Source organism: Anolis sagrei, chromosome 2, assembly GCF_037176765.1.
Source record: "Anolis sagrei isolate rAnoSag1 chromosome 2, rAnoSag1.mat, whole genome shotgun sequence".
In the NCBI taxonomy this organism is placed as follows: domain Eukaryota; kingdom Metazoa; phylum Chordata; class Lepidosauria; order Squamata; family Dactyloidae; genus Anolis; species Anolis sagrei.
The window spans coordinates 20,667,142-20,792,756 of NC_090022.1; the positions used below are offsets into that span (position 1 = coordinate 20,667,142).

At 42.1% G+C, this 125,615-nt stretch overlaps 3 protein-coding genes across 4 annotated transcripts; 2 read left to right on the plus strand and 1 right to left on the minus strand.

The window, feature by feature from the left end:
• Positions 1-21,225: 21,225 nt before the first annotated feature.
• On the plus strand, positions 21,226-52,339 carry LOC132765197 (protein Bouncer-like). Its single transcript, XM_060759419.2, has 3 exons — positions 21,226-21,376; positions 45,706-45,819; positions 48,192-52,339. Exons 1-3 carry the CDS (start codon positions 21,325-21,327, stop codon positions 48,401-48,403), a joined length of 378 nt encoding a protein of 125 aa, XP_060615402.2. The 5' UTR covers positions 21,226-21,324; the 3' UTR covers positions 48,404-52,339.
• Positions 52,340-58,776: 6,437 nt separating this feature from the next.
• On the minus strand, positions 58,777-71,625 carry LY6G6F (lymphocyte antigen 6 family member G6F). The gene is made up of 6 exons (XM_067463328.1): positions 71,477-71,625; positions 69,785-70,069; positions 65,187-65,492; positions 63,443-63,578; positions 62,939-62,976; positions 58,777-60,153 (listed from the first exon to the last, which is right to left on the minus strand). The coding sequence occupies exons 1-6, from the start codon at positions 71,565-71,567 to the stop codon at positions 60,086-60,088; spliced, it is 924 nt and encodes a 307-aa protein (XP_067319429.1). The 5' UTR covers positions 71,568-71,625; the 3' UTR covers positions 58,777-60,085.
• Positions 71,626-76,099: 4,474 nt separating this feature from the next.
• On the plus strand, positions 76,100-121,171 carry ABHD16A (abhydrolase domain containing 16A, phospholipase). 2 transcript variants are annotated; one of them, XM_067463329.1, is made up of 20 exons: positions 76,100-76,278; positions 84,986-85,042; positions 87,605-87,671; positions 93,381-93,467; positions 94,452-94,537; positions 95,884-95,957; positions 98,113-98,217; positions 101,329-101,443; positions 102,023-102,124; positions 107,631-107,694; positions 109,993-110,042; positions 110,986-111,109; positions 111,884-111,988; positions 113,685-113,748; positions 114,827-114,883; positions 115,111-115,173; positions 117,075-117,151; positions 118,320-118,418; positions 119,098-119,144; positions 120,858-121,171. In XM_067463329.1, exons 1-20 carry the CDS (start codon positions 76,147-76,149, stop codon positions 120,939-120,941), a joined length of 1,659 nt encoding a protein of 552 aa, XP_067319430.1. In that variant the 5' UTR covers positions 76,100-76,146; the 3' UTR covers positions 120,942-121,171. The 2 variants fall into 2 exon arrangements, with proteins under 2 accessions (XP_067319430.1, XP_067319431.1); XM_067463330.1 differs by lacking the exons at positions 76,100-76,278; positions 84,986-85,042; positions 87,605-87,671 and adding an exon at positions 90,640-90,761.
• Positions 121,172-125,615: the final 4,444 nt, after the last annotated feature.

A 125,615-nucleotide genomic window follows, 5' to 3' on the forward strand; every position in this document is an offset into this window, starting at 1 on the left:
ATATCTAATTTGCCATTAGATCAAAGCATACCTAGTCCTTCTCCCTATGGCAATCCTATGAGGTAAGTCAGGTGAGAAAGGACAGATCAGCAGTGGAACTCTCTGCCCCGGAGTGTGGTGGAGGCTCCTTCTTTTGTGGCTTTTAAACAGAGGCTGGATGGCCATCTGTCAGGGGTGATGTGAATGCAATATTCCTGCTTCTTGGCAGGGGGTTGGACTGGATGGCCCATGAGGTCTCTTCCAACTCTTTGATTCTATGATTCTATGATCCAGTGTCACCTAGAGAGTTTCCTGTCTGAATGGGAAGGTGAATTGGATCTCTTAGAACTCAGTCCAGTATTACAACCACTGCACTATGCTCAGTCTTAAGAGAGTACATGTGCCTGAAAGCATATCTTCTTCTCTATATCATGTGCTAGCTGCTGTGATTTGTGTGCTGTGTAACATGCTGCCTGCTACGTGCCATATCAATTTACTTAACAATCATTTGTTCTGTACTGCTGCCAGAAGGATTTATAAAGTAATTAACTGCAATTCATCTTTTTACATAGTATTTTCAAAGAAAACAGACAAACAGATAGCAAGCAATTTAACCTCAGCAGACTGAAAGGCAAGACCAAGGTCACAACAACATCTGTTATAGAACTCCAATATGCTGATGATAACCTAGTCTGTGCACATTCTGAAGGGACTCAGAGCAGATTACGGTATATATAAACAGACACAGGCAAACTTTCAATGCCTTGTTATATGACATAAAATGAGACACAAATACGCAGGCAATGGCAAAAGCTTCTTTTTTGATTTCTGGCTCTGGAGGCGGTGCTCATCTCTGGCTCTGGGGGAGGTGCTATTTCTCCATTTCCAAGCCAAGGAGCCTGTGTCTGTAGACACCTCGTGGTCATGTGGCCAGCATAACTGCTTGGAGTGTCTTTTTGCCTTTTCCTGCTGGAACGGTACCTATTGATCTACTCATATTTGCATGTTTTCTAACTGCTAGATTGGCAGGAGCTAGGGCTAACAGCAGGATTTAACCCACTGCCCCCCCCCAAATGTGGCAACCCCTCACCTCTTACAGGGATAGAGAGAAAAACAAAAACCAATTATTATTTCTGACCCCTGGACTTCCAGAGCACTGCACATTGCCGACTCCGATGCTAAAGCATATGAGTTGTTACTTATTGGCAGTGCCTCCTCTCAATTGTGGATGATGGAGCTGTCCAAAAAAGTGATTTCCTGCCATCCTTTCCTAAAAAGGATGTCACAGAGGCAAGAGACTACTAGAATAACCTCTTGGGTTATTTGATGTGGAAAGACAACAGGTCCCTTTTGGTAGCCATTGATCCAGGGACCACTCCTTTGAATAGCACTCCTCTAGAATATCATCTTGTTTTGATCAACACTAGGCCTGTGCTCTCTAGCCAAAAGGATAACAGCAGGGCTTGAAGAAACAAAAAGGAAAATTTGCACTGTCCGTGAGAAAGGAGAAGTGGCTGAAAAGCTTTTGGGAAAGAGAGAAGTCATAGCTGTGGAAGCCGAAAAACTGGACACAAGATCTGCATTTATGATACTTCTCTGTCTGCTGCCTTTCCTGTCGATGAACAGAGAAGATGGTGTTTGTCAGCATATGGTAGCAGGCGGAGATGAAGAATTTAGCATCAAAGTTTATCAAAGGAATGTGTGTGTGTATGCCTTAAAATTGCCTGTCAACTTATGGCAACCCTATGAATTTTTCATAGTTCTTCAGAGCTGGTTTTTCTAGTTCCTTATTTACTTGTTTATTGATTTATTTACAGTATTTATATTCCGTCCTTCTCACCCCGAAGAGAACTCAGAGTGGATGAGAGAACATATATATGGCAAACACTCAATGCCATTATACACTGACAAGACAGACAACTGGACATAGATATAGAGGTATATATAGGCTTTCCCATCTTCGGCATCTTGGAGGCTGTGCTTGGTTCTGGTCACAGGGGGTACTGTCACTCCACTTTCCCTGCTGAAGCATTTTGTTCATGAACTTCCTCCTTGATTGAATCCCTGGCATTTTTCTGGCATTTTCTTATGGGTACCTTAAATACCTCCCCGCTTAAGTGGTACCTATTTATCTACTCACATTGCTGTTTTCAAAACTGCAGGATAATAATAATAATCATCATCATCATCATCTTTATTTATACCCCGCCACCATCTCCCCAAAGGGGACTTGGAGCGGCTTACATGAGCCAAGCCCAGCAATACATTACAGCAACATAAAATATAAACAACAAAATAACATCACAATAAAATAAAGCAATCAAATAAAATAAATAGTACAAAATAACATAATAGAAAATCAAACACAGTGGGAGGACCAAATGCATAACATAAAATGATAAAACTCAGGATGAGATAGTAATGAAAAGGTAGCCAGAAGCTGGGATAAAGACTAGGAGCTCACCCTGATGCAGGCTTCGAACTGTCAACCTTTCGGCTGGCAAGATTTACTGCAGCTGGCGATTAACCTGCTGTGCTAAAGCCCGGCCCTTCCTCTGAAATGTAGCCCACAACATCTGATATTCATTGGTGGCCTCCCATCCAGGTACTAACCAGGGCTGGCCCTGCTTAGCTTCCAAGATCACATGGTGCCTTTAACTTGTTTAGGGCCCCACCTATAAAAGGGAAAAAATAAACTCGAGTTACACAAGCCCTGAAAAAGCAGATCCTTTTATGACTAATTGTGTGTCTGGGGAAAAAAGTGCTTATAACTGAAAATCCAACCTTGCCCAATCCTGTTGTGGGTACAATTACACTGGCCAACACACATTTTGATGCCTCAGTTGTTAGCCCTGTTTCTGGGTATATTTGACCTACCAATTAAAAAAATAACACCACTTTTCCTCTATAGTTTTTAATATACAGAGCGTATGTTATCTACCACTCATCTGCTCACCCATAGAGAATTATAATAACCATATCAAAGAAACTCCAGCTGATGCAGTCTATCCAATGCAATTTTCTGAACCTGAGCCCAAAATAACCTCAGCAACAGACCTAGAAATCAAGTCACAAAGAAAAAAAAGTTTGTTTTTTGTTGGGCCATGTTATTATTAGACCCTATAACATTGTTGACAGAGTAGATATGTTTGTTGCTGGGTCTGATCCCTTGTGTTTCCATGTTTTGGGTTTCTAGCTACAGCTTTGGAGATTGTCTGTAAAGAAGCTAAGGATTATTCCCAGCAGCTGTCAAAGGAAATCAGCATTGTTTAATATAGTATGGTTTCTTTGTTCTATTGTTTTAATTTATATCTTCCCTTGCTCCGTAAGAGGACCTCAGCTGGCTTACAAGAAAGTACAGCTAGAAAAACATTAGCAGCACACAATTAAACATCAACTTAAAACAGATTAAAACATATTTAAAACATTCCAGCAAAGGTAAAAGAACAGCACACTCCATTCACAAGGCTCCTTGGCACAGCCAGTTAGCAATCAAAGGCCTATCTAAGAAAAAGATCTTGTCTGCTGACACAAGAAAAGCACAGAAGAAGTCAATCAAGTATGTCATGAAAGACTACAAGGTTTGACATCACTTTAACTACTTTGCCCAATGCTAGGGAATCATGGAAGCTGTAGTTTGGAGAGGCATCCAGATTCTTTGTCAGAAAAGGTTAAAGACCTATTTATTTATTTATTTCCAATATTTCTATCCTGCCCTTCTCAACCCCCCGGAAGGGGGGACGAGACTCAGGGCAGCTTACAAACCGGCCACAATTTGAAGCCTCAATATAATACAAATATAAACACAAATAGCAACAGTTTAAACAGTAAATAAAACATTAAGTTAAAGAGCACATTAAAAACATATAGCCAATTTCAGTCCGGTTCAACATCCAAGGTGCTGTCATGTTTGCTGTCCAAAGGCCTGATCCCAGAGCCATGATTTAACCTTCTTCCTAAAAGAAAGGAGGGAAGAAGCTGACCTGGAGAGTGAGTTTCACAGGCGTGGGGTCACCGCCAAGAAGGCCTTGTCCCTTGTCCCCACCAAGCGCACTTGCGAGGCTGGCAGGACTGAGAGCAGGGTCTCCCCAGGCAATCTTAAGCTACAAGGCAGGACATAGAGGGAGATACATTCAGACTAGAGCTGGGCGGTTTCGTTTCGTTAATTTGTAATTCGTTAATAATTCGTTAATTTTTTCAATTACAAAACGATAACGAACCATTCTGGAGCAATTTTTTAAAAAAACGAATTTTTAAACACGTTTTGTAAATGCTTCGTATTTCGTTATTGTATTCGTTTCGTTATTGTTCTGAGGTCGTTTCGTTATTATTTCCGCATGTCTGGGGCAAGTTTTTTGTTTAATTAGTGAAAAAAAATTATAATATCACACCAACAGTCAACAACAGAGGGAGAGGGAAGCTTCAGAAGTTTTTGGAGGTTTTTTAGCGTATTTCGCGGTCGCGTCCGCCATTAACGAATCGATTCGTTATTGTTTCGGAAATCGATTCGTTAATGTTTTGTAATTTTTTTCACATTTACGAAATTTCGTAAATATCGAACTTTTTTAAGGGAAAATTTTGTAATTATTTTAAATATCGAAACAAAAAAAAACCCCAAATACAAATCGATTTTAGAAACAAATTTTTCCATTGTTACCCAGGCCTAATTCAGACAGGTAAGCTGGGCTGGAGCCGTATAGGGTTTTATAGGCTAAGGCCAGCACTTCAAACTATAATTCCCATGATGAGAGGAGACATGACAGCCATATATAAATATGTGAGGGGAAGTCATAGGGAGGAGGGAGCCAGATTGTTTTCTGCTGCCCTGGAGACTAGGACATGGAAAAATGGTTTCAAACTAAGGAAAGGAGATTCCTCCTGAACATTAGGAAGAACTTCTTAACTGTGAGAGCTGTTCAGCAGTGGAACTCTCTGCCTCCGAGTGTAGTGGAAACTCCTTCTTTGGAAGCTTTTAAGCAGAGGCAAGATGGCCATCTGTCGGGGGTGCTTTGAATGCAATTTTCCTGCTTCTTGGCAGGGGGATGGACTGGATGACCTATGAGGTCTCTTCCAACTCTATGATTCTATGACGATACAGTCTTGTGGTTTCAGCAGAAATGTTGGCAAGCGATGTTCTCCCATTCTTCTACCTTTTAGGTGTGCCCTGTAAGTTTACTTTGCCTATGCATCAATCCAGCATTGTCAGTTCCCACTTTATTGGGCGGGTTTTGAAGTACGAGAAATACATGATGTACATCTTTGTTGTGAGTCTCTGTCCAGTAAACTTAAACAGGTGGGGCTGTATCATAGGGCTTGGTTCTCAAATACCTCTTTCGTGCCACCTGCCCTTTTCGCTGTTGGTTTCTCCAAAGACATCAGCAAAAGGACTGTTTAACCAAATATGGATGTCTCCTCTCTTCGTTTCTTTCTTGTTGCTGCTGTTGACTGCTATCAAGTTGACTTTGACTTAGGCCAGTCCTATGAATGAAAGCTCTCCAAATCATTCTTACATCAGCCCCTCTGCTCAGGACTTTCAAATTCATTGCTATGGATTCCTTGATTGAGACTATCCAAGTATAAGGTTTGTTGCTGCTGTTAACTGCTGTCAAGTTGACTTCAGCTTCTGGCAACCCTATGAATGAGAGACATTCAACTCACTCTATTATTGTCCTGTTCAGGTCTTGTCAATTCAAAGCAGCAGCTTCCTTGAGTGATTCTATCTATCAGGAATGTTGTTTTTCTCTTTTCCTGTTGCCTTCTACCATACCAAGCCTTGTATTTTCTAGAGACTTATATCTTTTTATGATATGTCCAAAGTACGACAGCCTTGGTTTAGTCTTCTTGGGTTCTAGAGAGAGTTCAGGGTTCATTTGCTCTATAACCCATTTATTTATTTGTCTTTTTAGAAATGCAGAGAATCATAGAATAATACAAGCAGACAAACGTCAGTGTACTGGAAGAAGCAAAGACCACCAACATTGAAGTGATGGTTCTCCAACATCAACTCCGCTGGGCCGGCCACGTTGTCCGGATGCCTGACCACCGTCTCCCAAAGCAGTTGCTCTACTCTGAACTTAAGAATGGAAAATGGAAAATGGACAGAAAAAGAGATTTAAAGATGGGCTCAAAGCCAACTTCAAAAACTCAGGCATACACACTGAGAACTGGGAAGCCCTGGCCCTTGACCACTCCAGCTGGAGGTCAGCTGTGACCAGCAGTGCTGCAGAATTTGAGGAGGCATGAGTGGAGGGTGAAAGAGAGAAACATGCCAGGAGGAAGGCACATCAAGCCAACCCCGACCGGGACCGCCTTCCACCTGGAAACCAATACCCACACTGCGGAAGAAGATGCAGAGCAAGAATAGGGCTCCACAGCCACATGCGGACCCACAAGGAAACCATAATGGAAGACCATCTTCCACGTCCAACGAGGGATCGCCTAAGTTGAAGTTGAATACAGTTGGAAGACTCCACATGGGCCATCCAGTCCAACCCCCTGCCATGCAGGCAAAGCACAATCAAAGTACCCCTGACAGATAGCCATCTAACCTCTGTTTAAAAGCCTCCAAGGAATGAGCTTCCACTACATGGTAACTGCATAACTATTTGGCCCAGCTTACCTGTCCGAATGTATCTCCTCCTATGAATCCTCTAGGAGCTTAAGATCATCTGGGGAAGCCCTGCTCTTGATCCCACCCACATCACAAGCACAATTGGCGGGGACAAGGGACAGGGCCTTTTCAGTGGTGGCCCCCTGGCTATGGCCCCCTGGCTATGGAACTCCCTCGCCAGGGATATTAGATCAGCCCCCTCCCTCCTGAACTTCCGAAAAAAGGTGAAAACTTGGATCTTTGAGCAAGCGTTTGAGAATACAGCGGAAGAGATATCATGAAACTATGACTGATGAACTCGGATTGGCTAGACGATGTTACTGGAAATCGATATTAACAGGATGACACCAGAGATTACATGTTTTATTGGCTTTTATATATGTTTTTATATTGTTATGTTGAATGTTTTTAATTGCTCTTTTGTGAATGTATGGCATGGAATTGTGCCAGCCTATAACCCGCCTTGAGTATCCATATGGCTGAGAAAGGTGGGCTATAAATATCATAAATAAATAAATAAATATTCTTATGAACCATATTTCAGATAAGATGATTTTCTTCCTGCCAGCTTTCTTCCCTGCCCAATTTTCACAATTATACATAGAAATAAGAAATCTGCTGGAGGGGGCAATCCTAACTTAATGTATTGTCGAATGCTTTCATGGCTGGAATCACTGGGTTGTTGTAAGTTTTTTGGGCTGTATGGCCATGTTCCAGAAGCATTCTCTCCTGATGTTTTGCCTGCATCTATGGCAGGCATCCTCAGAAGTTGACTTAAATCCTAACTTAAATAATCAATTATATATCTTGATGCTTGGGGATCCTGTAGAGTTCTCTCTGGTTCCCAGACTTACTACTTCATCCACTTGAGCATTAAATCTGGTTGCTGCTCCTGCAGAATTCTGGGGTTTGTAGTTTAGGGAGGGCCAAACAAGTCCCTAAAGTCCCTAGTCTTCTTCTAATTTGTTGACGGCTGTCTTCATTCTGATGAATGATTGAACCAAGATCTGGAAACTCTTGACCATCACCCTTTCTTTACTCAAAATACCAAAAGTTGGAGGAGGGAACTATTGCATCAGGCAGTCTTGATTTAGGTTTAATAGCAACTTTGGGAATCTTGGTTGAGAACATGGACTATTACATATTGTACAATGTTGATAATTTGATACTACTTGAATTGAAATAACTTCTTATGGAATACTGGAATTGGCAGTTTAAGGAAGTGTGTTAAGAATTCTCAGCCAGGAAGTTCTAGTGCCTGGTGGCTCTCTCCCATGTCCTTATCTAAGGGCTCTATTATGATGGAAAGGCAGAGATAAACCCCTCCCTCGATCATCTTTAGACTCTGGTAAGTTCGTAAAGGACAATAGGGTCTTTCAATTGGGTTTAAGCTTAACAGGTCATAACCAGTACTTTCCATTGATCCCAGCAACAAACAGGTAGCCAGTAAGCTGTTTCAGAAAGGTAGTTACAGTAGAGTCTCGCTTATCCTTGGGAAGTCTGACTTGGCCACAGTAGTCCACGCTCTGGTTACATCCCGTTTAGACTACTGCAACGCTCTCTATGTGGGGTTGCCTTTGAAGACTGCTCGGAAGCTTCAATTGGTTCAACGTTCAGCAGCCATGATACTAACAGGAGCGGCACTCAGGGAGCATACAACTCCTCTGCTGTGCCAGCTCCACTGGCTACCAATTTGCTACCGGGCACAATTCAAAGTGCTGGCATTGGCCTATAAAGCCCTAAACAGTTCTGGCCCAAGTTACCTATCCAAACGCATCTCCGCCTATGAACCCACCAGGACTTTAAGATCTTCTGGGGAGGCCCTGCTCTCGATCCCGCCTGCATCACAGGCACGTTTGGCGGGGATGAGGGACAGGGCCTTCTCAGTGGTGGCCCCTCGGCTGTGGAACGCCCGTCCCATGGACATTAGATTGGCCCCCTCATTAATGGTGTTTCGAAGAAAACTGAAAACCTGGCTAATTGAACAGGCGTTTGGATAAGCAGTGCAATGAATATAGGAAAACGGAATTACGGATGACGAGTTGGATCATGATTCTAGTTACGAGATTCTAATGAGTTGTTTATTGATGTGTAATTACTTAGTATATTATGGTGTTAATTGTTTTAAATAGTTTGTATGTTGTTAGCATTGAATTTTTGCTCCTGTTGAGTCGCCTACGGGCTGAGAAACTGCGGTATACAAATAAAGTAAATAAATAAAAAATAAATTATCCAACCTTCGCTCATCCAATGTATTATCCAACGTAGTATGCCTCCCACCCAGATCCACAGCTGTTTCAATACATTGTGATGTTTTGGTGCTAAATTCATAAATACAGTAATTACTACATAACATTATTGTGTATTGAATTACTTTATAAATATATATATAATAAAACTTTATTTATATACCGCTCTATCTCCCCGGGGGGACTCAGAGCGGTTTCCAAGTAATGTCATCAATACATAGAGAGTAAACAACATAACCATAAGATTAACAAAACAATATAAGCATAAAAATTGTTGCCATAACACATATATATTAAAAGCAATCCTGCCTGTTCAAGGCAATTTAAAAGGCCGGGCCGAGATTAGTGCAAGCTCAATAATTCTAGGGGGTCCAGGATTTAAGTCCAGTGCTATAGCAGAGTCTGTGGCTGTTCATTTCCGGGTCCTATTAGAGGAAGTGACCTGGGTAATTGGTAGGAAGAATAAGGCCATATAGAGCAATGTCTAGGGCTAGTCATTCTCAAAGGCCTTTTGAAACCACCAGGTCTTCAAGCTCTTACGAAAGGAGGGGAGGGATGGGGCCTGTCTAATTTCTCTGGGGAGGGTATTCCAGAGACGGGGGGCCACCACTGAGATGGCCCTCTCTCTCGTCCCCACCAACCGTACTTGTGACAGTGGTGGGAGCGAAAGGAGGGCCTCCCTGGAAGATCTTAGAGTTCAGGCTGGTTCATAGAAGGTGATGCAATTGCAGAGATAGGTGGGGCACGGACCTTTTTTTTCTGTCGATTTATTGTAAAACATGATGTTTTGGTGCTTAATTTATAAAATCATAATGTAATTAGATGTTTAATAGGCTTTTCCTTAATCCCTCCTTATTATCTAACATTTTCGCTTATCCAACATTCTGCCAGCTCGTTTGTGTTGGATAAGCGAGACTTTACTGTATGTGCTTCCTGTTACTGGCCCCAATCTGCATTCTGGCTGTAGCATTTTTAGACCCAGTGAAGTTTTGGCACAGTTTCCAGAACCAGTGCCATACAACCTGTTGTGTGTGTGAAAGCATTCAAGTCGCCTGCCAAATTACATAGTTTTCTTAGGCGAGGAACACTCAGAGGTGGTTTGGCCAGTTTCTTCCTCTACAATAGAGCCACAAACACCTGGTATCAGGCATGTAGCCGGGGGGGGGGGGGGGGGGGGGGGGGGGGCTCAGGAGGCTTCGCCCCCCCCCCCCTGAAATTCTCATGGTGGTTCGCGAAAAGGCCTTACGGGTGCATTATTTAAACTGTTATGTTTATTCATATCATGATCTGATCACCATACTCAATATATCCCATATGCATGGGGGTATTGGGGTAATGATACAAAAGGTTTGCTAGGCTAGACCCTCTTTCACTCAGACTCAGCCCCCCCCCGAAACTCAGCCCCCCCCGAAACCCCCCCTGAAAAAAATCAGCCCCCCCCCCCAAAAAAAAAACCGAAATCCTGGCTATGGGCCTGCCTGGTATAGTAATCCAAATTGGGCACCATCAAGACGTGTGTCACCGTAAGAAATATCTTAAGCTTATATCTATGACTGCAGGAGCTTTCATGGTTCCTGGCTGCAGAAATGCTGTATCAGACACCGCAAGCTTTTTAAAAATAAGCCACACCAAAGTGGGATTTGCTACCTCCTTACGCCCTGTATTACAAGAAAGAGTAGATGTTATCTAATACAGAGTGATGTTTCATTAAACATAGAAACAAAATGATCTGTCTGTTCCCACTTGCTTGTCAAAACATGTGCTGCTAAAATTGGCACCTCTTAAACACTGGGGAATGCTGGCAATCGGGAGTGCAATAAACTTTCCTTTTCTCCCAAATATTATTTTTCAGCAATCAATTTGCAAGCAGAGGAAGGGTGACAAATCATTGGAATTGTAACTATTGGACTTTTGGAAAATGTAAATCTCCATAATCTTTGGGAGATTTTTATGATCTTTGGAAAGGCATGACCTTGTTAGAAATCATAGCCTTTTTTGGGGGGTGGGGGTGGGGGGTGGGCGGAGATGCCATAACCTCTTGGTAAAAAGGGGGGGAAAGGAATGAACTGTTAAGACTCATAGCCTTTTGAGGAAATGGCAATCATGCAAGGCAATCATACTTCTCAGCTGTTAAACTGATGAGCCTAGATATGTTTTTGAACTTTTAGGGGCCCCCCCCCGGGGGGGGGGGGGGGGAACGGGACGGGATGACTCAAAGTGGTTTCCAACGTATTAATGACAAAATTCAATACCTTACAAAACATGAAAACCTAACATAAAACAACAGTAACATAAAACTATCAATTAAATCAGAAAACATAACTACATTAAAACATTAAATCAAGGGATGAAAAACATATTAATATAAACATTAAAATCACATGATCCAAAAGCATGGTCCAGTCCATTCCAGCATCAAATAACAACTGCACTTAATCCGTGTTTGTTTCTTGTCCTGCTTACTGCCCAAATGCTTGTTTGTTTATTCACAAACTTGAGTAAACCTAGTTTACTTGAGTAAACATAGTTGGTTTACTCACAAACTTCATGTATTCAGTATACAGGTACTTATAATAATAATATAATAATAAAACTTTATTTATACCCCGCTACCATCTACCCAAGGGACTCGGTGCGGCTTACATGAGGCCGAGCCTACAATACATCACTAATAAAAGCAATAACAACAGTAATACAACAATAAAATAAAACTCATAACAGAAGATAAGCAATAAACATTAACAGTAACACAACGACGTTTAAAAACCTATGGCTGGGCCAAATGTAATAATTACAATTTAAAAAATAATGCTGAGCATGAACAGGTGAGATATGGCTAGGATAGAGTTTTCGGAGAGGGATGGATACTTTGCATATCAATTCAGTTACAGATAGGATTTGAAATGATTTCTCTGTATAGGTAACACAGGGCATCTTTCGTAGAATCAATAGTCCAAAGTCCAAAGCATCTCTCTGTTTGGAGAGTCAGACAGAGTCTCTGTCTAGACTGAAAGTCCAATGGAGTCTGAGATCTAAAAAGGAGTCCAAAGGCTTCTGTACAGCATAGTGTTCCTGCATTGAAGTTTGAAGCATACAGTTCTTACTAAAGTCTAAACTGAAGTGTTCTAAAATGGAGTCTGAATCCTGAACAAGCCCAGTTCTGATCGCATGGTCTGTAGCTCCTCCCACAACAAAGAGTTAAGGTAAAATTGCATACCAATACACACATATACAATACAGTAATCAATCTGAATTATATACTCAACATATAACTAGTGGGGGCTTGAGAAGGTTGCTATTTCCATCATAGACAGTTGGACAACCCCCCCCCCAAGATCTCATTAATTAGTTAATTAGTTATTCCAGAGCAAAACACACATATGCACCCACAGAAACAATATATGCAGTTTGACGAATCCATAGTTTTAGGTTATTTACTTTGGGCCTCACAAGTCACACCATCTTTTGGCACCTATTCATTTAATTCATTTATCTCGTTGAAATAATAGTGCTTGCAATTATTGATGGTCCCATGTACTGGCACAATGTTCAGGAACATCTCCTTTGTGGTTATGACTATTGTACTGTAGCTAATTCATTCATTTGTATTTGATCCATTTATATCCTACTTTCAAGGCAGTTAGCAACATATTTAAAAACAACACAAATTGAAACTATATGCCAATAACATTTTAATGAAATTCATGAACAATCAAATCTGCAAAAATTAAACCTCAATTTAATGTGGAGAGCCAACCATATAAACATTAATAAAACTGATCTACTACACACCATGCAGAGATATACCAGCAGTTCCCTATTTGGTGTCTGTCTTCTCATGTAAAAGGTCAACAATTTCAATGCCAGTTTGCCTCCTTTGTGTAACAAAGTCCTCTAACACATTGCAGTGATGAGGCAAAGCAGAAACCACTGATTCCAAGAAACGAAATTTCTCGATTGATGCATTTCTTTTAGTGCAGTGGTTTCCAACCTTTTTTTGACCAGGGACCACTTGAAAAGGGGCCACTTGACCAGGGACCACTTTGACCAGGGACCACTTTCCAACATTAGTACCAAAAGGGTTACAAATCGGTTTTTGGTCAACTTTAGATTTGGTTTGGTTATTTGGAATGCTGATTCAGAAAATTGCATTGGATAGACCACATCAGCTCTAGTTTCTGATACAGAACATATGCCATCTAGTAGTTGCCGTCTGTTCACCCACAGAAAACCATATTTAATAATCTAGAGCTGATGCGGTAGTAATAATCTTTCGTGGGTAGTCAGCCTCTCCCCTCCCAACATCCCTGTTGCCTTGGCACTATAAGAAGATTTTGCGAGACCAGTCGCTCTCATTGCCGCATGGTTTCAGGGAAATGGTGTATTAATGGTAAGGCTGTGGACCATATTTTTGTTTTTATTTATTTATTTATTTATTTACAGCTTTGACAAAGCTGTAAATAAATTTATTTATTTATTTACAGCTTTATTTATTTATTTATTTATTTACAGCTTTGATATTCCGCCCTTCTCACCCTGCAGGGGACTCAGGGCGGATCACAATGTACACATATATGACAAACATTCAATGCCAATTTTGACATACAACATATACAGACAGACAGAGGCTATTTAACTTTTTTCTGGCCGCCAGGGGAGCTGTCGCTTTCATCGTCCATCTGCAACACTGATGAAGTACTTCCGCATTCCCCGCATGATTTTTGCTGAAGTCTTTATGGCCTCATAAATCAGTTAAGTTAGCCTCCCCACACTTTAAGGTGGTACCTTATTTTCCTACTTGACAGATGCAACTGTCTTTCGGGTTGCAAAGGTCGACAACGGGCTACACAATTGGTTGGAAACCCACTCCAACCCGGGCTGGCTTCGAACTCATAACCTTTTTGCCACTCCCTGTAGCAGTTTGGCTGCCAAATGTTGGACCAATTGAAGTTTCCAGGCCGTCTTCAAAGGTAGCCCCATGTAGAGTGCATTGCAATAGTCCAATCTAGAGGTAACTAAGGCGTGAACCACCATGGTCAGATCAGACTCCATGAAGAATACAGGAGTTGTAAGCCAGCATCTGGAGGGCCACATAAAATGATAGTGGCGGACTGTATTCAGCTAATGGACCTTGAGTTTGAGACATGTGATTTGGATCTTTCACAACTTTTTCTCTCTGCTCTTTATCTCTTATCTCATCTCCTCCAAAAGCCAGAAACTTTATATCAAGTTACAAGCCAAGTTGGACAGTGTCTCAGCAAGAACAGTGGAGTGACTCAGTGTGAAGTTGAAGGTTCAAACAAAAGTAAATTCACCCATTTATGAGAAAGAATCCTTTCCCAAACATACTTCAAGAAACAAAGGTGAAAAGAATTGAACTCTTGAACCAAAAATGCAGAAGGCTTAAGTTAGAGAGAAAGGTCTGGACTCCACCTAGTTTTGAAGGAACTATCTGTCCTTCTCATCGCTATTTACAACCTGTACTCTGGTTGACCTCCTGCTAGTGCATGGACCAACTGGCTCCAACAATACCTGAAGAACAACTTAAACCTTTTCTGATTCAATCTACAGGTATTTAGATCCCCTGCAATGGGCTGAAGCTTTCCCAAGGTGCTTTGTTCATTAGCATGAGGAAGCCACCATAGGCAACAGATTCTGGGCATAATAAAAGGCCAGCAAATGTTTAGTCATTCCCTTCACCATCACTGTATTATTAGTTCCCGGAGAAGAGAGAATCACCTCAGTTGTCCTTAATTTTCACATATAAAACAAAACTCGGAGGGAGAGGGAAGAAATGTGTTAAAATTTACCTATCTGTGTCTGACAGTCCTCACCTGAATTGGAGCCTGTTCACACTACAGAATTAAAGCCCTATTATCCCATTTTAGATTCCATAGTTCCATCCTTTGGAATCTTAATTTTTGTAATTTGAAGAGCTGCTGGAACTTTGGGAGAGAATCCTTCTCCTCAACTTCAAATCCCAGGATGGCACCATGGCACCATGGCACCAGAATGGTACCATGGTGCTTGCAGTGGAAACATAATGATATCATTCTGTGGTCTGAAAGGGCATCTATGATTACACAGCTTTTCTTCACAGCCACAAGCACTAAAGCAGTGGTCCACAAAAACCGGGATTGTGGCGCAGCTGGCTGAGTGTCAGCTGCATTGATATCACTCTGGCCAAAAGGTTATGATTATGGGAGCCGCCTACCTTCATAACCACATCTCCTACCATAAACCTACCTGCATGACCTCTCCAATCCTCTGGGGAGGCCCCCCTTTCACCCCCACCTTTATCACAAGTACGACTTATGAGAACGAGGGAGAGAGCCTTCTCCACTGTGGCCCCTCAGCTTTGGACCTCGCTACCTAGTGAGATTAGGCAAGCCCCTACCCTGGCAGCCTTTAAGAAAGACCTAAAATCTTGGCTCTTCCAATGTGCCTTTGGCGAGTGAACATATATTCCATATTTTGTCTGTTCCAGCTACAGTTTCCATCCTCATGATACACTTTCCCCCGCCCTTAGTGAAGGTCTAACCCCATTGTTCATACCTTTTGAGCTCCTCCCTCAGAAACACATTCTTCCACCACTTATCTCATCCAGGTGTTTATCAATTTTATCCTAGTGCATTTGGCCCGCCCACTGTGTTCTATTTCTCTATCATGTTATTTTGTAACTGTTTATTTTATTTTGTTATTTCATATATTTTATTTTGATGTTATTTTTGCTTCTTTGTATTTTATTTTGCTGTACTGTAATTTTGGGTTTGGCTGCATGTTAGCTGCCCTGAGTCCTCTTCGGGGAGATGGTGGCGGGGTACAAATAAAGATTGTTGTTGTTGTTGTTGTTTTTCAGCATTGTGACTAGAGTGGATGGTATTTGTGATACAGGAACATCTGGAGGGCTGAAGTTTGTTCCGTTTTGTCAGGAGAGTGGGGTTTCAATTTAGAAACAAGATATCTAACATTTCCCCAACCTCAAAGCCTCAAGTGCTGTTGAGTTGCAGTTCCCATTATCCACCATCTACATGGCAGATAATCAAAAGTGATTTGGTAACATCTCAAGACCAAAACTGGGTAAAAACTAAAGCGCATACACCACTATGTAGAAAAAGTATAGTTGGTCCTCTGTATCCACAGATTCTTCATCCTTGGATACAATGGCCCTTTGAAGGCAACTATTAAGGCTGATGTGAACCTTGATGAAAATCAATTTGACACCTCTGATCTGTCCTAAGCAGTGAGTGCCTAGAACTATGGTATATTGGAACTACAACTGGATCCTGCAATATTATGAACTGTCTCTTTTTATTACAATCACAAATCCATTTTGGCTGAACAATAATCTAATTGGGGACTGTCTTCAGAAACTACCATGTCAATTGATAGTTCCCTGGGCAATTGGCAATGGACCTTCTCTGGCTATTAAGTCCAGATTTTAAATGGGTTGTCCAAGGTGCTGAATCTATATAAAAGACAATAAAACATGTAATCTCCATTGTCATCCGATTTCCAGTAACATCGTCTAGCCATCATATTATATATATTGTAAAACTAAAATTATGTAATAGCTAACACTATGTAACAAAATTAGGAAAAAAATCAGTTCCTGGTTTGAAATTGTTATTCCTGTTTAATTCTTCAGTACTTACTTTGAAAATAGTTGTTTTACTCCAGAAACTTCATTTTTGTGTCTGCCACAAACTATATTGGATTGGTTGAGACTTGATGAGATAGTGATTGAAAAACAATAGCAAAATGTGCTACAGGATAAGCTTTTTCCATGTTTTAATGATAGAACCAATTAGAAAATGACATTTATAACCCAGGAACAAAAAATGGATTACATAGTATAATCAAAACACTTTAATAATAATAATAATAATAATAATAATAGGTTCATTACAGAGTTTGGAAAAATTTGCTATTTTCCCAAACTCTGTAATGAACCTATTGAACAACTGATATGGACTCTGGCTAGGCTAGGGTAGAGGAGCCGGGAAACATTAGTTCCACAAAAGAAACTTTGCAAAGATCTGGTTCAGAGTGTAACAAGACAAGAAGATAGAAACCTGATTGAACATTCTCCCGTCTCTTTCAAATTTAGCAAATAACAGGCATGGGGGGATTGGGTGGAGAAAAAGATGATTCTGGGATTAATAGTTTTCCTCTGTTGTTTTTCCAAAGAAAGCACCCTTCCTGGCATTGTATTTATTTCATCCGGAGGGAACTTTTGAGGCTATGGCACTCCCTTGCAAGAGAGCCTACACCGCTCCCTCTGCATCATTGTCCATCTGCCAGCAGGGCAAAACTTTTATAAATTCATGTACATTTTTGGTAATGCTGTTGAGAAAGCTTTGACAGATCCAATGCTATTTTCCTTTTACTTACTTTACTTACTTACTGTTTTCTGTTATCCTGTGAGTGACTTATGGCTTTATGACACTGAGCTGTGCTAGTGCAATTATTCTACTTTAGCTGGATCTACACTACATGGTAATCGAGTTTCAGAATGTGGATTATATCTGTCTATACGGCCCTGTAATCCAGATCAGTGCAGTTAATTTGCATTCTAAAACTGGAATATAGGGCAGCCTTAATTTGTGTGTGTGTGTGTCAGGAGCCACTTGAGAAATTGCAAGTCACTTCTGGTGTGAGAGAATTGTCCGTCTGCAAGGACGTTGCCCAGGGGACACCCGGATGTTTGATGTTTTACCATCCTTGTGGGAGGCTTCTCCCATGTCCCCGCACAGGGAGCTGGAACTGACAGAGGGAGCTCAACCCACTCTCCCTGGATTCAAACCGTTGACCTGTCGGTCAGCAGTCCTGCTAGCACAAGGGTTTAACCCATAGCGCTACCAGGGGCTCCAGAGCCTTTATTTTGATGGAAACATTCTGTGGAATTCATTGGGACTGGATCTATACTGTCCTATAATCTCGCCTTATAATGTCTACACTGTCATGTAATTCAGTTCAAAGCAGATGACCTGGATTCAGAAACTGGATTATATGGCTGTGTAGAGGGGGCCTGAGTTTCAAGAGCTCTTTGGTTGAGAAATTTAAGTATTTCTTCCTAAACTGTAAATTCCAGGGTTGCATAGGATGTTGCCATGGCTGCTAAATTCCAACAGTAGTGTTCTAACAGTGACAGAACACTTACACATATGTAAGTTTCCTAATGCATGTGGTTGTATTTTCTATTTTTATCTTAAGGACATGATGTAGCATTTATATTTAGTTGAAGTAAAACATGTTCTCTCACTGGATATTGGGATGCCATTAGATTATGTACATCTGCAATGTCATTTTGTATTTTTGCATCTCTTATTTGCCTGCGCATACTTCATCTAATTCGGTAAGTGTGAAATTATACTGTTTCCTTGATGTAGGACCTCAAGCTAAATCCTAATTTGGTTTTTAGAACAACGCAGTAGAATTAATGGGGGTCATGGTGGCACAGCGGGTTAAACCACTAAGCTGCAGAGCTTGCTGACTGGAAGGTTGGCGGTTTGAATCTGTGGGATGGGTGAGCTCCCATTATTAGCCCCAGCTTCTGCCAACCTAGCAGTTTGAAAGCATGCAAATGTGAGTAGATCAATAGGTACTACTTCAATGGGAAAGTAACGGCACTCCATGCAGTCATGCTGGCCACATGACCTTGGAGGTGTCTACGGTCAATGCCGGCTCTTTGTCTTAGAAATGGGTATGAGCACTACCCCTCGAAGTTGGACTCAACTAGACTTAATGTCAAGGGGAAAACTTTACCTTTACTTTAGTAGAATTAAAGTGCCAAGGCTCAATACTATAAAACAGGTGTCCTCAAACTTTTTAAACAGAGGGCCAGGTCACAGTCCCTCAAACTGTTGGAGGCCCAGATTATAATTTTTAAAAAACATGAATGAATTCCTATGCACACTGCACATATCTCATTTGTAATGCAAAAAACACTTAAAGACAATACAATAATTAAAATGAAGAACCATTTTAACAAATATAAATTTATTAGTATTTCAATGGGAAGTGTGGGCCTGCTTTTGACTGATGAGATAAGGTTGTTGTTGTGTGCTTTCAAATCGTTTCAGACTTAGGTTGACCCTGAGCGGAGACCTTGGGGAGCCGTATCCGGCCCCTGGGCCATAGATTGAGGACCCCTGCTACAGAATAACAGCAGTTTTATAAGGTCCTTAGTCTTCTCTGTCAAAGATGTTGGTGCCTCATCAAACTACAGCTCCCAAGATTCAATAGCATTGAGCTATGGCTGTTAAAGTAGTTTCAAACTGCATTAATTCTACAGTGTGAGTATATGCTGAGATGCCTTCACAGTTTGCAGAAAAGGAAGGAATAACACAAACACACACAAACACGCACTGCCATTGTAGCTAGAGCAGCTCAACTGAGTGGCAATGCCATGATGCTAATGTAGATCTGTGTCCTGCATAGTATCATTCACATAGTGGCAATAATGACCCTAGTACACAACTTTGATGAAAAGCAATTCTCAGACTTTGAGTATCTGAATTATTTTGGACATCAACTCCCAGAATCCCTCATACTAGACAAGCTGTCCAGGGCTTCTGTAAGAGTTCAAAGCTCGTACAAAAACAACTGACATACTCCTGGTGTACCTTACAATTTATTTATTTATTGTCATTCACAGGAATGTTTCTTGTGTCATGCTGATATTGCTGTTGAATCGACATTGAGTCAGCATGGTGTATTAGTTTAAGTCAGGGGTGTCAAACCCATTTGCATCGAGAGTCATGTCATCCTTATGGTTGCCTCATCCTTATGGATCCAAAGGGCTGTTGAATCCATGGACAGAGAGGGCCAACTGTATTTCTTTTACATAGTGCAGCCTTCCAGATGTTACTATATCCCAACTCCCATCAGCTCTAGTCATGACATCTAATGATGTGGAATACAGGAATTATAGTTCAGCATCTGGAGGGCCACATACAATGACATGGAAGGCCGTGTTCAGTCTTGAGTTTGACACATGTGGGCAAAGGCCCCTTCTACACTGCTATATAAAATCCATATTATCTGCTTTGAATTACATTATAAAGCAGTGTAGACTTATATAATCCAGTTTAAAGCAGATTATGTGGATTATCTTCTTTGATAATCTGGATTAAATGGAATTGCAGAAGGGGCCTAAATGTCGGATTAGTGTTGAGAGAATAGAGTCTAATTGTCCACTTTTTCATGGAAACCTACTGGGGGACCTTGGGTGTGTCACACTCTCTCAGGCCCCCTTTACACTGTTGTATCCAGGTTATCTGCTTTGAACTGGATAATATGGCAGTGTAGACTCATATAAACCAATTCAAAGCAAATAGTGTGGATTAATTTGGTTTGATAATAGGAATTATGGAGCCCCCAATGGCTGCTGATGCCTGAAAGGTCGGTGGTTCGAGTCAGAGGAGTGGGTGAGCTCCAGTTGTTAGCCTCAGCTTCTGCCAACCTAACAGTTCAAAAACATGCAAATGTGAGTAGATCAATAGGTACCACTCAGGCGGGAAGGCGACAGTGCTCCATGCTGAGCTGCTGAACTTGATGCCTGAAAGATCGGTGGTTCGAGTCAGGGGAGTGGGTGAGCTCTAGTTGTTAGCCCCAGCTTCTGCCAACCTAGCAGTTCAAAAACATGCAAATATGAGTCAATCAATAGGTACCGCTCAGGCGGGAAGGCGATGGTGCTCCATGCTGGCCACAAGACCTTGGAGGCGTCTATGGACAACGGCAGCTCTTCAGTTTAGAAATGGAGATGAGCACCAACCCCAATAGTTGGACACGACTAGACTTAATGTCAGGAAAAGCTTTACCTTTTTAATTAGGATTATATGGCAGTGTAGAAGGGGATTAAGTTTCATAGGAAAGCAAAGTCAAATAAATCTTGCCAAGAGAACTGCATAATAGAGAATTCACTCTGGGGTTACTGAAAATTGGAAATGACTTGAAAGCCCATTATTACAAAAACATCAACTTTTCCTAGGTCAGCCCAGCCCAAAGAATGGAAATACATTGACAGCTTTCAAAGCTTATAAACTATTTCATATATCAAAGATGAAAAAACACTTAAGGAAAGAAGAGCAAGGGTTTCAGTGCCTGAAAGCTATATCCCAATTCCAACTGTTCCCTGTTGAGGAAGGAAGAACAGCAATGCTCCCTCCTGCATGTTGGTATTTCTGTCCTTCACACTGGCCTCTTGGTCTTTACACAAACACAGCCCTCCCTCTCCCTGACTCACTCTGTCCCTCTGTCTATTTTTTGCCTCTGGAGCTCCTATGCCCCCAAAGGCTGGCTGTTTACTCCAGTGAGACCCACCCACAGAGGCAACCCATCCACAAGTAGGTGGAGCACATGTGGTGTGTATATAAATAGAGCAGAAGGGATAAACCCCCTTTCACTGCAAATAACTCTTGGGATTGTTCCTTTTGGAGTAATACAATTCCCCTCTCACTCTCTCAGCACAACAACTTCACTATGGGCAAGCTTCTAGTCCTCTCTGCTGTGATTCTTGCTTGCATCAGTGTCGGTAAGATAGATCATTCAGTTGCTATGACTTTTCTTTCTCTCTTCGGTTTTTAAAAATGAATTTTATTTCTTTTTGATCTTCTCTCTCTGGTTGGAAAATGGTGGCTTCTCTTTGCCACACCTTTGGCTTAGAACATTGCTGTTAACTCAATGCATTATTCTGATTTATGGATGGATTACTTTATTTCAAAATGTTTATGGGACGGCTAGTTGCGTTTAAGAACGAAATACATCTATAAAGTCACCCCTGTTATAATAGCAACAATAAAGAAATCTGCTCAGACAATCTCAACATTGGGTTGTTGTGAGTTTTCCGAGCTGTATGGCTGTTCCAGAAGCATTCTCTCCTGACGTTTCGCCTGCATCTATGGCAGGCATCCTCAGAGGTTGAGAGGTCTGTTGGAAACTAGGCAAGTGAGGTTTATATATCTGTGGAATGTCCAGGGTGGGAGAAAGAAATATTGTCTGTTGGGGGCAAGTGTGGATGTTGCAATTGGTCAGCTTGATTAGCAATGAATGGCCTTGCAACTTCAAACCCTGGGTTCTTACGGCCTGGGGGAATCCTTTGTTGCAAGTGTTTACTGGCCCTGGGGTTTATATATCTGTAGGGGTCAGATGTGAATATTGCAATTGGCCAGCTTGATTAGCAATGAATGGCCTTGCAGCTTCAAAACCTGGCTTCTTATTGCCTGGGGGAATCCTTTGTTGGGAGGTGTTTACTGGCCCTGGGGTTTATATATCTGTAGGGGTCAGATGTGAATATTGCAATTGGCCAGCTTGATTAGCAATGAATGGCCTTGCAACTTCAAAATCTGGCTTCTTACCACCTGGGGGAATCCTTTGTTGGGAGGTGTTGACTGGCCCTGGGGTTTATATATCTGTGGAATATCCAGGATGAGAGAATCTCAACATTCTAGAAATACATCATAAATTATAAAATAATCAAGGGACATGTTTTCCATAAAAGAAGCAATTAATATCTCTCTCTTTGCTCGCTTTTGAAATAGTACATGATGGAAAAATTTTAAAACTCTGTACTGCCAACATGACATTGACTCAGAGTCGTGTCTGAATCCCTAATTCCAGCCTTCTGAATTTTTACCACTAAAGTATACTTTTCTCTCTTATTTCGTTTTTGAAACTTTTTCCTAAAAAAAGCTTTTGAGAAACTGGGTGGTCTCCTTCCTTGTGGATCCTATAATAGCTTTGGATGGCTAAATGCACACAAAACGTCTTGCTGGAAAACCTTAATAACGGTTTACAGGTTTGTTGTGGTTGTGAAGCCATCCTATCTCCCACAGAGTAGGTAGGCATACAGTAACTCAAGTAATGATTTCAGTATGATTTTAGCTGTCTGTATTATCATAGCCAGGAGGGAGATTTGGGGCAGAAATACTTCAATTAATAACTGCATTCATTTCTTTTCTAATTGTGTTATTATTTATTCATTTATATACCACTTTTCTCAACCTTGGGAGGACTCAAAGTGGTTTCCAACATTCATTGCAAAATTAAATGTCTTACGAAACATGAAAACTTAACATAAAACAATAGTAACATAAAACTGTCAATTAAATCATATTAGCTTATTAAGGTACCATATCATTTGGGATGGGAGTAAAATTAAAGCATTTTATTGACTTACCTTAACATGGCACAATGGGTTAAACCTTTGTGCTGGTAGGACTGCTGACTGACAGGTCAGTTGAATATGGGGAGAGTGGGTTGAGCTTCCTCTGTCAGCTCCAGCTCCCCATGCGGGGACAGGAGAGAAGCCTCCCACAAGGATGGTAAAACATCAAACATCCAGGCATCCCCTGGGCAATGTCCTTAGAGATGGCCAATTCTCTCACACCAGAAGTGACTTGCAGTTTCTCAAGTCGCTCCTGACACGAAAGAAACAAAACTTCTGTGAACTATTGAACAAAACTTCTGCGAACTAACTTCTGTGAACTATTGATATGAATATTGACCAAAGTGGATATTAGACCTTCTAAATATCCCAATTCAAGAGGGACAGTCCTCATTAATTCTTTGCTATCCCACTTTTCCAACTGCTTTCAAAATGTCCCAGTTTCTTCTCACTGCCCTCCTTTGTCCCCAGCTTACTTCAATTGCTGCAAACCGTGTTCAAAGTGCAAAAGAACTTTGCACTGAGTTTACTCAGCACAGGCAAAGAGGGTGTGCAATTCAACCCTTCCCAATAGACTGAGACAAAAGCAAACTTCTGTAGTTCATCTTAGCTGGTGTGCTCTTCATCATTTGTTGCTTGTTCACACATCTGGGTTTTTATCTATGAAATGTTGGTGGGCATGGGTTGTACTAATACAGACTGGATCTTTGCATGTGCCTTTTTATCAAGGTATTTCGGTGAAAATGTGTGACCATTTGAAAGAGCAAATAATTTCTCTCTGTTCTCTAATGTCCGTTATATCAACGTCAGTTGCAACCTTCTAGACATTCCTATGGCCACTCAAAAGGAACAATGCATTCCAAAGGCCACTTAGTCTCTTGGGCTTGAAGAAACCCCTCCTTTAATTCACCTCCCACTCGGATCTCCTCCTCTGTTACTAATTTCTGTCTGTGCAGAGGAATTCTTTCCCTGATGCTGCCTTGCTCCACTCCAAGGCTTGAGAAACTCTCAGACTGTTCAAGAGAGTCACATGAATCTTGCAGGGTTCAGAAGCAAAGTGAGAAACATTTGGAGTCTCCTGGGCGTGTTAAGGCTTAAGAGTATGGCTAAGATGTTTGTTATATTCCCAAGAGCCTCATCATAAATGACTGACAAGCCTAATGGGATATTGTACAGTCTCAAAAAATTGGAAAATCTCAAACAGGGTAAACATCACTCACGAGAGGGGTAACATCACTAACCTAAGTGTGCACCAAATAGATAAGAAGATGCATAGCCAAGTATGCTGGAGAAGATTTGGTCTGCCTAAAGAGGCCCACTTTTCCCCCACTCCCCCTGGCCCTTGCACACGTTCTTGTTATTTTTAGTCTGGAGGACAAGAGATCAAAGCGATGTATTTGTGGCAGTCTTATTATTATTATTATTATTATTATTATTATTATTATTAAATGTTATTCTTATACCACACCACTATCTCCCTGGAGGGACTTGTGGCAGCTTACATAAGGGGCAAAATGCCCGCAAAAAACTAATACAAATCCAAGCAATCCTTCAAAGCAAAAACAGAATTAGAATAAGGACAAATAAAATATAACAATACAGATAAAACACAATTAAATAAAACATCGGAATATAAAACAGCAGTATTAACCTCAATCAAAACAGTACTCAATAACCCAATTGCCAGTAATGCAATGGGCATGATCAGGCTATAAAAGGGCTAGGTATGGGATAGTGCAAATAGTGTATCATAGAGCTGGGTATTGGATGAAGTGCAGAGTGTGAAATAATACAGTATTAGGGAACCTAGAGACTGGGCATTTATAACTAGAGACTAGGTGGCCTCAAATGCAAGCAGGAACATCCAGGTTTTTTACTTATTGTAAAGGAGGACAGTGAAGGAGCTTGACTAATATCCCTTGGGAGGGTGTTCCAAAGTTAGGGGACAACTACCGAGAAGGCTGTCTCCCTCGTCCCCACCAACCGTGCTTGTGACGGTGGTAGGAGCAAGAGAAGGACCTCCCCGGCAGACCTTAGAGTCCACACTGGTTCATAGGGGAAGATGCACAGAGTCTGGATGGCCATCTGCCAGGAGTGCTTTGATTGTGTGTTCCTGCATGGCAGAAAAAGGATGGGCTGGATGGCCCATGGGATCTCTTCCAACTCTAGGATTCTGATTCCTACCCTTCAGTTCTGCAATTTACCTTAGCCATACACAAAGGCATCTTGTTAGGCCTTGGAGAGAGAACAAAGTTGGTAGCATAAACTTCCATAGACCATGGGCCCTTCCACACAGCCCTATATTCCAGCATATTAAGGCAGAAAATCCCACATTATCTGAGTACGGACTTAGATAACCCAGTTCAAAGCAGATATTGTGGGATTTTCTGCCTTGATATAGGACTGCGTGGAAGGGCCCCATGTCTGCGCATACAGTAGTCTATGAAAAAAGAATTCACAGGGCCCTTCCACACAGCCACATAACCCAGAATATCAAGGCAGAAAAGCCCACAATATCTTCTTTGAACTGGTTACCAGAGTTCACATTGCCATATAGGTAAAGGTAAAGGTTGTCCCCTGACATTAAGTCCAGTCATGCCTGACTGTGACTGTTGGTGCTCATCACCATTTCTAAGCCAAAGAGCTGGTGTTGTCCGTAGACACCTCCTAGATCATGTGGCCAACATGACTGCATGGCGCGCCATTACCTTCCCACTGGAGTGGTACCTTTTGATCTACTCGCATTTGCATGTTTTCAAACTGCTAGTGTGGCAGAAGCTGGGGCTAACTGCGGGAGTTCACACCGCTCCCTGGATTCGAACCTACGACCTTTCGGTCAGCAAGTTTAGCAGCTCAGCACTTTAACCCACTGCATCACCAGGGGCTTCCACACTGCCATATAACCCAGTTCAAAGCAGATATTGTGGGATTTTCTGACTTGATATCCTGGGTTATATGGCTGTGTGAAAGGGCCCACATGTATCTTGGGCCTCTTCTACACTGCCATATAAAATCCAGATTATCTGATTTGAACTGGATTATTTGGTAGTGTAGACTCATACAATCCAGTTCAAAGCATATCATGTGGATTGTCTGCTTTGATCATCTGGATTACATAGCAGTGTAGAAGGGGCTTTGGAGTATTTAAAGCAGTATTGTAGAAATTATGGGATTTTGTTTCTTTGTTTGCTAGAGTAGGGTTTTCAGTTACTTTGCCTTCTAAAGATTTTGAACTACAGTTCTCAGCATTCCCTAACCATTGGGTGTGTGAGCCTGGGTCAGGCCCGTAGCCAGGATTTAATTTGAGGGATATATTGAGTATGGTGACCAGATCATGATATGAATAAACACAACATTTTAAATAATGCACCAGTAAGGCCTTTTCGCGAACCACCATGAGAATTTCGGGGGGGGGGGGGGGGGGGCTGAAGCCCCTCAAGTCCCCCCCCCCCCCCCGGCTACATGCCTGGCCTGGGTGAATGGGATTTGTCATCCAGTATAACATCTGGCCAGTGCCACATTGGAAAAGGAGTAGAAATAGCCTGTGAATTGTAACACTTGAACTGCAGGAAAAGTACAAGAGGGAAAAGGTAATATATTTCAGGATATGTGTATCCAAGAAATGGAAATGCAGTTCACATTCCGTCCTTGGCAGTAAACATTTGTAGTTATTTTGGCTCTCTGAAACCCAGCTGTCCAGATTTCTTCTTTTGCCCATTTCTCTGCTGTAGGATGCCCACTGAAAGTTTATATAAAATGATGTTATTTGTTTAGTGATTTGAGTAGTACCTTGCCCCATGTTTGTACATTTGCATATGCCTTTCTATGATGGCTTTGTCAGATGTACACCTCGCTGCTGCTGGATTACCTTCACATTTTGCAATTGGCAAGTCAAGCTTGTTTTTCACCCGCAAAGGGACTTCTCATTCCTTCACTTCTCTCTAGTACTTCTGCCTGTACTTCTACTCTCACTTTCTTCAGGCTGGGAGACTTTTGGGACTTCCCTCTTTCCTCTCCATCCCACACACAACACTTACTGTCGCTGGAGAAAGAGCTGACCCTTTTCATAAGCCAGGGATGGGCTTATTGAATGCGTCCCCCAATTTTCACCATGTAAAAAACAATACCGCCTCTCCTGGGCTTAGATTGGCCAAAGGGAGTCTGTAAACCATGATGGAAATGTACCACAGAAAATGGATCCCTGCTGGACATTTTTGAGAATTTCGAAGCAAAAGAAAATAGTTGAGGGTTGCAAAAAATGTTTTTGACTTCTGGGTGGTCTAGGTAGTCCTCAAGTGTAGTGGAAATGACATCCAGAGCACCACCTTTGGGGGTGTTTTGGAGCAAAAAAAGGATTTTGTGCATGTGGGAACAAATGCTTCCCCTAACTTCTCGAGTCAAGGTGTATGGAGCCCAAAGCACAGTTAAAGCTCGTGTGCCAGCTGCACCCGTTCCTTGGGAAGTCAGATTTGGCCACAGTGGTCCATGCTCAGGTTACATCCCAGATAGATTACTGCAATGCACTCTACGTAGGGCTGCCTTTGAAGACTGTTCGGAAACTTCAACTAGTTCAATGGGCGGCAGCCAGACTGCTCACCGGAGCACCATACAGGGAGCACACCACCCCCCTGTTATGTCAACTCCACTGGCTGCCGGTCCATTTCCGAGCATACTTCAAAGTGCTGATTTTGGCCTATAAAGCCCTAAATGGCTCCGGCCCAGCTTACTTGTCTGAACATATCTCCCTCTATGTTCTGCCTCATAGTTTAAGATCCACCGGGGAAGCCCTGCTATTGGTCCCACCAGCCTCACAAACGCGTCAGCTGGGGACAAAGGACAAGGCCTTCTCAGTAGTGACCCCCGCTTGTAGAACTCACTCTCCAGTGAGATTAGATTGGCATCCTCCCTCTTTTCTTTTTAGGAAAAAACTGAAATCATGGCTTTGGAACCAAGCCTTTGGCTAGCAGCCATAACAGCACTTTGAACTGGACCATATGATTGTGATAATAATGGAAACAGCTATATGCTTGTTTAACTAATGTTTATTGTTTTAAATTACTGTGTATTTATGGTTTTATATTGTTGTTATACTGTGATTTGTGGCATCGAATTGTTGCCAGTGTTAGCTGCTCTGAGTCCCCCCTCGGGGGTTGAGAAAGGTGGGGGTAGAAATGGTGTAAATAATAAATAAATAAAGCAAGCAAGTTGAGTTGTTCAGGCTGAAAGAACCACAAGCACCACTATCTGTCTATCGATGCAACAACATTGCACAATTCTAGCAGCTTGATTCTATATACTTTATTTGTATCCTGCCCTATCTCCCTGAGGGGACTCAGGGTGGATTCCTGCATATACAGACACATACAAACATTCAACGACTGATACAATGGAACACAGTTACACAGATAAAGGTAAAGGCTTCCTCTTCATCTCTGGCTCTGGAGTTGGTGCTCTTCTCCATTTCTAAGCCGTAGAGATGGCATTGTCTGTAGACACCTTCTGGATCATGTGGCCAGCATGACTGCATGGAGTGCTGTTTACCTTCCTGCCGAGGCACTATCTATTGATCTACTCACATTTGCATGTTTTCAAACTGCTAGGTGGGCAGGAGCTGGGGCTAATAGTGGGAGCTCACCCCGTCCCGCAGATTCAGACCGCCAGCTTGCTGGTTAGCAAGTTCAGCAGCTCAACGATTTAACTGTTGCAACACTGTAGGAAGGATTGCTGGAGAATTCTAGTGCTGTTGTTTGGTTGATAGAACTAGAGATATTAAGTCCCTCACCAAACTTCAAATCTCAAGTTTGTATGACATGGGAGCCATGGCAGTTAAAGTAGGATAAAAATAATCACATGATTCTTCATTTATGCCCTGCCTTTTTCCAAAAGTTAGGACTCAAGGAACATTCTTACCCTGCCCTTGAAGTAAATAATAAAGTAAATAATTCAAAGTTTTTTTCTCACTCAGACTCTTTATCTTGAAACTGACACCTCACTCGTGGTAGTGCCAGCCTTAGAAATAAGAGAACTGGTTTTCATTTTCATTTTTTTTTATCTCTGAGGATGTCTGTTGGCGGCATTCTTACTAAGATGTTTGCTTCTTGGTTTGAAGTATGGAAGAAATGAGTCCGAGACCTAAAATGAACTGCACAAATCTGTCTTGTGACTTTTGGGTGCTTCCAAATGAGGATTTTTATGTTCCTGACTCATTCAGGAAATTTACAGGAGTGCCTAATGCCTTCCATGGGTAGCCCTCCTATGTTTTCCTTCCACTGCTCCCAATTTCTTTCCTTCCCACCCAAAATTTCTTAAGGAAGAAACATAGAAATAATTCTGCAACACTCTTTGGTTATTCATACCAGCATTCTCTGCTTCTCACACTCATAGTTCAAGACATATAGCGAAGTATTGAGATTTCAAAGTATTAGCCATGGACTTTTTCTGCTGGAGGGCATCTCATTTTTGAACACGGTTATCCTTCCACATTTGCTGAAGTTGGGGGTACTTGACCACTGTGAAAGTAGAATAATTACAAATAAGGTAAAGTAAAGGTAAAGGTTTTCCCCTGACATTAAATCCAGTCATGTCTGACTCTGGGGGTTGGTGCTCATCTCCATTTCTAAGCTGAAGAGCTGGTGTTGTATATAGACACCTCCATGTGGCCAGCATGACTGCATGGAGCGCCGTTATCTTCCCGCTGAAGTGGTACCTATTGATCTACTCACATTTGTATGTTTTCGAACTGCTAGGTTAGCAGAAGCTGGGGCTGACAACGGAAGCTCACGCCGGTCCCCGGATTCAAACCTGTGACCTTACAAGTTTAGCAGCTCAACAAGTTTAGCAGCTCAACGGTTTAACCCACTGCGCCACTAACACTATCTCTCCTCACCACCCTCCCACCCCTGGGAAAATCAAATCTCTTAGAATATTTTCCAGTTCAGTTTGTTCTGTTCAGTTCTGTTTAATTGGGATAGTGTGGTCTGGATTTAGATACAAGGCTCGTGGAGATGATGTCTGACTTTAAAATGTCCTTTGACCTTTTCCCAAACTAAGAGACTTAAGGGCTGTTGGGTTGCAGTTCCCACTATCCGCAGTCTGCATGGCGGATAATCAAAAGTGTTGGGACCTGTTGTTCATAGAATCATAGCATTGGAAGAGACCTCGTGGACTTTCCAGTTCAACCCATTCTGCCAAGGAGCAAGAAAATCACATTCAAAGCACTCCTGACAGAGGACATCCAGCCTCTGTTTAAAATCCTCCAAAGAAGGAGCCTCTATCACACTCCGGGGCAGAGAGTTCCACTGCTGAACAGCTCTCACAGTCAGAAAGTTCTTCCTAATGTTCAGGTGGAATCTCCTTTCCTATAGTTTGAAGCCATTGTTCCGTATACTAGTCGCCAGGACAGCAGAAAACAAGCCGGCTCCCTCCTCCCTATAATTTCCCCTCACATATTTATACATGGTCCTCATCATGTCTCCTCTCAGCCTTCTCTTCTGCAAGCTAAACATGCCCAGCTCTTTAAGCCGCTCTTCATAGGGCTTGTTCTCCAGACCCTTGATCATTTTAGTCACCCTCCTCTAGACACATTCCAGCTTAGGATCAACATCTCCCTTCAATTGCAGTGCCCAGAATTGGACGCAGTGTGATTCCAGGCGTGGTCTGATCAAGACAGAATAGAGGGGTAGCATGACTTCCCTGGATCTAGGCACTAGATTCCTATTTAAGCCAAAATCTCGTTGGCTTTTTAAGCCACCACATGACAATCCCATTCGCTTTTTTAGCTACTGCATTCAATAATGTCTGGAGACCCAAACTAGGTATGAGCACCAACCACTATGTAAAAAACTTATAGTTGTCTGTCTGTGTCCACGAATATTTTGTCCATGAATGCAACTGCAATTATAAGGTTGATGTGGCCTTCAAATAAAATGGGTTTGACACCCGTTGTGTACATTGCCTTTGCAACTTTCAGCAACAATCAGTCATGGCACACCACTCTCCCCTCATGCTTGGAGAATTTGCACCTTTGTCTCCCTCCTGGAGACGACCCACAAAAACATGAGGCTAAGGGTACATCTACACTTCAGAAGTAATGCAGTTTTACACCACTCAATACGATGGAATCCCTTCTTATCTAAGAAAACTGGTGGGTGATTTTGGGCAGGTCAGAGGCTCTCTGTCTCAGATGAAGGCACTCCTCTCTTTGAACAAATCCTATCGAAAGAAAAAGCAACCCTGTGCTAGGTTCCCCTTAGGATTGCCATAAATCAAAGGCAACTTGAAGGCACACAGCACACCCACACCCGTCTAGAAGAAACATATGCACTTTCCTCAATCAAGCTCTTGCTTTAAAATATGTGGTCAGACTCCCTCTGAGTCACCCATCTCCTCCCTTAAGGCAGGAATTCCAACAACAGTTTAGGAAATAGAACGACCCAAATGGTTTCAAGAAAGGTTTCTGGTATTTCTCTCCAAAAGATATTGCAGCCAGCCTTCCAAAGTCCCATCTACACTGTCGAAGCCCTTGGTGGCTCAACGTCCTTGTGCCAGCAGGACTGCTGACTGACAGGTCAGTGGTTTGAATCCAGGGAGAGCGGGGTGACCTCCCTCTGTCAGCTCCAGCTCCCCATGCAGGGACATGAGAGAAGCCTCCTACAGGGATGGTAAAACATCAAAACATCAGGGCATTCCCTGGGCAACGTCTTTACAGACGGCCAATTTTCTCACACCAGAAGCTACTTAGAAAAAAACTACACTGCCATTATAATGCAGATTGAACTGGATTGCAGACTCATAGAATACAGTTCAGTGCAATTCATTCTGCATTATATGAGTCTATGCTGATCATATAATGCAGTTCAAACTGGATTATATAGCAGTGAAGATGGATCTCAAGTTTGTTGGTTTTGCTTTTGCAGATTTTATTATTTGAGGATTTATTTAATACATTCTCTCTATGAGTCCTTGGGTCCTCTAGTGAGACTCTACAGTCCTGCTAGAAATTAACCATAAATTAGCACTAGAAGAACTAGAGATTAATATAATACATTATATTATTATTATTATTATTATTATTAATAATATATTATTTTACTGACACAAAAGCACAGTATGTCACAGCAAATGAGATCTATATGCTGGATTTCGTATCACAAAATCACAAGTCGAACACTTCCCAAGCGTCTACGACTGTGTAATGTATTTTTTAATGATGCGCGCAGATCCAAGTAAGGTGGCCTTTTGCAGTTGACAGATCATGATTTTGTCGATGTTTATTGTTTCCAAATGCCGGCTGAGATCTTTTGACATGGCACCCAGTGTGCCAATAACCACTGGGACCACCTGTACTGGTTTATGCCAGAGCCTTTGCAGTTCGATTTTGAGGTCTCGAGAGCGGCTGACTTTTTTGTGTTGTTTTTCCTCAATGCGACTGTCACCTGGTATGGCGACATCAATAATCCAGACTTTTTTCTTTTCCACAATCGTGATATCTGGTGATTTGTGTTCCAAAATTTTGTCAGTCTGGATTTGAAAGTCCCACAGTATTTTTGCGTGTTTATTTTCCATGACCTTTGCAGGTTTATGATCCCACCAATTCTTTACAGCTGGCAGGTGGTACTTGTGACATAAGTTCCAGTGAATCATCAGGGCCACAGAGTTGTGTCTTTGTTTGTAGTCCGTCTGTGGGATTTTCTTGCTATTATTATTATTATTATTATTATTATTATTATTATTTGGTATGTCCCCACACAGAGAATTGTACTAAAGACTTTTGACCAGTGGGTCCTCAGATGTTTTAGCTTTCAACTCCCAGATATCCGTATAGTTGTTAAACTTGCTGGGATTTCTGGGATTTGCAGACCAAAACACCTGGGGACCTACAGGTTGAGAACCACTGCCCTAGACTTTCCTAGAGAGGTGTTCTCTCAGGTTAAAAAAATAACAGTTTCTTTTTCTTTTTTGGCTCTACAAATCCCGATTTTTTTTGTTGATCAGATGATGATGATGTCAGAGAGAATTGAAAAATTTTCCCCTCCAGCTAACTTGGCCATTGCAGTGATTTTCCCTTCCCCGAAGGCAGAAGCCTTGAAGCTGACTCAGACACATACCACCACCACCCCGCCCTTAGCATCTCTAGCTGGAATTCTGTCTTAAGAAATTCCATTGCAAAAAATCTTCCCTTTAAAGTTTGATACTGCCGCACCCTTCTTCCTAAGAAAGTTACTCCTCTGGTAAAAAGAGAAGTTGAAAAGGGAGCCATCCTCAGAAAGGGTCATATGAATGATGAACCCAGCAGACTGCTGGTCTCACGCTCCATGGTTACTGAATTTTGAATCCATGATTACATATTTCAAAAGATAGCCTATTGAAGAGGGTGCCAGCTTGTTTTCTGCTGCTCCAGAAACTAAGTGTGCATCTAGTCTTTGGAACTAATGCAGTTTGACACCACTTTAACTGTCATGAAGTCCCTGGTAGCCCAGTGGGTTAAACTCTTCTGCTGGCAGGACTGCTGACTGAAAGGTTAGTAGTTTGAATCTGGGGAGCGGGGTGAGCTCCTGTCTGTCAGCTCCAGCTTCTCATGCAGGGACATGAGAGAAGCCTCCCACTGGATGGTAAAACATCCAGGCATCCCCTGGGCAAAGTCCTTGCAGATAGCCAATTCTATCACACCAGAAATGACTTGCAGTTTCTCAAGTCGCTCCTGACATTAAAAAAACCTGCCATGGCTCAATGCTTTGGAATCATGGGAGCTGTAGTTTTACAAAGTATGTCTCCTTCTCTGCCAAAGAGTGCTCAATCCGCCAACAGGCAAACATAGGGCCCCCTTTGCCCACTTTGCCCAGCAACTGCAGCCCAAGGCAACTGCCTCTCTCACTAAGGACACAACCATCCCTGTTTGCATAAACTTTTTCCTATTTGTTGTGCCTACACTTCATTGTTAGCTGTCACAGCAAAGATAAACAATCATGTTGTTCTTGCTGTTGTGCTGCTGTAGTAAACAAATTGTATTGTTGGTATTGCTGAAAATGTTTTCTTGGGGAGAGACAAAAGTGGTTTTGAAAGAGAGACCTACACTCATAGTGTACACGAATCACAAAATCCTAGAGTTGGAAGAGACCTCCTGAAGCTCCTGAGGCTGATGGGTTCACTGATGATTTAGAGAGGATTGTGGTATTACCTGTGGGATTTCCTGGGACTCAAAGTGATGAAGATTCAAGTCAGAGGAATGATGCTTCTCTCTATAAGAAATCTGACTTGGAAAGTGCAGGGCGTCAAAGTCAGTCAGAGGAGCCAGAAACTGCAACATTAGATAAGGAGTCGGGTAGAGAGATAAGTGATACAGAAGGTGCTTAGGATCAATTGCAGTGCAATGAATATAGAAACGGAACAACGGATGATGAGTCTGGATCATGTTTTCAGTTATGAGACGCCAATGAGTGGTTATTGATGTTAATTGCTTAGTCTGTTATTGCTTTTGATGTTAATTACTTTTAAATATCTTGTTGATGTTAGCATTGAATTTTTGCTGCTACTGTTGTTAACCGCTGTGAGTTGCCTAAGGGCTGAGAACAGCGGTAAACAAATGAGGTAAATAAATAAATAAATAAATAAATAAATAAATCAACAAAGGTCTTTGTTTACAGATAAGAGCAGAAAATAAGCATCATAGGTGAGAGCAATTATATGGGAAAGTTAGGGAGAGAATTCGTGGGAAATGACATGACGTCATGGTTACCTCCTCATTAGTAAGTATGTTTATTGTTTACCTAAGAGTTAGTTCAGGCAATGTAGCATTCAAGTGAGAAGTTAGGCCTGAATTCTCTAGTTTTTGTTTGAAGTCAAGCCTTGGTTTTGGATTCAAGTATTCTGGGAGTTTCTATGATCCTGTTTTGGGGTTCCTGTTCAAGTTTTACTAGGCACACCTTTTGCTGGTGGACTTAAGCTGTTCTTGTGACTTTGGACTAATCCTCGACTGTATTACCTTGGAATCTGTGGAGACATTTGAATTCCTGTTGGATTATCACCTATTGTTAAATCTTTTTGGATTATACATCTACTGTCTTTATTCTTGATTTTTCCTATGTGTTTCTGAAATAAACTGTTTGCACATATTCTGGACTCTTGTGTGGTGCTGTGGTCATAGGTGTTCCCAGGTCTGGAGTGCAACATCAATGGCCATTAGGTCCAATTTCATTCTACCATAATCAAAACACTCCCAACAGATGGCCATCTAGACTCTGCTTAAAAACCTCTAGAGAAAAAGACTCACCTCCCCCAGGCACAGTCATCAGTGAACAGATCCTACCATCAGGAAGTTCTTCCTAATGTTTAGGTTAATCTCCCCTTGCAATTTTAATCCATTGCTCTGTGTCCTAGTCTCCAGAGTAGCAGAAAGCAAGCTTTTCCCTTCCTCAATGTGACATTTTTCAAATATTACACATGGCTCTTATGTTTCTTCTCAGCCTTCTCTTCTCCAAGCTAAATGTGCCCAGCTCCCTCAGCTGCTCCTTAGAACTTGGTTTCCAAACCTTTGATCATTTTGGTTGACAAGTTCTAACATGGCAATTTTACTTTTGTTTTATGGTAAAAAGGGTTTGGCTTGGGGTTTTTGAGACCCAAGGACTCCAGGAGATCAGGATCTGAATTCCTATTTAGCCATGGAAACCCACTGGGTGACACTTCAGCGTCAGAAGCAGGCAGAGGCAAACAAATCTTGCCATGGAAACCAAGGGTTGCCATAAGTCAGAAAGACTTGAAAGCAGACAAAAGCAGCACACAAGGTTTTCATGCTGGGAAACAGCCTCAGAAAACCTTCAGATGAGGCACAAGTAGAAAAACAGCTTTGTGGTAGAAACAGTTGCTACAGCTTCATGTTAGTTTAGTGATGTATCTGCTCCAGATTTTGATCTGAACTTGCTTGTTTTCTGGGTTTTGTTCCAAGACTCTAAAACACAGGTATAATAAATGGTGTTTCTTTTATAAAATGGCAAAATAAAAGTCTTCCTTTCAGAATTTTTGACAAATATTTCCAAGCCATGAACGGTGGAATCTCTGGATGCAGAATCCATTGATACGGCAGGCTAACTGTATATAGTTTGTCATAATCCTCTAATCTGGCCTGTTGCCCTCAAGTATTTAACTGAACTTTCACTTGCAACACTTTTCCTCTTTGCTTGGGCTGCTATTTTGCCTCCAGCACTAAAAAGCTTGCAGAGTCCTGGCTCAGGGCCCTTCTACCTTTCTGAAAGAGGATTGATTCCCGGGACAGTGTGCTGCAATCCCAGGGGTCAATCCTCACAGTGATCCTGGTTCTTCAGGCTCCTGGAGCCTGCAGGAGCGGGATGGCATCCCCATCACTCCCATCAGGTTTTTGGGGAAATGTGTGGCTGAGGGTCAGCTCCATGTCCTTCCAGGTCAACCTCTGGTTGTAGCGATATACACACACATACACACACACCTGGGGAAAGCCCAGAGTTTGGGGTGGGTGTGTGGACTAAATCCCAGGAAGAACTGGGATATAATATCTCAGTTCCTCCTGGGATTTTCCTATGTCTGAAAAGGCCCTCAGCCTTCTTTTCTCCAAGTTGAACATATGCCGCTCCCTAAACCATTCCTCATAAACCTTGGTATGTAATTGCTTAATAATCTTGTGACAGCTTACAACAATTACAAAGAGCAATTTAAGAGAGGCAGTACTTGCCCGAAGGCTGACACTCTAAGAAGACTGACAAGAAGGAAGTAGGAGTTGATTGATTTATAATTATGGCAGCCATTAAATTGTATTTCGCACATGAACTTGAAGGAACATTTTTCATTCATCGAATCAAATCTTCCTCAACATGATGCCTTTTGGGCTTTTGGATGACAGATTCTATCATCTCTTTGTTATCATCTGACACAATCGTAACACAACTCATCTGGAGTGCTCCAGGATAGGGAAATTACCATTATTTATACTCCACTTTCCTTTTACCATGGGACTCAAGGCAGGATAAACATGAGGTTGCAAGATAGTTCTCTGTTCAGCTATTAGCAAGAGAGAGAGAAAAAGCAAGATGAAGGCATATTTAGTTTCAGCAATGTAGCTGCACCATGTTCTCCAGACCAATTAGTTTTTTGGTTGCTTGTTTTTTGCAAGATTGTTTCCTCAAAACTTGGTTAAAGGACAAACGAATATAATTGCTAAACTAGTGCAGAGCTGGCACTGCCCTAAAAAGAATGAAAGGGTGCGTGGTGTGTGTATGTGAGCTCACTTGTTAGACTCTGTGCAGTTCTGCAAAGGGACATCAAGTCTCTGTGATAATCCAGTTCATAGAATTATAGAGTTTGAAGAGACCTCGTGGGCCATCCAGTCCAACCTCCTGCCAAGAAGCAGGAAAATTGCATTCAAAGCACCCCTGACAGATGGTCATCCAGCTTCTGTTTAAAAGCCTCCAAAGAAGGAGCCTCCACCAAACTCCGGGGCAGAGAGTTCCACTGCTAAACGGTTCTCACAGTCAGGAAATTCTTCCCCGTGTTCAGGTGGAATCTCCTTTCTTGTAGTTTGAAGCCATTGGTCTGCATCCTAGTCTCCAAGGCAGCAGAAAATAAGCTTGCTCCCTCCTCCCTATGACTTCCTCTCACATATTTATACATGACTATCATGTCTCCTCTCAGCCTTCTCTTCTTCAGGCTAAACATGCCCAGCTCTTTAAGTCACTTCTCATAGGGCTTGTTCTCCAGCAGATAATCTGGGATCAGATCCTGGGATACAGAGCAGTATAGAAGGGCCCTAAGTCTCAGGTTTTGGCCCAGAGACCTGATGGTCTGAGTTACTCCTGACCTGGCAGCCCTAACCAGAATTGGCTGGTTTGCCAAGTTGTTTATTTATTTAGTGCCATCTCTGTACACTAAACAGATAAAAGAAAAATAAAACATGGAAATGAACAAAATCTGGCTACCAGTATTTTAAAAAACTCTAAAATCAGAACAGTAAATAAAGAGCGAGACTCAAAAAGCAGGGGAATTCCAGACAAAGAAATAATCAGGGCCAGCGAACACCTTCCAACAAAGGATTCCCTCAGGCAGCAACCAGTCAGGCCTTGAAATGGCAGGCCATTAAATGGTAATCATGGTGGCAAAATGCAACATTCACATCTATCTCTAGTGGAAAAGAGTTCTTTCCCCACACTGGACGTTCCACAGATATATGAACCTCACTTATTTAGTTTCCAACAGACTCTCAACCTCTGAGAATGCCTGCCATAGATGTGGGCCAAATGTAAGGAGAGAATGCTTCTGGAACATGGCCATACAGCCCGGAAAACTCACAGCAACTTAAAACAAAAGTTGTAATGTAGGAGGGTTTTTTTGCAAGATTTGTTCAGAAGGGGTTTTGTTTTTGTCTTCCGCTGAGATAGAGAGAATATGATTTGCCCAAACTGACTTCCACAGCTTATGCAGGGTTTGTACCCTGGTCTCGAGTGTTGTAATCCAGCGCTCAAGCCACTATCCCATCCTTGCTCCTACTCCATGTGGATAGTACTCATAGTTCCAGTAAGTGAAGCCTTCTCAGTATTTCACCAGTTGAACTGATGACCATCGCATCATTGTTAAAGGCACACGAGCAAAGCCAGACAGCAACGAGTCCTCCCTAATCAAGGGAATTATGGACAGGGTGGAGGGGAAATGAAATTTTAAATCATCTGGGTATTTAATGACATGTTTTTGTGAGTTCTGGTGCCTTGTGGGTTGGAAACCTCCCCAAGTACAGTACTATTATTATTTGTGGCTTTGCTGTAGCACCAAGCCATATAGAAGAAATGCAGGCAGCAGATGAGTAAACCCAACCACACAGTTGTTTATACATTAATTGGCACACAGTTGTAGAGATGATGTTTTGAATACTGTATGTCCCACAGCAGGGGAAAAAAAACCTTCATTATGGCATTACTTTTAATTTGCTTATGTATGTGCTTCATAGTATGTAGTAGGATTTTAATGAGTGTTCATGTGTTTCATGTGTTTTAAATGACCTCTTTTCCTGGAATTGGTTGGGGCCACAGTGGTGCAGTGGGTTAAACTGCGGAGCAAAGTGAGCTTCTGTTGTCAGCCCCAGCTTCTGCCAACCTAGCAGTTCAAAAACATACAAATGGAAGTAGATCAATAGGTGCTGCTTCTGTGGAAAGATAATGGCGCTCCATGCAGTCATGCTGGCCACATGACCTTGGAGGTGTCTACAGACAACGCCGGCTCTTCAGCTTAGAAATGGAGATGAGCACCAAACCCTGAGTCGGACATGACCAGGCTTAGAAGGAGAAACCTTTATCTTTACCTTTTCCGGAATTTTTTTTTAAAAAACAAACACTTTTTTTTGGCTCAACTGCTAACATTTCTTTCCATCGGCAGTCAACTGCCTCACTGGACCATGCTTCTGAGAGATTTGAGGAATATAAAAAAATAACCTTTTTTTCCCTGAACCTTGGCTCTAGGATGTTAAAAAATATTTGTTTACAGAGATATATAACAGGCCTTCAGAAACAAGTTTGGAAAAGCAAGTTTGTAGATTCTAAAAGTAAATATTGGGGAAGTAATATTTAGAATGTTGTGGGTAAGGATGGATAGATTTCCATGTCCTTAATGAGAAATACTGTTTTGACATGTCAACCTGTCCCATTAAAAACATCCTATGACAATTTGAGTAAATGGAGACCTCTTTATACACACATACAAATAATTTATTATTGTCATCATTGTGTAATTATATAGTGTCATCAGTGTACATGGTCGTTTACAATTAAAACAACTAAAGATAGTGAAATCAACCAAAGGTATGCCATCTAAAATATATTATGTGTGTATATAGATGGATGGATATATATTCACACACCACACACCTGTACAGAAGGAAGGAAAGAGTAATGCAAATATCAAACAATACAAAACAATTGTAAAACTGTGGGTTGCTGTAAATTTTCCGGGCTTATGGATGTCATTGGCCTCTCTGTGTAGTCTGACATGGTGATTGTTATAGTGGTCTAGCATTTCTGTGTTCTCAAATAATATGCGGTGTCCAGGTTGGTTCATCAAGTGCTCTGACTACACAGAGAAGCCATTGAAATCCACAAGCATGTGTAGAATTTCAACGGAAAGGAGGAAACCATGAAAATGAACACAATCTGTCTACCAGTATTTTAAAAACTCTAAAATCAGGACAGTAAATAAAGAACAACATTCAGAAAACTGGGGAATTCCAGACATGAAACAATTAGGGCCGGCTAACACCTCCCAACAAAGGATTCCCCCAGGCAAGAAGCAGCGAGGCTTTGAAGCTGCAAGGCTATTCAATACTAATCAAGGTGGCTAATTGCAACATTCATGCTTGACTCAAACAGACAAGAGTTCTTTCTCCCACCCTGGACTAACCACAGATATATAAACTTAGTTTCCAGCAGACCTCACAATCTCTGAAGATGCCTGCCATAGATGTGGGTGAAACGTCAGGAGAGAATGCTTCTGTAGCATGTCCATACATGTCTGGAAAACTCATAGCAACCCAGTGATTTCGGCCATGAAAGCCTTCGACAACACATTGTAAAACAAATTACAAAAAAATGATTTTAAAAATCACGCTGACAATTAGATATAGGATTTGTACTGTATTTATCTAGGAGTGGATAAGCTCCTCTTACAGAAGCCATCAAATCGAGTTACAGGATGTCAATTAACTCACTCCGCTACCTGTTTCAAGGGCACACGGAAACAGGAGGACAAACTGTACTAGCAAACGGAAAACACAATTTTTTTTCTGAGGCCTCGAGAAACGTCCTGTTTTTCACGAAGGACTGTGGTTTTGGAGCTGAGCTATTTTTTCCAGGCTGGCCCATTTTTTTTCCAGGATATGATTTTTATTTTTTTTTTATTTCTTTTCCCAAACCTCTGGCTGCTTTCTCTCCTGGCTCCAGAGAAAGCCTCTGTCTTGTTTTGTTCCTGGGAACAGAAACTTTAAATATTTGCTTCTTGCTGCAAACACACCTCGGGTGTTTGTCTTTCTGCCGGTGACACCAAACCAGACATGATTAGGATTAAGGGGTCTTCCTTTGCTAATCCATTTTCTTTTATGCCTTCTGGGCAGATTTGCTTGCTCATTCCTAAGCAAAGCCAGTTTAGTTGTGAAGAAACTGAAGGTGTGAGTGAATTTGACTTTGTGGAACTTTAGGGGAAAACAATAGGATAGTAAAGAAAACAACAAGGTTGATTCATCTATTGAGAGATTTGCTGTTGTTTCTTAGGTTAGATCTACACTGGCGTATGAAATCCAGATTGTCTGCTTTGAACTGGATTATATGGCAGTGTAGATTCATATAACCCAGTTCAAAACAGATAATGTGAATTATTTGATTTAATAATAATAATAATAATAATAATAATAATAATAATAATACTTTATTTATACCCCGCCACCATCTCCCCAAGGGGACTCAGGGCGGCTTATATGAGGCCAAGCCTCATGTAAGAGAGATATTGACAAGCTGGAATGTGTCCAGAGGAGGGCAACTAAAATGATCAAGGGTCTGGAGAATAAGCCCTATGAGGAACGGCTTAAAGAGCTGGACATTTTTAGCCTGAAGAACAGAAGGCTGAGAGGAAACATGATAGCCATGTATAGGTATGTGAGGGGAAGTCATAGGGAGGAGGGAGTAAGCTTGTTTTCTGCTGCCCTGGAGACTAGGATGCAGAACAATGGCTTCAAACTACAAAAAAGGAACTTCCAAACTGTGAGAGCTGTTCAGCAATGGAACTCTCTGCCCTGGTGTGTGGTGGAGGTCAGCTGTGACCACCAGTGCTGTAGAATTTGAAGAGGCATGAATGGAGGGCAAAAGAGAGAAATGTGCCAAGAGGAAGGAGCATCAAGCCAACCCCGACCAGGACCGCCTTCCACCGGGAAACCAATGCCCTCACTGCGGGAGAACATGCAGGTCAAGAATAGGGCTCCACAGTCACCTACGGACCCACCGCCAGTACACTGATCTTGGAAGACAATCGTACTCGGACAATGAGGGATCACCTAAGTAAGTAAGTAAGGCGACCCCTCTGACCCCCCCCCCCTCTGGCAACCCCCCATGGGTCCCAACCCCCAGGTTGAGAAACACTGTCCTAGTCTCTAGAGCAGTAGAAAACAAGCTTGTGTTCTCAGACAAAAACAATAGCAAGGTTTTGTTTAGGTCTTTTTTGGAGGGTGGGGTCCAGTTTCATGATGGTCCTGTGCTCCTAGCACCTGGGAAGGTGAGGGCATACTGTACTAATATAGAGCTTCAGGTGCCAATTTGAAATAGAAATAGGACCTACGTATTCTAAAGGCACCAAATTCAGTTTGGTCTTGGAATCTAAACAGAATCAGCTAGGCTATATTTCAGAGAAAGGAAGTGACAAAACCACCTCTGCCTCTTCATTGCCTAAGAAAAACGAGATGAAATTCATGGAGTTGCTATTAGTCAACAGATGACCTCAAGGTACACAACTCCACATATTTCTTTTAGCTTTTTGGTTTAAGCAATGCCTACGTGGTAGCCCTCACCTTCCATGGAATCATCACTGTTTCCCCATCCACTTTTCCTTCCCATCCCCTTGACCCACCTTTCTTAATCCAATAAAGCAAATAAATATCCCTTGTAGGCAAACAGCTGTTGTAAAATTAGTTTGTCTGGAAGCAAGACTTACAATTAAATCTCAACTCCAAAAACAGGCAAGCCTAGACAGCTGAAACAATGACGCTTCAAGGTCTTTGCTTCGCCCTGCCTCTTGCTACATCGCCTTCTAAGCCCATAGGCAGTCACAGGGGAATTTAAGTGATGTGGTTTTCAACCACACATGGCCACACTTTGCTGAGTTTTCAAATGCTACATAACAGAGCTTAATTCAAACTGAATATGGGTTCAATTATTTAACCCATTCTCTCAGGACGCTGGGGAACGACAAGGTTTTGTATTTTGATGGTGAGGTTGAAGTATTTCAAAAGAAACTCTTGGCTCTTTAGACTTTGGCCCCTTTTACACTGTCCTATAAATCCAGATTATCTGCTTTGAACTGGGTTATATGGCAGTGTAGACTCAGATAATCCAGTTCAAAGCAGAAAATGTGTATTATCTATTTGATAATTTGGATTATATGACAGTGTAGAAGGGGCCTTAGCATGCCTATACATTCGCTGGGGTTAGGAGCACAGGTCCTCTCCTCCCATGAAAGTTAAAAACCACAAATAAAGGAATTAATGCTCTTCTTAGCCAAGAGAGCATATTGTGAAGAATGTGTAGGTCCTCCAGCACAAGTTTATGGTCAACCTATGTTGGATATATATATAAAGGGATTTTTATATTTGGGAGCTGTATTTTGGGTTGATTTTCTGTTGTGTTCTCCCTCTGTCCTGACTGATAGACTGTGGTGGCGCAGTAGGTTAAATCCTTGTGCCAGCTGAACTGCTGACCTGAAGGTCAGCAGGTTTGAATCCATGAGATGAAGTGAGCTTCCATTTGTCAGCCCCAACTTACCACGGAGGGGCATGAGAGAAGCCTCCCACAGTATGGTAACACATCCAGGCGTCCCCTGGGCAATGTCTTTGTAGACAGCCAATTTTCTCACACCAGAAGCGACTTGCAGTATATTCTCAATTTGCTTCTTGGTTATCTCATTCATAAGAATCACACAATGGCTATTTCTCCTCTTTTGTAATACTCTTATTGCATCATGTCCTCCAGCTGTTCCAATTAATTTGTCATCCCACTGTTTTGGTAGCTTTAAAATGTCCTAGTTTCTCTCTTCTTCTATTTCCACCCATTGCCTTTGATTTATTTCAGCTGTGGCAAACAAAGCCCAGAAATTGCGAAGTTTTGGTGCTAAATTCATAAATATAGTAATTACTACATAATGTTACAGTGTATTAAACTGGCTTTATCTGTCAATTTGTTGTAAAACATGATGTTTTGGTGCTTCATTTGTAAAATCATAACGTAATTTGATATTTAATAGGCTTTTCCTTAATTCCTTCTTATTATTCAACATTTTTGATCATCCAATGTTCTGCCGGCCCATTTATGTTGGATAAGCGAGACTCTGCTGTAATGGAAGAGGTTTGTGTGCTGGTGTGAGGAAAGAGAGAGATGACATTCGGGCTGCAATCTAGAGTTGATTGTAGGTGTATTAGCTACCATGTATGTGTGCTAGATATTTGTCTCCACTTAAGCTGTTCTTAAGTGACTGGATTGACCTTGAAGGAGCTGGGGGTGGTGACAACCGACAGGGAGCTCTGGAGTGGACTGGTCCATGAAGTCACGAAGAGTTGAAAACGACTGAACGAACGAACGACAACAAGCTGTTCTTGGGAAATATTACAAAGAACAGTTAATCTCCTTTGCTATCATCTCACTCAAAGCAAATCAAACACAAGTGGAGTTTCTCCTGGTGGTACCTGTCATCTCTTAAATGAAAATGTACAGGGAGTGTCCAGCAGTCATGCACTATAGCAGATGCCAAAGCACGCTTCCACATGCTCATTGCATGAGTGAATTAAGCCCAGTTCCTGTGAAATAAAAACAACATCGGAGCAGGGAAAGGGCAAGGTATGCCCTGGCAACAACAAGCCTCTTAGCAGATAAAAATGATATGTCTTACCTTAGTGGGAAGCAAATCACAGCCCAACACCCACACATGACCCTTAAAGACTACCCAGAAGGGCTCAGGTTTTTGCAAATGTAACTTACATTCTGTTTTTTAAAGTATGAAATAAACAGGAGGTGATTTTTGGTCATGTCAATTATTTAATAAAGGCTGCTTCTGGACCTAAAGTAGTGATGTCCCTAAAATGGTGTGAGGGGTGTAGACCTCACTGAATGACTGTCAGAGGTGGGGTGACACCAAAGCTATTGTCTCCAAAACTTTCATGCAATATTTCAACAGAAATATATATTTTTTTTAATTAAAAGGTTGGTGTGCTTGGATATAATCATCACAAAAATATCTTTTGAAAGCCTATTATTAGCCTCATCATACTAGAGAATGAATCAACTTTAAATCCAGATGCTGCCTCCTGCAGAATTCTGGTGTTTGTAGTTTAGGGAGGTCCCTTTAAAAGCCTCTCTAAACTACAAACTCCAGAATTCTACAGGAGGCAGAATTTAAAGTGGATTCATTCTCTAGTGTGATTAAGTCCTGTATCGATATTGACAAGCTGGAATGTGTCCAGAGGAGGGTGACTAAAATGATCAAGGGTCTGGAGAACAAGCCCTATGAGGAGCAGCTTAAGGAGCTGGGCATGTTTAGCCCAAAGAAGAGAAGGATGAGAGGAGATCTGATAGCCATGTATAAATATGTGAGAGGAAGCTACAGGGAGGAGGGAGCAAGCTTGTTTACTGGTTCCATGGAGATTAGGACAAGGAACAATGGCTTCAAACTACAAGAAAGGAGTCCTAAAAGCTACAGCTCACCATCTTACCAAGACTGCTTCTGTATTGTCAATCTCAGTGGTTCTCAACCTGTAGATTCCCAGGCCTACAACTCCCAGAAATCACAGTCAGTTTATCAGCTGTTAGGATTTCTAGGGTTGAAGACCAAAACATCTGGGAACCCAAAGGTTGAGAACCACTGGTCTATCTGATCTGCTGAAATCATGTTTCATAGTATTCCTGATTTTTTTTTTAAAAAAGAAAACTTTCTCTTTTCCTCAGGAGCTGCTGTGAAGTGCTTAAAGTGTTCGTTCACTATGTTCAACATCCCATGCCACACAACAACTGTAACCTGCGAAGCTGGGCAGGTATGCGCCACCATCGAAGGAAAAGCAGGTAAGTGGCCCTCTTGGCTTGGGCTCTTCATTCCCCACTCACCTCTTTTTTAAAAAGTCATTCTCCCTGCCTTTGTTCCCTGCCCTATTTCATTCATTTTGTTAAACAGTTTGGCTATTTTGCATATAGCTGTTTAGGATTTGTGTTGAAAAGGTCTATCCACAGGAACTGGCTGGATATTTTCCCTTGTATCTTGGTAAATAACCTTTGATTAAAACTTCAGCATTTGGTGAGGCAGAACTTGGTTCATAGGATGCATCTATAGTCTAGAATTAATGTAGTTTGACGCTATTTTCACCAGGGCCGTAGCCAGAAAAAATTTTTGGGGAGGGTTGAAAATTTTGGGGAGGGTTGAAATTTCAGGGGGGGGGGGCTTGAAAATTTCAGGGGGGGTAGGGTCACGCTGAAGCAAAGAGCACAGCAGGGGGCAGAGCAGCCTTTAATATCCTGCAGCTCCGCCCCTGTCAACCACCTCCACCAAGTCTGGCCTCCTTAATGAGAGCATTCAACACCCCCCCCCCCCCAACTTGGTTGCTTCGCTACATCGGCTATTGCTGCAAGTAATGACAGTGTGAATAAATTGTCAATATTTACTTGAGATAGTGCTTGCAGTTCTGGAGGGACTCTTAATTCTTTGTGTCTCATAGACTTAGCATGGGGATTTGGTTAACCAGTTAAAATTCATAAGTAACGCCCCCCCCCCCCCCCCCCCCCGGGCTACAGGCCTGACTTTGCCTGCCATGGCTCAATACTGTGGAATCTTGGGATTTGTCATTTTACAATGTCTTTAATCTTCTTTATTAATGACTTAGATGAAGGGCTAGAAGGCATGATCATCAAGTTTGCAGACGACACCAAATTGGGAGGGATAGCCAATACTCCAGAGGACAGGAGCAGAATTCAAAATAATCTTGACAGATTAGAGAGATGGCCCAAAACTAACAAAATGAAGTTCAACAGTGAAAATGCAAGATACTCCACTTTGACAGGAAAAAACGAAATGCAAAGATACAGAATGGGGGACAATGCCTGGCTCGAGAGCAGTACGTGTGAAAAGGATCTTGGAGTCCTCGTGGACAACAAGTTAAACATGAGCCAACAATGTGATGTGGCGGCAAAAAAAGCCAATGGGATTTTGGCCTGCATCAATAGGAGCATAGTGTCTAGATCTAGGGAAGTCATGCTACCCCTCTATTCTGCTTTGGTTAGACCACACCTGGAATATTGTGTCCAATTCTGGGCACCACAATTCAAGAGAGATACTGACAAGCTGGAATGTGTCCAGAGGAGGGTGACTAAAATGATCAAGGTCTGGAAAACAAGCCCTATGAGGAGCGGCTTAAGGAGCTGGGCATGTTTAGCCTGAAGAAGAGAATGCTGAGAGGAGATATGATAGCCATTTTATAAATATGTGAGAGGAAGCCACAGGGAGGATTTTGGGGAGGGAGGAGAGAGCAAGCTTGTTTTCTGCTTCCCTGGAGACTAGGATGCGAAACAATGGCTTCAAACTACAAGAAAGGAGATTCCACCTGAACATTAGGAAGAACTTCCTGACTGTGAGAGCTGTTTACCAGTGGAACTCTCTGCCCCGGAATGTGGTGGAGGCTCCTTCTTTGGAAGCTTTTAAACAGAGGCTGGATGGCCATCTGTTGGGGGTGATTTGAATGCAATATTCCTGCTTCTTGGCAGGGGTTGGACTGGATGGCCCATGAGGTCTCTTTCAACTCTTTGAATCTATGATTCTATGAAAGTTATAGGGAGGAGGGAACAGGCTTGTTTTTTGCTGTCCTGGAGACTAGGACGCGGAACAATTGCTTCAAACTACAGGAAAGGAGATTCCACCTAAACATGAGGAAGAACTTCCTAACTGTGAGAACTGTTTAGCAATTGAATTTTCTGCCCCGGAATGTGGTGGGGGCTCCTTCTTTGGATGCTTTTAAACAGAGTCTGGATGGCCATCTGTCAGGGGTGTTTTGAACATTATCTTCCTGCTTCTTGGCAGAATGGGGTTGGACTGGATGCCCATGAGGTCTCTTCCAACTCAATGGTTCTATGAAATGCAGTTTAAACTGCATTGAACTATATATATATACTGACCATATAATGCGGTCCAAACTGCATTATTTAGCTGTGTAGATCCAGCGTCAGTTAGCTTAGCTGGAGAGAAAGCAGAAGAAGGGGCAGAATGTAGCTCTTCCCAATAGGCTCCTTCATGTTGGTAATATTTTCCATCTTGACCACACGGATGTTTCCTGACTACGTATGTCTCAGTACCAGTGTTAGACAGCAGTTCCCATTGATATGAACACCAAACCAAACTGCTTCCTTGAGTGACCACTCACTCTTCCTAATGGTTGTTTTCTCCCCTATAGTTGGAATGAGCTTAATGAAGAAGAGAAACTGTGTGGCTCAGGACAAATGTAACAAGAACGACACCGAAACCGTCGCTGGGATCAAATACGCCACCACCTATCAGTGCTGTGAAGGCGACTTCTGCAACTCAGCTGCCACCTTGCCCTCTGCCCACCTCTCCTTGCCCATGGCCCTGGCAATGCTGGGCGCCTGGCTTGTCCGCCTCCTTTAATCCCTCTCTTCGGAAAGCACACACACACAAAATCGAACCTACCAAACACTGTATCAAATGCATTTCCCTCTTCCATTCTTTTTTTTTTTTAACTTAAAGGGTCCCTTGTTAACAAATTATGGCTTGTATTGCTTTTAAATCTTTTGAATCAATCTTGTGTGGAAAATGTTACTATTGGAGGAGGAGTTAGTAATGTATTTGGAGAGGAAAAAATTATCTCCTTTTAAACAATTCTCGGTTCTATTTTTTTCTTTTGGGAGGGATACGCAATTAACCCTTTAACTGCAAATTTCACTGTTTATCTCTGCCTAATTATATACAGTAATCGTATTTTTCTGGAGGTGACTAAGATAAGAGAGTTCAGCCCAAGTTGCATTCATTGGTTTTGTATAGCTAGATTGGCCCAAAAGAGGTTAGAAGTCACCCATTGGTAAAACTGTGGTTGGTATCCACCTTCTGGCCAGCTTCAACTGGAGTTGATGTGAGCAGCCAGCAAAACCAAAGCATATGATATTTTGGGAATCTGCTGGGTAGCAAAATGCCCCTTTTGCACAAGATTTGAAGAACTACTCTAACTTCAGGATGTTGCACTAGGTGGCCCTTGAGGCCCATTCCGACTGACATAGCATTGATGATATTCTGTGTGGATGCCATGAAAATCAGGTGTTGAACTTGGGTTCTTTATATATCCTGTTATTCTCCACACATTCACCCACATTGCTGGAGTTAGGGGCCCAGGATCCTTGTGAAAGTGGGGGAAATGTGAATTAAAAACTGCTAATTTTTAAAACCTAAGAGAACACCTATCATATCTAGGAATCTCTATTGTCTCCAGCATGACTCCATGGTCAGCATCCAATAGAAGATGGTTATGGAGGACCTAGAGATTCCTAGGGAGAACATTTCAATCAAATCCATGACAAATCAGATCCATAAATGTCTGCATTCCTTGCTAGTCTCTTTAGTTTAGGGTTCCCCGGGTGCAACAAGGAATAGACATCTCTCCCTTTCATGGTTGTGCAAAAGAAGACAATTGGCTGAGTGACAATCAACAACCACTGAAATTCTGTGTTCCGCACAATCATAAAATGTATAGGCATCTCGTCCCTTATTTCAACAGGCAACCTTACTTTTGACAACAGCTGGTGTAATTTGGGGAAAACCTTCCAAAAATTTTGACTTGCAACTCCCACCAGCCTCTAATGCCATGGTCAATGAAGAAATTAAGAAATTAAGGGTGATATAAGACCCCATTTGTTTGTATTTTATGGCATTTTCAAACCCTTAAAACTCCATCTTTCTGCTTCTCATTACCATGCACTTTCGTTAAGAGGCTCTTTCTAAGCTCCTTCATGGAAAGAGTATTTGCACACCCTTCCCAGGTATCTGACTCACTCAGAAAGATGATAATTGTTCTCTCCTTTTAGCATAGCTTTGGGCTTTGTAAATGTTTGTACTCTGCCTGCTCCTGATGACACTGAAAGCAGCATGTCAATGAGGGAGGCAGGCCAAATGCTGGAGGATTTCAGAATCTAATTACCCAACACATTTTCAGCACTGGGGGCATGCCAGTGTCCACAAATAGAAAATCAAGCATATCAGCTGAACAGAGAACTGTAAACAGATTTTAGCAAGTTTTCTACACTGTTGAGATTTGGATGCAAATACGCCAGTAGCTTCACATTACATTTTGAGGCAAATACAGAGAGATTGAAACAATCAGCATCCTACATTTGCTGTCCTTAAGAGTGCAGGGCCCTTGCCAAAGGACACCTCTTTAGGCATCTCCAGCAGGATTCCATGGTGAATTTCCAATGTTGCATTGGAGGACCTAGAGAGAATGTCTTATTCAAATCCATGAATAATAAGTCAACCCCCACCCCTCTCCAAATGTGTATTTTAAACCAGGCACTGGAATATTTTGTGCTCCAGGTGTTTAGGGTCCTTTCTCGAGATCAAGTCAATCATTGCAACCAATCTTAAGGGCTTTGTCCAAGCAACAGGAAGCCAAAGGCTCTTCACTTTGAAATATGAACAGTGCAATGTAGTAGCCATACATCCATTTCTGGCCAGGGAAGAAACTAGGTGAGGTTCTTAACATACAAAGACACACATCAACATCCAGCCAGTCTTTGCTTAAAGTACATGTTGACAGCAAAGCAGCTTTGTCCTTGTTGGCGGCTTAGAGAACCACACTTTGTGACTGTTCATCTTTGGAATTTGGCAGGGATAAAAATGGCAAACATTGCTTAGCTGTGCCTTTGTATATGGGCTTCTTGGGTCATCCAGGAACAGGATGATAGACTCAATAAAGTCTTCATTTTTTCTATTCAGAAACTTTTCTCAACTTGTGTTTCTCAAAAGGCAATTCTGTCAACAATATGTTTACTTCAAGCTAGACAGACAACCAAAGACCTGGAAACAGTTGTTCCCTAAATAACAGCAGAACACCAAGGAGCTGTCTACACCAGCAAAATAATCCAGCTACAAAGTATTCTGCTCTAGATTCCACCCCTCTTACCACTGCAGTTGCTCATATTGTTAAGCGATCCCTCATAGCTCAAGGATGATGGTTCTCCAAGTGTAGTGTCTTGGTGGTGGATACGTAAGTAGTTGTGGAGCCCTTATTCTTGATCCGCATGTCCTCCCACAGTGAGGACATCAGTTTCCAGGTGGAAGGCGGTCCCAGTCAGGGTTGGCTTGATGCACCTTCCATTCGTGCCTCTTCAAATTCTGCAACACTGCTGGTCACAGCTGACCTCCAGTTAGAGCACTCAAGGGCCAGGGCTTTCAAGTTCTCAATGTCTATGCCATAGTTTTTAAGATTGGCTTTAATCCCATCTTTAAGGCTCTATTCCTGTCCACCAACATTACATTTACTCATAATATACTACACTGATATTGTACTGATAGCAACACAGCTGCTGAACTAGATTTGGATACAGTTTTTTTCTGGTCTAGACAGTTCCAGAAATACACAAAAATAGCATTTAGGATGATATATAGCCACCATATCTGAACAGTATCTGTCGAGGAAGCTTGGGCAGAACATACGTTTTATATTTCATGTGTATGTAAAACATCTTATGCTTTTTAATTATTCCAGATTTAGATCCTGAAAGGCCATTTTTTAAAATGTCAGAGGTGTGGCTAGCTGTTATGAATAAAACATATCTTGCTTTCTATTTCTGTTTTCGAAAATATGTTTGTGAAGAGGTTTTTTGTGTAAAAGATAAGGTGCTTCGATGCCTGAATTTACTATGGAGTAGAAAGGCAATCAGGGGAGACTGAATTTCAAAAGCACATGCATCCTTCCACTATCAAGGTTTGAAATTTCTGCTTTTTGAACTGAAATGTTACCAGCGCTCCCCGAGGAAAAGTGGGGTTTGGACACTCAAAGAGTATCTTCTTAAAAGTCAACATAGCACTTTAAGATTGCAACCTTGTACTCTATTAATCTGGAGACAGGCACCATGGAGACTCAAGGGCTCCTTAGCCTAAGAAGAAATGAATATCATTGTGCTATTCTTACATAAAATTAAACATGATTCACCTATATAGTTGGGTTTCATTTTGTTCTCCTTCTCAATCCAACATTCATCATATTTTGCAACCCACTTCAAAGATGGATGAGACTGTTCCCTAGCAAATGGGCAAAGTCTCTGGTTTTCTGTTTCTGTGCCTGCATATTTTGGGTTACTGTTTGCATAACAAACATCTGGAGGGAATCTATTGAACAAAGAACCTGCCTTAAAGTTACCAAATTACTGGGTACTGCTAATCCAGGCAGATGCAGAACAGCTTTGCAGTACACAGCACAGTGTTTTCTTCAGCTGGCACTCCTGCTTTGGCTGGTATGCCTCCCCTTTGGCTGTTCTCTTATTTCTGAATTGAGTCCAAAAGGTTGCTGTGCCAAATAAAGTTTGACTTGATACGTACTCTGATGCCTGAATGACTCATTACTCTGCTGCCCCATCTCAACTTCCAGCGTTGCCTTCAAAATACCTCTGCCAAATCAGGTCTCTATTTTGGAGGGGCAGCTATAACCTGGAATGATTGAGTGGAGGGAAAGGATCACAAGGAGAGAGTAAAATCCCCACTGCATCTTCTGACCATTCATAGAATCCTAAAAGCAATCCAATCCAATCCAACCCCATTATCCCAAGCAAGAATCTATTCACATAATAAAAGTGAAAATACATATGTAAGTGTGTAGGTGGGGTGTCCGTTTACACAGACAAGCTCCCACTTCCACAAATAGCTATAGTTCCCACTACTCAGGAGACACCAATGGCCCTCCCTCCCATGACATTGCAGATTATAGTGAGTGTCGTGAACATGTACAAAAGCCCTGCCAATGTCCTCCACAAACACCACATTGCCCACCACCCAAGTGAAGGCTTTCATATGGGGACAATTTCATTCTAGATTGTCTGTGTTTCCTCCACCACAGGCATCCCAAGGTTTCTAACTCTCTCCATTGGTGTGGAATTTGCATGACCCCACCCACTGCCTCTTCCATAACCCTTTTCTATCAGAATAATTGATCAGCAACTGAACATTCTAGAGAAGATTGAAAAGAATTCACCATTATTTATAGTAGTTATGGATACTAGGATGTATAGTTAACCTGCAATCGAAGTACACTCTGAACTCCACCAACAATGGACCTGGAACTAACTTGGCATATAGAACCCCCATGACCAACAAAAATACTGGAGGTCTTTGGAGGGATTTATAGTAGTTGTAGTTCACCCACATCCAGAGTACACTATGAAGGAACTGCCCTTCCTTTCTGGGAGTGTAGTTCTCCCACAACGAGAGAAACTAACCTCTACCGATGATGGACCTGGACCAAACTTGGCACACCGAATCCCATGACTAACTCAATCTACTGGAGGGATTTGAGGGGACTGACTCACCATAGTGGGAGTTGCAGTTTACCCTACAGCCAGATAGCACACTGAACCCCACCAGAAGCAAACTAGAGCAAACTTGCCTAACATAACAAACTTTAAGTGCTGAGGGAGTTTCTCAGGGTTAACCTGGCATGATGTCAGTTGTACTTAATCCACAACCATTTGCATTTTGTACAATTTACTTTTTCAAATAACCCCGGGCAACGCTGAGTACCCAAGCTAGTACACAATAAAACAGCCTCTGCTTAACCCTGCCTCGAAAAGGAGACTCAACTACATTCCAAGGCAGTATATCCCACTGCTGAGCAGCTCCTACCATCAGGAAATCATCTGTACTCTGTTTCAACTAACTTCTAAAAGCATACATCTGTCTCTACTGAAGTCTGAAGCAAAACTATTCTACAATGGAGTCTTGAGTCCTGAACAAAGCCAGACCTGATCACATGGTCTGCTGCCCCTCCCACAACAAAGAGTTACGGTAAAATTGCATACCAATACACATATACAATACAGTAACCAATCCGGATTATAAACATAACAAATAACTAATGGAGGATTGAGAAGGTTGCAATTTCCAACAAACTACAGGATAGATGACAATATCTCCATTTATTTATTTATTTATTTATTTATTTATTTATTTATTTATTTATTTATTTGCCATATTTATATACTGCCTTTCTCAGCCCAAAGGCAACTCAAGGTAGTTTACATTGGGCACAATTTGATGCCTCCAACATATAAAATACAATCAAAACATTAGCATATAAAATATAGGTTCATAAAAAGTCAATTAAAACATAAATCCTTAGCATCTCCTTACTGGAATCACTATTCAATTGCTTTGTCAGTTGTTCCATGAACTGCTCAAAAAGCCAGGTTTTAACCTTTTTGCAAAATGTTAAGAGGGATTCTTAATCTTAAATTCTGCTTCTCCCAGTGTACAACAGTATTGTGTCACTTTTGAAAATTTGGAGATTCCTACACAAAACATGACCAGAAAAAGCTGACTATAATGTTGTGCTGGTGAACTTAGACATTTCATGTTTTTCCACTTTCACAGGTGGTCCTGAATCCCTAACACCAGCAAATATGGACTGTTGACTATAATTTGAATCTCCTTCAAGGCAAATCATAACAATAGGAATCCAGATTAAATGTTTCTTTGACAGCCACCCAGTTTTCTATCAAATGGCCTACCTGAATAAAAAAAACAATCTCTGATAATAAAGAGGACAATTGAACGATGAAAGGATAACCCATGAGCTTATTCAGTTCACAGTACTGAATAAATAAATGAGTCAGAGCAGTTATAGAAAAATATTTCCACTCCCTTGAGTTTTCCAGTGCAAAACAAAAATATAAAAAATATTTGCACTTTCCTGAATTTTGCAGTCCAGTTTATAAATTTGTAAAATGTTTATATTGAGGAAGTTATATGCACAAGGTAGACATCAAAACAAAATGCATCACAAACATTTTATATACAGTAGACTCTGAGTTAACCAGCACCCATGGGGACTGGTAAATGCCAGGTAAATGTAATTTCTGGTTGCTTAAGAGTTACTATGAAAAATAGACCTAACTAATACTAAACCCCATATTCTGCCTTGACTCAAAATTCACATTGAAATGCAATAATTAAAAGCAAATAAAGACAAACTTTTCTTAATGCCACACAATTTTACTGTGTTATAAAAAAAACAGTTTTGTGGATGCAGTATGCAATTTTAGTTAAAACTTTTTTATTAATTGCTTAATAGATCAAGTTTCTGGAGATCCAGTTAACTGAGGGCAGTTCCACACCTGACTTTAACCTGGGTGCAATTGGGTTTATTAAACCCAATTGCACCCAGGTTAAAGTCCACACACTACCCACGAACATCCACACTTTCCTGGGGGGAGGGGGTGTTCACATGTCCTGCTGGACTTTCTAGCAAAGTACCTGGACACAAAATGAACACCCCAGAAAACCTTAGAATTCAAAAATAACTTACCTGTCACCAGTCCTCCTTCTCAGAGCTCTCCTGGTGCACAGAAGCGATGAGCCAGGAGATGGGGGAGATGAACTCTCATTTCTACTAGGGGTGTGTCATTTCTACTGGGAGGAATGGCATGCAGGTAAGTTATTTTTTATTTTAAGGCCCTTTGAAGGGTTTTGGGGGAGGGGTTTGGGGCTGTTTTGGGGTTTTCGGGCTCCAGGAGCCCAAAAAGCCCGATACACCTGTGTGGATTGGGACTAGATGTCACACAATTCAGGATGATCATCGTATCACTCAGAGAGAAATTTCAAGCATAATTGGCATTTCACAAGAATGTGTGGGTCACATTATTGCTTTGCTTGGCTATCAGAAGATCTGTGCACACTGATTGCGGAAACAGAGTGCCGACTTCTTCCGTGACGGCTTCAGAAAACTTCTTCATCGTTGGCAGTAATGTATCAAATTGTCTGGTGATTATGTGGGAAAGTGAATAGTGGGAGTTAAAGAGCACATTCCAAGGATTATTTCTGCGTTTGATTTATTAAAATATTCCCATCCAAACCCAAGTAATGAAGGCAGAGGCATTACTTTTAATTCAACCGTCGTATTTTTGTAGTGGTCTGCCTTTATCCTTGGTTGTTTAAAGACATGGTTTCTCAGTTTAACAGCTGGGCTATCTGTGAGCTATTACATTAATGTTTTATGAATATCATTGTCTTTAGTTTTGACTTTTAACAAGGTCATACCATTCTTTTGACTAGTAGTTTTCAGGTGGTCTCTATGTTCATAGAGATTCACATTTGCCAAACAGAGGTGACATCATGTTGCACGGTAAACATGATGTCACCTCTGTTTGGCAAATGTGAATCTCTATGAATATAGAGACCACCTGAAAACTACTAGTCAAAAGAATGGTATGACCTTGTTAAAAGTCAAAACTAAAGACAAATGATATTCATAAGGTTATGGTGCATGGGAATTTCTAATGGATTGTGAACTTTCCAATATTTCTGGCCTTATGGATACATCTGGCCCTCAACCTGATCTCATGCAGCCCTTGACGCAATTCTGTTCAAGCCTCTTTGGAGTGACCAGTGTCACCCCTTTCCTTCCTTGTTCTTTCTCTCTCTCCCTCTCTTCAGTTGTATGCAGCCGTTCACCAACTGTGCAATGGTGAGCTCCTGGAGACAGCCAATTTAAATATATTCCCAATATGATGTATACACAACTCAAACCATTTTATTGTCGAAGGCTTTCATGACTGGAATCACTAGGTTCTTGTGGGTTTTTTCGGGCTATATGGCCATGTTCTAGAGGCATTTCTCCTGACATTTCGCCTGCATCTATGGCAAGCATCCTCAGTGGTAGTGAGGTCTGTTGGAATTAGGACAATGGGTTTATATATCTGTGGAATGGCTGTGGTGGGGCAAATGCTGGACCACACCAACAACCACCATGTCAGGCTACACAGAGAAGCCATTGAAATGCACAAGCATGTGGACAATTTCAACAGAAAGGAAGAGACCATGAAAATGAACAAAATCTGGCTACCAGTATTAAAAAACTCTAAAATTACAACAGCAAAACAGCAGAGAGGAAACAACCAGGCACATCTTAACACCTCTCAGCAAGAGATTTTCCCAGGCTCAGCCAGGCCTTCAAATGCTAATGAAGGTGGTCAGTTGAAACATTCACACCTAGCTCCAGCAGAAAAGAGCTCTTTGCCCCACCCCAGCCATTCCACAGATTGTCCTAATTCCAACAGACCTCACTACCTCTGAGGATGCTTGCCATAGATGCAGGCGAAACGTCAGGAGAAATGCCTCTAGAACATGGCCCTATAGCCCGAAAAAACCCACAAGAACCTAGTCAAACCATTTTATTTAAATCATTTTATAAGCAAGCAAAAGATAAATAAAACATCCAGTCTAAGGCTCCCTGTTTAAATGTTAAAAGCCTGCTTAAACACCGTTGCCTGCTTAAAAGCATGTTCCCCTTTGAGGGTAAATCACAAAGGTTACCAAAGTCATACGCTTTCCCACATATGAAAAATAATTTCAGGGAGGGGATGGGGTGGTTTTCACTGAAGCAGAAAAGGCTGAGGGAGAAGTTTCTAAAAGAAATCATTTCCACAATGCCATGATTCACTTTCTCCATTTGGCAGTCTCTATAAAACCTTGAAAAAACACAGTAATAAATCCAGTCATATACAGGGTGCTTCTAAATGATGGGCCTAGTTTCAAAGGAGTATATTTCACGATGGTGACATGCTACAATTACACAAAAAGTCACACGCAGATTAATAAGTTACCAAGTGTTACTGCACATTTGGACCCAGATACAAATCTAAAAAATAACTCTGTAAATGGAGAACATTTCATTAGAAAGAAGTGATCCACACCCAAGGGTGGCCAACATTTCAGTCCTAGATACATTTACACAACAGCTCTACTCATAAGAGGAACTAGTCATGAGTTCTAGTTCCTCCTATTCCATCCACATGTTGACAACCAGGAGGATTGCTGCATTTTTCTGCAACAGTGGCAGTGAAACAACATATTCCATATTGGGATAACAATGTCTAAAACAAGTGAAGTAATAGTAACAATATATTCTGCTTTGGTCAGATCTGGAGCATGTTGAAAGAAGAGCAACCCAAATGGTTAAAAGGTCTGGAAGGCAAACACCATCAGAACCAGTTTGGAGAAGTTTGAGAGGGGACGTGATAGCCATGTTTATATCTTTGGAAGGATGGCATGTTGCAGAGGGTGCAAACTTGATTTCTGCTGCACCAGAGATTAGGACATGGAGCAATTGATTCAGACTACAGGAAGAGATTCCACCTGAACATTAGGAAGAATTTCCCAATTGCAAGATCTCTTCAGCAGTTGAATACACCACCTCATTTGTATGCAGAGGCAGAATGGCCAACTGCCAGGAATGCTTTGATTGTGTATTCCTATATGGCAGAATGGGTTTGAACTCAATATCCCTTGGAATGTTTTCCAAATCTATAGTAATTCTATATTTGAAAATGGAACACCTGAGGACCACCTGTGGGCAGGTTGCATATCACCCACACTGTCCTCCAGTACCGATATTTACTTTCCGCCTCAAACAGCTGCCTCACTGTTCATAACTGTAAATCTAGGATGCATCTACACTGTAGAACTAATGCAGTTTGGTATTATTATGTGATTTTGTCTCAGCTAAAATTATGTATTCATGGCCCGGCGTGCCTAGCTCCAAAGACTGAATGAGACACAGACATGTTGAAGGCTAAGGAATAGAGGCTTTATTCTCTTCAGCCAAAGTGGATGCCGGAGGGTCTGCATTCGCAAAAACTGACATGCCACAGACAACAGTCCAAAACAAAGTACTTTTGCTGTTCTGAGTGCTGATTGGCTCAATTCGGGGCCAGTTACGATCCCAGTGTTGGTTGGGAGAGATGCACTATGTGCTGTTGCCACTGTTTTGCTCTTGAGTCTGTCAGGAACTTTAATAAATTGTCCTTGCTCAGTTGGAAGTTCTGTAGCTGTTTCTTGGTCCCACTCTCATGGGTGCGTGAAGGTAAGGAATGTGGGTTGAGTTTGATTTGATGGGTGTTAATAACTCCACCCAGAGTAAAACAATGGGACTTGATCAGCTAAACAATGGATGGAAAGGGTGTTAGCATAGTTTGAATGGGTTCCCAAAAAAGAGGGGTATGTCTGGGTGTTGAGTAACTTCTGTGACATTTGGCTTGGCTACATTATTAGGAAGGCAAAGGTGTTATTGGAGGACTATGCTTGCAGTCTGAAGGGTGATAGGATTTCCTATGTTCCCCCGGGTGACTGTGTACATGGGAAACCTGTGTGTCCAGGCTAAAAATCATCTGCGGATTTAGAATCATAGAATCCTAGACTTGGAAGAGACCTCATGGGCCATCCAGTCCAACCCCTGCCAAGAAGCAGGAATATTGCATTCAAAGCACTCCTGACAGATGGCCATCCAGCCTCTGTTTAAAAGCTTCCAAAGAGGGAGCTATGGACACCCTGTCACAGCTGTGGGTTTTGAGGTTCTCTTTGGGGTACCAGGATTTCGAAAACAATACCATTTTAACTGTCATGGCTTAATGGTACAGAATCATGAGAGTTGTCATTTGACAAAGTCTTCAGCTTTTTCTGTAAAGGAGAACATGTGCTTCACTGCACTACTAATCCCAGGATTCTATAGCATTGAGCCATAGCAGTTAAAGGAGTGGCAAACCGCATTAACTCTACATGTAAGGCCATCCCTAGTCCTACAGAATTATATTTCCTTCATATCAGCTTTACGAAGACTGTTTCCTCCAAAGCAAGGGTCCTTATGTGCAGCCCAGTTGGTGGCAAGGAGAGATCCTTTTTCTGATCTTCCACAGCCACCAAATTAGCAGGAAAAGAATGCAACACTCTTTTCAGCGAGCATGCATCTCTCAAAACAACGTGGATCCCAAAAGTGGGCTGGTTTCATTTTAAGAGTTTGGAAAGGTCTTTTTTATTATTTTTTATAGGTTGGTGCAAGTCCAGGTAGTTTCCAATGGCAGTAGGTTCAACACATGCAGAAATCAGTAGGGTGGGAAAGATTAGTCTAGATCTTTAGGAAAGTAGGGCAGGGTGGGAACCCCTCACTGGAAATAATTCACAATGAGATCCAGGGGAAAAGTGTTTAAACTGGGGAAAGAAAAATATAACCCTGTTTTCAAAGTTGCTGGGTGTGGTCCAGGATTGACTGAATCATTAGGAAGCCGAATTTTCCCTTTGTCACAGCTTTTCTGATCTGTTTTTGACATTCTCGTAGACTTGTGATTTGTACGCTGACTTAGAAACATCTGCAAGAAATAGATAGGGCAACATGACTACGTCTGTTTTTCACTTGTTTACAATTTCAGCTAGAGAATCCTTTCCATCCCTCACCCAAAGCTAACAAAAAAAAACTGTCTGCATCAAAATAATAGGAATGCTATGCATTCAGCATTTTACAGATGAAAACTAGGACATGTGTGTCCAAGGACCACCAAACTGTAGTCAAGATGGAGTAAGTTATTAATGTGGAAAAACAGAAAATCTAGGAGTCAAGCTGTGTAAGATTTTTGTAGTTAATGTTCATTTTTTTTCATGTCAGGGGCAGCTTGAGAAACTGCAAATAGCTTCTGGTGTGAGAGAATTGGCCGTCTGCAAGGACGTTGCCCAGGGGACACCCAGATGTTTTTGATGTTTTACCATCCTTGTGGGAGGCTTCTCTCATGTGCTCCCATGGGGAGCTGGAGCTGACAGAGGGAGCTCGCCCATGCTATCCCGGATTCAAACTTCCAACCTGTCGATCTTCAGTCCTGCCAACACAAGGGTTTAACCCATTGCATCACAGGGGCTCCTTTGATCATCTAGCTTTTATATTTCAACAATTTTCTACTTATGTTTTAACTCAAAGGTTTTTGTTATCTTTCATTTACATATACCACATGCCACGATGTAGTGTACATTTTTAAATTATGCTTTATTTGTATGTACCATATTTTACACATGGGCTATGTTCTTGATGTCATTTTTTACTGTTTGTTACATGACTGATATTTTTGGTTTGTATTTTATTCATCCTAGGAGAAGCTGCAACAATTTACTTTTTCCGAAATCCATTGCAGAGGGCAAGATTCATCCCCTTTCTTTGGTCTCTTTCTTGCTGAATTGAATGGAAACTGCTTTTTCACTCTGAAATCAGTTTGCAATAATTGAAATAACCTATATACCCATGTACATGTCTATAAATTTAGTCAAAGCAAGAGCTTAGTGCATCACGGGAGGGCATAAAAGAAGGACTGACCCACTCTCCTTGGTTTTCCATAGCAGTTTCTAGCATTTTTAAATGTCTGGATGGGGAAAAGGAATTCACAAGGGGAGCTACCTCCTGACATTGGTGCTTTCTCCTCTTTGCAGAATGATTCTTGACTTATGCATGGCTCACGTGAAAATCCATAAGTCTGGCCCCAAACTCTGCCCTTGACTTATACATGAAGTTGAGTTATATATGAGCATATATGACAAGAGGAGGACAAAAAGGGGGAAAGTGGAATGAAAAGTCTGTTCCTTCCCTCAATCTCTCCCCTTCTATATGCTGATTCAGGAGCCTCAAATGCTGTCCATACTGACTGAAGAGTCATTTCTTCCCCTCTCTGGAGTAAAGTAGGGCAAAACAAAACAGCAACCGTGGAGTTGTATGCCTGAGATAGAGGACCCTTGCCCAAATTTCCTTTTCTGAGGTAGAACTCTGAATTATCTCCATGGATCCTCATTCCTCATGCCAGACTCACCACCAAGTAGAATATAAGTCACATATATGACATTTACTCAGTGTACTATATAGGAGCCGCTGGTGGCACAATGGGTTAAACCTTTATGCTAGCAGGACTGAAGACCGACAGGTCAGAGGTTTGAATCCGAGGAGAGTACAGATGAGCTCCCTCTGTACTATAAGTGTACTATATAACAAACAATGAAATTGCACTCTCTAATTGTCTTAGAGAAGACAATTATGCTGGGGAAAATGGAAGGAAAAAGGAAGAGAGGGCAACCAAGGGCAAGATGGATGGATGGGATCCTTGAAGTGACTAGATTGACCTTGAAGGAGCTGGGGGTGGTGATGGCTGACAGGGAGCTCTGGCGTGGGCTGGTCCATGAGGTCACGAAGAGTCGGAAACAACTGAATGAATGAACAACAACAACAAGAATTGTCTACACCTGGGGAGTACTCCTCCCAATGCCCCACCCTGGGTTTGTCAGTGATGCAAAATGCCTTTTAATAGGCAGCACAAGACACTGACCAAAATGCTAGCATTTTAGAAAGCAAAGACAGAAGAGTGGCAGTAGGAGCCACTTAAGGTGATGGAAACCAGTCTTAAGTAAGAAGAAAAATCCAGGCATTAGCTATAGTGGGGATCACACATAAAATATTTCAGGAGCTTATGGTTGGTGATCTCAGCACTATAGAACCTACCCATACTTTCACAGCTGTTGTTGCTGTTGTTGTTACTGCTGTGGAACCAAGCTTTTGGGACAGTGCAATAAGGCAGCAATAGGAAACCTTACCATGCCATCGGGATTCGATACAGGTGATCGAGATGGTTTTATACCGTGGATTTGATGTTGAGATGAATGATTTAATGCTTATGTATGTGTATGATTTATTTCTGTCCCAGCATTGAATGTTTGCCTTTTTATTTTGTGCTCCGCCCCGAGTCCCCTTTGGGGCAAGAAGGGCAGAATATAAATGCTTTAAATAAATAAATAAATAAATAAATAAATAAATAAATATTATTTCTATAGTGCTGTCAAAAGTTTCTCCCTTTTTGGGACAAACTGGTTACAGTCCCAAGACTTACCACTATTATTTATGTATAAGTTATTCTCACACTTATTGATTTTAATACAACCTGTCAGTACGTTGGAGGTCATTCCATGGAGAAGGGAAAGTAGAGGTCTAGCCATCCCTGAATGCCACTGCCATTTCCCTTCCCAGACTTTAAAAAAGCCAGAAGTGGGGTTGCTCTAGTGCTTCTTTTAGGTTCTCCCAGGACAGACTAGACTCTCACTTTTCAGGCACTGCTGATTTTATCTACCTACCTTTTTGGAGCCCTTTGAGATGGTTTTCATTTCTCTCCCTAAAAGAAAAGATAGGAAATAAACATCACACAAAGCACAACAAAAATGTTGTGTATGATGCCCTCCACTGGCCAGAGAGGCAATGTGCAGATCCCTCAAAATATTGGAAAATGTGGTATAGAACTAAATCACAGCACATGATACCATTAGGCAAAATAAGGCCATTGCCTAGAACAGCATACTTTGTGAATTGTGAGGGTCCGTTATTTGTCTGTCCTTTAATAATTACATGTACAGCCAGCCCTCCACAATTGCCCAGGGTGGGAAAAGCCTAAAGATCATTACTCCCAATACTACATTTAATGCCACTTCATAGCTTCATTCTTTAAAAGTTCTGTAATATGTTGTTTTTGTCCATCAGAGAATCTTCCATTTCTAGAATTCTGAATCCTTTGAATTACATAAACAGAACACCTAAGCAGAGAATCGAAACTAGAACAACACAAACAAGTTTCAGGAACGTACCTGCAGATCCTTCTCCAGAGTATCATCCCCAGAGCAAAGATAATGAAAAACTGCAATGCAACACAAACAGCCAATGGTATCCAGGGCCCTCCATTTCCTCTGCTTTCGGGACATTGAGTTGACAAACAGTCTTTCGCTGAGATGATATTTCAAAAGAAAGCCATAGAGAGAAAAGACATGAAATTCTAGGTTTCATGGCATTGGCATTTTAATTTTATTTTTTGCATATGATATGGGGGGGGGGGGGAGTAGCTGATGGCACTATTGCTGTTAGCTAGATGGAAACAGTTCTAGTTAGGAATAGTTTGCATGGATTTTCCTTCAAAAGTGCCTTAAACTCAAGTGAATGGTAAAATATGTTATACTTACTTTGTACAAGTTGCCATCTACATACAGATCCAGACATATTTCATTATTTCTGAACGTATATTTTCTGATTATATATGAGATTGTGTCAAATAATTAATAAAGACTTTACCATAAAAAAAAGAAATTCTAGGTTTCTCTCCAATACAAAAATAATGCCTGTGTCCAAAATCCTGATATCAAGACTGAAATACTGGCTTCCCAGTACCCTCCCAGGTGAGACCCAAAGCTAAGATGAGTCCTGAGACTGAGCAGAAAGGCAAATAGTCAACAAACAATAACTTTGGCAAAGAGATCTACCAAGTCTCAGCACTGCTTTCAGTCCACGCTAGTCACAGCAGTGGCGGAGATAGATAAAATTTAACCCAAGCATCAGGGTTTTATAGAATTTCAGTTACATGAACAAAAACAATGTGAACATGAGCAATATCTAATGCATGCGTGGTGATCCTCATCTGAGGTCTATGTGATCTGTACAGAATGGAGACACAGATTATTTATTGTTTACGAAGATGTTCTCAGTAACATTTTATTATACAGCAGAGTAAACCTTGGTTTAAATACTGTAGTAAAGCTTCGGCTTATTCTGCTTATACACATTTACCAACCATCACACACTACACTATACAGGCAACCTCTCATGAGTGTACAGGAGAACAAAGATGGCTATGTCAGCATAATGGTTTTGCTAGTGTGAAATATAGCTTATAGTTTTAAACTTTGTCTATGTCCGGTGCAGGACGGCATGCTATGCAAGGGTTAAAGACATAGTGATTTATTTCCTAGAGCGTGAACTGTGAACAGTTATGGGATAAGTCTCAGATTCCAATGACGTGAAATTGGAGAAAAGGACTGATGGGCTTTTTTCTTTCAGCCATGCCAAGGAATGAGCAAGCCAAATGTATGATTGCTCCTGTAAATAGTTCTGTTTGTTATTTTCTGTAGCTGTTAGAAAGTAACTAAATAAGCGTGCCGCTTCAAGGCTTTGAAGCTGATGGAAGACTGTGTACTCCGCTTTATTGCGTACCTCATTAAAGTTGCTCTGAAGCCGAATTTTACCCACAGGCCAACTGCCTTGTGACATGAAAGCATAGAATCATAGAATCATAGAGTTGGAAGAGACCTCATGGGCCATCCAGTCCAACCCCCTGCCAAGAAGCAGGAATATTGCATTCAAATCACCCCTGACAAATGGCCATCCAGCCTCTGCTTAAAAGCTTCCAAAGAAGGAGCCTCCACCACACTCCGGGGCATATTTCCCAATACATGTCCCTGAGTGGCCAAGAGAATTCTGGCTCAAAAAAGAGCAAATTTCCCAAGTTCTGCTCAAAAAACACACAGCATATTTCCCAGCCCAGATGTTTGGGAAAGGCCTTACCCTGTGAAATAGGCAGCAACCTGCTAGCCTGTTCATTCTCAGTCAAAGTGAAGATGATCTCTGTCTTTGGAGAAAACTGGCATTTCACTTTCCTCTCCTTGGTCTCTGCTTTAAAGCAAATGTGGAGCTGTGTTGCCCTTTGCCCTCGGAAGATGCTGTGTCTCTCCTCTTTGTCTTCCTGCTGGATTTGTTCTCCACCTTCCCACCAAGTGCCCACATCCCTGAGTAGCTTCTTGCCTGAGATGGAGCAACTCAAGACATAGCATGTCGTATTGGCTTCACTGCTCTCCAAAATTAGCTTTCTGCCTGGAAAGAGAGAACGAGAGTAAGATTGAAAGCGAGCCAGCCCTGATGACCCACCACATTCTGGCACCAGACAACTGCTATCTAATCTAGCAAGTTTTTGGCACCAGGACATTTTTGGAGCTATTTGGTCCAGAAAGGGACATAAGCATCAAAAAGGCAACTTCCACAATTCTTATCAACTGCAGCTCATTCATACCAAGCACACATCCACACACAGCAGTTAATGCAGTTTGACATTGCTTTAATTGTGACAGTTTAATGTTATGAAATCCTGGAATTGATAATTTGTTGAAGCACCAGCACTCTTTGGCGGAGAAGACTTTAGAATTTAGGGCCCTTCCAGATAGGCCCTATGTCCCAGAATCTGATACCAGGTTTTCTGTTTATCCCAGATTATCTGGCAGTGGGGACTCATATAATCCTGTTTTAAGGCAGAAAACCTGGGATCAGATCCTGGGATACAGGGCCTGTCTGGAAGGGCCCTCAGAGAATTCCATAACAGTTAAAGTGGTGTGAAACTGCATTAATTCCACAGTGTAGAAGCAAGTTGAGACAGATCTTCCTTTAATCCCGCTACCAGCACACTTCCCTGAACTCTATTTCTTAAGATTTCAGCAGCTATAATCTCAGTGTTATAGCTGCTGAAATCTTAAGAAACATTATACAAGTGTGCTAGCAGCTGGATTAAAAAAAGATCTGTCTCAAATTGCTTCTAAACAGTGGAACTTGGATTTCAGCAGCTATAATCTCACCAGGAGCCCCCGGTGGTGCAGTGGGTTAAACCCCTGTGCCGGCAGGACTGAAGACCGACAGGTCACAGGTTTGAATCCGGGGAGAGGCGGATAAGCTCCCTCTATCGAATCCAGCTCCTCATGCGGGGACATGAGAGAAACCTCCCACAAGGATGATAAAAATATCAAATCATCTGGGCAGCGCCCCCTGGGCAACATCCTTGCAGACAGCCAATTCTCTCACACCAGAAGCAACTTGCAATTTCTCAAGTCGCTCCTGACATGATATAAAAAAAAAAACTCAGTGTTGGAGCCCCAATGTTGGTGCAGTGGGTTAAATAGCTGAGCGGCTGAATTTGCTGACCGAAAGGTCGCCGGTTCGAGTCTGGGGAGCAAGATGAGCTCCCGCTATTAGCCCCAGCTTCTGCCAACCTAGCAGCTTGAAAACATGCAAATGTGAGTAGAACAATAGGTGGGAAGGTAATGGTGCTCCATGCTGTCATGCAGCCACATGACCTTGGAGGTGTTTACGGACAACGCTGTCTCTTCAGCTTAGAAATGGAGATGAGCACCAACGGCCAGAGTCAGACAGGACAAGAAAGGAGATTCTACCTGCATATTAGGAAGAACAGAGGCTGGATGGCTATCTCTCGGGGGTGCTTTGAATGCGAATTTCCTGCTTCTTGGCAGGGGGTTGGACTGGATGGCCCACGAGGTCTCTTCCAACTCTATGATTCTATGTCTGGACTTAATGTGAGGGGAAAACCTTTACCTTTACCTTAGTGTTGGAAATTAAAGCACTAGCTTTGAGCAATTAACCTGAATCTGCTATGTACAAATTGTCAGGTAGGCATTTTGTCCCAATTTCACTTATTAAATAATCCTGCCTTTGAAATATTCACTTCTAAAACTAGCAGATGTTTGATATATTGATTTCAATTCATAGCCTCATCTCCTCCTTTATCTTAAAAGTTTGGGAGGCTTCCCCACCTCCCTACCCCCATTTTTTGTTAGAGAAGGCATGCAATATGGGTTGTGCATAATGTCCACCACCACACCTACAGCTAGAAAGCAGCTTTAGAGCATCTATTTCCAAACTAAGAGCTCCCCCACCCTTTGAATTACCTATTAGTGGATACACTGAAACAGTCCGTATGATTCCCATCCCCAACTTGTGCCATGCTAAAAGCATTCAGAGTACATAGAACTTTTTTTACATTCACAGAAATAGCTTGGTGTACTCTGTTAGTATGAATTATGAATATTAATCCACTCAGACTATCAGTGTGTGGTTTCTGGCAACGCCTGAATTTTAACTGCTGTCAGTCACTTTAGCAGAAAAGCAACGCAGAACAAAACAAAACAAAAAAACCCAATGATAATACAGATCCTCTTTTTAAAAAGGCTTTTTATCAGTCTTCTATTTGAAGGCATTCTTTGTTAGAAAGGCTGTCAAGTTAAAACCTGTTTTAAAGATAATGAACCACAAAAAGGGAGGCTAGCAGAAAGTCCCTTGAAGTTGATAGCTGATTGACTCATACCCTTCTCACCATCTCCTACCCAACAGCAGATTGGACTGTTTTCCTATTTTGGTTCAAGAAATTATTTATCTCCCTGCATGTCTCCATCACTGCTCTGTCATCACCAATATATCCAAGCTTCAGTCTTAAAAGCTAAGCAAAGTCAATCATGGTTAGCACTTGAATGTGATATAGCCTGGAGCTCCCATCGGGGCTGGGTAAAAAGATCCCAACATAGTGTAGAATCATAGAATCCTAGAGTTGGAAGAGACTTTGTAGGCCATCCAGTCTAACCCCCTTCCAAGAAGCAGGAAAATTGCATTCAAAGCACCCCTGACAGATGGCCATCCAGCCTCTGTTTAAAAGCTTCCAAAGAAGGAGCCTCCACCACACTCCGGGGCAGAGAGTTCCACTGCTGAACGGCTCTCACAGTCAGGAAGTTCTTCCTAATATTCAGATGGAATCTCCTTTCCTATAGTTTGAAGCCATTGTTCCGCGTCCTACTCTCCAGGACAGCAGTAAACAAGTTCACTCCCTCCTCCCTATGACTTCCACTCACATATTTATACACGGCTATAATGTCTCCTCTCAGCCTTCTCTTCTTCAGGCTAAACATGCCCAGCTCTTTAAGCCGCTCCTCATAGGGCTTGTTCTCCAGACCTTTGATCATTTTAGTCGCCCTCCTCTGGACACATTCCAGCTTGTCAATATCTCTCTTCAATTGTGGTGCCCACAATTGGACACAATATTCTAGGTCCAACCGCTGTAGTGGTTTGAGTGTTGGTATATAATTCTAGAAACGAAGTTTCAATTCCCCATTGAGCTAAGGAAACCTGCTGAGTGATCTTGGATGAGTCACACATTCTTATTTGCAGAAAAATCCATTATAGGTGTATCTGAGGCCCCTTCCACAAAGCTGTATAAAATCTGCACTGAACTGGATTATATGGCAGTGTGGACCCAGATAACCCAGTACAAAGCAGATATTATGGATTATCTGCCTTGACATTCTGGGTTATATGGCTGTGTGGAAGGGCCCTTAGAGTAGTCAGAGGTCAGAAACGACTTGAAGGCACACACAACAAAAACAGCTGGTTGGTGGTGCAGCGGGTTAAACCACAGAGCTGCTGAATTGCTGATCGAAAGGTCAGCAGTTTCAATCCAGGGAGCAGGGTGAGCTCCCGCTATTAGCCCCAGCTTCTGCCCTTGGGGTCAGAGGAGACCCCAAGGGCCATCCAATCCAACTCCCTTCCATGCACACTCCCAACAGATGGGCACCCAGAATACAAATAAAGTATTATTATGCCCTGATGATGCAGTGGGTTAAATCGCTGAGCTGCTGAACTTACTGACCGAAAGGTCAGTGGTTCAAATCCAGGGAGCAGGTGAGCTCCCGCTGTTAGCCCAAGCTTCTGCCAACCTAGCAGTTCAAAAACATGCAAATGTGAGAAGATCAATAGGTACCGCTCCGACGGAAAGGTAACAGTGCTCCATGCAGTCATGCTGGCAACATGACTTTGGAGGCGTCTATGGAAAACATCGGCTTTTTGGCTTAGAAATTGACATGAGCACCACCTGCCAGAGTCGAACATGACAAGACTTAATTTCAAGGGGAAACCTTTAGGACCTAAATATCCTAAACGCACCAGTGCCTGTCTAATCTTGGAACATAAACAGGACCAGTCGTAGTAAGTGTCTGGATGGCAGATCACCACTGAATACCTGCTGCTGTAGATTGTAATTTCAGAAGATGACACTGGCAAAATTACCTCTAAGTCCTCCTTACCTTATAAAAACCTGTCAGCTGGTGGCTTGAAGGCAAAACATACACACAAAAGAATCTCGCTGAAACTACATTTGGGTGAGGCATCACCTTTCTTTGGCAGAAAAGTCTAAAAAGCTAGTGAACCTACAACTCCCATAGTTCTATAGATAAAGCCATAACAGGTCAAGTGGTATCAAACTGCATTAATTCTACAGTGTAGTTCCACCCCCAGTTCCAAACCATTTTTCAGTATCTTTCCAAGGTTATTTCACTTACCAGTGACAACCACAAGGTCATAGTAATGGCCCAATTCACACCAGTATCGCCCAGTATCGTTATCTGTGAGGTTGCGGAATTGAAGAGCATAATTCTGAAGCACTTCAAGACGATCCCAGGAGGACGGGAGACGCTTTATCACATGGCTATTCTCCAGTTTTTGAAAGAGAGGTGTAGTATGGCCTTGATGGTCAAAGTACCAGGACACTGCCCTGGTGAGATCTCCAGAGCAAGACGTACATGGACATGGAAGCTCCGGTGATGAGCCTTTCACTGCGTAGATGGCTTTTTGGAGAAAAGGCTGAATTAAGTGCTACGACATCAGAAATCAGATTAGTTGGCTCTCTAAAGCAGGACTTTTTCAACCTTTTCCACTCATGACCCCTTTCCGCCCAATAATTTTACATGACCTCAAAAATACAGGTATTTAAAATAGATGTAAAACCAAACATTTACAGAAAAAAAGCCAGCATTTGCATGGCTTGCTAAACTGTCTGATTTTCCGTTTTATGAAGTACAGCAGAAGCATTTTCTTAAGAGTCCACTATAAAACACTGCATGTTGTTGCTCACAGATTTGTGTAAATATGGTGATGTTCAGAAACCTTTTCTTGTTACCATTTTTTTCATGAACCTAACATTGAGCTTAGGAGATCCCATTTGGGGACTGGACCCAAAGTTTTAACAGCAATGCTTAAGGCAGGCATGAGCAAACTTCGGGCCCCCAGGTGTTTTGGCTGTTAGGAATTGTGGGAGCTGAAGTCCAAAGCACCTGGAAGACTGAAGTTTGCCGATGCCTGCTCTAAGGATTGTTGTACAGTAGTCCTCATCATGCTGGCTGCTAGGACCTATAGTCCAACATCTGGAGGGCCATATGATTCCCATTAGAAGGCATGAGATGAACAGATGGGGCAATTCCTTCTTTGGCCCAATCTACACTGCCAGATAAAATCCAAGTTATCTGCCTTGAACTGGATTATATTACTCGACATTGCTATATAATCAATTTCAAAACATAACTCCCCACAACGTTTCCACCGGCTGAAAGATTCCAAGAGTTGCAGTCCACTCTTTGTGTGAGATACTAACAACTGATAAGACCAGTAGAAGGGTTACAACTAATAGGAATTGTAGTCCAATATACCTGGAGAAGACTGTGGATATCTAATGTGGTAAGTAAGGTAGTTAGGGAGGACAAGAAGTTCCTAGCATCACTTTTCAGGGTTAAAACATCCCTCTTCCAAGCATGCTTCCACCACTACAATGTTTAGCTGAGCAAATCCATGGAGTATAGAACTTTAAAAGCAAACAAGAGCAAATGCAGACTTTTTCTGCATATCTATAGTTGTCCCTCCACATTTGAAGTTTTGGCAGATTTCATGGATTTGGTTAAAATGTTCTCTCTAGCAATCTATATGTCCTCTAGCATGACTTTAGGCCCTAGGGTCAACTTGCTCGGGTCAAGCTGGAGGACCTAGAGCGGGCATGGGCCAACTTGGGCCCTCCAGGTGTTTTGGACTTCAACTTCCACAATTCCTAACAGCCAGTAGGCTTTTAGGTATTGTGGAAGTCGAAGTCCAAAACATCTGAAGAGCCCAAGTTAACCCATGCCTAGTACAAATACTTGTTCTCATCAACATCTTCGTCAAACTTTGAGACTAATAAAATCCAAAGGGAAGAGATAAGCTCTTACTTTCTCCAACACAGACTTTGCAAGAGAAGACAACAGCAATCAGAACCGAAACAGCAACGCCTGGAGAACTTTGAGAAACACCTTTACTCATCTTTAGAGGAAACTCCTTTAGATTCTCACCACTGGAAACAAAAGAGACATCTCTTTGCCGTGATCCAACCAGGCACTTCTGCTGTCTTCCTTCAACTACAAGACTTTATTTGCTTTGTTATCAAAATACAATGCTGAGGCACAAAAGGAAGGCCAGGAATAGTTACTCCAAGCCCTATCGGCACGGCACACTTCCCGAGGAGCCTAGTTTGAGCGGCTTATCAAAAGAAACATGGATTGATATAATGAAAGGGAAGGGAAATTATGGTATATGAGTTAGTTTTAATGATGTCTTGAGCATTTCCCAGCTTCTCCTCAGGTTGTGCCACTCAACTTTTGTATATTATTTCTAGCACCCACTTTTTGCTTGATAGTCAAGCAATGCTTCTTGTAAGTCAGAGCACAGTTCAGGGTGACATCCAGGTATTTTGGTGTGCTGCAATGCTCCACTGAAATTCCTTCCCAGGTAATGGGATTCCTTCCCAGGGCTCAGAGCTCAAGATGCTTGTCTGTTCTTAAAATGAAAAGCACACCTCTGCTTTTTAGATGCATTAGGAATCAGCTGGTTTTCCCTGTAATAGGCAGTAAGAACACCTAAAGCTTCAGAGAGCTTCTGTTCAACCATTTCAAAGCTCTCTGCTTGAGCGGTGATGACACGATTGTCAGCATAGATGAAACTCTCTGTCCCTTCTGGCAGTGGCTAGTCATTTGTGTAAATGCTAAATACTGATGAAGCAAGCACGCTCCACAGGACAAGCCCTTCTTCTGTTTTTACTATCTGCTTCCCTGATCTTGGAACTCAACAATGAAGATTTCATATGAAGCAGATGAGGTGGTAGCCCTCTATGATATTATAATTTTTCTCAGGAAGAGGAGATGATTTACAGTATCATAAGCTGCTGTCAGGTCTATGAAGACAACTCCTGTAATCTGCTGCCTTTCAAAACCATCTTCTATGTGCATCTTCTATTTGTGTAAATGTAGCAAGCATGCTCCTCTGAGGCAGACCATCCTTCTTTCTTCCAATAGTTAAACAACCAGATAATGAAAACAACCACCTTTGTGAACCTTTCACAACCACTGAATTGGAAATGGCTCTCAACAAATGTAAAATGGCAAAGCAGCTGGCTTGGACGATCTGCAGATGGAACAAATTAAGAACTTTGGTCCAAAAGCAAGATGCTGGCTGCTGAAGCTGATGAACAACTGCATTGCATCCTATCGGATCCCCAAAATCTGGAGGAAAGCAAGTCATAGCCACTTTGAAACCAGGCTAAAACCATTATGATCCAAAAAGCTATAGACCAATCTCCTTGTTGTGTCATCTTTATAAGGTTCTGGAGAGAGATATTTGCATAGAATTATGGAAAAATATACCTGTTTATGATTCCACAGCAAGCTGGTTTTAGGAAAGGGAAAAGCTCCACATCACAAGTGTTGAACCTGACTCAGCACATAGAAGATGGTTTTGAAAGGCAGCAGATCACAGGAGTCGTCTTCATAGACCTGTCAACTGTTTATGATGTTGTAAATCACCGCCTCCCTCTGAGAAAAACATATAATATCACAAAGGATAACCACTTCATTTGCTTCATAGGAAATCTACCCCATAGCATTGAGCCATGGCAGTTAAAAGTGGTGTCAGACTGCATTAATTCTACACTATATATGTATTAATTAATTAATTTCATGCTTTATCTCTCCATATGGAGACTCAAAGCGGTGCACAATCAAAAACATTACAACTTAAAATATACATATATACAATAATAGACAATATATATTATATATTATTTTATATTATTTTACTGACACAAAAACACAGTATGTCACAACAAACAAGATATATATGCTGGATTTCGTATCACAAAATCACAAGTTAAATACTTCCCAAGCATCTAGGACTGTGTGGTGTATTTTTGAATGATGTGCACAGATCCAAGTAAGGTGGCTTTTTGCGGTTGATAGATCGTGATTTTGTCAATGTTTATTATATATTTTTATTTTATTCCTTCATCACATTATTTTGCATCTGTTTATTGCATTTTCTGTTATTTTATGTATTTTGTTTTGATGCTATTATTTGCTGTTTGTATTTTATTTTATTTTATTGTACTGTAATTCTGGGCTTGGCCTCGTTAGCCGCCCCGAGTCCCCTTTGGGGAGATGGTGGCGGGGTATAAATAAAGATGGTGATGATGATGATGATGATTATATATTATCAGTAGTAATTATATTTAATATATTAGCATTACTATATTACAATAACATTATTATATATTATATTGTATTATTAGTAGTATTTATATTGTATTATATATTATTATCAATATATTTATATACAATATATTACATCATTAGCAAAGCACAATATCAGTATTATTTATTACTATATTGCACCATAATACTGCAATATTATTAGTAATATTACATGTAATCCATAATATACAATTATTATATTACTATATTGTACTATATTAATATACTACAGTATATAAAACATTACCTGTATATTATACTATTATATAATATACTGTACTATATATTAACTTGTAGTATATATAATATATTGTATTATTATTAGTATTATATTGTATTATAATCAATATTATATTTATATGCAATATATTACATCATTAGCGAAGCACAGTATCAGTATTATTTATTACTATATTGTACCATTAGGCTATACTGAAATATTAGGTTCTTGTGGGTTTTTTCGGGCTATAGAGCCATGTTCTAGAGGCATTTCTCCTGACGTTTCACCTGCATCTATGGCAAGCATCCTCAGAGGTAGTGAGGTCTGTTGGAATTAGGACAATGGGTTTATATATCTGTGGAATGGCTGGGGTGGGGCAAGGAACTCTTCCCTGCTGCAGTTAGGTGTGAATGTTTCAACTGATCACCTTCATTAGCATTTGAAGGCCTGCCTGAGCCTGGGAAAATCTCTTGCTGGGAGGTGTTAATCTGTGCCTGGTTGTTTCCTCTCTGTTGTTTTGCTGTTGTAATTTTAGAGTTTTTTAATACTGGTAGCAGATTTTGTTCATTTTCATGGTCTCTTCCTTTCTGTTGAAATTGTCCACATGCTTGTGGATTTCAATGGCTTCTCTGTGTAGTCTGACATGGTGGTTGTTGGAGTGGTCCAGCATTTCTGTGTTCTCAAATAATATGCTGTGTCCAGGTTGGTTCATCAGGAGCTCTGCTATGGCTGACTTCTCTGGTTGAAGTAGTCTGCAGTGCCTTTCATGTTCCTTGATCCATGTTTGGGCATTGCTGCGTTTGGTGGTCCCTATGTAGACTTGTCCACAGCTGCATGGTATACGGTAGACTCCTGCAGAGGTGAGAGGATCCCTCTTGTCCTTTGCTGAACGTAGCATTTGTTGGATTTTCTTGGTGGGTTTGTAGATTGTTTGTATGTTATGTTTCCTCATCAGCTTCCCTATGTGGTCAGTGGTTCCCTTGATGTATGGCAGGAACACTTTTCCTCTGGGTGGATCTTCATCTTGACTCTCGTGGCTTGTTCTCGGTCTTGCAGCTCTTCTGATGTCTGAGGTGGAGTATCCATTGGCCTGGAGAGCCCAGTTGAGGTGGTTCAGTTCATCTTGAAGGAGGTGGGGTTCGCAGATTCTTTTTGCACGGTCTGCCAAGGCTTTAATGGTGCTTCTTTTTTGACTTGGGTGATGGTTGGAGTTTTTATGTAGATATCTATCTGTGTGTGTGGGTTTTCTGTAAATGGTGTGACCCAATTGTTGATCTGGTTTACGGATGACTAGGACATCTAGAAAAGGCACTCTTCCTTCATTTTCTTTTTCCATGGTGAACTGGATGTTTGGGTGGATGCTGTTAAGATGGTCCAGGAACCTGTTGAGTTCTTCTTCTCCATGGCTCCAAATGGTGAAGGTGTAATCCACATATCTGAACCATATCGTGGGCTTTTTGGTTGCTGTCTCCAGGGCTTGTTTTTCAAAGTGTTCCATGTAGAAGTTAGCTATGACCGGGCTGAGAGGGCTCCCCATAGCTACTCCATCTTTCTGTTCGTAGAATTCATTGTCCCACTGAAAGTAACTGGTGGTGAGGCAATGGTGGAACAGAGCCGTGATGTCTTCTGGGAACCTCTGGTTGATGAGTGCCATGGTGTCTGCTACCGGGACCATGGTAAATAGAGATACCACATCGAAGCTGATCAGTTTGTCGTTGGTCAACAATATAATATATTGTATACTATTATATTATTATATTGTACTATATTAATATACTACAGTATATAAAACATTACCTGTATATTATACTATTATATAATATATTGTACTATATATTAACTTGTAGTATATATAATATATTATGTCTTAATTACAGCATTATAATTATACAGATGCACTCAGACAGTACGAAAACTTGGGCTGTCTTTTGTATTTCCCGCCTGCTGTTGCATCACAAACCAGAGGCTAGGCTAGCGTTCTGGAAAACCAAGGCACCTTTTTGTCCCTTTCCCCTCCCTGTAGGAAACCCGGAAGTGCGGCTCCCCCCTGTCCTCGCTCCCTCCTCCCTTCCCCGCTGCCCGGCTTCGGGTCCGTCCCAAGATGGCGAAGTTATTGAGCTGCATCTTGGGGCCAAGGCTGTACCGGGTTTATCGAGACAGGGACCCTCCCAGGATCCGCCGCCTCCGGGATGTGGCCGACGACCCAACGCAGCCTCTCCTGGAACCCTCCTGGGTGAGTCCATTAACCTTAATCCCTCCCCCCGTTGAAGATTTGGTATGTCCCACGTCCCCCTTTTGTACCGAAGCTGGCGGGCTGAACCATTACAGCAAGGAGGGGGAGGACTCTATTGGGCGAGTCCATTACTTTCTTTTCCTCTGTACCCCCTGGTGAAGACTTGGTCTATTCCAAGTCACTCTTTTACAGTGCTTGGAAGGCTGAACCATTACAGTAAAACGGGGGCCACTATGAGCTATGTAAGGGGTGGGATTATTCTGACCTTTTGAAAGAGATAATGGCAAAATAGTACAAACAAAGGAGGTTGTAGGAGGAATGAAAGAAAAGGGTGAGGCTACACCTAGCTCATGCGTGGCTTTTATGGTTCTTTTGTTATACTTCCTCTTCTCCACCCTCAATTGTGTTGCCACCTTCTCCTATAATCATAGTATAATAGAGTTGGAAGAGGCCACATGGGCGGTCTAATCCAACCCTTTGCCATACAGGAAAAGCACAATCAAAGCACCCCCGACAGATGGCCATCCAGCCTCTGTTTAAAAGCTTCCAAAGAAGGAGCTTCCAACACACTCCTATGGCAGAGAGTTCCACTGCTGAACAGCTCTCACAGTTAGGAAATTCTTCCTAATGAATTCTTCCTAATGAATATACCATGAAAATGAACAAAATCTGGCTACCAGTATTAAAAAACTCTAAAATTACAACAGCAAAAGAGCAGAGAGGAAACAACCAGGCACATCTTAACACCTCTCAACAAAAGATTCCCCCAGGCTCAGCCAGGCCTTCAAATGCCAATGAAGGTGGTCAGTTGAAACATTCACACCTAGCTCCAGCAGAGAAGAGCTCCTTGCCCCACCCCAGCCATTCCACAGATATATAAACCCATTGTCCTAATTCCAACAGACCTCACTACCTCTGAGGATGCTTGCCATAGTTGCAGGCGAAACGTCAGGAGAAAATGCCTCTAGAACATGGCCATATAGCCCGAAAAAACCTACAACAACGCAGTGATTCCGGCCATGAAAGCCTTTGACAATACTTTAACACATAATATAAAACAATAACAAACGTCAGGAGAAAATGCCTCTAGAACATGGCCCTATAGCCCGAAAAAACCCACAAGAACCTAGTAATTCTTCCTAATGTTCAGGTGGAATCTCATTTCCTGTCATTTGAACCCATTGCTCTGAGCCCTAGTTTCCAGGGCAGCAGAAAACAAGCCTGCTCCCTCTTCCTTATGACACCCATTCACATATTTATACATAGCTGTCATGTCTCCTCTCAACCTTCTCTCCTGCAGGCTAAATATGCCCAGTTCTCTAAGACGCTCCTCATGGCAATTCATGGTCTCCAGACCTTTGGTCATTTTAGTTGCCCTCCTCTGGACACCTTTCAGCTTGCCAATATCTCTCTTAAATTGTGACTAAAATTATAGAATCATAGAATTGGAAGAGACCTCATGGGCCATCCAGTACAACCCCCTGCCAAGAAGCAGGATTATTGCATTCAAATCACCCCTGACAGATGGCCATCCAGCCTCTGTTTAAAAGCTTCCAAAGAAGGAGCCTCCACCACACTCCGGGGCAGAGAGTTCCACTGCTGAACGGCTCACACAGTCAGGAAGTTCTTCCTCATGTTCAGATGGAATCTCCTTTCTTGCAGTTTGAAGCCATTGTTCCATTGCGTCCTAGTCTCCAAGGAAGCAGAAAACAAGCTTTCTCCCTCCTCCCTGTGGCTTCCTCTCACATATTTATACATGGCTATCATATCTCCTCTCAGCCTTCTCTTCTTCAGGCTAAACATGCCCAGCTCCTTAAGCCGCTCCTCATAGGGCTTGTTCTCCAGACCCTTGATCATTTTAGTCACCCTTCTCTGGACACATTCCAGCTTGTCAATATCTCTCTTGAATTGTGGTGCCCAGAATTGGATACATTATTCCAGGTGAGGTCTAACCAAAGAAGAATGGAGAGGTTCCATGACTTCTCTCATTCTAGACACTATACTCCTTTTGATGCAGCCAAAAATCTCATTGGCTTTTTAAGCTGCCGCATCACACTGTTGGCTAAGGTTCACGATGTTGTCTACAAGTATTCCAAGATCTTTCTCACATGTACTGTTGTCGAGCCAGGTGTCACCTAGCCTGTATCTCTGCATTTCATTTTTTTCTGCCTAAGTGTAGTACACTACCATATAATGGAGATTATCAAAGCAGATAACCCAGATTGTCTGTTTTGAACTGGTTTATCTGAGTCTATACTTCCATATAATCCAGTTCAAAGCAGATAATCTGGATTTTATATGTAGTGTAGAAGAAGTCTCTGGGGATCAGAGTTTGAGTCCCTGCTCAGCTGTTAAAACCCATTGGTTGACCCTGGGCAAGTCACGTACTTTTATTTCAGAAAAGTTGATAGATTGTCTTTGTTGTTTTGTGTCTTCAATGCTTCATCTGTTGGGGGTGCTTATATTTTCCTTTATGGCGTGGGATTCAACTAGATGGATGGTCCTTGTGGTCTTTTCCACTTCCAGGCTTTTAAGGCTTCTTCTACCCAGCCATATAATCCAGATTATCAAATCTACACTACCATATAATCCAGTTCAAAGCAGATAATCTGGATTTTATATGGCAGTGTAGAATTTGCCTTAAAGTGCATCTACAGTGTGAAATGGGTGCAGTTTGACACCACTTTGACTTCCGTGACTCAATGTTATGGAATCTGGGGAGTTGTAGCTTTACTAGGTATTGAGCCTTCTCTGACCAAAGAGTGCTGGCGCCTCATCAAACTACAATTCCTGTGATCCTATAGCACTGAGCTATGGCAGTCAAACTACTTTCATTTTACAGTGTAAATGCATCCTAAGACATTTCCAGTTTGTGGTGACAGACACAATGACTTGAAGACACACAGTGAGAAGATTAATTAGAAGCAATTTAAAACTTTTTTAAAAAATGCCTTCAAGGTACCTCAAAGCAGTAAAAGAGCAAGGTGGGGCATCATTCAACCAGGAAATGAAAATGAGAGAAAACGAAAGCAAAATTGAAATCAGTCAGCAAAAATGTTTTCAAATCCTCAACAAAGCATTCAGGGCAATAAACAATGTGTTTCTAATAGGAAGTAGGAGTTCCCCTCCAAAAGGCAGAAGGATCCCCTCCCCACCCTCAAACTGGTGGTGCTTGATACCTACCATTTTAATGAAACTTCTAATTTTCCAGTACCTTCAGAGGAAATTCCAGAAATGCAGAATCTCAATCCCAGCTACTAGTTACCAGAGATCAGAAGACAGGGCATCCGGAGCCAGGCTAGCAAAGAAAATAAACATCATAAACATCATAAAATGCCAGTGACTAAGTAATTGGGCATTTAGGGTGACTTTACATTGCAGAATCAATGCAGTTTGGCACCACTTGTAACAGTCATTGCTCGATGCTGTTGAATAATGGGAGTTGTAGTTTTGCAATGTGTTTAACATTGAGTCAAGGCAATTAAAGTGGTGTCAAACTGCATTAATTCTGCAGTGGAGAGGCACCCATAGAAAGTGTTTTAGTGTCAGGCCACAGCTCTGTGTGTGTGTGTGTGTGTGTTTCTACCTGCTTGTTTATTGACTTATGACAACCTCATGAACATCAAAGGGCTTTCTTAAGCAACTAAGGGCCCTTCCAGACAGGCCCTATATCCCAGGACCTGATCCCAGGTTTTCTGCTTTAAACTAGATTATATGAATCCCCACTGCCAGATAAGCTGGGATGATCAGAAAACATGGGATCAGATCCTGGGATATAGGGCTTGTCTGGAAGGCACCTAAGGTCCCTTCTACAGTGCCATATAAAATCCTGATTATCTGCTTTGATAATCTTTGTGCTTTGTTTGTTTGTTTGAATACAATACAACTGTTTGGTTTGATCCTGGCACGATAAATATCTGCTTTGAACTGGATTATATGGCAGTGTTTTGTTGTTGTTCATTCGTTCAGTCGTCTCTGACCGTGACCTCATGGACCAGCCCACGCCAGAGCTCCCTGTCGGCCGTCACCACCCCCAGCTCCTTCAAGGATGGCAGTGTAGACTCATATAATCCACATGATCTGCTTTGAACTAGATTATATGGCAGTGTAGACTCATATAATCCAGTTCAAAGCAGATCATGTGGATTATCTGCTTTGATAATCTGGACAATATGGCAGTTTAGAAGAAGTCTAGTACTCGGGGGCTTTTGCCAGTTCCTCCTTCTGAAATATAGCCTATAGTTCCTAGTATTCATTATTGATATCCCATCCAAATACTAACTGGAGCAGACCCTGTGTATTTTCCAGGAGCTAACAAGATTTGGTGCTCTTTAGACCAGGAATGGGCAAATTTCAGCCCTCCAGGTGTTTTGGACTTCAACCCCCACAACTCCTAACAGCTGATAGGCTGTTGGGAATTGTGGGAGTTGAAGTTCAAAACACTTGGAGGGCCAAAGCTGCCCATGCCTGCTTTAGACTGTATATGGGTGTAGTTGTTTGGTTTGGCAAGAGCTCTTTGAGTTTCAAGTCTTTCCCAGCCCCACCTGAGAGGAGAAACACATAGCCTTTTGCACTGAGGGTATGTTCTCCGCCACTGAGCAAGGGCCTTTCCTTATGTTTACCAATTTTAATGGCAAGGTGACACCGAGGATTCAATTAATTAATACTCAGAATGATGTTAAGCTTCCTACTGGAAGTTGGCGAATGTCTACTAATTCCAGAGAATGTTATTCTGAATTGCACTCAGCTGGACTGTCAGAAATTATAGCCAGGCTGTGGTATTCTGATCCAAAAGAAGCCTCCAAGGAGCTCTGTGTCCTCCATTCTGCAATAACCTGTTCCCAATCAGTTTGCATTGCATGAGTCATAGATTCCAGAGAGGTTTGTATCTATCTACAGCTCTCACATTCCTTTATTGTACACCATGCAGGCTGGATCTGATGGGAATTATAGCCCAAAACCTCTGAGGTCAAGCCTCACTGTGGAATTAATGCATTTTGACACCGCTGTAACAGGCATGGTTCAGTGGTATGGAATCATGGGAGTTGTATTTTGACATGGTCTGTAGCCTTCTCTGTCAAAGAGGTCTAGTTTGCTCACCAATGTATAGTCTTCAGAATTCCATAGTCTTAAGCTATGGAGCCTCTGGTCATGCAATGGGTTAAACCCTTGTGCCGGCAGGACTGCTGACTGATAGATCAGTGGTTTGAATTCAGGGAGAGCGGGTTGAGCTCCCTCTGTCAGCTCCAGCTCCCCATGCGGGGTCATGAGAGAAGCCTCCCACAAGGATGGTAAAACATCAAAACATCCGGGCGTCCAAATTCTTGGCCATGGTTTAGAAATCACTGACCTAGTTCTTTGGTAATTCTGTGTAGGCATATGCTCCTTGCAACACAAGGAATGTGGCTTTGTCTCTTATTATCTGCAGCATTTTTGTATCTATCTCTGTTGCCTTGACCAGAGATGATATGGCCAAATAAGTAGGGAGTCTTTCCAAAACCAACTTTATTTTAACTTATAATTCAGTATGCTCTTCTCAGTCTATGACTACCATATCAATATTTTCCAAATGTTATGCATTAATGGCCACTTTGCTTCACGGGGAAAGGAGAATGGAGCTTTTGATAAGACTTACCTAACGCTCCACATGGTAAGGCTTCAGAGTAAAATAGGTTGGAGTGGTTTCTCACACAAGGTTGCAGATCATGGGTTGCAGAATTACCGAAGCTGCAAATATCTACTCATAGATTTTTTTTCTTTGCCTTCCACATTTTTGGGTTTGACTTTTGTTGATTTGAGTCTATGTGGATTTGACTACAATAGTCTCTTCATGAACCCCTACATCCAATGAGCCTCTGCGGTCAACCAGATTTTTTTTTCATGTTAGGAGCGACTTGAAAAACTGCAAGGCGCTTCTGGTGTGAGAGAATTGGTCATCTGCAAGAACGCTGACCAAGGGATGCTCGGATGTTTGATGTTTTACCATCCTGTGGGAGGCTTCTCTCATGTCCACGCATGGGGAGCTCCCCAGATTCGAACTGCTGATGTCAGCACAAGGATTTAACCCATTTCGTCAACCAGATAATGAACATAAAGTCACACTGAAGACCTAGGGCCCTTCCATACATCCATATAACTCAGAATATCAAGGCAGAATATCCCACAATATCTGCTTTGAGCTGTAATATCTGAGTCCACACTGCCATATATCCTAGTTCAAAGCAGGTAACGTGGGATTGCATTCAGCTGTGTGGAAGGGCCCTTAAAGAGAAGAACTCTAGGAATCTCTAGGTTCCCTAGTATACTCCTTCTTAACATGTGGGCCTGAACCAAATGTTGACTCAATGCTGGGGTCACACAAAAAATTGAAAAGAGTAATCAGTTCTGAACATCACATTTACCTGAATCTATAGTGTTTACAGCGGACTCTGCCGAAGATGTTTCAACTGTACTTCATCAAAGGGGAAATAAGCCTGTTTAGCAAGCCTTGCAAATGCCGGTTTGTTATCAGTAAATGTTTGGTTTTTGTCCCTACTTTATATGCCAATATATCCGGAGTCAAATAACATTTTATCAGGCCGAAAGGGGTCACAATTGGAAAAAATAGTACAATTCTGTAATGAATGTCCAGCAGATGTTGATTGCAAAGTGGTGCTGGAGGACCTAGAGATTTCTAGAGTTTCGACAACACAATCTCTCTAGAAACCTCTCAGGTCAAAAAAATATAGCTTGTGTTTTTTAATTGGATTTTTTTTTTTACTTTTATGGGTGTCCTATGCCCCTGACCCCAGTGAATGTAGAGAGCTGTCTGTATTTGCTTCTTTCTAGACTCTTCAATCGGGAAGATCTTTTCTGTTTGTTTCTGTTTCAGATACATTTCTCTTTCCTAATAAGATCAAAGCTTTAGCTGAGAGCAGGAACTAATAATAGAACGAAAAGAGCTGTCTCTTTTCTTTAACCATATGTTGGAGTAGGAAAGGAGACCGTGCTGGCTGCATGCCCCCTTTTTGTGGCCCCCCATTGAGTTGTGCCATCACACCATTGGCAGGAACGTCCCGCCATCTGCTGAAATCGGCGTGGCTTTGTCCAGGTCCTTCCATCCTTTTCGCATTTTGTCCTGGCAACCTTTGTAGGCTGAATGGTTCAAGGGCCTGCTGTAGGAAGAGCTGCCACAGTAACTGCACGCTTGATGGTAATACAGCCAGGATAGGGTCAGTATAACCCCCAATTCACATACAACCTCTAGGGCAATTTTTGTGATCCACTTTGGTATCCCATTGAAAAAATGGGTTTGGGGGGAGGGAGATGGAAGTTTTTCTTGTATACCTTAAAATGCTCACTAGAGCAGAATTTTGTAATTTTTTTCCACTCGTGACCCCTTTCCGCCTGATAAATTTTTCCATGACTCTGAGTATGGTACATAAAATAGGTATAAATTCAAACATCTACTGAAAATAAATCAGCATTTGCAAGGCTTGCTAAACAGCCCACTTTATCTTTTTGTGGCACACAGCTGAAGCATTTCTGCAGAGTCCACAGTAAACACTGCATGTTGTCGTTAACAGATTGAGGAAAATGGGTGCTGTTTGGAAACCTTTTCCTGTTGCTAAATTGGTGAGACCCCAACGTTAAGCTAAGGAGACCCCATTTGGGAGCCATAGAGATCCCCCCCCCGACTTGACTACTGTATACATTGGTGGAGACCCTGGTGGCGCAGTGGGTTAAACCCCTGTGTCAGCAGGACTGAAGACCGACAGGTTGCAAGTTCGAACCCTGGAAGAGCGCAGATGAGCTCCCTCTATCAGCTCCAGCTCCTCATGCAGGGACATGAGAGAAGCCTCCCACAAGGATGGTAAAAACATCAAAACATCTGGGCATCCCCTGGGCAATGTCCTTGTGGACAGCCAATTCTCTCACACCAGAAGCGATTTGCAGTTTCTCAAGTCGCTCCTGACATGACAACAAAAATAATACTGTATACATTTATGTATACATAAACCTAGGTATGTTAGTCTAAAACAGTGGTTCTCAACCTGTGGGTCCCCAGATGTTTTAATGGGGAGAGAACCATCTCGCAATAAACTACCTCTGCCCTTGCATAGACCCAATGTTTTGCATTTGATCCAGTTTGGTTCTGGACTTTGACTTTCTGTAAAACACAAGAATCTGAGAACAGCCCTTCTAAGTGATGTGGCTTTTCAGATATCTGCCCCTTGTCTGTTTTGGGCTAGGGACTCTTATCACGTTGCAACATGTGGGTGCACGGCCCTAATGAAAGCTGAAATGTCACTCCCATCAGCTATAGGTAGTGATGAAGAATGATAGGTGTCCAACCTCATTTGGAAGGTCATGTAACCCTCTTCTCCATTGTTGTTCTTTTATAGACACTTCTGAACATGAGTTGGTGGCCTGGGTGTGTTGATGCAAACCTGCGTAATGTGTTGTTTGCAATGTGATGTTAAAAATGTAGCAAGCTTTCTATCTTGAGGAGGCAAAAATGGTTTCCTACAGATAAAAAATTCAGAGATCACTGATTAAAGTCTTGAAGGCATGTAAGTCCCCTGAAGTCAGAAGGAAAAAAATGCACCAGTTCTTTTGGAGGAGATTTCTTTGATCCCTCGCCCTCCTCTTAATGTTGTTTTCCCTTGCCCTTTTTTTTCCAAGATGTAAATTTCCAGCTCAGCAAATGCTCCATTTCTTTCCACAGGAATCATATTACCAGCCACGGACACTTGAAAAACATGCTGACAGCATCCTAGCCCTGGTGAGTGTTCTGTCTCATCCTTCGCATCCATTCTGAATCTTGTTGCTCTTCTGCAAGGACTAATGGTGATCTGCACGTGCAAGGAAATGATCCAAAATCCAAGTAATTAAACACCCAAGGATAAAAAAAAAACACATCAGAAAATAATTTCAAAATGGAATGGAATTCCTATACAATTGGCACATATTATGGGAAACAGTACTAATAAATGCTGACATAAGTGCTGGGACACTGGTACATTTTCACATATGTGGTGGAATTGCATTGAAATCCAAAAATATTACAACAAAGTCAGAGGAGTAATAGAAGAAGTAATAGGGCAAAAATTATATTGGAATAAAGTCAGATTTCTGTCTTTCAATATAGAGGTAAAGGAGGGGAACAATTAATGAACAGAAGCACTAAAATGTATAATACCTGCCATACATGCCACAATCGCCCAAAATTGGAAAGACAAAACAAGGTGGGATCTGGAAACATGGTGGACTTAACTCCCTGAATATTTAGCTAACAGCTTTATCATTCAAAGGAAAACGAAACATTTGAATAGTAATTTAAAAGGACGGGAATAGAAAACCGTATTGTTTAATTGACAAAACGGAAGGAAATGTTAGGTACAGAATTTTGAACAAGGCCATCCAGACAATTAAATCTATGTATTGATATAATGACCCAGTTGGGGGGTGAGAAGAGGGAGGAGGGATTCAAGGGGAAACTAAGATTCTATACTGAAAAGGGAAGTACAAACGTATTTATTTATTATTATTATATACCACTATTCTCAGCCCTGGCCTGGGGGGGGGGGGACACGGGGGGACGGGACGGGACGCAAAGCAGTTCACAACATAATCAATGGCAAAATTCAATGCCTCACATGCATAAACATCTCATATCAAATAGATACAGAAAACATCTAGGCCTTCCATCAATCCCAGGTGTCTTTCCATACTTCTAAACCTATAACTTAGTTACAAAACTGTAAATAGTAGCATTGATTCATAGAATGTTAAGGCTTGTACTATGATGTATTGTTAGCTGTATGATTTTCAAAAAAATAAATACATAAAGGGGGGGGCATGCAAGAAAATGATATGGAGTGGATTGAACCACTTCGCCTGTGGCTGAGGATAATCATCTTGCGGAACATAACACAGTCAAAAACAATTATCAAGCCACTTCATCAAGTAGAATGATTACAGTCAAGACTCCTTAATGTCTAGTTTGTGAACCAGTACCACTCCTCAAGACGTTGACTGCAAAACCTTGTTGAGGTTTTAGGAAGGAGAGAAGAGTGGAATATAAATACAGTAGATAATAATAAAATAATAGCTCATGGGCACAAAATATGGAACTGTGCAGGAGAAGAAAGCTGCTGCCTTTGAGCTACTTATTCCTCCAATACAATCAGCCCTCGGCATTCGCAGAACACGGGACCCTCAGAAAAGGTTTTTAAAATGCAAATAAATATTTGTCATTTTTTAACCTTAGAATAACTCTAGGAATCTCTAGGTCCTCTAACACAACTCTGTATTCAACCTCTGATGCAAGTAGACTATAGATTTGCAGTGTGGTACTTAGAGATGCCTAGAGACAAGACTTTAATCCAGGAATGGACAAACTTTGACTTTCCAGGTGTTTTGGACTTCATCTCCCACAATTCCTAACAGCCTACTGGCTGTTAGGAATTGTGGGAATTGAAGTCCAAAACACCTGGAGGGCCGAAGTTTGCCCGTGCCTACTTTTAATCAAATCCACAAGTATCAAACTTATGAATGTGGAGGGCCAATTGCATATGGCTTCTGGGATGATGGGTTTTCAGTGGAGGTGATCTTTGAAGAGCACCATGAATGGTCAGCTGTGCCACGGAGCACGTGATCCTCCCAGAGCACCATGCTCCCAAGGATCATTAAATCACTTTAAATGAGGAAGTAATGTATTTTTAAATGCTCCCATAGAAAGGAGTTATGTATTTTTATTTGTTTAGACCTCCTTGCCTCCTGTTTCTGTGCCTTCAGATAGCACAGAAACATTAAGCCATTACTTTATATGGGCAAGTGTACTGCAGCTGCTCAGTGCTTTGGATCTGAAAGCACTTGGAGATGTGATTCACACTTCTCTACTTTTTTGTACCATATTCTAGCTCTTTATTCTTCATGGCAGTGTCCTGACAAGCCAATATCCCCTCTCCCCAGGAGCTCAAATGTCAGCCTCTCCCTCCCCTGGCCTGTTGCCTATTCTTAAGAGGCTGTTAAGAGAAGCAGGGACTCATTAGGCGCACACAGTGGAAGCACATTTACTGGCAACTCTGTCCCCCAGGGTTTTACGTTTTCACCTGTAGCTATGGATACATCTGCTCCCTGGCTGTGCATCTCATTCTGCAGCCTTGATTCTCTGTTTGCCGTATCCATTAAACTCTGCTTGGTGCCCTTGACTTTCTCCTTTCTGCTGTTCTTAACACAAGACATCGGTGAGGAGCCTCACCGATGTCTTGTGTTTTAAAAAGTCTTGGAAATATTGATTCTCTTTTGTAACTTATACTCGTCCTTTACTGTGTCCTTTCAGGCTTCCGTACTGTGGTCCATTTCCTACTATTCTTCCCCGTTTGCTGTGTTTTACCTGTACAGAAAAGGTATGAGCTGCTTCTCTATCTGATTCCCTCAATAAGATCGTCTGCTTCCAGTCTGGCATGCTCATTTGGAGCCCTTGCAGGGAAGAGATTGTAACTCAGGAGCAAAGTACCCATTGCACATGCCAGAAGTTCAACCTTTGTTATTTCCCTAGTCAGATTAAGGTTGCATCTACACTGTAGAATTAATGCAGTTTGACATCACATTAACTGCCATGGCTCAGTGCTTTGGAATTCTGGGATATTTAGGTTTGTGGGATATTTATCCCTTTCAGTTAGAGCTCACTGGTGCCACAACAAATTACAAATCCCAAGATTGCATAGGATGTAAACATAGCTTTTAAAGTATGGTCAGGCCCTTTTCACACAGCTGAATAAAATCCCACATTTTCTGCTTTGAACTGGAATATATGGCAGTGTGGACCCAGATAACCCGATTCAAAGCAGATATTGTGGGATTTTCTGCCTTGATATTCTTGGTTATATGGCTGTGTGGAAGGGCCCTTGGTCTACTATAACTATAATGCAGACTTCTCTGATTCTTTAGAGAACTGCTGCCAGTTAATAAAGACTGAAACCAAAAGCAATGCTTCCTTAATTAGCGGGATGCAATACATTGGTTCCACAACCTACTGAGGGGTGAACCTTAAAAAATACCCCCCCCCAAAGAAAAACCCCCACTCCTTCTGTAAATGTCTTCCTGTACCATAGAATCCTACAGAGTGTCAAGACCAAGCATCACTTTTGCAGTGGGAAGGAGAGGAAAAAATAGCTTGGTAGTTGATTAAATGTCCTTTGACCAGTATCTGGCCACTTGGAGTGCCTCTGGTGTTGCTGCAAGAAGGTCCTCCATTTTGCATGTGGCTGGGCTCAGGTTGCATTGCAGCAGGTGGTCTGTGGTTTGCTCTTCTCCACACTCGCATGTCGTGGATTCCACTTTGTATCCTCATTTCTTAAGGTTGGCTCTGCATCTCGTGGAGCCAGAGCTATATTGTACTATGCTAATAATATAATATATTGTATGTATATATATATCTTGTAAGCCGCTCTGAGTCCCCTTCAGGGTGAAAAGGGTGGCATATAAATGTTGTAAATTAATAAATAAATAAATATCCACCTTTGATCCTGATATACCAGCAGTCTGACAGTTTCGTTTCTAGAGAAGAAAGCACCACACTTGGAACAAAACAGGATAGGGACAAGGAACATGCCACAGTGCAAAAGAAAAGTGACTAGTAATCTCAAAAGAGATGTGCGTGTCATCTGTGAGAGCGGTCACCCAGTCTTGCCATCTCTCAGTCACCATCTTCTTCACTTGGACCATGCTGATTTCTCAGCCAGTCCTGATTCAGAGGCATTTGTCCACCATAGCACCCCAATACATCTCCATAAGGGCTTCATAAAAATGAAATGCACAGATACAGGATGGTTGACACCTGCTAGAAAGCAGTCTATAGTGAAAGGCATCTATGGGCCCTTCCACACAGCCCTATAGCACAGAATATCAAGGTGGAAAATCTAACATTATCTGAGTCTGGACTCAGATAACCCAGTTCAAAGCAGATATTGTGGGATTTTTTGCCTTGATCTTCTGGAGTATAGGGCTGTATGGAAGGGCCCTAAGAGTCTTGGAAGACTGCAGGTTGAACATGAGTCAACATTATGACAATCCTGACATTCAGGAAACAGGTGAAGTCGTGGTTATGGAGACAGGCTTTCGAAGAATGAGACAATGATCTGCATGGAAGACGGTGTATATTCGATTTTAGTATGATGACTGACCACTGTAGTTTTAAATATATGTGCTTTTAAAATGTTTTATTGTAATGTGTATTTTGATATTTTACCGATTGTATGTGTTTTTATGGTTGGAAACCGGGCTGAGTCCCTCTTATGAGGTGAGAAGCTCGGTACATAAAACTTTGAAATAAATAAATAAATAAATAAATAAATATGATGCAGCAGCTAAAAAAGCCAATGAGATTCTAGGCTGCAGCAATCAGAGTATAGTGTCAAATCACAGTCCCACTTTATTCTGCTATGGCCAGACTTCACCTGGAATAACACTGTGTCCAGTTCTGGGCATCGCAATTCAAGAAGGATATTGCAAATTGACTAGAGAAGGGCAACCAGCATGGTCAAAGGTCTGGAAAGCAAGCCCTGTGAGGGATGGCTGAGAGAGCTGGGCATGTTTATCCCAAAAAAGAGAAAGTTAAGAAAGGACAGGGTAACTATATTGAAATATTTGAAAGGATGTGATGAGGAGGAGGAGACACGCTTGTTTTCTGCTGTTCTGGAGATTAGAATACAATGGATCAATGGATTCAAATTGCACAAAAAGGGATTCCATCTGAATATTATGAAGCATTTCCTGACGATAAGAGCTGTTTGGCAGTAGAAAATGCTGGATTGCAGTATGGTGGAGTTTCCCTCCCTAGATATTTTAAAGCAAAGACCAAATGTCCATAATTATAATAAGTAAAGGTAGATTGTTGTAGGTTTTTCGGGCTGTATGGCCATGTTCTAGAAGTATTCTTTCCTGGGCGTTTTACCTACATCTGTGGCAATCATCCTCAGAGGTTGTGAGGTTTGTGGAAACTAGGAAAATTGCCTTGAATTCCTGAAGAGAGTGAAGCTTCTTTCCAGTTTAATGGAGTGGGTTGTGGTCTATAAAGCCATGGGAAGCTAGGGCAGGGCTGTTTACCTGGAAGTTTGCATTGCTTTGCTCATAGAAATCTATTATTCTTTATGGAGCAGGGTGCTGCCTTGCATCATGAGGCAGCTGCAGGCACAGCATTAAACAAAGCACTCTTTGTGAGAGCAATGTGACAAATGTTGCAGAGCCTGTGAAAAGCTTACTTCTGCCCAGTAAACATTTTTCCAGAACTCTCGTCATTTTATAATAACTCTTCCCCAAACCGAGACTTTCCTGATGCATTAGACTGTAGCACTAAGTGGGATGGCCATTACCAAAATTTCCTCGTGAAGGGAAAAAGGAAAATGAGCTTTCAATCTGAACTGCGGTTATTGCGTGTCATAGATGGACAAATTAAAAGAGAACAAGATCATGCAATATATGCTGACAGCAACCAGGTTTGTATACTCTTATAGATGGAAGTGCAAAGATTGGATATTGAAATTGTCCAGGTTGGAAATAGATACATTCACTATATTAATGAGAGTTTAACATGAGCTGACAATTTTGTCAAAGCCTGTTTAGCCTTAACAAGGGAGAGAAGTGATTTTTCACTAATCACTTCTCACCCTTGTTAAGGCTAATATTTGTTTTGTTAAGCTATATGTTGAAATAGGTTATATATGTGTGCATAGCCAAAGTCTGCCTCAAGTTGCCTGAGGCTGAGAGGGTCGGTATACAAATATAGTAAATAAATAAAGACGAATTTCATAATTAATAGATGCCAATGAGGGGAAAGCTGAAATTCAGGTATGTTTAGCTTGATATCAATGTATGTAATATTACTGTACAATCAACCTTCCATATCTGCTGGGGTAACAAATGAATAAAAATGCCTTCTTTTGTCTGAGAGTTCACCTTTATAGGAATCTCTAAATTGGGTTGATTTTTTTGGGTTGTCGTGTGTTTTCTGGGCTGTATGGCCATGTTCCAGAAGCATTCTCTCCTGACGTTTCGCCTGCATCTATGGCAGACATAGATGCAGTTTTGGATGACGAGATGGATAATGTTTTTAATTGGAGACGCAAATGACTTATGTTTTTATTACTCTTGTTATGGTTTTATACAATATATTAATGTTTGATTTTATTGTAATTTTATATGGTTTCTATTTTATGTAATTCATTATGTTGTTGTTTATGTTTTTGATTTCATTTATTGTATTGCGTTAGTGGGCTTGGCCTCATGTAAGCCTCCCCGAGTCCCCATTGGGGAGATGGTGGTGGGGTATAAATAAAGATTATTATTATTATTATTATTATTATTATTATTTACACAAAAGCACAGTATGCCACAGCAAACGTGATCAATATGCTGGATTTCGTATCACAAAATCACAAGTTGAACACTTCCCAAGCGTCTAGGACTGTGTGATGTATTTTTGAATGATGCGCGCAGATCCAAGTAAGGTGGCCTTTTGCAGTTGACAGATCATGATTTTGTTGATGTTTATTGTTTCCAAATGCCGGCTAGGATCTTTTGGCACGGCACCCAGTGCGCCAATGACCACTGGAACCACCTGTACTGGTTTATACCAGAGCCTTTGCAGTTCGATTTTGAGGTCTTGATAGAAGCTGAGTTTTTCCTGTTGTTTTTCCTCAATGCGACTGTGACCTGGAATGGTGACATCAATAATCCAAACTTTTTCTTTTCCACAATCGTGATGTCTGGTGTATTGTGTTCCAAAACTTTGTCAGTCTGGATTCGAAAATCCCACAGTATTTTTGTATGTTCATTTTCCACGATCTTTGCGGGTTTATGATCCCACCAATTCTTTACTGCTGGCAGGTGGTACTCGTGACATAAGTTTTAGTGAATCATCTGGGCCACAGAGTTGTGTCTTTGTTTGTAGTCCGTCTGTGTGATTTTCTTGTAACAGCTGAGGATATGATCCATGGTTTCACCAGCTTCCTTGCACAGTCTGCATTTTGGGTCATCCGCTGATTTTTCAATCCTGGCCTTAATTGCATTGGTTCTGATGGCTTGTCCCTGGGCTGCAAGAATCAGGCCTTCTGTCTCCTTGATCTTCTTCTTCTAATAATAATAATTATTATTATTAGAAGAAGAAGATCAAGGAGACAGAAGGCCTGATTCTTGCAGCCCAGGGACAAGCATTATTATTGTTATTAACATTATTATTGTTATTATTATAGCTAGATATATCAGTCTAACAGCTGAGGGCCCTTCCACACAGCCCTATATCCCAGAATATCAAGGCAGAAAATCCCACAATATCTGCTTTGAACTGGATTATAGGACTGTGTGGAAGGGCCCCGAGAAACCTCATTGCCCTCCATGAATACTAGTAGACATTTACCACTAAGGAGAAGGTTGACTCAAGTGAGTTTTTTACTCTTCTCAGTAAGGTCACAATTTACAAAAGATTAGGATCTCTAACAAGGTCATGCCTTTCCAAGGGTTATGATTATCCCAGATAGTGTGAATGCCAATTAATCTCCAAAATTATAATGCTTCCAAAAACCTGTGGAGATTCATGGTTTTCCCAAATGATTTTTAATAGCATATTGTCGAAAGCTTTCATGGCCACAATCACAGGGTTGTTTGATTTCTTTTTTCGGGCTGTATGACCATGTTTCAGAAGCATTCTCTCCTGACGTTTCGCTTGCATCTATGGCAGGCATCCTAAAAGGTTGTGACCTCACAACCTCCGAGGATGCCTGCCATAGATGTGGGCGAAATGTCAGGAGAGAATGCTTCTGAAACATGGCCATACAGCCCAGAAAAAAAAAATCACAACCCAGATTTTGAATAGCGATTTTCAATAAGGTTATGGAGATTTCCATTGTCCAAAAGTGAATTTCCTGTGAAAAATAGAGAATCAATTTAATTCGTATGTTTGTTGATTGTTAAGTAAAATTTAGTGTTTATATCTAAAGCCACAATAAATAATTATTTTTTGAAAAATGGAGGGAAAAGGGAAAATATCCTGTGTGCAGTATACTTTGAAGGCACTGTGCTGATTCCTTCACTCTGTCTGTCTCTCCCTCTCTTTTTAGGGTATCTGACAATGTCAAAAGTGGTTGCTATTTCTCACTACGTTGGGACCATGATGCTCTTGCTGGCTGGGATTGCCTGCCTTAGAGGTGAGCACTTCCTAGGATGCAAAAGGACAGTATAGTCATAACTTCTGGGATGGGAGATGTATATGTACGATAACTCTGCATATAGTTTATAAGGTACCTAAGCAAGTAGATACAGAAAAGACTGGACCCTTCCACAAAGAACTTCCAACATAAACCTCCACAGAGGGCAAGGAGGAGAAAGGTGTACAGAGTACGAAAGATGTAAGGGGCAAGAGCGATAAGGAATGGATCAATGGGTGGCCAAGTCGATTTTATTTACCTGTCTCTGGATGCAGCTACACTGTCGAATTAATGCAGTTTGGCACTGCTTTAACAGCCATGGTTCAGTGCTATGGAATTATAGCTATTATAGTTTTACAAGCTCTTTAGCTTTCTCTGCCAGTGAGTGCTGATGCTTCAATGGACTACAAATGCTAGGATTCCATAGCATTCACTCATGTCATTTTAAATTGTGCAAAACTTCATTAATTCCACAGTGTGGATGCAATCTCTATGTCTGCATTGACGGTGTGGGATTGAGAGATAGAAAGAGGTGGCCTTGAAGCAGGGCTTTGGTAGAATGAGGAGAAGTACCATCACCTCGGTGAGCAAGCAAAATTGATAGTGCAGCACAAAATATGAAACTTTATTTGAAATGAGACTTTATTTATAGTCCGCCCTATCTCCCCGAAGGGATTCAGGGCAGCTTACAACAAAATACATAATGGCGAACATTCAAAACACACAATGGCAAATAACTCCAGTCTCCATGGGAAATATGATTCCAGACTTTGCATAAATCTGTGAAACTGCAGGTAATAGCAAACACTATTGAAATGAAGGACTTCTGGCCCATGAATATTGTAGGACTGAAGGACCTAGAAACATGCCCAGAGAGGTCATATTTTGTCTGATATGGATAAATTAACCCTCATGTACCAGTTCCACAGACAGACTGTACTGTACTGAGATTTCAGTCTCTGGTGCTCTGACTCTTCCTTGCAGGCATTGGTCGCTGGACTAACCCTCAATATATCCAGTTCATCACTATCCTTGAGGATGCCCACCGGTATGGCACACCGGAACACAAGGTAAGGGAGGCCACCTCCGACAGGCACCATTGTAATTGTCTCTTTAACCCAATGTCTGGCTTCTAATCTGAGCAAAGGTTTAAGAAAGGTAGTTTGTGGAAAGCTGTCTCTCCCAGAAACACCCAGGTCATGTGACCATGGGCCCAGCAACCTGGGGGATTCTTGGAATTTCAATTCAAAAAGTAACTTCTATGAGCTTTGTTGAAAGCCAATGACTCATAGTCATAGTTTATGCATGATGGTGACTGCCACTCAGAGGGATTTATTTTGCATGTATAAGTCTAGAAATCTTAATTTAAACATTGACCAATAAAACCATGGGTCAATGGGTCAATCTGGTCATGGGTCAACCATATCAGGAAAGGAACCATCCTGTCTCTGAGTAGACTGGCAAAAGTGTAGGCCATCCCAGGAGAACCTACATAAATCACCAAAGGAGCTCTGAGAGAGAATACAGGGGACCAGCACTTCCTTTAGGTTCTCCTGGGACTTTCTAAGACTTTCAGACAGGCCCTACACCCCAGGATACGATCCCAGGTTTTCTGTTTATCTCAGATTATCTGGCAGTGCAGACTCATATTATCCAGTTTAAAACAGAAAACCTGGGATCAGATCCTAGGTTATAGGGCCTGTCTGTAAGGGCCCTAAGATCTTGCCTTTTGTTAGTATACTTAGAGAAGGGGATGTTTCCATTTAAATGAGAGTTAATATTGCAGCTTTAGGAGGCCCATGATGTCACAGCAGGTTAAACCGCTGAGCTGCTGAACTTGGTGACCAAAAGATCGACAGTTCAAATACATGGAGTGAGTTGAGCTCCCACTGTTAGTCCCAGCTTCTGCCAGCCTAGCAGTTCAAAAACATGCAAATATGAGTAGATCAATAAGTATCACTCTGACGGGAAGGTAACGGCACTCCATGCAGTCATGCCAGCCAAATGACCTTGGAGGTGTCTACAGACAATGTCAGCTCTTCAGCTTAGAAATGGAGATGAGCACCAACCCCCAGAGTCAGACACGACTAGACTTAATGTCAAGTGGAAACCTTTACCTTTTAATATTGTATCTTAAATTTGGTTTTTAAAGGAACCATCCCCTTCCTTTGAGTAGAATGGAGAAAATATTGTGTGTGAACCTAAGCAGTTTATTTCTTGAACAGTCTGTATCTGAAAGCAGGGTTATGAGGCATACATGACCATACAGATGTTGTTGGACTGAAGAGCCAAACATCTTCAGTATTGAGTAATGGGTGTTGCAGTCTAACTTTGCCTGAGACTTTGAATCCCCAATTCAGAAAAAAAAGATGTTGGCATTGAAGTTTTTTATTTTCTCTCTTTTTGTGCTGTTTAGAAAAAACTTGCCAGCTACAACTTTGACTTCAGGAGTTGGCCTGTGGACTTCCGGTGGGATGCAGCTACAAGCCGGTGGGTAGGAAGCCAAAAATAATAGGAATCACTTGTCTTCTAAACTGTAGAGTTACTTCTTCTTACTCTGCCTGCCTTCCTCCATCCTTCCAGAATGAAGCCAGCTCTTTCTAGGAAGTTCTGGTGCCAGATTTGACTTTATTGTATTATGCTGAATTGATTTGAATATGCATAAAGGTCAGCCATTGTGCATATTCACCAGACATATTTAAGAATGCACATATGAATGGCACTAGTGGAGAATTTACATATTAACCAGTCAGTGTGCATAATTTTCAGATGACAGCTGTGAACATCAGAGAGCTATTTTTCCTCATTGCCAATTATTATGTATGGCTTTCACTGGAGTCATTGTACATTTGCTACCCTCTGGGTGTGGATTTCAGGCCATCCATCATGACTTTTTCTTATTCTCCACAACTCATTATTCACTGAATATTATCATGTTTTTTTGTTATCTCCAAGGACCATATACAGGTTGAGTATTCCTTATCTGAAATGATTAAGACTAAAAGTGGTTTGTATGTCAGATTTTTTTTTTTTTTGGAATACTTTCGTACAGTGGCACATTTTGCATGTCAGTAAAGTAATGCTCAGGATCCTGCAAGGTAGACTCCAGCAATACATGGAGAGAGAGTTGTCAGATGTACAAGCTGGGTTTAGAACAGGCAGAGGAACGAGAGACCAAATTGCCAATATCCACTGGATAATGAAGGAGAGTAAGGAGTTTTAAAAAATACCTATTTCTGTTTTATTGACTATGATAAAGCCTTTGACTGTGTGGATCATAATAAATTCTGGCAAGTTCTTGGTGGTATGGGCATACCAAATCACCTTGACTCTCTCCTGAGGAATCTGTATAAGGACCAAGTAGCAACAGGAAGAACTGACCATGGAACAACAGACTGGTTCAAGATTGGGAAAGGGTATGGCAGGGTTCTATACTCTCACCCAACCTATTCAACTTGTATGCAGAACACATCATGTGGCGTGCGGGGCTTGATGAATGCAAGACTGGGGTAAAAATAGCTGGAAGAAACATTAACAACCTTAGATATGCAGATGACACCACTTTGATGGCTGAAAGTGAGGAGGAGATGAGGAGCCTCCTAACTAAGGTGAAAAAAGGAAATGCAAAAACTTGATTGCAGTTAAACATCCAAAAAACCAAGATGATGGCAACCAGACTGATTGAGAACAGGCAAATAGAAGGAGAAAGCGTGGAGGCCATGACAGACTTTGTATTTCTAGGCGCGAAGATTACTTCAGACTCAGACTGCAGCTAGGAAATCAGAAGATATTTACTTCTTGGGAGGAGAGTAATGACCAATCTCGATAAAATAGTGAAGAGTAGAGACATCACACTGACAACGAAGATCCGCATAGTCAAAGCAATGGTATTCCCCATAGTCACCTACGGATGTGAGAGCTGGACCATAAGGAAGGCTGAGCGAAGGAAGAGAGACGCTTTTGAACTGTGATGCTGGAGGAAAATTCTAAAAGTGCTTTGGACCACAAGAAGGTCAAACCAGTCCACACTTCAGAATATAAAGCCCGACTGCTCAGTCGGATATTAGAGTCAAAGATGAGTACTTTGGCCACATAATGAGAAGACAGGAAAGCTTGGAGAAGACAATGTTGATGGGGAAAATGGAAGGAAAAAAGAAGGGTGCCAACCAAGGACAGGATGGATGGATGTTATCCTAGAAGTGACTGGCTTGACCTTGAAGGAGCTGGGGGTGGCCATGGCTCACTGGGAACTCTGGCATGGGCTGGTCCATGAGGTCCCAAAGAGTTGTTAGTGACTGAATGAATATACAACAACAACACATATACCCCTAGAGAGAGAAACACAAAATCTTGGAATAGCAAGGTCCTGCTTCTTGCCCAAACCTTCAAGTACTCTGAGAATTGGACATCCAATCTCTGTTTAAAAACCTTCAATGAAGGAGAGTCCATCACCTTCCAGCAGAGTTTATTCTATTGTTGAACAACTTTTACACTCATGAGTCTTTTCCTATTTCCTTCTATGATAATTTGCAGCCATTGGTCCTAACCTTTGAAACACCAAGCAGGTGTTTCAAGGTGACGATCATACCGCTTGTCCTTTAAGTGTGATGGTTTTGAATAGTCTCCTGGTCTCTAATCCCTTCAGGTCAGATTCTCGCAATGTCTCCCTGCTGCGGCCAGAGCCAAAGCACCGAAGTGCCATCAATGGCCTCCTGCATAACATCAAGAAGCTACCCTGCCAAATTGCCAGGTACCCTTTTTCTTGCCTATGCTTTATGTTTCGTTTTGTGATGAGGGGAAAAGTGAGCTTCTTCTATGGAGATGGGAGACAATATGGGGAGCATGGCTCTTTAGATTTTGGAATATAGCTCCCATGAGCCCTAGCTCATACAACCACTGGAGGATTATTTATTATTTATTTATTTACTTTGTTTATATACCGCTGTATCTCAAGCCCGAAGGTGACTCACAGCGGTTCACAAACAGTAAAAACAGTAGAAACAGCAGTGGTTCCATACAACATATAACAATTGACTTAACACATTATCCATAAATTACCAATAAGCAATTACAATGCACAATTATTACAAAAAACAACCGTACCCAATCTTCTCATCATCCAAGCGTAGTCCAGGTTCGTCGTCCATTGTTCCATTCCTATGTTCCATTCCTATTGTGGAATTTGTAACCAAACAAAACCTGGAGGTTCACATTTTCCCTGCTATAAGGAGTGGTTTAAGTATAAGCCAAGTTTTCTGGCCCTTTTTTATGCTGAAAAAGCCCCCCTAAGCTTATACTCTAGTCAAAGTTATTAGTTATTTTACTCTGGTGCTGTTGTTGTTATTGTTGTTACATTTCCGTGATTTTACTCTATTATTATTATTATTATTATTATTATTATTATTACATATATTATTTATCATTATTATTATTACATTTCCATTATTTTACTCTATTATCATTATTTTTATTGCATTTATTATTCTCACAGAGGTCAAGATCTTCTGGGAAGGCCCTGCTGTTGGTCCCACCACCATTGCTGGAGTGATTAGTGGGGAAGGGAGGTGGTGGGATGTTACCATGGTCGTGCACCATTGGCTGCCAAGCTTTCAAAAGCTATTTTGGGAGGGATTTCATATTCCAGAATTCCAGAGTCGGAATCTAGAGATCATATTCATTGTGGGATTCTGGGAGTTCTCCAAGTGAGTGCCAAACTCTGGTTGGACTATTAGGAATAAAAGTTAAGCACTAAAAGACTTTGTTCTTTCTCAAAATCTGATGTGGTAATTGCCCAACAGATAAAGAAGCTGAATATGGAAGAGGAAAGATACTGGATTGTTTTCCTACAGGCAATTTGGAAATGATGGGACACAATAATTGCTGACTGTCCAGTATCCAATACAGTAGCAAGGAAAATCTCAGCCATTTATTGATTAGACATAGCCCTGAAACAAGCTTTGGCAAGGGAGGATCATTGCAGAGAGATTGTTGCCATTGCACTGCAGCGAAAACTTGGGAGATTCCCGAGTCATAAAATGCATTTGATGATCTTTGGCCAGTCATTATCTCTTGGCCTGACCTACGTCGCAGGATTGCTGTGAAGATAAAGTAGGGAAGAGAAGAGTAATGTATATTTCCTTGAGTTCACAGAATGGGTTGTAAGTGGAAATGAGAAATGATTGCTTCCTGACAAATTTGGTCATATTTGACAGAAAGTGTAGAGCAGGCATCAGCAAACTTCAGCTCTCCAGGTGTTTTGGACTACAATTCCTAACGGCCAGTAGCCAGTTGAAGTTCAAACACCAGAAGGGACGACGTTTTCCCATGCCTAGTCTAGAGAGCCGCAGGCTGTAGTGGTTTAAGTGCTTTACTAAGTCTCTGGAGACCTGGGTTCAAATCTCCACTTAGCTATGGAAATCCACTGAGTGATTTTGGGCAAGTCACACACTCAAAAGAAAGCAGAGGCAACCACTCCCAGACAAATCTTGCCATGTAAACCTCATAGTAGGGTCACCATAAGTCAGAAATAAGTCAAAGGTACACAACAACAATAACTCATCAGAAAATCTGTGAAATGCCGGGCTAGCAGTGGATTTATTGCACAGAATTTGGTGTGAATGAGAGAAAGAGTTATGTCTAATCTGGATTGTTAAAGAGAATGACTGCTCAAGATTGTTGCACCTAAAAAAGAAAGGTTCTTGGTTGGCTGAGTAGCTGGAAAGGCACTAGAACAGGCATGGGGAAACTTGCCCTCTCCAGGTGTTTTGGACTTCAACTCCCACAATTCCTAACAGCCAGCACTAGAACCATAAGTTGGGAGGGACCCCAAGGACCATCCAATGCAACCCCAGTCTGTCATGCAGGAATAGACAATCAAAGTCCTTCCAATATATGACCATCCTGCCTCTTTTTAAAAAAAAATCTCCAGAGAAGGAAATTCTACTACATTCTGAGGTAGTGTATTACACTTTCAAACAGTTTTTACTGTCAGGAAGTTCTTCTTAATGTTTAGGTTGAATCTCTTTTCCTGCAATTTGAATCCATTGCTCCATGTCTTCAGCTCTAGAGCAGCAGAAAAACACAACAGAAACAACAACAACAAAATTTTATTTATACACTGTCCTATCTCCCCGAAGGGACTCAGGGTGATGAACCACAAATTCAGCAAACATTCAATGCCATACAACAAACATAAGCAAATACCGATTGAGTCGCCGATTGGCTGAGAAAGGCGATATACAAATACAATAAGTAAGCTCTAGAGCAGCTCTAGAGCAGCAGAAAAACACAACAGAAACAACAACAACAAAATTTTATTTATACACTGTCCTATCTCCCCGAAGGGACTCAGGGTGATGAACCACAAATTCAGCAAACATTCAATGCCATACAACAAACATAAGCAAATACCGATTGAGTCGCCGATTGGCTGAGAAAGGCGATATGCAAATACAGTAAGTAAGTAAGTAAGTAAGTAAATAAATAATACCCATCTCACCCAAATCTCAAAACAAATACTCATTTATTCCAAAAGTAGCAATAATTAAAACAGATGATAGCATATAAAATGTAAAATTCCATAATAACAATTGAAAAACAACAAAATCAGATGGGCAGAGTGAGATTTAAAACTTGTGAGACAATGTGAGAAGTAATGAAATTTGGAAAGCTAGGGATAGTATTGTGGTTTCCTCATTGATTTTGGTAGGAAAAAAATATTTATTCCTCTGTTCATGGCTGGGTATAAGACTCATGCAACTTCTGATTAACTGGATTTCCACTTCTGTTTGAATAGTCTATTGTGTAGTGCTAGGTAGGATAATGACATATTGCCAAACCTTTTATTTTCCTTTCTTGGCAGCTTCATTGTGGCTCACACTTTTGGACGACGTATGCTTTACCCAGGCTCTGTATATCTTCTGCAGAAGGCTCTGATGCCCATGTTGCTTCAAGGGCAGGCCCGACTAGTCGAGGAGGTGAGTAAATGCCAGCCAAAAAGGCCACAGTCTTGGCTTCCAGGCTTCATTCTAACTTCTAGAGCAGTGGTTCCCAACCTGTGGTCCATGGACCACCAGTGCTCTGCAAGAATGAAAATATGGTCCATGGTCTCACCATTACTACACCGTTGCCTTGAAACCACGTGACAACAAGAGCAACTGGTCTTGCTAAACCCTCTTATAGTGCTAAGGCTTCCGGGATGGGAGAGGGACTAACTACCAACAAAGATTACTACTACCACATCAGCTCTAGATTATTAAATATGGTTTCCTGTGGGTGAGCAGATGGCGAATACTGGATGGCATAGGTTCTGTATCAGAAACTAGAGCTGATGTGGTCTATCCAGTGCAGTTTTCTGAATCAGAACCCCAAATAATCAGACCGAATCTAAAATTGACCAAAAACTGATTCATAACCCTTTTGGTTCTAATGTTGGAGAGTGGTCCCTGGTTTTAAAAAAAAAAGTTGGGAACTGCTGTTCTAGAGCAATAATGCAGGAGAAAGATATAATGTATTTTTTCTTAGCTTGCCATTGAACGTGGCATTTCTTCTTGCAGTGCAATGGGAAAAGAGCAAAGCTGCAGGCTTGTGACGGCAATGAAATTGACACTATGTTCATGGACCGGAGAGGTACATCAGAACCGCACGGCCAGAAACTGGTGAGTTGACCTAACAGTAGGACTGAGGTATCTCTACTTCTGGGGCTACTCCCTTTATTTGGTGGTCTGTCAGCTTTTCCATGGTGTTTTCCCTTCTGAAACTGATGAAATGCCTCTCCTAAGACTTCTGCCACTAAGAACTTAATTATATACCAGCATAGTATGTAGCGGTTTGGGCTCCAGATTAAGATTAAGGTATGAAACTGTGCTCAGTCACAGAAACCCACTAGCAACACGCACATTCTTAGCCTAAGAGGAAGGCAGTCACCAACTTCTCCTGAACAAATCTTACTAAGAAACCTCTGTGATCACCTCTGTCATTGGGGCGCCTGGCAGTCAAGCTAAAATATATCAGTATCTCTGCTCCCATCTGTTTAACTGACTCTGCCTACCTCCAGCTCCTTAGAACTTCTCAAACATTGAAGCTGGTTCTTGTACTGAAACTTGGTGCCCTCTAGATCTTTGGAATTTTACTGCCCATAAACCCCAGTCGCCATGGCCAGCAACCAAAGATGATGCTACGTTGCTATCCTAAATGTCTGGGGAGCACTGAATTTCTCTATACACAAAACCAGCACCATCCATTCCTCCACTTTCAAGTTATCATATATACTTGAGTGTAAGCTGAGTTTTTTAACCCTATTTTAGGCTGAAAAAGCTCCCCACGGCTTATACTCGAGTCAAAGTTATGTATTAACTTTGGGCTGCATTTAAAAACTTGCACTTTAAGATCTAGCCCATTGGTGTGGCTGGAACACCACCACCATCTGTATTGCTGCTATCCATGTGGTTCCCCATCCCCATTTATGTACTGTCCCTGTTACTTCTGTGTAGCGGAGGGGGCAAAAAAAGGAGGTGGGTTGGAGCCTGCGAACGAAAATGGGATAGGGAGGGAGGGGGAGGGGGAGAGAGGATGTTGGCAAGAACCAAAAAATCTAACAACGAGCAAAGTAGAAAGCAATTTCTTGACTATGGATGGCGGCATGGAGGGGGGGAGGTCTTCCACTAGCCGAGGGGCCCCCATAGAGGTCGTGGTGGGAAGGAGGAGATGCGGAAAAAGGAGACCTCAAATTCGGCCTAATTCGGAATGCTTATCCATATTAACAACCCCCAATCGGTCTCCTAAGGTAAATTGGTGTAACCAGGTGAGCGGACCCTCCGGCTTGAAGGTGGTGTTGTTGAACGCCAGATCTGTCAACGGAAAAACGACCTGGATCCAGGATTTAATCCTGGAGGAGCGGGCAGATCTGGCGTGCATCACGGAGACCTGGTTGGATGAAGCTGGGGGCGTAAATCTCTCCCAGCTTTGCCCTCCAGGTTTCTCCGTGCAACACCAACCAAGAGCCGGAGGACGGGGAGGCGGGGTCGCAGTGGTCTATAGAGATTCCATCCATCTGACCAGGAGCCCCATCCCGCAGACCACAAATTTTGAATGCGTCCACCTGAGGGTGGGTGACCGGGACAGAATAGGGATTCTGCTAGTGTACCGTCCACCTCGCTGCACTACAGTCTCCCTACCTGAGCTAGCGGGGGTGGTCTCGAGCCTGGCGGTGGAGTCCCAACAGCTCCTTGTGCTGGGGGACTTCAATATCCATGCCGAGGCAACCCTCACAGGAGCGGCTCAGGACTTCATGTCCGCCATGGCAACCATGGGGCTGTCCCAACGGATAACTGGCCCCACCCACTGTGCTGGACACACATTGGACTTGGTCTTCTGCCAGGGATGGGAGCAGGGTGGCGGTGTGGAGGAGCTGTCTATCTCTCCGTTGCCATGGACCGACCACTTCTTGATCAGATTTAGGCTCACTGCGCCCCCTAACCTCTGCAGAGGTGGAGGACCCATTAAGAAGGTCCGCCCCAGGAGGCTTATGGATCCGAATGGATTCCTGACGGCTCTTGGGGATTTTCCCGCCACCTCGGTAGGTGACCATGTCGAGGCCTTGGTCGCTCTCTGGATGGGGAGATGACCAGGGCAATTGACAGGATCGCTCCGGAACGTCCCCTCTCGAGTAACCGAGCTAAACCAGCCCCTTGGTTCACTGAGGAGCTGGCAGCGACGAAGCGAAGGAAGAGGGTACTAGAGAGCGTGTGGCGCTCGGACCCAAGCGAGCCAAATCGAACACGGTTTGTGTCCTTTCTAAGGGCATATGCCGCGGCAATAAAAGCCGCAAAGAAAACTTTCTTTGCGGCTACTATTGCGTCTGCAAAGAACCGTCCGGCGGAGCTGTTTCGGATTGTCAGAGGTCTTTTAACTCCCCCTACCTCAGGTGGGAGCCCTGACAATTCGGTCACGCTCTGTGAAGCATTTGCTCGGTTCTTTGCAGACAAAGTCGCTTTGATCCGCTCTGAGCTGGACGCCACATTAAGTGCAGTCTCTGTGGATGTGACACAAGCACCTGCTTGTCCTATTTTGTTGGATTCTTTTCAGTTTGTGAAGCCCGAGGATGTGGACAAGATACTTGGAGGAATGAGGCCCACCACGTCCATCCTAGACCCCTGCCCATCCTGGCTTCTGAAGGAGGCCAGAGGGGGATTGGCCGAGTGGGTAACGGTGGTGGTGAATGCCTCCCTTCGGGAAGGCAAGATTCCAGCGAGCCTAAAACAGGCTATTATAAAGCCACTGTTGAAGAAGCCATCACTGGACCCCACCAAATTCGAAAACTTTCGGCCTGTTTCCAATCTTCCCTACTTGGGCAAAGTCATGGAAAGCGTGGTGGCCTCACAACTCCAGGTATTCTTGAGAGACACGGATTATCTGGATCCGGCACAGTCTGGTTTCAGACCGGGACATGGTACCGAGACAGTCTTGGTCGCCTTAGTCGATGATCTGCGCCGGGAGCTAGACAGGGGGAGTGTGTCCCTGTTGGTGCTCCTGGACCTCTCAGCGGCCTTCGATGCCGTCGACCACGGTATTCTTCTGGGGCGCCTTGCAGAGATGGGTCTCGGGGGCACTGCTTTGCAGTGGCTCCGGTCATTTCTGGAGGGTTGTACCCAGAAGGTGTTATTGGGGGACTCCTGTTCAACACCACAGCCTTTGACCTGTGGGGTTCCTCAGGGCTCCATCCTGTCCCCCATGCTGTTTAACATCTACATGAAGCCGCTGGGTGAGATCATCCGGAGTTTCGGGGTGCGGTGTCATCTGTACGCAGATGATGTCCAACTCTGTCACTCCTTCCCACCTGCTACTAAGGAGGCCGTCGAAGTCCTGAACCGGTGCCTGGCCGCTGTAATGGTCTGGATGAGGGCGAACAAACTGAAATTAAATCCAGACAAGACAGAGGTACTCCTGGTCAGTCGCAAGGCCGAACAGGGTATAGGGTTACAGCCTGTGCTGGACGGGGTCGCACTCCCCTTGAAGGCTCAGGTTCGCAGCTTGGGTGTGACCCTGGACTCGTCGCTGAGCCTGGATCCCCAGGTTTCAGCGGTGACCAGGGGAGCATTTGCACAGCTCAGGCTCGTGCGCCAGCTGCGCCCGTATCTTGGGAAGTCTGACTTGGCCACGGTGGTACACGCTTTGGTCACATCCCGCCTCGACTACTGCAACGCTCTCTACGTGGGGCTGCCCTTGAAAACGGCCCGGAAGCTCCAGCTAGTCCAGCGCGCGGCAGCCATGTTGTTAACAGGAGCAGGGCGTAGGGAGCACACAACGCCCCTGCTGTCCCAGCTCCACTGGCTGCCGATTTGCTACCGGGCCCAATTTAAGGTGCTGGTACTATCCTACAAAGCCCTAAACGGTTCCGGCCCAAAATACCTTGCAGACCGCATCTTGGCCTACGAGCCCACGAGGACCTTGAGATCATCCGGGGAGGCCCTTCTCTCGATCCCGTCTGCCTCACAGGCACGCCTGGCGGGGACGAGAGAGCGGGCCTTCTCGGTGGTGGCCCCCCGGCTGTGGAACGCCCTCCCTGCTGAAGTTAGACAGGCGCCCTCCCTTATGGCCTTTCGTAAGAGCCTGAAAACATGGCTCTTCGAGTTGGCCTTTAACTGAGTGCTATATCTTGGCAATGATGACCGGAATGGACCACGACTATGAGACTGACTATGACCCATGATATGACGAAGCGGATTTTTAGTATAAGTATATGTCAAGTAGTAGTAGCATGTTATGTATTGTTCTGATTACTGTAAATTGTCTTTTCTATGTTGTTGTTCACCGCCACGAGTCGCCCCCTGGGCTGAGAGTGGCGGTAAATAAGTGCAAGTAATAAATAAATAAATAAATAAATAAATAAATAAATATTATTTTACTCTGTTATTATTATTATTATTATTATTACATATATTATTTTGTTCTATTTATTATTATTTACATTTACTATTTTTCTCTATTGTTATTATTATATTTATTATTTTACTATATTATTGTTATTACATCTATTATTTTACACTATTATTATTTCAGTTATTTTTACTTCATTTATTATTATAATTACATCTATAATTTTACTCTATTATTATTTTATTACATTTATTATTTTATTATTGGAAGGATACGTAAGCACATTTACATTGAAGAAGGTTAGAATAATGGCTTAATCAGAGTCAGACAATCTTATCTTAAATTATAGTTTTATGTAAATATTCAAAAACATCGAACCTATTGATGCCTCAATTAATGTAATTTTATTGGCATCTATTTTTGTTTTGAAATGTACCAGTAGCTGCTGCATTTCCCATCCTAGGTACCTCAACTTATATTTGGAAACAATGTTTTTAAATGATTTTACTGTAAGTTGTAGTTTTTATGGTATTTATGTTGTTAAGATCCTCTGATGCTCATGTGAGGCCGCGCTGAGTCCCCCTTGTGGGGAGAAGGGCGGGATAGAAATATATGGAATAAATAAATAAATAAATAATAGGCTTATACTTGAGAATATTCATACTCACTCTTCTACGTGAAATTTCTGATCACCTGAGGCTTCCAACAATTTGATTGAGTACAGGACTGCTTTTCATAGAAGTAGACCATTCTCCCGAATTTACTGAAACCACCCCCGATATCATCAGTCTCTTGAGTTTCTTCAAGGAAACCTCTGGCATGCCTTACTCTGCTTCCAGAATGAAACTCAAGATAGTTTGTCTGAGGCAGATCAAGTTAACCTAGATTTAAATCTTCCGAAGCTCAATGGACAACCCGAGACTGAACTTGCTTTGCTTTTATTAAAATATTTATAAATTACCTTTCTCTGACCCTGATAGTACCTAGATGAGCATAAGGAGAACACTGGATAATCCCCAGGTGCATTTCTCTGCTCTCCTTGGGAGAATGTGTGGTGCAGTCACTTGATAATAGAGAAGTGGAAGGAGTGTTGCTTAGCTACAAGCTCAATGTCCTCTCCATACAGTGAAAAAAAAGATACCATATGATGATTGCTGGGTGTGTGCCCATGTGTGTATCCTAAAATTTAGAAATAAACCAAAGAAGATTGCATGAACTCTGATTTGTTACGCAGTCAGGTTACTGCTGGCTTTTGATGTGATCACTTTACTGAGTTTGTTTCTCTAGGTCATCTGCTGTGAAGGAAATGCAGGTTTCTATGAAGTTGGCTGCTTGACTACCCCCTTAGATGGTATGAGACATCTCCTTGTTTCAATTTCTATGTTTTCCCCCAGTAATTGAAAATATCACTGGTACATCTCATTGTACTATTTTCTTGGTGATAACGTTTCTTTGGATTAATCCATTCTACTTATGGCATGTTGGTTTGCTACTATTTCTTGTTGTTATTTGCCATCAAATTGACCTCAGGATAGCCTTAGGAATGAAAAACCACCAAGATTCTGGCCATCAATTCAGCTAAGGCCTTACATCTGTAGTGCAGGTTTTCTCTTTTCCTACTAGCTTTCATTTTATTATCCAGTAAGTCGCCTGATCTCACAATACGTCCAAAGTACATCAGCCTCAGTTGAGTCATCTTCTCTTCTAGAGTTCAAGATTGATCTGCTATTTTTTGAACCAAAAACAAGGATTTCCAAAAAGTGAAAATGTGAAAGCCGTCTAAACCAGGAGTTTTCAAAAACCAAGCATTTTCAAAAGGTGAAAATTTGAAAGCTGTGAGGATTTAAAAATGATGAAAATGAAAACACTATGATTTAAACAGGATTTTCAACAAGGGCTCCAGGGAGGTTTCCCTGCCGTTTGTGTCTTATGACATATCTGGAAATCACTCACTAAACAGATAGATAGATAGATAGATAGATAGATAGATAGATAGATAGATATAAATATCAGCTGGGATATGAAGTACTTGATCATATTTATTTATCGTATCAGAAGCAAACGAAGGGTACAGTTGTACTGTATTTAAAAAACACAAAGTTTTAAAAGCTTGACATTATACTAAATGTCTTTTGAGCAGTAGCTGGCCACTTGGAGTGCCTCTGGTGTTGCTGTAAGAAGGTCCTCCACTGTACATGCCGTAGGGCTCAGATTGCATTGTAGTAAGTGGTTTCTGGTTTGCTCTTCTCCACACTCGCATGTTGTAGACTCCACTTTGTGGCCCCATTTTTTAAGGTTGGCTCTGCATCTCGTGGGACATGAGAGAAGCCTCCCCGCAGGATTGCAACACATCCAGGCATCCTCTGGACAACATCTTTGTAGACAGCTGATTCTCTCATTAATGTGTCCCACTACCAAGCTATGTCCTGTGATGAGGCCCAATAATAGTCACCACTACTATTTTTTCTGGTGTGTGAGTTATTCTCCCTTTCCCTCCTACTTGGCTACAAACTAATCTTCCATCTGGCTGCCTCTCTTTGATCTAAGATGAACAAGCGTTCTTTTTTAATTACCTTTGGAGGCAGTACTGCAAGAACAAGTCATTCCCTTTGCAGCCAGAGAGGACTGTGTTGTTGTTTATTCGTTCAGTCGCTTCCGACTCTTTGTGACCTCATGGACCAGCCCACGCCAGAGCTCCCTGGCGGCGTCACCACCAACTCCTTCAAGTTCAAGCCTTGAATACCATCCAGACATCTTGCCTTTGGTTGGTCCCTCTTTCTTTGGTTGGTCCCTCTTTTTCCCTTGGGCTTGTAAAGTCAGAGCACCCATTTTTTTAAACAAAAATGTACATGTTTCTTGATCTGCTGTCTTTCCCTGTCCAGCTTCTCTAAGCTTTGTTGCAGCCCAAATCTACACCAGGCATGGGCAAACTTTGGCCCTCCAGGTGTTTTGGATTTCAGCTCCCACAATTCCTAACAGGTGCTGTTAGGAATTGTGAGAGTTGCTGTCCATAATATTATTTTATTTATTTACAGTATTTGTATACCGCTTTTCTCACCCCGAGGGGGACTCAAAGTGGTTTACACATAAGTAATGGCAAAATTCAATGCCAGTACAAACAATTACACTACAATTAGACATAAATCATATTAAAAAATACATCCATGAGCAATAAAACAATCATTAAAACAATAAAACAGTCTTCCGTCGAATCGCCATTCCAGTCATTGTCTTTCCAAAATGCTGCATACATTCAACATTTTGGAAAGGCCGAAGGCCTGGTCCCAAAACCATGATTTTAAATTTTTTTCTAAAAGCCAGGAGGGAGAGAGCGGTAATTACCTCATTCGGGAGTGTGTTTAATAGGCAGGGGGCCACAGCTGAGAAGGCCCTGTCTCTCGTCCCCGCCAGGCGCATCTGTGCTGTTGACGGGAGCGAGAGTAGGGCCTCCCCGGATGATCTTAGATTACGAGGTGGGACGTAGGGATGGATGCTTTCGGACAAGTAAGCTGGGCCAGAACCGTAACCATTTTTTATTTCTATCACAACTGAGTGAAATGGTGGAAAGGGGATCCAGTCAGCTAGATCATTCCACCATATTCCCCTGTCCCTTCTCTTCCAACCCTTTTTTCTCTCTTCTCTCTTGCAGCCGGATATTCTGTGCTAGGATGGAATCACCCTGGGTTTGCAGGCAGCACAGTGAGTTTATACAAAGAGTCTAAATCATATCAGTTTGGGGACATCTGGTAGAAGTCATGAAGGAGAGCCTATTTATTTATTTATTTATTTATTTATTTCGGTTTCTTCTACCTTGCCCTTCTCACCCCGAAGGGGACTCAGGGCGGCTTACAAAAGTACAATTTGATGCCAGCATCACATAAAAGTAGTAAAACAAAATAACAGCAATTAAACAGTTGAACAGTTAAACAACAATTCCTGCATTACAACCCTAAAACCAATAAAACAATACAAACCCAATTACTCCTCATAGACGGTCAGCGTTCACTATCTCATACTCCAAATTCCAATTCCACATTGTCAGTCCTGTCAGTCCTAGTCGTTTGATTGTCCTTATCTAGTTGTCAGATTGCCCAAAGGCCTGGTCCCACAACCACGTCTTTACTTTCCTCCTGAAGGAGAGGAGGGATGTTGATGCCCTAATTTCTACCGGGAGTGAGTTCCACAGGTGAGGGGCCACCACCGAGAAGGCCCTGCTCCTCGTCCCCACCAACCTCACTTGTGATAGCGGTGGGGTCGAGAGCAGGGCCTTCCCAGATGATCTCAGATTCCGGGGTGGGACGTAGAGGGAGATACGTTTGGACAGATACACTGGACCGGAACCATACAGGGCAGGTTGTCTCTCAGCAGGCAGGTTGTCTCTCAGCAGAGGTGATGGAATTGCTCTGCTTACTCATTACCCACTGCTGCCTTGTAATCTCATGGAATGGCTAGTGACTAAGTGACATAGAACCTATTGCCATTTCTTTCCCATTGCTGAGGATGGTTCACTTATCCGTATGTCCGAAATGATTTCACATGAGGGTGACCATATGTTAAAAAAATCATACAAAGTACAGTCTAATTCCCTCATCTTCTCCTGTTCTTTTTTAATGCACCAACCACTTTCTGCTTCCTGCCGCAGGGAGTTCCACTGCCACAGAATGAAGCCAATGCCATGGATGTAGTGATGCAGTATGCCATCCACCAACTGGGCTTCCTTCCTGAGAACATTATCGTCTATGCCTGGTCCATCGGGGGCTTTACAGGTACCAAACAAGGCTGCAGTATCAAATGATGTCAGTGGGGTATGGTCGTTTCAAATGGAGGGCTGGGATTTGGAGATCCAGGCTGAATTTTCCACTAATCCATGAAACTGATTAGGTGACCCTAGAACAGTGTTTCTCGACTAGGGGCTCGGGACCCCTGGGGGGGTTGTGAGGGGGTTTCAGAGGAGTCTCCAAAGACCACCAGAAAACATATTTCTTATGGGCTTAGGAACCCCTTTAGCAGAGAAGCCTGAAGATCTCTCCACCTGTCCTTCTCTTCCTTTTTGGATGTCTCCACATGTTTCCACATGGAAACAGTCACAGACCAACGTTGAATCCTCCCACCAAAAGCCCTCCTCCGCTGTTTTTCTCCCACCCTGGACATTCCACAGATATATATGCACTCCGCTTACCTCACCTCCAACACACCTCTGAAGATCCCAGCCACAGTTGCAGGTGAAATGTCAGGAGAGAATGCTACCGGAGCATGGCAATACAGCCCAAAAAACCCACAGCAACCCATTAGTATAGGTTGATTGTATTTTGTCTTGGGGGGCGGGGGGGGGGGGGGTAGGCCTACCCTATACGCGTTGAATTATATAAACTTCCTGTGTTGACAAAGTTTTTTTTAAAGGGATAGGAACTATATGACAGTTGAGAAGGGTCAGGTGATTGACAGCTTTCGGATTTCTAGATGACCCTTTCCCATGAAACTCATCAAAGTTGCTCACAATAACTTCTCCTTTGTCTTGGTTTTCTTTTTCCTCTCTGCAGCCACTTGGGCAGCCATGTCATACCCAGACATCAGTGCCCTTATCCTGGATGCCTCCTTCGATGACCTCGTTCCTCTTGCCCTCAAGGTCATGCCGGAAAGCTGGAGTAAGGGGAAAGGAAAAATGTGTATCTCTTTAATAGTCAACTGGTTTTATGCATTCTTTTAAAAAATGTATTTATTTAGAGAATTTTTACCCTCCTCTTCAGCCACAAAGGCACTTAGAGCGGCTTACAAATATTAATTTGCCCCCAAGCTTACAGTCTGCATAAGATAAATAAGTTGTAATACTTATTTAAATAATTTTTTACTAAAATAAATAATGAACATATTTTAAAATGCATTGCATCTTATGGAATGATCCAAACCATGAAAAAGTTAATAATTTATCAATTGTTTGAAATATTCAAACTAATTCTGAGTCACAGTATAAATAATTGCAATAACAGACACTTGAGGAGATTGACGTGTATCCATTGAAAGATTTAAAACAGAAACTTTGTGTTGCAGTAACTGTCCATTCACTTCTGCGGAGGTTAGTGGTGCAGGACCCATAACAGTGGGGAAACTACATATAAAAACAGTATTTATTTACCTGAGAGAACACCTCTCTAGAAATCTCTAAATCCTTCAGCATGACAGTGGGGTCAGCTTCTTTACTGTTGTGTTATTATGGTGATGATGGGGCTGCATGTCCCTGACACCCCTTGTTATCCCAGAGTTCATTCCATGGTCTGCTTCAGCCAGACAAGAACACCAAACAGCAGATCCCAGCAGTTTTAGCTGCAGTGGAAAGGTGTTTGGTGTTGAAGAACCAGAAAGCCAATACAGCAATAAGGCAATTGAGTAAAAATGTCAACAATTCTCTATGGAAATTGCAAGGCATCCTTTACTTTTGACTGTTAGGAATTGTGGGAGTTGAAGTCCAAAACACAGGGAGGGCCGAAGTTTGCCCATGCCTGCCTTACGGCATCATAGCTACGTCATTAGTAGATGGCTTTTCTTAGTACATGTGTACCAATCAGGTCACATAGGCACATCCTGTGATCCTTTAATTATTTTCTTCTCGCTACCACATTACCTCTCCACCCTTGTGTATCATGTAAATAAGGTCTCTCTTACAAAAGTTCACAAACTTTCAGTGAATGTTGGTTTAAGGCAGATTATTCATGTTGGCTTCCACTGTCTAAAAACTCTACCATAATCACCTACTTGGTACAGCAGTGACCTTCCAAATTGGCCCTATATCTCAGGATTTGATCCCAGGTTTCCTGATTTAAACTGAATTATATGAGTCTGCACTGCCAGATAATCTGGGATAAACAAAAAATCTGGGATCAGATCTTGGAATATAGGGCCTGTCTAGAAGGGCCCTAAGTTTTATTCTTTCTGGGGTATCGGAAAGAAGGGAAACCAAAGCAACCTGTTCAACAAAGTTGCCACAAAGACTGGAATCCCAGTTCCCTCCAGTTTGCCCTGCTACCCTTGGCATACTTGTCTTTCTAAACCAGGCCAGACAAAATTCCCCACTATTGCCCTCTATGCATTTGCAACTTGACCGCCTCATCCAGGTCAGCTGATGGGCCAAACAAGCCCTGGTAAAACTGGTCCTAATTTACCAGTTGGTGTTTACTACTTTCTCCCCAGGTTGGTATCTCAGCACTTAACTGGAAAACACAAAAGCACGCTCTTATCAAGACTGAAAAGAGTGATTTTTCCTCATGATATATGAATTAGTCTTAAGTTAGGAGCATACCACCGGTGGAAATCACAGTTTAATAATGCAACATCTTCCTTCTGCAGGAGGGCTGGTCACCCGAACAGTGAGACAACATCTGAACCTGAACAACGGAGAGCAGCTTTGCAGGTGGGCGGCCAGGAGAGTTAAGAACCAGTATGGAGTACTGTTTTGAGCATTGGACTGTGGCTCTGGAAACCTGGGTCTTAATCCTGCTCAGTCATCGAGACCCACTGAGCATTTTCCATTCTTGTCTTAAAGCAGTGGTGTCTGTCCAACCCTTGGTCCTCCAGGTGTTTAGGACTTCACTTCCCAGAACTCCTGAGTATTGGTTAAGCTGGCCAGGGCTTCTGGGAGCAGAAGTCAAAAACACCTGAAGACCAATAGTTGGTCAACACCTGAAGACCAATGGCTGGATGGCCATCTGTCAAGGGTGTTTTGGATGCGATTTTCCTGCTTCTTGGCAGGGGGTTGGACTGGATGGCCCATGAGGTCTCTTCCAACTCTAGGATTCTATGCACGGCTTCCCTTTGCATGTCAGCTGTTCTGCTGCCCATCCTGGAACTGCCAACAGGCAAGGGGAAGCTATGCCTCTTGATCAGGCAAAGGCTGGCAAATTTGCCAGTGTGGACCTGATAGATGGACATCAACATCCCAGCTCAGACCTCATGTAACAATATATTGATTATTGATTAGCTTTAGAACAATTCAGGAATGTACAGATGGCCCTCTGTATCAATGGATTCAACCATTCATTGCTTGAAAATAATTTTTTAAATAACCACCACCCCCACCTATTGGGGGTTATTTAAAAAACTATTTTCAAGCAATGAATGATTGAATGCATTAATACGGAGGGCCATCTGTACATTCCTGAATTGTTCTAAAGCTAATCAATGTTCCAAGTTTCCAATGTTCTAAACTTCCAAGTTTTAAAAATTGTAGTTTGATTGTGACTTGTACAAATGTCAGTGGGGGGAAATTGCAGGCCACTCTCAAAGTAATAGGGAGGGACATTTAAACTAGACAGAGGTCTACCTGCAGTAGATATTTACTCTTTTCCATTGCTCTTTTCCATTGCTTCTTATGAAGCTTTACATATGGTTCCTACCCATTCTGCCATGCAGAAACTCATGGATGTAAATGTGCTTTCCTTTGACAGTAGCTTCCAGATCAAGCACATGGCTTAATGTTGTCTCCTTTCCAGATATGAGGGCCCTGTCTTGCTGGTGCGCAGAACCAAAGATGAAATCATCACTACTACGTGAGTTTACTATCATTTGAGGAAAAAAATATTTTGATTACCCAGCCTACATTGCAATGAGGCATCTGTTCTAGAGGATGCCTTAAAGATGTGGTAATCTGAGTAGAAAGACTGTCTTTTCTATAGTTGTTGTGCATTTGTGCAGGGATCCCAGGGAAAGGCATGTGTCTGGAATAGATGGATGTAGTAATGTGGCTTTAACTCTCTCCTCTCTCCTGCTTTTCCAGTGTTCCTGAAGATATAATGTCCAATAGAGGAAATGACTTGCTTCTGAAGTTGCTGCAGCACAGGTGAGTGAATTATCAATAGTAAGCATTGCTTCAGGATATTTATGATTCACTAGCCATCCCTTGCCATGCGTTGCTATGGCCCTGTCTGTGTATATGTGTTTTGTGTGTATATATATTTGTGTATATGTGTATTTATGTGGTTATGCACATGCATTGTAAGGTATTTTTTATTTTTAGCTTTTAAAGTCCCTTCCACTGTGTTTTTCAGTGTTTTTATGAGTGATGGTCATTTGTTGGCCTGATAGGTGTATTGTGTTCAAATTTGGTGTCAATTCATCCAGCGGTTTTTGAGTTATGTTAATTACACAAACTAACATTACATTTTTATTTATAAAGATTTCCTTGTTTGCTCATCCAATTCTTTATTAGGCAAAATACATACAGTTTTATAAAAGAACTGTTTTAAAAGATTTCAGACATCAGCATAAATAGTTAGTCTTTAGTATCCACAGATTCTGTATCCACAGGTTCAGCTTTCCACTGTTTAAAATCCCCCACCCCATTCCCAAAAAACCCCCAAAAGCAAATCTTGATTTTGTCATTGCACATAGTATGGGCATATAAAGTATTCATGTCAGGGTACATTTTAGATACAATTGTACTACTCCATTGTTTATAGTGGAACTTGAGCATCCATGGATTTGGGTACCTACAAAGAATTATGGAAATAAACCCCAGCAGACACCAAGGACCCACTCTAAATAAAACCAGAACGTAACAACAAAATCGGAATGTGACAATAACCATTAACTGGGAACTATGAACCCTTCCAGGTGTAAACCCCAGGATTTCCAGGATGAGAAATGCTGGATTGGGAAAATTGGTCAAAAGTCATCAAAACTGGGATGCAGCTAGATTAATGTAATTGATTTTTGAAATGCATCTGCAAGGAGAGTCCAGAAACATCTGGAGGGCAACGTGATTCTCATCCCTGACTTTAAGTCTTAGTAGAACAATGATAAATTCATAATCCATTGAAGGGGAATAAGGAAGAGGATGACCTAACCTCTGTAGGGAGTCATCGGCATGATTGGAGTACCATTACACAAAAGCCATAAAGTACCAGATCCCCCTGGTAGCGCTCTCCGGTTCCATTGAGCTGCTGAACTTGCTGACCAAAAGGTAGATGGTTCAAATCTAGGGAGCAGAGTGAGCTCCCGCTGTTAGGCTCAGCTTCCGCCAACCTAGCAGTTCAAAAACATGCAAATGTGAGTAGATAATAGGTACTGCCTTGGCAAGAAGGTAAGGCCGCTCCAGGCAGTTATGCTGGCAACATGACCTAGGAGGTGCCTACATAGAAACCCGGCTCGTCAGCTAAGAAATGGAGATGAGCATCACCCTCCAGAGTCGGACACAATGAGACTTAATGTCAGGGGAAAACATTACCTTTTTACCAGATCCTATCTAATCTTGGAATCTAAGCAGGGTCAGCTCTGGTTAAGACTTGTATGGGAAGACGACCATCAAATACTTGTATGGGAAGACGACCATCAAATACCAATGACGACGAATTTGGATCACGTTTGGATGATGAGGCGTTCGGGGGGATGGGATTTGTGATAATTGTGTATTGTTGATTGCGTATTGGTTATTAACGGAACTGTGTAGTTTAACTGTTTTGTATATTGATTACTGCTGTTTTTATTGTCTTTGCTGTTTGGAAACCGCTGTGAGTCGCCCTCGGGCTTGAGATACAGCGGTATACAAGAATAGTAAATAAATAAATAAATAATACCAGGATCTATAGCCTATATTTCAGAGGAATGAACTGGCAGAATCAGGTCTGAGTATTCATTGTCTGACAAAACTTATGAAATTCTTGGTCAATTCAAACCTCATTAGTTAAAGTGATGAGCAAAAGAGTCTCAGAATCTGTGTTAACAGGCTTTTTCTTCCTCTAGGTATCCCAAAGTTATGGGTGAAGAGTGTGTGAGGGTCGTACGGGAATGGCTAGAAGCTTCTACACCCATGGAAGAAGGTAAGTTGCAAAGAAATAGGCCCCATGTCTTTCTCAGTCATGATGGTGATTATAGTTATGGTAATGTGTTCTTTTTAAAACAATATTCTGTAATTTTAGGATACACTGATGAGAAATAAGTAAGAGAGTCCTCATGAAAACATCACACTGTGCACTACACATACTGCAAGGTATAACACTAGTTAATAACCCAGTCTCATGAGGACCTTCCTAGCCAGTTTGTCACATCCTTTCTGGTTTCCACACAACTACATTCCAGAACTTTATCCTCCATTCATATATTTACTAATTCGTTTTGACTTTGACCATCCCTTCTGTCTCTGTCCACCAAAGGCCTGTCTTTAGGCACCTCACTCCATGCACCTGAGGAAGTAGACTTTGACCCCTTCTACACTGTCCTTATATCCAGGATCTTATCCCAGATTATCTGTTTATCCCAGATTATCTAGCAGTTCAAAGCAGATAACCTGGGATCAGATCCTGGGACATAAGGGCAGTGTAGAAGGGGCCTTAGTCTGTGAAAGCTTAGGTTACCAATTTCAACATTTATTTATTTATTTACAGTATTTATATTCCAGCCTTCTCACCCCGCAAGAGACTCAGGCCGATCGCAGTGCACATATACATGGCAAACATTCAATGCCATAGGTTGAGCGAGGCTTGGGTAAATTACCTTGGGGGGCCATATCCGGCCCCCGGGCCATAGTTTGGGGACCCCTGATCTACACAGGCAGCAGTGGACCACTACTGTATCCATAGTGGTCCAAGGCCATACTGCAAAGTGAATAGAACATGCAGAGTAAACAGAACATCCTGCATGGCATGGGCTTGGACTAGATGACCCATGTGGTCTCTTTCAACTCTCTGTATGAATGTGTATCCCATTGCACATTGCAGTTGCACAATGCAGTATCCCACATGGGCATTTCATAGAATCATAGAGTTGGAAGAGACTTTGTGGGCCATCCAGTCCAACCTCCTGCCAAGAAGCAGGAAATTTAATCGAGAAGAGTTTACTACAAGTGGTATCAAGTACAGGAATTGCATAATGTTAGCAGAACATATATCTGCTGGTGGGTTTTTGCACTACACAGCAGCAAAGTAGGATTTCCTCTGACCTCCGCAGCCTTCGGTCCATGGGACGCACATTAATTTTTTATCTCCACAGCCTCTGTTTATAGCCGCTATGAAGTAGAAGATGACTGGTGCCTGTCAGTACTGAAGTCATACAAAGCTGAAGAAGGAGGCGCATTTCCCTGGAGTGTCGGTGAGGCCTGGGATAAAGAGGGAAAGAAAAAGCAGGAGGGTAATGGGAGTTAGCACTGGAATTAAAATAGGTTGCAAAATTATGAGAAGTTGGGTTTTAGCTGGGAAAAAGCAACTTTAAAGAATTATTACCCCCAACCATTAGGCAGAAAGAGGCCCCTACTTTAAGCAGTTCGTTTCAGGTGTCACAAAACAGGAGCAAGCTGTTATTTATTGATTTTGCACAGATTAGAAGAAGTGTTTGTTTGATACACCAAAGCCATTGAGCAAAGGAGTAGCAGAAACACTTGGATTTGTAGATTCAAGAGTGACCGGGGTGCTGATTTCTTCCATGATGCCTAGAACTGATGGAAATAAAAATTCTTCCACATTCAGAAATTTTTTGTTGGACACCTGTTTATTATTGTTGTGTGCCCCCAAGGGTTTCTGACTTTGGCAACCCTAAAATGAAACTATTGCAGGATTTCCTGGGGCTAATAGTGTGTGACTTGTCCAAAGTCATCCAGTATGTTGAGCAGGGGATTGAATCCTAGTTTCCAGAGTTGCAGTCCAATCACTACACCAACACTCTAGAGGAGATAAATATTGGTAAAGAGGCATGTGATCTTAACCCTTGTGACTTGCTGCCTGTCACTTTGATCTTTCCTAACCCAACGCTTCCATTTATTTGTTCACATCAGGTGAGGATATGAGATCTGATGGGAGACGACAGCTTGCACTATTCTTGGTAAGTTCTATTTGCTTGTGAGAGCTCCTACATGTATTTGCATGCATGTGTATCTCATGTGTGTCATTTTCTGTATTAGATAACCTGGTATTTTTATTGTTGCTTTTCCTTGTATTTCCAGAATTCTGTATTTCCTTGTACTTAGTATTATTTTACATTTAGTTAACTAGGTAGCAAAAACATTAAGAAACCTTGTTTGTTGAGGCACTAATAGAATGGTGTCCGAGATGGTTTTTAAGCAACTGATTTTAAAGTGGATATAAATGATTTTAATATTTGTGTATATTTATGGTTTTATGTCCCGGCATTGAATGTATATGCCGTATATATGTTGTGCTCCGCTCTGAGTCCCCTGCGGAGTGAGAAGGGCGGAATATAAATGTTTTAAATACATAATAAATAAATAATAAATTGTAAATTGTAAAGACACCAACAAAAATCCCGTTGCCTTTTTTTTTTGCCACTGCATTACATTGTTGGCTCATGTTTAACTTGTTGTCTATGAGGACTGCAACATCTTTTTCACACATACTGCTCTCGAGCCACACATCCCCCATTCTGTATCTTTTCGTTTCATTTTTTTCTGCCTAAGTGGAGTATCTTGCATTTGTCACTGTTGAACTTCATTTTGTTAGTTTTGGCCCATCTCTCTAATCTGTCAAGATCGTTTTGAATTCTGCTCCTGTCTTCTGGAGTATTGGCTATCCCTCCCAATTACTTGTCAAAAGCTTGGTCCTAAAGCCACGCCTTAAGTTTTTTCCTGAAGGTCAGGAGAGAAGGGGCTAATCTGATCACACTGGAGAGGGAGTTCCATAGCTAAGGGGCCACCACTCAGAAGGCCCTGTCTTTCGTCCACCTGCAAAGGAAGTGAGATCGAGAGCAGGGCCTCCCCAGACAATCTTAATCTCTGAGATAGTTCATAGAAGGAGATATGTTCAGACAGTTAAGCTGAGCTGAAAACATTTAGGCCTGTATAGGCTAAAGCCAGCACTTTGAATTGTACTCGGTAGCAGACTGGCAGCCAGTGGAGCTGACGTAACAGAGGGGTTGTGTGCTCCCTGTACGCCTCTCCAGTGAGGAATCTAGCTGCCACCCGTTAGACCACTTGAAGCTTCCGAGCAGTCTTCAAAGGCAGCCCCACGAAGAGCACGTTGCAGTAGTCTATTCAGGATGGCCTTTCTCCCCAGTGGTGGGCTGGACAATTACCATATATACGGATGTTTATATTGATTTACAACCCCACGTAGAGCTGTGTTAACTGCCACCAGAATATCCAGGCAAGATTCCACCACATGACCCACATAAGGGGGCAGGAAAGCTCCCTTCTACCCTTTGTCCCCCATCTAGCTGCCTTTGCCTTCCAAAATAAGACTTCCAAGTTTGTGCACTGATGGACCATGCTAAGGAAACTTCAAATAGGATGCCAGCCCTTGACTACTTGCACAGGATGGAGAGTTGGCATCCTCTACTATTAAACTGTACATTAGCCTCTTTCCTCGGTTTATGCTGCAAACACAATGGCTGAAGATCTGGTATAAATCAGTAGTGCAATAATTTTTCCATCAGCCAAATGTAGGAATGCCTGCTTTCTATTGTATCCAGCTTCCCACCATGTTCCAAATTTATCCTTATTCCATTCTTGTAAAAAAAAAGTTTATATTTTAGGAATGCTTTTGATTTGCAACCCTTTAATTTTGCATTTTATTTTCCCAGGCCCGGAAGCACCTCCAAAACTTTGAGGCGACACACTGTACTCCGCTCCCTCCGCAGGACTTTCACCTCCCGTGGAGCTTATAGCACCCCCTTTCCCAGGGCACTCATGGCTTCCTATATCGGTGTCTTCCTTGCTCAGCTGCCGAGTGCATTGGCTGTCCCTGCGTGTGTGTGCCTGTATGTCCAACTGTCACTGTTATCCTCCCATCCGCACGCTGTAAATCTGCCTCCTCTCCCCTGTAATATTTATCCTCTAAACCTCCAAACCCTTGCGTCATTGTCAAGGGTTCACAATAAAGATGGTATTTTTTATACTTGCTGAGTTTTTTTTCCTTCCCATCTCATGACATATTTGAGTGTGTTCTGCGACCAGCTATAGCCAGCATCCCTTTTTTATTGTTGCAGGAGGAGAAATTTACTAACGACATTCCTGACAAATTGCTTGCCGTGATTACCTTTGGGCTTTAATCCATTTCAAAATCATTTCTCCTTGCCCTGATGTTTTACATAAAACCTGGAATTTTAGACATGAGGCCTGTCCAAATTCGTGGTCAGAATAACTGATTGGTGAAAGGATGAGCCAAGTTGAGTCTTTTAATAGGTTTTGGTTTCCTGAAGGCCAGGAGAGAAGATTTTGTTTATAAAGAAGGTATGGGTATACAGAGGATAGCGTGGGTATCCTTCCCATTGGTGCAGCGGGTTAAACTGCTGAGCTGCTGAACTTGCTGACCGAAAGGTCAATGGTTCAAATCCACGGGACAGCATGAACTCCCATTGCCAGCCCCAGGTTTTGCCAACTTAGCAGTTCGAAAGCATACAAATGTGAGTAGATCAATAAGTACTGCTCCGGCAGGAAAGTAACTGCACTCCATGCAGTCATGCCGGCCACATGACCTTGGAGGCATCAACGGACAATGGAGATGAGCACCAACCCCCAGAGTTGGACACAACTAGACTTAATGTCAAGGGGAAACCTTTACCTTTACTATGTGGATACAGATACTTGCTCTGAGACGCCTCCAGGCTGATTTGAGCAGGGTAGAAATAATGCAAATAAATAAATAATAAATAACTTGTATAAATTAGTGCACATTTATTCACATTATCCAAAAAAAATGTGGAGTGTCCACAATCATGTGACCAAAAATAATGCCAAGGATTGGAAATGTGGAATGCCCTCTAACAGCAAGGTATGTTCACCAGGAGACAATGTGGCCATTTATGGTGATTTCATTACAATGGTTGTGATGTATCTGGTGTTAACAAGGTCACTGTATGCAATGGCACTAGGGTTGGTGCAGTCGCTTGTTGGGTTTCATCCCTGGACTGCACAAGTCTTTGTTTCATCAAGTTTCTAGTCCACAATAAATAGCTAGACTGGAGACAGGGCCAAGCTCAGGGATTCCTTTTCCCACATTCCAATGCATGTGTCCTAAAGGGCTTTGCCTTTGTCTTTGCTGCTAGCCACTGTCTGCTCCCTCTTTTGATGGCACAGTAATGAAATTCTGTGAGGAAACTTCCTTTTAAATTTAAATTGCCCCTAGAAGGCCATGCGGTCTCCACCATGTTACCTTCTCTTTTCTTTCTCCCAGTGAGGATGCATTTTGCCTCTCTGTAGGCAACAAAAGCCTGTGTTGATTTCTGCATCTCCAGGTGCTTCTTCCTGGGAATCTTCTGTCACTTAATTTTCTGCCTGACTCCTCCTAATCTAATGTCTGGCTGCGCTGACTGAACATAAAGGTTTGCACTTCAAGGCTTGCACCCAGTCAGATTTCTCACTGAAAGAAGGATCATTCCCTTGACTTAAATCCTCAACATGTCCCTGGAAATCCCACAGGCAATCCCACAATCCTCTCTAAAACATCAGTCTCAGACTGACCTACAACAGCCTTGCCATGCTCCTCAGGGCTCTTTGGGAGAACCAAACCCTGCCCTTTTGGGGGGGAAAGTGGCACCCATGATGAATATCTGAAGCCATTTACAAGACTTACATAACTTCTGAAAGTCATAGGCCAGTGTTTTGATTCTTAAGTTCTTTTCATAGGCGTCCCTCGCCTTCTTAATATTGAATTGTATGTACAAATCTTACAAAATAGATACAATTAACAAACAAAATTTTGCAGAGCCCTAATGTGTGCATATACACACACAATGTGTGGCCCGTTGCTCCTGATGCTGCCTGCAAAAGAACAGGGAAAGAGCTAGAAATTCCATTCAGCAGCAGGAAATGTGTATCTCAGCAATGAAAATTGCAAAGCAATTCACAAATCAAAGCACACAGCACAGAAGCATGTGCTTTGGCATACCCTGGGAAAAACAATTGGCTATTGCCAGAGTTTAAAATTATTTTTGCTCAATGGGGAGCAATCAACTCTTTACATGGAGAAGGATTTAAAAAAAAACAAAATATGTTGTTTAAAGCTAGGGGGTTTTAAAGGAGAGGACTTGAACACTCTGAGTAAACGTATGTGAAAGAGGCAGGGACTATGGGAGAGCTCATTTCAGTGTTCACAATCTGAACACTGCCGAGTATGCCTGTCCTGTTTGGCATAAGTCTGCCCATGCAAAGCAGGTGAACATAGCATTTAATGAAACATGCAGAATAATCACAGGATGTCTTAAACCTACACCTGTTGATAAACTCTACAAGCTAGTTGGCATTGCCTCCCCCCCCCCCCCCCCCAAGATGTGCGATGGGAAGTTGCTGCTAAATGTGAGAGAAATAAGGTTGAATACTGTGAAAGCCACTCACTGCATGGCTACCAGCCTCCTCCCAGTAGACACAAATCAAGGAAAAGCTTAATGAGAACTACCACTCCTCTTGGCGTCCCCCCAGCAACAGCAAGGGTATCCCTCTGGGCAGCTAAGCCAGGAAGCCCCAACTGGATGTACCCACACTAGGGTCTTCCTCCAGCGGCAAACCAAGAGTGGGCAACTTGGAAGTACCTGAACAGACTCAGAAGAGGAGTGGGCAGATCAAAAGACAACCTGGCAAAATGACACTACCTAAAAGAATCCTATACCTTGTGTGACTGTGGAGCAGAACAGACAACTCTGCATCTGTATGCTTGTCCACTATGCCCTGCCTCATTTACAGAGGAAGAATTGTTGGAGGCTACAGACAATGCCATTGCTGTTGCCCATTTTTGATCAAAAGATATTGCCCGGTTTTGGTCAAAAGATATTTAGCCACCTGTGCTCCTTCTATTTCTATCGCTTTTATACTAATTTATGCAATGCTTTTGATACAAAATAAATAAACAAGTGTTCACAAAGAGAGATAAAAGTGAGTTCATTGGATTGCAAAACTGAAAGAGAGCACAAGGGTCCTCTAACCCAACCCCATTCTACCATGCAAAAGTACAAAATCAAAGCATTCCTGACAGATGGTTATTCAGCTTCCGGTTAAAAGCCTCCAGAGAAGATGTGTTGTCAAAGGCTTTCATGGCTGGAATCAATGGGTTGCTGTGAGTTTTCTGGGCTTTATGGCCATATTCAAGAAACATTCTCTCCTGACATTTCGCCCACATCTATGGCTGGCATCCTCAGAGGTTGAGGAGTCTGTTGGAGACTAAGTAAGTGAGGTTTATATTTCTATGGAACGTCCAGGGTGCGGAAAAGAACTCTTGTCTGCTTGAGGTACGTGTGAATGTTGCAATTTTCCACCTGATAAGCATTTAATGGCCTTGCAGTTTCAGGCTTGGCTGATTCCTACCTGGGAGAATTCTTTGTTTGGAGGTGTTAGCTGGCCCTGATTGATTCTTGACTGGAATTCCAGACAAGAATTAACATTTAATGGCCTGCAGTTTCAGGCCTGACTGGTTCCTGCCTGGGGGAATCCTTTGTCTAGAGGTGTTAGCTGGCCCTGATTGAGTCTTGTCTGAATTCCCCTGCTTTATGAATCTTGTTCTTTGTTTACTGTCCTGATTTTAGAGTTTTGTTTTCTTTTAATACTGATAGCCTGATTTTGTTCATTTTCATGGTTTCTTCCTTTCTGTTGAAATTGTCCACATGCTTGTGGATTTCAATGGCTTCTCTGTGTAGTCTGACAAGGTGGTTGTTGGTGTGGTCCAGCATTTCTGTGTTCTCAAATAATATGCTGTGTCCAGGTTGGTTCATCAGGTGCTCTGCTATGGCTGACTTCTCTGGTTGAATTAGTCTGCAATGCCTTTCATGTCCCTTGATTCGTGTTTGGACAATGCTGTGTTTGGTGGTGTAATACCTTACATTTCTTCCCGCTGAGATTCATTTTGTTAGCTTTTCCCCAGCTCTCCAATTTGTTAAGATCATTTTGGATTCTGGCTCCAGTCCTCTGGGATATTAGGTTCTCCTCCTAACTAGGTTTCATCTGCAAATTTCATAAGCATGTTTGCTCTTCCTTCACCGTAGTCTCTTAAAAAGTAGTTTTAAAGAATGATATGATATGGGCATCAGGGTCACAGTTTCTATCACTTTGACTTTCTTAAGCAGCGCCAATGAAGACTAGGTTTCAAAATTGCTTCAGAGAGAAGAAAACTCAATAAAAACCATTCAAGTGTCCTTTCTGCCTGGGAAAACTCTCGTGCAGTTCTTTTCCGACTGGCTGAAACCGATTAAAAGTTGCTCTTCTCTTTGCCCCCGTGAGAGACACCCAAGCCCACCACAGGGAGAGATAACTTTTCCGGATGAATAATTTTAGCTTCACACTCTAAATGTTTTCTTCTCGCCTCGGGATTTCCATTATTGTGAAATAAATTGCAAAGCGCTGCGAAGAGAGAG

Excerpts from the sequence above, each read along its gene's own strand:
- LOC132765197 (XM_060759419.2), top strand. The coding sequence starts at position 21,325 with ATGGGCAAGCTTCTAGTCCTCTCTGCTGTGATTCTTGCTTGCATCAGT. Across the intron at positions 21,377-45,705 it reads TCTTGCTTGCATCAGTGTCG|GAGCTGCTGTGAAGTGCTTA; the intron begins GTAAGATAGATC and ends TCTTTTCCTCAG. Across the intron at positions 45,820-48,191 it reads CACCATCGAAGGAAAAGCAG|TTGGAATGAGCTTAATGAAG; the intron begins GTAAGTGGCCCT and ends TCTCCCCTATAG.
- LY6G6F (XM_067463328.1), bottom strand. The coding sequence starts at position 71,567 with ATGAGTAAAGGTGTTTCTCAAAGTTCTCCAGGCGTTGCTGTTTCGGTT. Across the intron at positions 65,493-69,784 it reads TGACCTTGTGGTTGTCACTG|GCAGAAAGCTAATTTTGGAG; the intron begins GTAAGTGAAATA and ends CTCTCTTTCCAG. Across the intron at positions 62,977-63,442 it reads CTCTGGAGAAGGATCTGCAG|GGAGAGAAATGAAAACCATC; the intron begins GTACGTTCCTGA and ends CTTTTCTTTTAG.
- ABHD16A (XM_067463329.1), top strand. The coding sequence starts at position 76,147 with ATGGCGAAGTTATTGAGCTGCATCTTGGGGCCAAGGCTGTACCGGGTT. Across the intron at positions 95,958-98,112 it reads TGGGATGCAGCTACAAGCCG|GTCAGATTCTCGCAATGTCT; the intron begins GTGGGTAGGAAG and ends TAATCCCTTCAG. Across the intron at positions 117,152-118,319 it reads TTCTACACCCATGGAAGAAG|CCTCTGTTTATAGCCGCTAT; the intron begins GTAAGTTGCAAA and ends TTATCTCCACAG.